The sequence below is a fragment of the Argopecten irradians genome, chromosome 15 (genome assembly GCF_041381155.1).
Source record: "Argopecten irradians isolate NY chromosome 15, Ai_NY, whole genome shotgun sequence".
In the NCBI taxonomy this organism is placed as follows: domain Eukaryota; kingdom Metazoa; phylum Mollusca; class Bivalvia; order Pectinida; family Pectinidae; genus Argopecten; species Argopecten irradians.
In genome coordinates this window covers 25,149,602-25,271,269 of record NC_091148.1, presented here as the reverse complement: position 1 = coordinate 25,271,269, position 121,668 = coordinate 25,149,602, and the positions used below count along the sequence as shown (strand labels likewise).

General features: G+C 36.8%; 5 protein-coding genes and 1 pseudogene across 5 annotated transcripts; 1 reads left to right on the top strand and 5 right to left on the bottom strand.

Moving 5' to 3' along the window:
- Positions 1–4,993: 4,993 nt before the first annotated feature.
- On the bottom strand, positions 4,994–23,339 carry LOC138308708 (acetylcholine receptor subunit alpha-like). The gene is made up of 6 exons (XM_069249737.1): positions 23,147–23,339; positions 22,535–22,666; positions 12,619–12,673; positions 11,182–11,454; positions 10,047–10,247; positions 4,994–7,649 (listed from the first exon to the last, which is right to left on the bottom strand). Exons 1-6 carry the CDS (start codon positions 23,337–23,339, stop codon positions 6,830–6,832), a joined length of 1,674 nt encoding a protein of 557 aa, XP_069105838.1. The 3' UTR covers positions 4,994–6,829.
- An 18,609-nt stretch (positions 23,340–41,948) lies between these two features.
- Positions 41,949–46,279, bottom strand: LOC138308707 (uncharacterized; annotated as a pseudogene).
- A 3,023-nt stretch (positions 46,280–49,302) lies between these two features.
- On the bottom strand, positions 49,303–67,854 carry LOC138308706 (uncharacterized). The gene is made up of 4 exons (XM_069249736.1): positions 67,656–67,854; positions 53,320–53,604; positions 51,642–51,999; positions 49,303–50,445 (listed from the first exon to the last, which is right to left on the bottom strand). The coding sequence occupies exons 1-4, from the start codon at positions 67,852–67,854 to the stop codon at positions 49,341–49,343; spliced, it is 1,947 nt and encodes a 648-aa protein (XP_069105837.1). The 3' UTR covers positions 49,303–49,340.
- A 13,018-nt stretch (positions 67,855–80,872) lies between these two features.
- On the bottom strand, positions 80,873–83,921 carry LOC138309846 (uncharacterized). The gene is made up of 2 exons (XM_069251088.1): positions 83,116–83,921; positions 80,873–82,015 (listed from the first exon to the last, which is right to left on the bottom strand). Exons 1-2 carry the CDS (start codon positions 83,496–83,498, stop codon positions 80,911–80,913), a joined length of 1,488 nt encoding a protein of 495 aa, XP_069107189.1. The 5' UTR covers positions 83,499–83,921; the 3' UTR covers positions 80,873–80,910.
- Positions 83,922–108,912: 24,991 nt separating this feature from the next.
- LOC138308437 (uncharacterized) lies at positions 108,913–116,383 on the top strand. Its single transcript, XM_069249418.1, has 8 exons — positions 108,913–109,735; positions 110,174–110,307; positions 111,421–111,482; positions 111,746–112,213; positions 112,455–112,937; positions 113,259–113,385; positions 113,882–114,012; positions 114,368–116,383. The coding sequence occupies exons 3-8, from the start codon at positions 111,480–111,482 to the stop codon at positions 115,556–115,558; spliced, it is 2,403 nt and encodes an 800-aa protein (XP_069105519.1). The 5' UTR covers positions 108,913–109,735; positions 110,174–110,307; positions 111,421–111,479; the 3' UTR covers positions 115,559–116,383.
- A 1,043-nt stretch (positions 116,384–117,426) lies between these two features.
- Positions 117,427–119,663, bottom strand: LOC138308438 (bifunctional 3'-5' exonuclease/ATP-dependent helicase WRN-like). The gene is made up of 3 exons (XM_069249419.1): positions 119,374–119,663; positions 118,744–118,903; positions 117,427–118,366 (listed from the first exon to the last, which is right to left on the bottom strand). The coding sequence occupies exons 1-3, from the start codon at positions 119,576–119,578 to the stop codon at positions 117,430–117,432; spliced, it is 1,302 nt and encodes a 433-aa protein (XP_069105520.1). The 5' UTR covers positions 119,579–119,663; the 3' UTR covers positions 117,427–117,429.
- Positions 119,664–121,668: the final 2,005 nt, after the last annotated feature.

Here is a 121,668-nt window from a genome sequence, read left to right as displayed (position 1 = left end):
ATGTACACCAAATCAGGATGTAATCCAATGTCTACAATCTCAATTTGTTGTTGAGAAAATTCACCTGATTGATAACCTCCTCGTCAGCCTCAAGATCACGTCGTTTTTTGTGCTGACTGAGTACACTGATAGACCGATAAAGTTAACCTTACATTGTTGTGGTAGGAGAAAATCCCTCGCTGACATGTATTGTTTTATAATTTTCCGAGATGTACTTACACATGTGTCCTGTACTTCTATGAACTTGCCTGTCCTCCTAGTAATGTCACAGGTAGCTGCCCAAAAATAAACAAGCAATGGCCTACCGTGTTTAGATTTTAGGATTGGTATCTGTTTGTGTAGCGAGTTTATAAGTAGAGATGATGTGGCGCCTCTTTAGCAAATTAATTGGAGTGGTGACCCTGACCTCTTACCCTTACTATCGGAGACTAATACTGGGGTAAAACATGGTTCAGCTGATGGATATTCGAGAAGATGGTCGTAAATGAAGTCTAGTAGGTCTCTCCCGTACCTCTACAAGATTCAAATATATCGTTCGCAGTGAACAACACGCTAAAATTCAGCCCAGACGTTCGCCATGAACATCCAAAAACGACAGTGTTAAAAAAAAAATATATGATTATATCCAAAATAATTTGACTGGAAATGTTTGCAAATACTCCACAGAAAATATTTATATCACCAGAAGTTTGCCAACAGTACCTTATATATATTCGTAACACAAACATTAAGAATCACATTGGACAGTGTTGACGTGTGTTTTCGTCAAAATCCTACTCACAATACCTGAAGAAGACTTCGATCTACTTTTTGGTATGACGAGCATGACATGAACGTAGGATAATATACCACTTCTGACACCAGTTGTTGTGTCAGGATGGTTGCCAGAGCTCAAATGGGACGAGAAATCGCTGAGTTCTGCTAGACAGCGGTTAATCGCGGCAAAACTCAACAACAAAGAAGTATCTCAATCAACGTAAAAAAGGGTCCGGAGCTGGAATATCCTGAAATGGCAATATAACAACGAATTATGTTATTTGTCACAATATTCTTAAATAAATTTTCGACATGAAAACACAACTTCAAACACGAAATAATATATTTTCATACTTTTACTTCACTATGGACTTGGAAAATGCAGTCAGACTTTCTCACTGTCGTTATGCCTGTCCACTGAAATCTAGGTCAAAAGCACTCATATTCCCTTGTAACAAATTTTACATGCATTCAATTCACTTTTTTGTAATATTTTCCCATTGCAAATACAGATAGGCTATCTCCGATGAATCTTTCATTAATCTTATCCAACAACTAAGCGAGAAATCACACTTTTTTATCCAGCACTCGACGCTTGTTCGTATAATCCGCCATATTCTAATCGATGATGGGTACCTTTTTGGTGTACTCGCCCTTACCCGATACTACACTGAAATTCTGTACCCGGACTCTGTATGAATTAAGTTTCACGGTTTAGGTTCTAAGAAGTACTTATAGCTGTGATACATGTATCATTAATTGAGGAACCTAACTAGATTGTTTTACTTGACCGCTAACACATTAAAATTGTAGCTTTTAGTATACAAGCACTGAGTATATGGGGTTTCCAGTCCAGGTCCGGGTATGGGGTACACAATATCTACACAAACGTGTTTAACCTAGATTTCTGTGGACAGGCATAACGACAGTGAGAAAATCTGACTGCATTTTCCACGTTCATAATGAAATAAAGGTTATTTAGTATTTGAAATTATGTTTTTCATGTGGAAAATGTATTTATGAATATATTGATATTAAATATGTATATATCTATCCATGTTTGGCGGAATACGTGTGACTTTTGTGGAGTCAGTTGTACCTCTTCCAAGAAAGCCGTTAGTTGCCTTATCCTTTCATAAAGTATATACATATAGTACACATGGTTCTCACAACTTACGTTACAAGTCCCTGTGGTTACCTAGATCACTACGTGAAAGTCGTGTGGACGTCAGTCACGTGTTACGATTCGGAATTCTAACAAAACCCGAAGGTACTTCATATGCCGGTGATTGAAGGCGCTTGATTCAAAACCAGGAATATTTCGGCTCTCTAGTAGGTCGACGTATGCTTTTGGGGAGCTAAATCTTCAAATTACATGTCTATGTTCAAATATCAAATATTTAAGCGACATATCGTTGCAGTGTACATTTTCAAACAAGAGGCCCATGGGCCTTAACGGTCATCTGACTATTAGTACAACACTACATAGTCGTTTAAAGATTTTAGCCTACTTGACCCCCGTGACCTTGAATGAAGATCAAGGTCATTCATTTGAACAAACTTGATAGCCCTTCATCCAAGCATGTCACGGGCCCAATATCAGGTCTCTAAGCCTCTTAGTTAATCACAAGAAGTTGTTTAAAGGATTTTAGCCTAACGTGGATCTACCCAATTTGGAACTCTACCCAAAATAGAACACTTTTAAAATTTGTGATACAGAATTTTCAGTTTACAATCTACTCTAACGATAACTATCCTGAACAAAAATTAAGATGCTGATTAAAATCTGTGACAATTTTAATATGTCATTTTGTTTCCAGTTGCCTTCTATCTGAATTTAAAAATGAAAATAATAAAATTTTGAAAAACTCCGGGAAACGAGGTCGTGGGACAACCATAAAAACACCATATATTTTAAAATAAGAAAACCGATTGCTGAATGGAATATTTTTGAAAGAGAATTCAAACATTTTTGTCTTGTCTGGGCATTTTTTAATCAAACCTTATTTAGGAGGTGTTCCATTTTGGGTACTCAAACCTGCTGAAACACAGGGCTGGACCGGGCATGCTTCCAAGCTCTGTATTTCTAAATATATGCACTACTAACAAGTAAACAAATCATGAAATTAAAAATAAAAGCATCTATCTGTGGAATATTAAGAAAAAAACTTAGATTCCAACATAAGTAAGAATTTTTTTACAATAATCTTCAAAAGGTGTTCACGTTATTTGACCCCTGTGACTTTGAATGAAGGTCAAGGACCTTCATTTGAACAAACTTGGTAGCCCTTCATCCCAGCATGCTGAAGGCCCAATATGAGTATCCTGGGCCTTTTGGTTCTTGAGAAGAAGTCATTTTAAGATTTTAGCCTATTTGACCCCCGTGACCTTGAATAATGATCAGGGTCATTCATTTGAACAAACTTGATAGCCCTTCATCCAAGCATGTCACGGGCCCAATATCATGTCTCTAGGCCTCTTGACTATACACAAAAAGTTGTTTAAAGGATTTTAGCCTATTTGATCCCTGTGACCTTGAATGACGGTCTAGGTCATTCATTTGAAAAACTTAGTAGCCCTTCATCCCGGCATGCTACAGGCCAAATATTAGTACACTGGACATTCTTGGTCTTGAGAAGAAGTCGTTTAAAATATTTAGCCTTTCTGACCCCTGTGACCTTGAATGAAGGTCAAGGTCATTCATTTGAACAAACTTGGTAGCCCTTCATTCAAACATGCTACAGGCCAAATATCAGTACCCTTGGTCTTTCGGTTATTGAGAAGAAGTCGTTTGAATGAAAAGTTCACGGACGGCGCACGGCGCACGGCGCACGGCGCACGACGACGGACGGTGCATGATGACAATAGGTCATCCTGACCCTTCGGGTCAGATGACCTAAAAAAGTACTTGTACATATTTTGCAAAATCAAGTAGTTCTACTGTGCGTGTACAGTTTTTTTTATTTAAACTGTATATGAAGATGTTTTGAATATTACGTAGTTTTATTGTACATGTACATTTTAAAAAGAATGTACATGTACACACAATTGTTACTTTGGTACTGTTATGTGGCGGCCGCTATCGGCCATCGTAGATATCTCGATATTTGGGGTATTTTTCAATACTATAATTGAAGTAGTCTACAGCAGTAGGAAGACATTGACAGTTCTCGAATTGTAACTTTTGAGAAGAAGCAAATCGGCTGCCTCCTGTGTTACTTAGCTGTTATACATTACATTAAATATATAATAATATATTTATACCAATATAAGTTCGATTTTCTTTTCTTTTAACACATTTCGTAATTAACATGTGTTTTAAATGAAATTTTCGACAACAGATATAGTTTTATTTCTGTTTATTTCATTTCAACTTTTATTCTCTGGGCATACACCTGCTCCAATGAAGCCCGGTATCATATCTAGACTGTCATCGCTAGTAAGCCTTTGCGGACAGAGAAAAAAAATGTTTAAGAGCTTGATCAAAAATGGCCAAATTTTCCACGACGACACTAGCTGCGGGCAAACGGGACTGTGAACATAGTGTAAACCTAGTATAAAAATCTACCCGTGAAATGTGATTTGCTGTATATTATTAGATGTATTCTGTAACAGGACCTACATTACCTACATTTTGTTGTAACTGAGTTCCTTTACGTATGATGAAATGAATGTTGCATAAAACGCTAGATTGAATATCGCGATAGGTAAGAATCGCTTATGAGATGCGACTTTGTATTACAAAGGAGTGAAATGTCAGTTGCAGTGTTTAACTGGGACGTCAATTACACCTTATTTATAATTCTCCTGGCGTATCGACAACCGTGCCTTTCTAGACTCCGTCAGCAGAGATAGAGGTCACTGAGGTCAACTGTCTCGTCCTTCGAGTACACCCCCTCGATATTCCAGGGGTTACTATCACTGTCGTGATATCCGAAACAGTGATACAAAATGTAGTAGCCCCTGAAGTATCGAGGATATCGCGGACATTGACAACTGAGTGCAATATAAATCAAAAGCCAGATGTCAGTCGTGAGTATGTAAATTAACGTCCCAGATACAAACGATATAAAACTAGTATATTAATAATCCGAAATAAGAGGCCAAAATAAATTAAAAGTAAAATCAGAAAACATTTTTATGGAATATATATTCAGCCACTATAGGGCTTTCTTCAGTCCAAAATAACACTAACACAGCGTGTTCGTCTACATGTTTGTTTACATTTATTGTGCGCAGGTATGAAATATCTTGGTCTGATTAAACACCGATTATAACCATAAGATACTTTTCAGATAGACTCTTGTATCCATACAAATGACACTGACGTATCAAAAGGGGATATTATATGCAATCAGATGCACGGTTGAAAACATGAAGATGCTCCACCGCTGACAAATGGTATTTTTCACTATCAAAAACAGGAGCAGACAATTTAGAATTTTTCTTCAGTTACAAAAGTTACTTACTTTACACCAGTACCACCATTGAAAAGTTTGAGCTTCTAATTTTACGATAAGTTAAAAATATGAAAAAAATTAATTGCATCCCGAAAAAATTCCTTGGCACTATATCCTATATGGAATGAAGTACTGATTGCGCATGCACCAAAGGCAGGATAAATTATTCTATATTATTTTGTGTGTTTATTAGAGATATATATATATAAACGATTAAACACCTATTACTGTTCAAATGATGAATGTCATTTATGCCCTGTCGTCGGTGGAGCATCTTTAATGATAAAAATTATTATACATATTCTAGACATTAAAGAGCTTAGATTTAACACAGACTGATGTTCCAAACTAAGACTAGCTATACATTACTACAGCCGTTAAAACACACAGACATACATGTAGCGAGCTATTTGAAAGTTGTGAAACATTATCCACTGAAAATATATATGGAAAAGTGCCTGTAAAGCGAGCTATTTGAAGGTTGTGAAACATTATCCACTGAAAATATATATGGAAAAGTGCCTGTAAAGCGAGCTATTTGAAGGTTGTGAAACATTATCCATTGAAAATATATATGGAAAATTGCCTGTAATTATATGTAACTCTATTCATATGTATATATTTGTAACATCAGCCATGTACATTGTAGTTCCATTTTTTATTATCGGAATGGTGTTAAACAGGTACTATATATTCTTAAATAAAATAAAAGATGATTAAGAAAAACAAACCTTAATGCAAAATAAAATACAACGGTTTAGTATGATTCATAAATATTACATGAATACTTTGAAATAATTTGTTTTCTTGTTTTTTTTATAAACAGTTTTTCTTTATTCGCGGTGGTGGATGGCTGCAAATGATATTATCTGCTAAATGAGATCAATGTTTCATGGTTATTGTCATGCCAGTAATAAAACAGTTATTGACCTAGTTTCGTGTAAATACGAGAATTTATTAAGTCAATATGGCACGGTGTCAGATGACCAGCTCTAAAGAAGTTCTCGTATTCACCCCAAATTAGGTTAGTTGTTGTATATCATATTACACCATAGGCACAAAGACTGAAATAAAACACCAAAAATGTTTCACCTGAGGTATCAGTACTTACTTGCTGCGTCAACTTGGATTTTTGCATGACAGACATCCAGAACATACTTACAGGCAAGCTATATATACATCATGACTTTTCAAAAACTGATATGTTAAGTTTTCTTCAGTAATCTATCGAAACTAATTAAGTGTAATAAATGGGTTTCGAAAAATTACCAAACAGCAAGGTGCTATGAATACATGATACAAGCATATCTTATTCTTGATGTTCGCAGTGGGTTTTAATTGAAACATTGACTGTTTAAAGAGGGTTGTAGACCACCCTTTGCCTTCTTAATTGATCGCTGGCTGAACTCCTGTATGTTTATATAACATAGTTATCTGCTCCTATGGGTAGGTAACGATTACGACACCACGTAATTTCAAATGTAACATAGAAAATTACAGAAAATTAAATTATGTTAGTACAAGAACTAATAAAGTAGCTAGCAGGCACCACCTTCCATGTAATTTCCAAAGACAGCATTGTGGTTTTGGAGATGTTGCGCGATTTCAAGGCGTTAAACGTTTGTGTATATATTTTCAACATTATCCTGTATGTTTATAAGATACACGAAGTAGAAAACAATACACATCACTAACATACTAGATAGCGAGAGCACAAACAGACACATATCTACGGCTTTCAGCAACGAACTTTTCTTTGGAACATCCGCTTCGTAAACCTCAATGGATTCATTCACTCCTTCGTCGAGTGGAATATTCTCGTTCAGATTTTCATCGTTCTTGATGTGCTTTTTCTTCTTATTTCTTCCCACTGTTCGTTTGTACAGATGAACTAATCTACCCGGTAAGTCATCTCGTTCGTGAAGTCTAATGGTTACAATGGTGAGCAGAACGACCAGGGTGCTGTGTATCACTGACGTCAGCAGGAAATACGTCATCCCTGGCAACGGTTCAGAGGTCGTGGGCAGGAACGATCCCATCACCGACATGTACACAGAAAGGGCTAAAAATAGAGTCATTGAAAACGAGACTCTATCACTTGATCCGACTGGAATTAAGAAGACAAATGATTCCAGAATACACAACACCGCAACTGGGATTAATACGTTAATGATAAAGTACTCTGACTTCCGGGCCATGCCAATTGTAATGACAAGAAAAGAAGCGGAAACGTCCTCAAATTTATCAAAATTGTCGGACATCTTGGTCCATATGACATCCCATTCGCCGTTCTTTGTGTAAAATTTCATATTAACCTTGGGACTTGGAGCCCAGAGTTTCATTTCTTCCTTTGTATGGATCATGTTGTTTAGGACGAGCAGACACGTGTGATGGTCCTTTGGGAAGGAACGCATGTTGGCGTGACACAATGACCTGGAAAAGGAACAATACATTAGCATATACTTCTGTATATTACTGTCAGTCTATACGTTGAGTAAAAAGGCAAATATATTTGAACATTTAGAAATATAAACCGCGTGTACTCAGAGTTAGTGATACCATATTTAAACTTTTAAATACCCAAGCATTCAAGATTACTATTATTAGATATATTAGTATTAATATGCTCCACAGCTGACAAATGACATATTTTCGCTATAAAAACAGCAGACGAATTAGGAATTTCCTTCAAATACAAAATTTACTTACTTTACACCATTATAACAAGTGAAAAGTTTGAACTTCTAATTTTACTTTAACATGAAAATATTAAAAATTATTAACTGCATCCCGGCAAAAAATCCGTGGCAATACGTTCTGTATGGAAGTAAGTATTGGTTAACATGATCTTCGCGTGACTCTGGCCTATACAAATTTGTGAAAGAGTGCATGGCTGTGGGATGGTATGACAAATGGTATATTAAGTGCGGTACGATATAACATGAATATGTGCTGTTGTATTAATATTTAATGAGGTGCGGTAAACATGGATTAATAGTGCGGTATAGCAAGATTAGAGAGTGCGATATAACATAATTAGAGAGTGCGGTATAACATTATCAGAGATCGCAGTAAAACATGATCAGAGAGTGCGGTAAAACATTATTAGAGAAAGCGGTAACACATGATTAGAGAGTGTATTATAACATAATTAGAGAGTGCGGTTAAACATGATCAGAGAGTGGGGTTTAACATTATTAGAGAGTGCGGTATAACATGAAAATGAACTGTGGTTGAGCATAAATATGAGGTGCAATACGATAAAACATGAATATGGGGTGCGGTATATTATGAATAGGTATTGAGTGCATGAAAATCGAGTATGTTAGGACCGCCTATTGTGGTATAAATCATGATTAAGTATTTAGTGTTACATAACATTATCAAGTGCAGTATAACATGAATACAATGTATTAAGTGAGGTAAATCATAAATATACAATGTATAAAGTGTGATATAACATGAATTTGTAGTGCTGTATAATATAAATATAAAGTGTGATATAACATGAATTTGTAGTGCTGTATAATATAAATATAAAGTGTGATATAACATGAATTTGTAGTGCTGTATAATATAAATATAAAGTGTGATATAACATGAATTTGTAGTGCTGTATAATATAAATATAAAGTGTGATATAACATGAATTTGTAGTGCTGTATAATATAAATATAAAGTGTGATATAACATAAATTTGTAGTGTTGTATAATATAAATATATAAAGTGTGATATAACATAAATTTGCAGTGCTGTATAATATAAATATAAAGTGTGATATAACATAAATTTGTAGTGTTGTTTTATATATAAATATAAAGTGTGATATAACATAAATTTGTAGTGTTGTATAATATAAATATAAAGTGTGATATAACATGAATTTGTAGTGTTGTATAATATAAATATAAAGTGTGATATAACATGAATTTGTAGTGTTGTAAAATATAATATGTGTATATATATAAAAGTGTGATATAACATGAATTTGTAGTGTTGTATAATATAAATATAAAGTGTGATATAACATGAATTTGTAGTGTTGTATAATATAAATATAAAGTGTGATATAACATAAATTTGTAGTGCTATATAATATAAATATAAAGTGTGATATAACATAAATTTTGTAGTGTTGTATAATATAAATATAAAGTGTGATATAACATAAATTTGTAGTGTTGTATAATATAAATATAAAGTGTGATATAACATGGATTTGTAGTGTTGTATAATATAAATATAAAAGTGTGATATAACATGGATTTGTAGTGTTGTATAATATAAATATAAAGTGTGATATAACATGGAATTTGTAGTGCTGTATAATATAAATATAAAGTGTGATATAACATGAATTTGAGTGCTGTATAATATAAATATAAAGTGTGATATAACATAAATTTGCAGTGCTGTATATATAAATATAAAGTGTGATATAAACATAAATTTGTAGTGTTGTTATATATAAATATAAAGTGTGATATAACATAAATTTGTAGTGTTGTATAATATAAATATAAAGTGTGATATAACATGAATTTGTAGTGTTGTATAATATAAATATAAAGTGTGATATAACATGAATTTGTAGTGTTGTATAATATAAATATAAAGTGTGATATAACATAAATTTGTAGTGCTATATAATATAAATATAAAGTGCATCAAGTGCGAATATAACACGAATAACATTAATATGCGCGGGATATAACCTAAATAAAGCATATTTATGAGCGTCATATTAATATTATTTAGTGCCGTATAACATTATTATACAGAGCGGTATATTATTATGATTAAGTGTCGTATACTATGAATTACATTACATGAATATAACTGCTGGGTTCCAATAGACTTCCCCGGTATAAAGAACGAACACACTGAAATCATCAGACCCAATATGTTCTATACGGTCCACAGCGTTCAGAAGTATAATCCGCGGACGCCATATTTGGTTGGCCGGAAGTACCATTCCTTCAACGCCGCCATAATCATCCGGGTTCCATTGCAGCCGATAGTCCGTCCACCTATCAACAGACGTGTTTAATATTGGGTCAGAAGTCGGTCGTTGCAGCAAATAACGCAATGCTTTTCTAGGGAGATTTTAAAGTTGAGAAAATCCATTAAGGTATGAAATGTTCGTGAAACTGGGGTATCACCATAATATTTCTATTATCATTCTTGCTTAAAGACATAAAAACAAAAATGTGTCAAAAACTCATTTTCAAAGTTTAAAAAAGAACAAAACAAAACAAAACACACTGCAGTCGACCTGCCTTAGCGACCACTTCTGTATATAATATGAGTCCAAGATGGCGAATTTCAACATAATGTGATGGTGAAGTAAACACGACATGGCCATGAAGAATATTTCATCGAGCGGTGTTTATAGACAGGCTTGACCACAGGTTTTAGATTCTAGTTTTACAGACACCTCTATTTGTGTGAATTGTCTCAGTATTACAGAAACAGAGACATCCCTTTAGTAAGCATCAAACGCCTGTGATTTGACTGTAACATGCATATATAGACCATCAGAGGAACAAATTAAAAAGGTCTTGATAACCTTATGGTCTTTATGCACAGGTCATATTTTGATGAAATGGATCATTTGTGAGCCTTACAAAGTGGTCTTATTAAGCAGGTGGTCTTTATACATAGGTTGTCGCTAAGACAAGATGTCTGATTACGTAGGTGAACTTTATACAGAGGTGATCGCTAAGACAAGATGTCTTTTTACGTAGGTGGTCTTTGTACAGAGGTGGTCACTAACACTAAGACAGGATGTCTTATTGAGTTGGTTGGTCTTTATACGGAGTTGGTCGCTAAGACAAATGGTCTTATTAAGAAGGTTGTCTTTATACAGAGGTGGTCGCTAAGACAAGATGCCTTATTAAGTAGGAGATGGTCTTTATACAAAGGTGGTCGCTACGGTGGGTTTAACTGTACTTGTTTCCTTACACTATTTTCATCGACCCTGAAAACGTGACGACCTCGGACACGACGTTGAAGTCGATGACAGAGTAGAGAAAATACTCCATATCTACGTGCACCGTGTCGTTCAGGTACAAGGACGGCCGAAACTCGGGCCTGTATTCTTCAAATAAAGTATCGTTCAGGATCTCTAAATCTTTCATCATCCCGGAAGTAGCGGCGCCTCCTATGGACAGGACCAGTAGTAGTAACTGTAGGGACCGGAAGGTCAACTCAATTGATGGCCCCATTGGGTACGAGCTATAATGTAAAATGATAACTCTTAAAAATAATTTCTATAAAGAATAAGAAAGGAAACTGTATGTACTGTAATAAAAGTGTTATTTGTAGAATATATTGTGCTAATTAGCCAATTATATGCATATTTACGTAAGAAATTGTTTATATATTATTAGATAACTGATCAACTACGGTGGTCGGGAGTAGACATGTGTTCGAACAAAATATCATTGCATGGAAGGAAACAGTATTGCTTGAAAACGAAATAGTATTGCGTGGTAATAATATATTATTGCGTGGCAACGAAATACTGTTGCGTTCGAACGAAATACCAATGTTTTACCTTTGGCTATTTCATATGTTGTAGTCTGTTACTATTTCATATACAAGCCCTATACAGCAGTACTGAAGGAAATTACGTGTTTATTACGTATAGCAAAATTTATGTGGACAAAAAGATTAGAACATAATATTTTCTGTTTTCTGAAACAAAATTGATAAAAAATGAAGAATTTACTTAACAATGTAAATGACAACTTACCTTATAAAAGGTTGGCGTCCTTGATCTCCCCGTTTCTAGGTGTCCCAGTAAAGGGTTTCCACAGAGTATATATAACCAGATATGTGTCCCAATAAAGCCAGTCAAGCAAGCCATTTCGGGTAGAATGTATATATATATGGTATAATGTAAGGATCGAGTTTCGTTTTTACACAATATCAGATATATCATTTCAGACTATTATTAGTGCACTATGAAATACGTCCCTGGTAAAGTGTCAGGGCGGACTTTTTATTACAATAAATGAAACCACCAAAATGAAGTTTTCCAAGGCTGTAAATCTGTTTTCATAAAGTTTTATGTAATGAGATTTGTTACACAATAAGGGAATATGTCATGTGCCACGTTTCAACGAATAGTACAATGTATACATTTGTTTGTTTGATTAATTAACGTCCTATTGACAGCTATGGTCATGTAAGGACGGCCTCCCATGTGTGCAGTGTGTTGCATGTATTTTTCTGCGGTATATTCATGTTGCGTCTTCTTGTATTGTACATGTGTCACCTATAAATAAACAAATAACTAGGTATCATACATGTTAGATACGAACAGGTGTAAAAGGTGTACAGGTTGTCTACGCAATGAAAGTCGATACTTATTGTCAGGATGGGTTTGTATCTTACCGATAGCCAGACAGGGCCATAAAAATACGACAAGAGGTGAAGAAAACCCGAAATACTAGGAAAAAGAACCGTCAACCAATGAGCAATAAATAGATGCGACATGTCAATCGAAGGTTTTGTTGTTTTTGGGTTTTATTCGTTTAACTTCCTATTAACTGTCAAGGTCATATAATGACGTGCCAGGTTTGTCGAAAAATTGATATCGTCGACCAATTAGATAGTCGGCGAATCAGTCGTCATGATGTCCTACAAGCGAGCATTGTGCTACACACATACACGTGTAATCCTTTCGTTAAAAGTTAAGATATCCGGTATGTATAAAATGAAATGTGACCCGTGAGAAACACATTCAACAACATAATCTAAACGAGGTATTTTTCTTTCTAATACCAAGATTATTGCTGAAAAATATACTAAAGATGGACGTCTTTCATACATCATCTACCAGACATGTAAATTCATGTCTATGATCGATCGACTTATCACTGTTGTTATTTTCCCGGTTTAGTTTTTCATTGCCATTAATTCTCGGGTTGATTTTGAAAGGAAAATGAACGCTCTTTCCAACGATCGTAGTTATTGAATTTTTGTCTCGGCGAGCTTTCCACCCATTTGGTGTATAATACATGTAGAATAAGAATTTCACCAATTTCTGGTCTAGACCAATAAATCGCCTTAAATGGTTGATATGCACTTTGGTTGGTCCATAATGATATAGACTAACTAATTCGCAGATTTCGCTGTGCTAGGGAAGGCTATGGAATACATATAATATATAATCTTATAAGACTCTTTCATATGTGGATATGAAGGATAGGGATATTCTACCCGAGGGTCACAAAATGTAGTAAAACCCGAGGCTTACCGAGTATGGTGTGCCGATCGTTGCAAAATTCAGTAAGTAAAATCGTCTTTGTAAAAGCAAAAATGTTTGTAATATATCGTTATATGTGTTTAATACTTTTGATTTGTGTGTACAAACAATACATGTTTGTGTATTTTTTATATTTATTTGTAAAAATAAAATTTATGTTTAAATCAAGTCAGTGAAAAAATGTTTTGTGTGCAAAAATATATTTGAGTGTGATTTTGTTTTATATTTGAGTGTGAAATAAATTTATGTGATTGTTTTGTGTGTAATAATTAGCGTCATGAGATATATGCTAATATCGCTTTTGTAACGGCTCCTCTGATTGGCTAATCTGTTAATGGCGTCATATCTACACTGGCGGTGAAATTATCAGATTTTGTTAATAAATGGTAATATATCCGACTGAACGATGTCGATTGTGCCTCTGTATAGCTTCATATCAAAACTTGTCCTAATGGAGAATGTATATGCCCTATAATATACTCACCATTTACAAACAAAATCTGATAATTTCACCGCCAGTGAAGAGAAGCGATCATTAACAGATTAGCCAATCAGACGAGCCGTTACGAAAGCGACATTACCACGTATCCCATGTTGCTATTATAACACAAATAAAAATGTCACACACCATTTTTTTTCAGACACAGATTTAAAACAATATCACACACAAATATATTTTTACACAAACCAATTTTTTTTCACACACAATATAAAAAAAATACAAAAAAAAAAATTTTTACACACACCAAGAAAATATTGAACATAAATTTTATTTTTACATATAAATACAAAAAAAAATATACAAAAACATTTATTGTTTTTACACACAAATTAAAAAATATTGAACACATATAACGATATGTTATGTTGTGTTTCTTGTAACTGTGTAACTTGTAAGTTTTTCTGGTGCAAACGTTTGTTTGTTTGTTTGTTTGATTAATTAACGTCCTATTAACAGCTATGGTCATGTAAGGACGGCCTCCCATGTATGTGGTGTGTTGCGTGTATGTTGTGCGAGGTGCATGTATTGGGAGACTGCGGTATATTCATGTTGTGTCTTCTTGTATAGTGGAACTGTTGCCCTTTTTATAGTGCTATATCACTGAAGCAACGTAGAACTCTAACGCAGATTGAGAGGATGGTACGTTTATTGGAGTCTTAGGAGTCGACTCTGTACAAAGGTTAATGGCGAGTTAATATAGCAGTACACCGAGATAACAAATGTCAATATTTGGGTATGATACCCAATACCTGGAACATTTGATACTAAGATATCTGCTGTATAACATAGGGAAACATAGCTCACCATTAGGACCTATCCATATCAAAATTAATAACATGGCCATGTAACTAGCAGCCATACAAATACCCTAACAGAAGTTAGTTTCCAATAAAGCTTTACATGTACGTACAAGTTATGCTACTGCAAATTAGAAACACATGTGCCCGACCTACACAATGTAACATACTTGAAAGCCGCACATGAAAATGTAGATAATTATGTATTTGTCCAATTTTCTAACTCTTAAATTCTTATCATTATTATATTATACCACAGATATATTACAAACATTTTTTACACATATAATTGTACTTATTTAATTTTGCAACGATCGTGCCGAGGGTTTTGCAACATTTTGTGATCCCGAGGGTAGAATATCCCTTGACGTTTTATTGCAATTTTACAACTATAATATCCCGCCATTTTGAAATAAATTCGAAGAAAAACACGACTGCGAGTTAATTTTCCATATATGAAAAAATACGCGTTATTTTCAATACAAATTTCGTTGTTTGCATCTTATATAGTATAACCACTCAAGGTTGTGGAAAAAATGTGAAAATTTAACCGAGGAAATTGTAATTTTGTTAACGCCGAGACGTTACGAGGCTTTATTGCATGGGTACAGCCTCAGGCGACATGAGTATATTGCCTTAGACCAGCCAGTATTACACCCGTAGGTATGAAAGAAATTTATTTATAACATGCGCACATGCAGTTTAAGGTTTGAGATGCAGACTTCATATACATTTATATAGAAATCAATATCTGGACTAACCGTTTTATTGGTAGACTATTTAGGATATTTCGACTATAACTGAAAGACCATAATTTTGTCACATGCATTATATAGTACCTTATTTTACATCATAGACAAATGTTTGTGACACCAGGAATATATATTGGTACAATGTATGCGCTAAATGCAGTACCGATATATATATGTAAGCCTAGGTTCTGTCATGATTTATGAAATATACTTGGAATTGTATACTAGAGGATAATGAAATCCGAACGTGGGTTATGAACCGAAACCAACTCGCAACCCAGAGGTGGAAGGCGCATATCAGTGTATAGTTATCACTCTGCGACCCGCCGGCTACTTAATTTATCAATTGTTTTTTTTTTATTAATGAAGGAAATGTTTTTGTCGTTTAACAACATCAATATGATGCAGAGAATAATATATTCTCATCAAACGTATAGTAAAATCGGCCATAGCCCGAGATCTGGCCCTGACACCAGACTTAGACATTTTGACAGACAGATGTCTGGTTTATGGGCCTTAAACCAGACATCTATCTGTCAAAATGTCTAAGTCTGGTGTCAGGGTCAGAGTATCTCGAGCTTGTTCGGCCAATGACGGTTTATTTAGACAGCGCACGTTATCTTTTAAACGGAATAATCTAAAATATTGCATACTTAAATTTAATAAGGTAAGGCTGTCCGAAATTATTTAAGATCGTTTAAAGTACCCGTACTGCTAAAATCAAGATATTTCTGTGCATCAGTTTGACTTTGATCTAAACATGTTATTGGTGTTGTAGGATAGGACACTTGTTGGCCGACTGATAGAATGTCTGATCCCAAGAAATAAAACATTTAAATTACACAATAAATGTGGCATACAGTGACATTTTTATACAATACATATTATATAACATTGTATTTGAGAGAGGGAGGGAGAGACTGGGAGAGTGGGGATGGGGAGTGAGAGAAAAGAGAACGGAAAAGAAAACAAACTTCATGCATGTTCATAAGGGGATATGGGAGATACAAAGTAACTCCAGCATGTTATATTAGTATCATCATTATTTATAGGGCAGAGTTGCGCCCCTTCATTCATATCTAAAACCACGTTTACATGACCAAAATAACCATAAGAACATATTTGTGTATATTACCATTAACTATACAGAAGGATATTTGCTATATTAGTATCTACAACAAACTGCAATAAATTTTATGCGTATACATACGGAAGCGTATTAGGAAAATAGTTTTCACGGGAACTAAAATGTTTTATATTGCGACCACTTAGTGATCTGGTGGCCGCTAAATAATTTTCTGGCGACCGCAACTTAATTGATCTGGCTGCTGCCAAATATTTAAAAGTCTAAGATACCTTCATGATCATAGAACCTGTCCTGCAGGTTTCGTTTGTCTACATAACCCATCATTTGAAACTAGTATTGTCTTTCCTTGCATTCCGTTCATTGGTTTCTTGACTTGCCTTCTTAACATCAAGTATCTTCTTCTCCAAATTCAATCTACTGGTCTGTTCATTACCTTCGCTATATATATTGTCATTCATCACAGATGGGAGAGTGATCTGAAGCCTGCCCCGCTTTTCCTTCCTTTATAGACTTTTTTCATCTCTTCGGCCCACATATGAATGATACTTATCGGCAAGGGAGCTAACTCTGAAATACGTAAAGACGAAATAAAAGGAATGGTCACTTAAACCATCATCGTCACATACCGATTCTCACCATCACATATTGGGTTCTTATCATCACTTACTTGGTTCACATCATCACATACTGGTTCTCACCATCACATATTGGGTTCTTATCATCACTTACTTGGTTCACATCATCATCTTGTCACATCATCACATACTGGGTTCTCATCGTCACATATTGGGTTCTTATCATCACTTACTTGGTTCACATCATCACATACTCGATTCTCACCATCACATATTGGGTTCTTATCATCACTTACTTGGTTCACATCATCACATACTCGATTCTCACCATCACATATTGGGTTCTTATCATCACTTACTTGGTTCACATCATCACATACTGGGTTCTCATCGTCACATACCGTCTATCGAACTTTCAGCTTTTTCGTGTGTATTTTGGATTAATGGTATGATTTTTAAGTGTGTGAGTTAGTCTTCTACTAATCAGAGATTTTTTCATAAATATAGCCTCCTGCTGTCAGTTCTGCTGCCGAATTTTTGTCATATTTCTCGAAAGAAAAGTGCAGACTTAAGTTTTTTCTCCTGATATAAAAATAAGTAAAACATTTTGACTGAAGTCAATTTTTGCCTTAAGTTTGTTTCAAGAAATGTTGCCTCTTCCTTTACACTACCCCGGCGTATTTTGGTAATTATTTCCTGGGAGGACATCTTTATTAATGGGGAAAAATGTATGTGTTAACAACTGATGATGTCATTGTTACTCACCACTTTCTTCTCATTACATATTTAGCAATGATACGCAGATATAGAAATATCGTTGAAATATGGATATATCACAGGTACGGACGTGAAAAACGTTACGGGTCACTTGCCCGATCACGTGGGTTTCCTCCGGGCATTCTGGTTTCCTCCCACACTAAGATCCCTCGGGGGGAGGGGGGGGGGGCTCTTACTCACCACACCACTTACACATTAATTCGATAATTCATATCTTTATTCCTCCGTAAATGAAGAGTTTCATTAACATATAAGAATACAAGCATAAAAAGGTGCAAAAAAAATTGAGAAAACATATTAAGGAAAGGAAGAACATAAAGCAAAACAAAGTAAATATAAAATAAAAAGAAATAAATCATCAATTGAAATCTATATGAATGTACAGAAAAGCATCAGTTTAACTGTTGACTACTAACAAATATGTTGAATTGAATCTACAGTATAGTCACTAATTAATAAGTAAGTATAAACTTACAAATGCAGTTATAAGTAAAGAAATTAAATAGCTACACTATACAGCGAATGGTATACAGAACATTTAATTACTGAAAGGTTAAGGCGAAGCACAGACAATCTTGAACGAATGAATATACAGTATTATCATCAACGAGAGCTAGAATAATGTTCATATTTGGCCGGCCAAGAATAATATGTATTTGTTCTTCCCTGTCGGCTTGGTCTAATAGAACATATACACAGACGGGATAAATATTCACAACTTTTGTAAAATTTGGAAACGCGTTTACATATAACAGAAAAAGATCGAGGAACTTTGGAAATGGACCACAAAATCAATGGAGAAAATTCCACGTGAATATATCAAAACCTGCGCAATTCAGAATTTAATGTCAAACGCTGTTTCCATTGATTGCTTTCCTCAAGAAATAAAACATTTTTAACAATATATTTCCATGTACGTTTGCTTGGAATCCAAGTTGATTCTAAGTAGTCATAAACAAACAACTGCAAAGTGTATTTATGAAAGTATTCCATACGTCGAAAATAAAACCTGTTTTCGACTTAGATATACCTAAATACACGTGGTATAGACATTACAAAAACAAAACAACTGCTTCGTAGTACATACAGACTTGACATTACACAGAGCAGCAAAAATCTAGCGAAGTGTAGTGCGATCACCCGTTGGTCTCCGACGATGCAAAACTCTTAACTTACATTGTTCAATATATACAGAGAGAGATACTATACCTAATATTCCCAATGCAATATCTGATCTAGTACGTATTTGAAAATTCTGTTTTGTACATAGATGATGTGTAGACTCTAGTCAGTTAAAAAAAGTGCAAACCAAAGCTCACAGCAAAATTAAGCTCTAGAGAGAACAATAGACTTATACAGTTTTAAACTTGTTAGAGGCATAAGCAGCTTACAAAGGTTTGTCCACGCAACATATGCACAATTTCGTCCATTGCTGGACGACCAGGACGAAATTTGTCCACGTAAATACCAACATGTGTAGTATAAGAGGACTCTAGTACCTGTTTTAAACTTGTTAGAGGCATAAGCAGCTTACAAAGGTTTGTCCACGCAACATATGCACAATTTCGTCCATTGCTGGACGACCAGGACGAAATTTGTCCACGTAAATACCAACATGTGTAGTATAAGAGGACTCTAGTACCTCTTTTGGCCCAAGAAACCACTTAAGTTTCGTATTGAAAAAACACTTATTTATTCTATTAAAAACAATAACAATAGATATTGGAGCATTATAATCAAATCTCCAAATACAACTATATGTATAACAAGTATACATTGAATTGTCAAGATCACGTTTAGATAGTGAATGAAGAACTATGTCGTCTCCTTGAGTAGGACAAGTGACGTTAACGTCTAGAATGAAAAAAGAAGACTTAGAAGAACATAATTCATTTAACAAATCATAAATTTACACAGAATAAAGCCAATGAGAGAGAATACTCCCTTGTCGGGTTCCCTGACGTACAGGAAACTATTTTGAAATAAAACCTTAATAAAGAACTGCACTGTAGAAATCCTTATATAATGAGACAATGACATTAATAAAATCACGATTAAAACCAAGGGATATAAGTTTGACAAACAGATCCTTAAGCCAAAGACAATCAAATTCTTTGGCATCATCCAAAAAACAAGAAAACAATTTATTATTGTTATCACCACAGTAAATAATAGATTCATGAATAAGATATGACGTCATAGTGCTACTGACATTTTTCTGGAACCCATTTTGTAAAGGATTAACGTGAAATACGTTTTCACTCACTAGTCTAATAAGAATATGCTTTTCATAAACTTTAAATATAACAGGCAATAGAGATATTGCTCGATAACTGTAAGGATCAGATTTTGGCTTATTATCACCTTTATAGAGTGTACAAATCATACCTCTTTTGAGGTCCATTGGAACAAAAAAAAATTAAAAGCATTAAAAAGTTTACATAGACACTGGTAAATCTGCAAAATAAGATGTTCGTAAAAAATTAGTCAACACCAGAAGCTTTTCCACGAGGGAGATTAATAAAAGTATTTTTTTTACTTCGTCTTAAGTTAAATCCATGAACGAAGTGTTATCAAGGGAATCATTTTCCATAAAACATTTAAAAAGAATCAGAGTTAGAGTCACGTCGTCGTTCGTTTGAAATCCATACACAGCGAAGTCTATACATCTCCTTATGCAATGCCTTCAGTTCACCCTTCCAATAGGATGTCAGAAATGAGCGGAACTTACGTTTCTTCAAAGAAGACTCCGACGCCGCGTAAAGACAAGAAGCAATATCTCTGGTAAATATTCCAATGTCTTTTTCGGATGCTATGACGTGTTTGCATATATCAGAATTTACCAAATGTGAATGGAGTGATTGCTGATATATTTCGGTGTAATCAGAACCATGAATTCCATTTAAATGAGATATGAGGCATTGTTCAAACGTTGTTGGAATGTCGACAGTGATTAGATACATCAAGATAATAATCGTTGAACACTCGGCATTCTTTGATAAGGTCATGTTTACTGGATTCAATGTTCAGGTGATCGATCAAGGAAGATGAGCCGTCATCAGAGTGAACATAGGTATGGGTAGGACTATGCACAACAGGGACGTTACTACCGCCAAAAGGTGATGACGACTCAAGATTGATTGAAGTTGGTGACCTCGGCTGTTCTTATATCCGTTGATTCTGTGACCATTTAACCGTGTATTAAGATCACCCATAATAACAACTGAACCTTCAGAAATGAATGACGCGCGGAATTCGTTTAATTTAGCAACATATTCAGAGAAAGTATCTGCACCATAACGAGATGTCGGAAGATAAACTTGCATTATGAATACCACGCTTGAGTTCAAAGATGCTTTCAGCATTGCGATTCAATCATCAGCAGAATCAATTACCGTCATCCAACTTGAAAGACCTTTACGCCACATTAAAGCGACGCCTTATTTGCGCCTCCTGTCATGAGCTAAGGGATGAAGAGAAAGAAAAGTCAGAGATGACATGACTGACAAAGTCACTATGTATACTCTGAAATAGATGTCTTTGCTCCTCAAGTAACCAATACTCTGATACGCCACATATGTCGATGTTATGTGAAGTGAGGGCAGTAGTATTGAGGTGCGAAGCCGCTGACATAATGCCAGTAACATTCCAGGACATTAACCGGACTGAAGCCATGATGAAAACAACAACAGATAAATAGAGAGTCGTGGGCTTAACTGCCATTATTTACATTGGAGGATTCATCGTTTTCACCGTAGTACTGTTTTTAATACTATATCCTGACTCGTAATCCGTTGGGCCAGAAGTTTTCAGATTTTGTTTCCCGACGTCATACGAAATTATGTCTTACTTTTCATAATGCGAATTAAAGTAACCGTTACCCGCGTTCACTTAGATAAGATTGAATATCATTGAATGTACATGACGCTGACATGCCACAAAGAAAAAGGCGGGTAGTCTTATTTCTCACCACGTTGACGAATTTGCTCAAAGAGGGAGGATCTTGAGGTTTTCAAGTGATATGCTTACCAGAAGATGCTGGCGATGGAGAGGCAGGAACGGAATGATCACCATGATGACGACGAGAAGAGTTCAAAGACTTCTTACTGCTATCCTTGTTCATAGTTCTTGGAGTCTACCAAACACCGAACTTTAACTGGAGTATCGTGAAGAGTTTTGGACAAAAAGGAATGATTACCAGCCACTGGTACACTGGGAGATTTCTTACTCTCTGAGGCAACAGATGACCATGAAAAATCGCTCGGTCGAGGTGTTTTTGTCGTAATCTATGATGGTGGAGTAGAGTCGGGAGATGACTCAGAAGAAATAAGAGCTTCAGATATATAATTCTAAACTCCATCTTATTAAGCACATATTTCCTCAGCGAAACCATTGATAGCCGCGTCGCCTTTTCTTTGCGATTGTTCTTGAATCTCCTAAGTATTAGCATCAGTTGTCTTGACTCGTGATTTCACTGACGAAACAGAATCGGAAACGGAAGAAATGGATTACTTGCAAAAAGACAAATCACTTTCAACACACGATAGTTTACCTTTGATTTCCTTTACGTCGTTGTGTAGTGACTTAACGTTGGCGAAGCGTTCATCATTAATTCTAGTTAACCCAAGAGTATTCTCTTTAACAGACTGGTTGATATCGGTGATAACGCTCCCAAACAGACTTCCTGAAACGGTCTAACGAAGAGGTTTTTGACGCGATCAGACAAACCTTTCGTCTCGGCACAGTTTACAATATTATTGGCGAAGACATTGTTTATCACTCGAATGGAAGTATTCAAATCATTTCGGAGCACTTCCATGTCTGAAACAATGGATTTTTTGTCGTTCAAAATCTTCTCCACTAGAACATTGAGATGCTCTTACAACTCGTGTGTGAGTTTTCTTAAGTTTGCCATTATATATTTGATAGAGTTAATATCAGCACCCATTTGTGAGGAAAATAACTCATTCAGATCACCATCATGGTCGCCTTGCAGAAACTGATGAAGGACAAAACAGTCACAAGCAATTTCACCTGAGCTGAAGATTTGTGGTAGATTTTCTAGAAACAAGGCTACTTGAAGGACAAACTTTCATGTGCTTTGCATTATCGTATACATTGTATGGCACGGTGCCATGCGATTTTACTTAACTTTCAGAGTTACCGGCGAGCTGAAGCAGTGGCATAATATAGACATCTTTGGGAAGACCAAGAAGTGCATTGTCAAAGGCACTCGACTCATCTACTTGGGAGCCACATATACTGTTAGTAAATCTCTCATTAGCAGAAGAGCAAATGGGCAAACTGACAGGAACTAGTTCCGTATATGAGACGTTGAAGTCACAGTGTTCGCCCATTTTCACGCGTAAGGCTTTTAGCACCGTGAGAGAATGCTTTGCACCAGAGCGTGACTATTTTTCTACCGTACATTACCTAAGGCACAGTTCTTGAATGTAAGCGTAAACAGGTATGGCTATTAATAGCTCAATACAAGTCCAACGATACAGTATATTGTCATTCAAAAATCATCAAAAATGCAACAAGATTAATAAAGTTCCAAAAAATTGAAATCACGAGTAAATACAGACTACAGACTGGCTTTACGAACCTCTGTGCACAAATCCAGAAGTGGGATTGTTGAATTTCTGTCTATGACACACATGAGCTGGGAGCTCGTTCATCACCTGTGCTCGTCACCATGTACCCCAGTGACCATATTATTGTGAAAAATGTATGTATTAATAACTGAAAATGTCATTGTTACCAACCATTTTCTTCTCATTACATATTTAGCAATGATACACAAATAAGGAAGTTGAAATATGGAAATATCACAGGTACGGACGTGAAAAGCTTACGGGTCACCTGCCCGATCACGTGGGTTTTCTCCCACTAAGATCCCTCGCATGCTTGCATCCGGGCCATCTAGAGTGCTTTGCATAAGTTGTTTAACATTAATAAAGTTATGTTTTTCATATTTTTTAGATATCGCTGAAAGTTTATATCTGCACTTTAGATATATATTTTTGCATCTTGACCAAAACTTCTATATGTTTTACCAAACAACATTTAATGTCCCAGAAACAACGGACGGACTTAGCGGAGAAAACACCGACATCGGTCTGTACCTGACAAATACGCTATCTTAGATTCGAACTCGCGAGGTGGCGGGTTCGAGGTATTATGTTGGAGCATATTATATATAATTAACCAGTTAAGAAAAAATGTGAAATATGAAATTATAACATTAACTTTTGTTTTTTTAAACGTTATACCGTTGATTTAACAGTAAGTCAAATGATGATATTCCTGAAGGTTGCATATGATTTAAGGTTTCAAATACATGCAAACTAATGTTTATATTGAGTCTTTGTCAATACAGGCATATTCCGCTTATTTCGCCGGTCGTACGACGTGGTAACAGAAAAAGCTTCGTCTTGTCTCAAAAGTTTGGATTTATATTACTCACATTAAAGAACGTTGAGTCAAACCCCGGCCCGGGGGTGTCCGAACTTTTAAATGTTCATTTAAATATTCGTAATGTTAGAAATAAACTAGAATAAATATGATTTAATTTTTTTTGTTATACGGTAGTGATACTGATATCCCCACCGTAAAACAAATAACAGATGCATATCTACAGTAATGCGATACGAGACGTATTTCAACAACTAAAGCTTGGGAAAGAGTCTAATCATGATGGATTAAGTCAGCCAGCGTTACAGAATATTTCTCACACTACTTTAGTCCTTTAGAGATGTTATTCAACATATCACTGTCGGTATTTTTCCATCTGCATGGACATGCTGTGCCGCTGTGCCTGCGTTCATTCGATTTCTATGCACTTAATAATACAATAAATGGTTTAAACATTGCAATGTCAACTACTTTATAGATGTAGAGTAGATACGTTAAAGCTGACAATGCAAGTTAAAAACATTAAGTTGAAATTAAAAAAAATATATATTAACGAAATATTTTTTTTCAAAAATTGTTTCTGAGACATGACAGTGTGGTATCTAAGGAAGTGGCAGCCATTTTTCTTTTGCTCTGCTTAGTAACCTTCACTGACCAACCCCCTATATAAAGCACGAGACACTTGACACACGTGTATCATTCCAAACATGTCTTGTCTCAGATACACATGGCCACAGGGACTTGTAACGTAGGTTGTGAGAAAGTCTGCTGTGTATACATGTGTACTAGGCCTATATACTATATAAAAGGACAAGGGAACCAACGGCTCGCTTGGAAGAGGTACACCTGCTTCTACAAAAGTCGCCCGTATTCCGTCAAACATTGATAAATATGTACATATTTAATACCAATATATTCTTAAATAAATTTTCGACATGGAAAACACAACTTCAAACACGAAATAATATATTAACATACTTTTATTTCACTATGAACGTGGAAATGAAGTCAGATATCACCGATGTCGTTTTGCCTGTCCAGGAAAATCTAGGTCAAAAGCACTCATATTCCCTTGTAACAAATTTTGTATGCATTCATTTCACTTTCTGGTGATATTTTCCCATTGCAAATACAAATAGGCTATCTCTGATAACTCTTTCATTAATCCAATCCAACAGCTAAGCGAGGAATCACACTTTTTTTTATCCAACACTCGACTCTTGTTCGTATAATCCGCCATATTGTAATTGATGATGGGCACCTTTTTGGTGTACTCGCCCTTACCCGATACTACACTGAAATTCTGTACTCAGACTCTGTATAAATTAAGTTTCACGGTTTAGGTTCTTAGAAGAACCTTTATTTGAGATGCATATATCATTAATTGAAAAATCTAACTTAAATGGAGACTCTAATGTTGTACTTGACCGTTACCACATTGATGGACTATGTCATATGTGTAGAACTGAAAATGAGACTTTAACCCATTTGTTTGTTAACTGTTTATTCACAACACAATTGTTAGACATAATATATGCTAATCTCTACAATAATGAAAGTTTTGACTCGGTAAATATGACATGGAATATTGATGAGGAGAAATGATGCTCGGTGACTGCACTGATAATTTATTGAAAAATGCAATATCTAACACAGTCATAATTACAACTAAATGGGTTATATGGAAGATCAGGAATAAAAAAAATACCAAAACAAATTAACTTCTCCTACATCAGCATTTCAAATTTTAAAAGAATTACTTAAAGATAAGCTGTCATTATACATAAAAATCCAACAAAATGGGAAAAGGGAATTGATAGTTTCAAATACCGAAGTTTATTACAAAAACTGTGACTTAAGAACTACATGTATTTATAATTACTCTTTTATCACTCAAGTATATGTGAGAGTTAGCTCCCCTTGTTGTTGATATCAATTTTAATACTTTTTTGTGTTTAAAACTAATATTATGGATTTATTAGAAGTTAAATTTAAAAATGTAAAAAAAGATGAAAGTGCATATTAACAAATAACATTACATAATATGTAACAACTGAATTTATTAGAAGTAAGAAAGCATTTATATCAATTTGTAATAGAATGTCAGAATAGGTGATACGGAGTAGTCTCCCTTCTACAGATTTTTTATATTAGAGTTGTCTTCCCTTACCTGACATATTATATGCACAATGTAATCAATTTATTTTGAATAGATATGAATGATTGAGAGGTAATTATGAATAAATGATGAATATATCTGTAAATAATGTGAAAGCGGTGAAAGTTTGTGTTCAAGATTAGAATAATCTATTTTGATATGGAAATTTGTGTGGAAGTCCTTCTGTGAAAGGAACATAATGTTATTTATATGTCTATTGAATAATTTTTTTTTCTTAAAAGTTATCACATATAAGAAATAGCCGTATGTGTAAATGTGTTAAAACGACGAAATCTACAAATGTGAGTAAGTTTTCATTATAATATACAAACTACTAAATACTTGCACATGTGCGAATTCCGTGTTGAGACAATTAAAGGAAATGGTCGGAGTATATATTTCAAAATATTCCATTTATAAACAGCACTTACTTCAGGGGAAATATATTTTAACTCATCGCAATTTACACAAAATACGTTTTTTCCTAATTTTTAGCATGCACGCCCATTAATTCAAGATTTAGTTTGAAGTTCGATTAGGAGAGCATGTTATGTTAATTGATTTTGGTAATCAAAAAGGTATCGACTGTGACGTCATTGTATTGTAAGAAAAACCCCCACGTAATTTAGTAAGAGAGTATGTCGTTACAATCAATACCAACCCGTAAAGGTGAGATAATGTGAATAAGCGGAATAATACAACCAACATAGTTTCTGAAAAATAACATTACATCTTACCGAGAAAATACAACGTAGTTATTTTGTTGATGCAGTGACGCCAGAAAGCTGTTTTGTATGTGATAACCAATACGTTACATAAACCAGCATTACGTCCGTAGGTATGAGAGAACATAATTTATCATAAAATCCGCCTGATATCTAGAGATTTCGTGTGATATCTGTGTATATTTCACTGAGCAATATCATCTGGAGCGATTTTCATTGGATGAAAATAAATTGTAACGTAATGGCAAAAACAACGAAATGGCGTCCGAAAAGATAAGGTGATCTCAGGATTAAGATGACGGTGGTACAAAGTGGCGGCCTCTGCTAGATTTTCGCAATATACATGACTTGAGATTGTTTGAATGTTGGTTGTACATTCAACTTCACCTATAACGGATTTTTGGGGACCATGACAAACACTTCGTTATATCAGGAATTCGTTATTCCCAAGTCCAAGATTTTATATAAAAAATTATAAGGCAAACACATTTATACAAGTGTTTGGGGACAAGAATTAGAAATTCGTTATTCCCGAATGCAAGATTATACATAAAAACAAGAGGCCCATGGGCCTTAACGGTCATCTGACTATAAGTACAACACAATGTAGTCGTTTGAAGGTTTTAGCATATTTGACCTCTGTGACCTTGAATGAAGATCAAGGTCATTCATTTGAACAAAATTGGTAGCCCTTCATCCCAGTATGTCACAGGCCCAATATCAGGTCTCTAGGCTTCCTAGTTATTCTCAAGAAGTTGTTTAAAGATTTTAACCCCTTTGACCCCTGTGACCTTGAATGAAGGTCAAGGTCATTCATTTGAACAAACTTAATAGCCCTTCATCCCAGCATGTCAAAGGCCTAATATCAGGTCTCTAGACCTACTACTTATTCTGAAGAAGTCGTTTAAAATATTTTAGCCAACTTGACTCCTGTGACCTTGAATGAAACAAACTTGGTAGCCCTTCATCCAAGCATGCTGCAAGCCCAATATAAGTATCCTTGGCCTTTTGGTTCTTGGGAAGAAGTTGTTTACAGATTTTAGCATATTTGACTTCTGTGACCTCGAATGAAGGTAAATGTCAATCATTTGAACAAACTTAATAGCCCTTCATCCCAGCATGCTGCAAGCCCAATATAAGTATCCTGGGCCTTTTGGTTCTTGGGAAGAAGTTGTTTAAAGATTTTAGCATATTTGACCTCTGTGACCTCGATTGAAGGTAAAGGTCAATCATTTGAACAAACTTGGTAGCCCTTCATCCCAGCATGCTACATGCCCATTATGAGTATCCTGGGCCTTTTGGTTCTTGAGAAGAATTCGTTCAAAGATTTCAGTCTTTTTGACCCCTGTGACCTTCAATGAAGATCAAGGTCATTCATTTGAACAAACTTGATAGCTTTCATCCTAGCATGTCACATGCCCAATATCAGGTCTCTAGGCTTCTTAGTTATTTACAAGAAGTTGTTTAAAGGATATTTAGCCTATTTGACCCGTTCGAAATTAAAGTTTATCAGAAAATTGTGTTGTTGTTTATCTTAGGTTGTTGACGTTTTTAGTCTCCTGTAGAACTAAGTAAGTAAGTTTCATAATAGTATGTATCGTCTAAGCTGGCTTTCCCCGCCTAAGTCGTATAATCGGAAACGTTTCGACGTTACAGGCGCGTATTGGTATTACTGCAGCCAGGTTATGTAATATTATTTTGCATTCAAGTTATTTTTATGTAATACACAGTAGTTATGTAGTTGTTTGCGAGAAATGAAGACTTCCGTGACCCGCATCCTCTACATATGTGCCTTCACAGACCCTCTCGTCATACGGAAAGTTGTGTAATATCTTTTTATGGAGGCGTGTGTAATACACGGCTGCCATTATGGAATCACTTTGGTTTTCAATGGTCATCGGGTCAGATGACCTAAAATATAAGGCAAACTGCTTTATACAAGTGTTTGTGGACAAGCATACTGTTTATCATCACTATCACTACATTAAAAAGTCAAGGTAATAAGTCCGTAATACGCCTTCAAATTCAATGGGACCCCTCTAGGATAACGTCGTCATCACTCGCGCTGTCGTTAAGACTAATAAAAATTTGGATAATGTCGCCGTCAGTGTGGGATTCAGACATAATTAGATTGTATGTAAATACTAAACTTCAAAACGGAATGTTTTCAGAAGGGACGTCCTTCATTAGTCCCGTCATTCTAAGCACTATAGTAAACAACACATTTTACAGGTAGGCTGAAGCGTGAGTTTATTCCATAGGTAATTAGACTATGTTAGATACCATACACTTACCTGTACCTATACATGCATGAGTACGTTTCACCGGTGACCTTTTCAAACGCAACGACATGTGGTCGCTCATCCGACACAAATTAACATCCTACGGGGAAGTTTTGTTTTGATAGGAAAGTATCGATCCAGTGACTTATTTCGTTTCGGTACACGTGTAGGTGGGGACTGAACATTCACTAACTTGTTTCAGTTAATTCGCTATTTTAGACTTCGCTGTTTCAGTAACAAAAATACATAGGATACATGTACATAGTGGTAAAATCGTGACTTGGAATTGTGTATTCACGGCTTCGTTATTTTCGAAGGTGACTGTACATTTCATATGAAATATTATGAAACTCGACCCGAAGCTTTAATTTTTGTTCCCTCAAGTCTCGCAAAAATAAAAAATAAAAAGTTTTATAAAATTTCATATGACATTGATGAACACTTATATTTTAGATCATGTATCTCCCTCACACTCGAGGTAAGGGAGTAAAACACCTTTTATATGTGGATTCACCAGAACTATTTATGTTTTACAAAAACTACATTTAATGTCCCAGAAACATGACATACGTCTGAAGGCTGCCAAAGTTGGGGCTTTGGGATCAGCCTTCAAAGATATAAACCAATGTTCCCACACAGGGGGCTCTCACTCACCATACCACTGACACGTGACTCATGTATTGCACAAAAATAAAACAACTTTCACGCAAACTTTCATGATCTAATTCTAATAAAAGAGAGTATATCAGGCAAATTACACAATGTTAATGCTGAGACCCCCAAAATGAGGTAATAATATAAATATAAGCATTAAACTATCTCCCTATCACTTATTTTTTTCTAATTAAATTATGCATGACGTAGAGACGTCAAGAAAAAAAATTGCAGCAAGAACAGGACCAAAATTGGGGTCGCAAATTCACTCCGCCATTTCATTTCGATAATGTAATGTGTTCTAAATGGAATATATGGTCTAAAGATGCAATTTGTTTTCTAACGCGATTTTTTAAAGATTGTCTGCAAAGCTATGGCATCTATATGTATATAGACCATTGATTTCATACCATAGTTTAATGCTTAATTATAAATCATTTATATAAATAGTTCTTGTAGGTTGTAAAATATCATAACACAACATATTAAAGATAATTGATATCTATTTCTAAATTGTAGAAGAAAAAACCTTAATTCATTTATATGTAGCTTATATTTCATGTATTATTAGTTCAACCCATTGTAGCATCAGATGTCTAGATATAATTCAATTTTGCTTGTAACGAGCATTTTCATTGGCTTAAAAATTTACTTTATTAGTCCATAAAGGAAAAAATGGCGTCGCCGTTTGTAACGTTGCTTCTGATTGGCTGAGATAACGGCGTAATGATTTCATTGACAAAAGAGTCCCAAAATGAATTTGTAATATTGAAGAGATAACGTTAAGTAAATTGAATCATTAGGATTAATTTGAATATATTTTTTATATTATGGAGATATAACACAAAAACCTGAGTGTACTCTCATCATAAGCCGCTTTTCGGTTTATTTAGAGTACACTCAGATTTTTGTGTTACATCTCAATAACATAAAACAAGAGATCCCAGAGGGATCTTGGCGCCCACCAAAGAATGATCTATGTCTGACAAACGAAAGAGGGATCTTTTCTCTGCTTTTCAAACTTTCACTGCATATTACTACATATGGAGAAAGATTAAGTACTTTAAGTAGATTGAGTACTTTCTGAGATACATAACAGTAACAAACTACAATTATCAAAATCCATGATGGCTACCTGTCGGCCATCTTTTTGACAATCCGTCTGAAAATGCAATATGCACAACTAATGTCCTAGTGGAACTTACATATAAAATTTGAGACATATCACTTCAGTACTTTCTGAGAAATAGTGGTAACAACAAGCTTCAACTATCTAAATTCAAGATGGCAGCCTGTCGGCCATCTTGTTCATAGATCAGTACCGAAATGCAATATGCATAACCAGGGACCTAGGGGAACCTGCACATTAAATTTGAGACATATCACTTCAGTACTTTTTGAGAAATAGCGGTAACAAACTTAAATTGTCAAAATCCAAGATGGCGGCTTGTCGGCCATATTGTTGAGCAATCAGTCCCAAAATGCAATATACACAACTATGCCTTAGGGGAACCTACATGTGAAATTTGAGAAGAATCCCTTCAAGACTTTCTGAGAAATAGCGGTAACAATCTTTAACTATTAAAATCCAAGATGGCGGCCTGTCGGCCATCTTGTTGACCAATCGGTCTGAAAATACGATATGCACAACTAGACCCCTAGGGGAACCTGCACGTGCAATTTGACACAGATCCCTTCAGTTATTTTGGAGATATAGCGGTAACAAACTTTAATTGTCAAAATCCAATATGGCGTCCTGTCGGCCATCTTGTTCACCGATCGGTACCAAAATTCAATATGCATAACTAGAGCCCTAGGGGAACCTACATGTGAAATTTGAGAAGAATCCCTTTAGCACTTTCTGAGAAATAGCGGTAACAAACTTTAACTATCAAAATCCAAGATGGCGGCCTGTCGGCCATCTTGTTGACCGATTGGTCCCAAAATACAATATGCACAACTAGACCCCTAGGGGAACCTACATGTGAAATTAGAGAAAGATCCTTTCAGTACTTTCTGAGAAATAGCGGTAACAAACTTTTACTATCAAAATCCAAGATGGCGGCCTGTCGGCCATCTTGTTGACCGATTGGTCCCAAAATACAATATGCACAACTAGACCCCTAGGGGAACCTACATGTGAAATTTAAAAAAGATCCCTTCAGTACTTTATGAGAAATAGTGGTAACAAGAATTGTTAACGGACGGAAGGACGGACGCACGAACGGACGGACGGACGACGGACCACGGACAAAAAGCGATTTGAATAGCCCACCATCTGATGATGGTGGGCTAAAAATCTATTCATGTTAATCCTTAAATACACATATGTATAATGTTAAAACACTGATACACATGTTATAAATAATAAACATAGCATAGTACAGCATAAAAGGACTATTGAATTTCATATGTAGTGCAAAAAAAGATATTTGTTCCTTTATATCAAATATTTACTGGTTTTAAAACATTATTAAAAGTCAGGTCATGCTAAAATAAATCCCTGTGTTTTGTTTTGTTTTTAGGGAATCGTTTAACACTTATGTATTTTGTGCATTTTTAAATGTAAATACATGTACATGTTTTACCACAACTAAATATCCAAACTGTTTCGCTTACAATGTAGGCACACAGGTTGTCTCCGTACACATTATAATCCACACACCCTGTATAATAGTCTACTTATCATATTCATTTTAAGTCCTTTTAAGAATGTTTCAAGATTACACATATACTTGTCATTTTCTTACAATTTCCAAAAGCAACAGAAACAATAAATACTAAAAAGGAAATTGATAGAATACAATATTTCCAATCCACATAAGGAAATCAAAGCACCAAATCTTTATGGCATATATAAGTACGGGAAACAATGATTGCTTATTATATAAGATTCTGCTCTATATATGTAACTGTTCACTAGGAGTACAATGGAGGTTGATAAATGCTTTAATATTAATGCGTTTTATAGTAATGAACTGTTATCTATTATAGACTAATAAAACATCCAACTCTGACATCACAGTAATACATGTATTGAGTGCACTGACAAGACCCGGAAGGGACAATGCATATCACAGACTACACACAATACATACGGAATTCACTACTGTAACATACACAACACACATTTGATAGAAAATGTGATGGGTATATTTCTGAATGTGGCTTTGTATACATTGTGTTCATATTTCTCTAAAGTATGTATTTGTCAAAATATTTTAAAATTACCAAATAAAATTACAAGTAAATTGTATTTCCCAATGCAGGCCCCTATCTATAAGTTTCTCAGATAGCCCCACCGGTCAGTGGTTCTAACTGCTGTGTAAACCAACACCAGACCTGTGATAATTGATGTGCTTGCCTATAATTATATAGTTAGCCATAGGAAATATCTTATTTTAACTTATAGCACATACATCTGTCAACAAATTCATTGATAAAATATTTTCATCAGTGGACACAAAGTCTCTACATTAACGTTTGATTACGAACAAGGACATAGTCATTCAGATCCCCCGCCAATGGAGATATCAAAGCTGAAGTAAGTTTGATTGTGGAGGCTTATGTGTATGAAAACAAGAGGCCCAGAGGGCCTGTATCGCTCACCTGGTTTGTAATGCCAAATAATTTTCTGAATACAGGTTCATTGTTTCTTTTCTGAAGGAATTTTAATATTTACCTCTATTTCCCCTATTGGGCCCCACCCTCCAGCCCCCGGGGGGATCATAGCCAAAATTTATACAAGTTCTGTTCTCCTACCCCCAAGGATGTTTGTGGCCAAATTTAGTTACAATCCATACAAAACTCTGGGACAATTAAGTAGCAATTTAAAGAATTTACCTATAATTCCCTATTGGGCCCTGCCCCTCCTGCCCCGGGGACCAGAGCCAAAATTTTTACAAACTCAGTTCTTATTCTCCCAAGGATATTTCTGGGCCAAATTTGGTTACATTCCATGCAGAACTCTATGACTAGTAGCGAATTATAGGATTTACCTCTATTTCCCCTATTGGGCCCCACCCCTCCTGCCCCCAGGGGACCAGAGCAAAAATTTATACAAGTTCTCTTCCCCTTCCCCCAAGGATGTTTCTGGCCAAATTTGGTTACAATCCATGCAGAACTCTATGAGAAGAAGTGATTTAAAGGATTTACCTCTATTTCCCCTATTGGGGCCCGCCCCATCCTGACCCCGGGGGGTCAGAGCCAAAATTTATTACATAAAGTTCTGCTTCCCCTACCCAACACGGCATGTTTGCTGGCACCTAATTTGGTTACTAATCCCATGCTAGAACTTCTAGGACAAGTAGCCAATTGATAGAAATTTACACTCTATATTCCCATATCTGGGCCCTGCCCCTACCTGCCCCCCTGGGGGTCCAGAGCCCAATATTCGTATACAAGTTCGGCTTCTCCTACCCCAATGGATGTTTGTGGCCAAAATTTAGTTAACAAATCCTTATACAAAACTCTTGGACAATTAAGTAGCCGATATTTATAGAAGTGTTAACCATATAATTCACCCTATTGCGGCCCCGCCCCTCCTTGCCCCGCGGGACCACTGAGCCACAAAATTTTTACAAACTATGTTCTTATTCTCCCAAGGATATTTACTGGCCCAAAATTTGGATTTATATTCCATGACAGAACTCTTATTGACTAGTAGCTGAATTAAAGGATTTACCTCTATTTTCCCCTATTGGGCCCCACCCCTCCAGCCCCCGGGGGGCCAGAGCCAAAATTTATACAAGTTCTGTTCCCCTTCCCCCAAGGATGTTTCTGGCCAAATTTGGTTACAATCCATGCAGAACTCTACGACTAGTAGCAATTTATAGGATTTACCTCTATTTCCCCTATTGGGCCCCGCCCCTCCTGCCCCCGGGGGTCAGAGCCAAAATTTATACAAGTTCTGTTTCCCTTCCCCCACGGATGTTTGTGGCCAAATTTGGTTACAATCCATGTAGAACTCTATGACAAGTAGCGATTTAAAGGATTTACCTCTATTTCCCATATTGGGCCCCGCCCCTCCTGCCCCCGGGGGGTCAGAGCCAAAATGTATACAAGTTCTGTTCCCCTTCCCCCAAGGATGTTTGTGGCAAAATTTAGTTACAATCGATGTAGAACTCTATGACTAATAGCGAATTAAAGGATTTACCTCTATTTCCCCTATTGGGCCCCACCCCTCCAGCCCCCGGGGGGCAAGAGCCAAAATTTATACAAGTTCTGTTTCCCCTTCCCCCAAGGATGTTTGTGGCCAAATTTTGTTACATTCCATTCAGAACTCTATGACAAGTAGCGATTTAAAGGATTTACCTATATTTCCCCTATTGGGCCCCGCCCCTCCAGCCCCCGGGGGGTCAGAGCCAAAATTTATACAAGTTCTATTCCCCTTCCCCAACGGATGTTTGTGGCCAATTGTTACAATTATGTATGTGGCCAAATTTGGTTACAATCCATGTAGAACTCTATGACAAGTAGCGATTTAAAGGATTTACCTCTATTTCCCCTATTGGGCCCCGCCCCTCCTGCCCCCGGGGGGTCAGAGCCAAAATTTATACAAGTTCTGTTCCCCTTCCCCCAAGGATGTTTGTGGCCAAATTTTGTTACATTCCATGCAGAACTCTATTACAAGTAGCGATTTAAAGGATTTACCTATATTTCCCCTATTGGGCCCCGCCCCTCCTGCCCCGGGGTGTCAGAGCCAAAATTTATAACAAGTTCTGTTCCCCTCCCCCCCAAGGATGTTTGTGGCCAAATTTGGTTACAATCCATGCAGAACTCTATGACAAGTAGCGATTTAAAGGAAATGTTGACGAGGACAGACGGGACCACGACGGACGGACGACGGACGGTTACGGGACGGACGGGACGACGGACGCCGCGCCATGACATTAAGCTCACCGGCCCCTTCGGGCCAAGCCGTGAGCTAAAAACAGAGGCCCAGAGGGCCTGTATCGCTCACTGGCTTTTTCGTTAGTAATTATCACAAGACTCAGACAATTAGAAAAATTAGCCAAAAATTGACTCCCAAAGTTTAATTTTGAATCACAACCATACAATGATGCCTATTGATACCATACAAATATGCTATCACAATACATAGGTTCAGAGACAAAGTAATTTATATGAAAAATAGTAAGCCTAATTGACCTTTTGACCTCGCATCTATTGTCGTCTAAGGCCCGCGGGGTCAGCCCTATCATTTGTACAATTTCAAATCCCAACCCTATAAGGATGCTACCATTGCATTATAAGTGCTCTTCCATTCTTAGTTTGCAGAGAAGAAGTCGTTTATATGGAAATAGCTAAATTGACCCCTTTTGACCCCACCCTTCAGGCCCCCGGGGGGTCAGCCCCATCATTTGCAAAATTTTGAATCCAAACCCTATAAGGATGTAACCATTGCATTATGAGCGTAATCCCATGTTAAGTTGCAGAGAAAAAGTCATTTATATGGAAATTGACCACTTTGACCCCGCCCCTCAGGCCCCCGGGGGTTCAGCCCTATCATTTGCACAATTTTGAATTCCCACACTATAAGGATACTACCATTGTATTATGGGTGCTATACCGTGCTTAGTTTCAGAGAAGAAGTCGTTTATATGGAAATAGCCAAATTGGCCACTTTCGACCCCGCCCCTCAGGCCCCCTGGGGCGTCAAGCACCCATTCATTTCCAACAATTTTGAATCCACACACCATACCCATCCCTATATAAGATGCTACCATTGCCAATTCTCATGGGTGCTTATTACCATTGCCTTAGTTTCAGGAGAAGAAGTACAGTTTATATGGTAATAGCCAAATTGCGCCCCTTTTTGACACCCCGCCCCTCAGGCCCCCGGGGGAGTCAGACCCATCATTTTGCTATCCAATTTTCCGAATCCCAACACCTACCCCCCCCCAAGGATGTACCATGTGCCATTATGGGTGCTATCCCTATGCTTGGTTTCAGAGAAGAACAGTTCGTTCTATATGGAAATTAGCCAAATCTGACCCCTTCTTGACCCCGCCCCCATACAGCCCACCGGGGGGTCAGCCACATCCATTTGCATACAATTTTTAAATCCCTACCCTATAAACGATACTACCATTGCATTATGAGTGCTATCTCATGCTTAGTTTCAGAGAAGAAGTCGTTTTATATATGGAAATAGCCAAATTGACCCCATTTGACCCGCCCTCAGGCCCCCAGGGGGGTCAGCCCAATCATTTGGTACAATTTTGAATCCCCCACCCTATAAGGATGCCTACCATTGCATTATGGGTGCTATACCATGCTTAGTTTCAGAGAAGAAGTCGTTTATATGGAAATAGCCAAATTGACCACTTTTGACCCCGCCCCTCAGGCCCCCGGGGGTTCAGCCCTATCATTTGCACAATTTTGAATTCCCACACTATAAGGATACTACCATTGTATTATGGGTGCTATACCGTGCCTTAGTTTCAGAGAAGAAGTCGTTTATATGGAAATAGCCAAATTGGCCACTTTCGACCCCGCCCCTCAGGCCCCCTGGGGGTCAGGCCCCATCATTTCCACAATTTTGAATCCCCACGCTATAAAGATGCTACCATTGCATTATGGGTGCTTTACCATGCTTAGTTTCAGAGAAGAAGTCGTTTTATATGGAAATAGCCAAATTGGCCCCTTTTGACCCCGCCCCTCAGGCCCCCTGGGGGTCAGCCCCATCATTTGTACAATTTTGAATCCCCAACCTATAAGGATGCTACCATTTGCATTATGGGTGCTATCCATGCTTGGTTTCAGAGAAGAAGTCGTTTATATGGAAATAGCCAAATTGACCCCTTTTGACCCCGCCCCCCTCAGGCCCCGGGGGGTCACAGCCAACATCATTGTACAATTTTTATATCCCTACCCCTATAACGATACTACCATTGCATTATGAGTGCTTTCTCATGCTTAGTTTCAGAGAGGAAGTCGTTTATATGGAAATTAGCCAAATTGACCCCCATTTGACCCACGCCCCTCAGGCCCCCCGGGGGGTACAGCCCAATCATTTGTACAATTATTGAATCCCCACCCTATAAGGATGCTACCATTGCATTATGTGGTGCTATACCATGCACTTATTTGTTTCAGAGGAAGAAGAAGTCGTTTATATGGGAAACTAGCCAAAATTGACCACTTTTGACCCCGCCCCCTCAGGCCCCCGGGGTTCAGCCCTATCATTTGCACAATTTTGAATTCCCACACTATAAGGATACTACCATTGTATTTATGGGTGCTATACCGTGCTTAGTTTCAGAGAAGAAGTCGTTTATATGGAAATAGCCAAATTGGCCACTTTCGACCCCGCCCCTCAGGCCCCCTGGGGGTCAGCCCCATCATTTCCACAATTTTGAATCCCCACCTATAAAGATGCTACCATTGCATTATGGGTGCTATACCATGCTTAGTTTCAGAGAAGAAGTCGTTTATATGGAAATAGCCAAATTGGCCCCTTTTGACCCCGCCCCTCAGGCCCCCTGGGGAGTCAGCCCCATCATTTGTACAATTTTGAATCCCCAACCTATAAGGATGCTACCATTGCATTATGGGTGCTATCCCATGCTTGGTTTCAGAGAAGAAGTCGTTTATATGGAAATAGCCAAATTGACCCCTTTTGACCCCGCCCCCTCAGGCCCCCGGGGGGTCAGCCACATCATTTGTACAATTTTTTATCCCTACCCTATAACGATACTACCATTGCATTATGAGTGCTATCTCATGCTTAGTTTCAGAGAAGAAGTCGTTTATATGGAAATAGCCAAATTGACCCCATTTGACCCCGCCCTCAGGCCCCCGGGGGGTCAGCCCCATCAATTTGTACAATTTTGAATCCCCACCCTATAAGGATGCTACCATTGCATTATGGGTTCTATCCCATGCTTGGTTTCAGAGAAGAAGTCGTTTATATGGAAATAGCCAAATTGGACCCCATTTGACCCCGCCCCTCAGGCCCCCGGGGGGTCAGCCCCCATCATTTGTACAATTTTGAATCCCCACCCTATAAGGATGCTACCATTGCATTATGGGTGCTATCCCATGCTTGGTTTCAGAGAAGAAGTCGTTTATATGGAAATAGCCAAATTGACCCCTTTTGGCCCCGCCCCTCAGGCCCCTGGGGGGTCAGCCCCATCATTTGTACAATTTTCAGTTAGTAGCCCATAAGGATGCTACCAGCCAAATTTTGTTGAAATCCGACCAGCGGTTATGGAGAAGAAGTCGATTGTTGACGGACGGACGGACGGACGGACGACGGACGACGGACGACGGACGACGGACGACGGACGCCGACGCCACGGTATGGCATAAGCTCAACCTTGGTCCTTCGGAAAACAGGAAAAAGGAAGTTGAGCTAAAAAAAGATGGAGTATAATTCAAGTAGAGCGGGGCTGCAATTGTTGAATCAGGTATAAAGCCTTGACATTTATATTAGACTATATACACAAAGATGGGTGGAGTTTTGCAAAGTAACATTTACCATTTACCATGATATTTTCAGCAATGAAAACCTAAAAATAGCAAAAGGCACTACTAGACCATAAGACTAATGTGCCTATGGAGTTCTGTGCATATATCTCAACCGGTTTTCCAGTTATGCTGCGGAAACGAACCTGGTACAAAAATATGATATTTTCAACAATGTTTCCATGGTTACGGAAAAAATGCAAAAAATGAAAACCTAAAAATAGCAAAAGGCACTACAAGACCATAAGACCAGTGTGTGTATGAAGTGTCTTGGAAATATCTCTACTGGTTTTAGAGTTATGCTCCGGAAACCATTCGTACGGACGGACGGAACCCATTTGTATATCCCCGCCAACTTCGTTGGGCGGGGGATAATAAAACGTTCGAAATCAAAGTTTATCAGAAAATTACGTCTACATTGTCAACAATATGAATACATATATATCCCCTTGTCAGACCTAATCAAGTCCACATAAGACGAACGGTTTTATCTTTATTATAGAATTATAATCTACAAAGGCCCAATGGGCCCCCCGAATCGCACACCTGCTATCTGGTAATCATGCATGGTTCATACTTAACCAATAGGAGAGTGAATAAGAACTTATATCATGCCCAAGCACGTTAGAGGCCCATTTGCCTCTTTGTTATTCAGAAGAAGTCTTTTAAAGATTTTAACCTATATGACCCCGTGACCTTGATTTGAACAAACTTGGTAGCCCTTCATCCCAGCATGTCGCATCCCAAATATGAGGTCTTCAGGCCTCTTGGTTATTAAGAAGAAGTCATTTCAAGATTTTAGCCTATTTGACCTCTGTGACCTTGAATGAAAGTCAAGGTCATTCATTTGAACAAACTTTGTAGTCATTTATCCAAGCATGTCACAGGCCCAATATCAGGTTCCCTAAGCCCCTTGGTTATTAAGAAGAAGTCGTTTTTAAAGATTTTAGCCTTCTTGACCCCTGTGACCTTGAATGAAGGTCAAGGTCATTTATTTGAACAAACTTCGCAGCCCTTCATCCCAGCATGTCAAAGACCCACTTTCAGGTCTCTAGGCCTCTTGGTTATTAAGAAGAAGTCTGTTAAAGATTTTCATCAATTTGACCCCTGTGACCTTGAATGAAGGTCAAGGTCATTCATTGAACAAACTTGGTAGCCCTTCACCCCAGCATGCTATAAGTCAAATTTCAGGACTCTAGGTCTCCAAGTTTTGGAGAATAAGTTGTTTAAATGGAAAAGTTGACGCCGGACGGCCGGACGACGGACGTCACACCACAGCATAAGCTCACTAGCCCTTCGGGCAGGTGAGCTTATAAATCTACACATGTCATCCCTAATCAAGTACACATAAGACGAACGGTTTTATCTTTATTATAGAATTATAATCTATAAAACTACACTGTAAGTATGTCCAACCCTAATCAAGTACATATAGGACGAACGGTTTTATCTTTATCATATAATCATTCAATGTCGACATAACTAACACTTCCCTTTAAGTTCTCCAAGTGTCACTGAAGACTATACAAAACACCTGTATAGATCAGTATCTAGTCTACAAATCATTCAATGCCGACATAACTAACACTGTCATCTCTAGGTTCATGTTCTCAAAGTGTCACTGAAGACAATATAAAACACATTTTAGACATAGATCTAGACTATAAACAATTCAATGCCGACATAACTAACACTCTCACCTCTATGTTAATGGTCTCCAAGTGTCACTAAACATCATAAAAAACACATGGGTCTAGACTACAAACAAGAGGCCCTGTATCGCTCACCTGGTTTATAATGCCAAGTAATGTTTTGGATACAGGTTCATTGTTTCTTTTCTGAAGGAATTTGAATATTTACCTCTAATTCCCCTATTGGGCCCCGCCCCTCTTGCCCCCGGAGGGTCAGAGCCAAAACTTATACAAACTCTGTTCCCCTTCCTCCAAGGATGTTTGTAGCCAAATTTGGTTACAATCTATTAAGAACTCTATGACATGTCGCGATTTAAAGGAAACGTTGACGGACAGACGGACGCCGCGCGCGGGCCAAGTGAGCTAAAAATTCAATGCCGACATAACTAAAACAATTTTCTCTATGCTCCTGTTCTCCAAGTGTCACTGAATACCATACAAAACACATTTGTAGACATAGATCTAGATTATAAACAGTTCCAATGCCGACATAACTAACACTCTCCCCTCTATGTTAATGGTCTCCAAGAGTCACTAAGAACATAAAACCACATGTATAGACCTGGATCTAGTCTACAAACCATTCAATGTCGACATAACTAACACTGTCGCCTCTATGTTCATGTTCTCCACGTGTCCATCGTGTCTCCTTCATTTTACCATTTGTGGTTAAAATCAAAATTCTCCAAAACGGAATGAAGCTAGGGTCATTATCATCGAATTCCATCAAGCGAAAGAACTGAGCAGCAATGTTACCATCGGTATTCACCTGTATGTTGTCCACGGTTACACTTAGAATCTCTGTTGGCGAAAGTTTGACAATACATCGTAATCTTGACCCGGCACGAACGGCGTCCAATAAATCCAATTTTGACCCTTCAATAGGAGACCCAATAGAATCTGTAATGAGAAGAAGACGCCGTTTTTCTGGTATCGACAAACCAGGAGGAATGCCGTGGTAGATTTAGTATCTCCCATCTTCTGGGAGGTACCACGCTGATATAGATCTGTGTATATCTCTCCACTAGTAGATATTCGGACCAGTTTAGATATGACAGGTCCTACCTTTTGTTTCGTTTCTGATTCTGATACTGCTTGGCTCAGAAGTTGGGCAGTGATGCTATCGTTGTTGATGATAATGTTATCTGCGTCCATCACATAACCGTCAAACATGATTCTCACCTTTCTGCCTTGTTTTGATCATGTCTATCAGTTCTTGCTTAGATCCAACAAATGCATCACCATTGTTACCATGGGAAAAACTAAGAATCCAACAGTAGTCTACAAACCAGTCAATATCAGCTGAGGATGAAAACGTTTGTTTGCTAGCTGTATCTGCACCAAGATGTGGTCGGGAAACCTCCTTGCTTCCAAAGGACGAAATATAACATCATGACCCAATAGAAAGGGTGCCCCCAAGCCCAAGAGTCGGAACTACCTACCTGTGACGTTACTCTCCAAAACGTTTGTGACGCTATTCCACACCCACTCATAACAAACTCGACGCGGTCAGCACTGAATATAAAAATTGAAGATCCGTGCGGACTTTGAACCATCCTTATATCTGCACCCTTTTCTACAGCATTGAAGAGATCAGTCATGTTACCACAGGCCGAGGAACCGTCACGAAGGTTACAATACACAGGGTTCATCTGAGAGGTCGTGTTCCGCAAACGTCTTAAAATATATAAATATAGTAAATAAGTAAACTATGAAGAATAGACGAACAAACTCATACAATGTTATCATCATTACGTGCATTTCAAATTATTATATTGTCTCTAATTGCCACCATTCATATTTAACAGTTATAACACAAAAAGAAACTATTTTGGATATAAATAAAACCAATGGTATGCTTCTGTCAACAAAAAGGGACACGAGAACAAATTAACTAGTTCAATAGTTAACTCGTCGAATTCACATGTTTCTGCCAACATTTATAATCATTAAGTCATAATGGAATTGAAGTGTGATATGAGAGAGTATTGTGCGTGTCTATTACGCCGTATGTCGACTCACCATAAGCCAACATCATGATCTAACAATCATATGTACTGTAACTCCTCGATTTATTGCTTTCGTGTCCTTTTCTTGATCCGTTTCTATCATCTATAAGGTGATTGTCTATAGATAATGTGCCCACAAACTCAGAGTGCACATCATTATCGATGCGAATAGTGAATTTGTCTGATTGCGACTCTCTCGCTCTGAATCTGAGAGGTCCATAATGTAAAGTGCAAGATGAGCAGTCTAATGTTATTTCCTTAACTTTGCCACATGATTTTATTCATTATGATTTCCATGAGATAGATTGTTCTCAGAATAAAAATCTTTCCGATCGCGACCACATGTCCGTGTGGCGACCACAACACACTCAGGTCTGTATGATCCTGACAATTTGGCTCTGATATGGCCGGGTCTCGGGCCTGATATTTAGGGTGCCGGAGTTGTGCGATATCAAAATCAAATTGTCATTTAATAACCTCTAATCTAATGACTATAATTATATAACTGTTACACATCCCTGTGTGTTAATACCTATAACATCTCTCATTGGTCATCTATATCCATTTTTGATTCTGATTGGTTGTACATGTATTCTCTTTTTGTTTTTGATCGTAAGGGCGATTATTATTCTTTAAATCTTTTAAAACGCAATAGTACACATATACAATAAATGTACATACAGTGACTCATTGGCTGTCGGCTGCCATTGGTCGTCTCCATTCTTTCCTCGATTCTGATTGGTTGTTCTTATATACTTTTTACAGCAGCTGATTAATTATTTTAAAATTGTATGTCTTAAGTTGATTGTGGTATTGTCGATTTTTGTACGTATTTTCTCCAATCTGATATCTGGGTATAATGGACAATAATATACAATAATTTGACGTTATTTGAAATGAAGGTTATGTAGTCACATGGTATAGAAGTATCTTAGTTTTATCCTTAATTTAACTCGTCAGGAAGTTTTTTTTTTTTTCTCACTACGATTCTAAGATATTATTAAAATTAAGGTTTTAAAGAATCGAACCTATTTATATACTTTTAGGAAAAGTTTAAAAATACATTCCTTAACAGTTACCTGCTGAACCAAACAGAGTGTTTTTCTGTTGGCTGATGTGGAGGTCGGACTTACATCCTCACCAAGATTAACATTGCCCCAGTGTACCGTACCATCGTCGCACACCTTGGCAAACTCCCAGTATATACTCGGTTCAAATGTGTCCCCAACTGCTCTTGGACAGAACGAATAGAGAAGCCGCACAGATGACCCGCCTTTTACTTTGACGTCGTCAAAACTCAAGGTAAAGGTCAGGCGGTAGGTGTATCCGCAGATCGTCACCCCGTAGGACCGCCAACAACACGTCAGCCCTGGTACCGTATAGGACACTTGCATCGGCCTCTACTTCGAAAAACTTTCTCCATGATTCATCGCAGATCGCTTTAATAAACAAAATAACATATCAGTATTATATTTCTATCCTATCGGACAGAAATATCCGTACTTCTGTGAGGGAAAGATTTCTCTGTCTTACCCAGGGCAACACAGCCTGCTCGTGCATATCTATATTCACGTTGATGCACCGGAAATTGAAAATAAAAAATGCAAATGAAAAGAACCAAACCTGTGCAGTCCAATTGGCCAATCAATTTCACATTCGAACTCGAGCCCGTGCGTTACTTTGACTCTAATGATCATCGTAATCGGAATTCCACCTATCGTCACATATTTCTTTGATGTTTACCGGTAAAAAGCGTATTTAACTGATATTAGTTAGTATGTCTATGACCGTGAATATTTTCAAAAATAATTTAGATTATTGTTTTTCACAGTGCAACAAGTTTAACAAAGTTTTTGACAAAGTAAAATGGAAATCAAAAACTTGATTTATTGATTATTTCTTGGGATTTTTTGAATTGCGTATTTGTAGTTTTTATCATTTTTGTGGAAATTACGGAAATTATTTCCTACGTAGAGAGTAGGAAAGAGAAATCTCTACCTCGGAGGAGATTCACGACAGTCTAACCCTCGGCAAGCCTTGGTTTCCTTTGTCCTACCCTCAAGGTAGGGAAAGATCCTGTATTAATCCATTCCTGGACTATTTCATAGCAAGACTGAAGGCTCTGTATGCGACAACTGATGATACAGGTAGTTTAATCCTTTAATGTACATCAAAATAATCGAATAATCATGCACTGTAGTTTACTGTTTGTCTTTGGAGTTGTGCCTCGCTCCATGAAAGACATTGTACGTACATGTGTATGTGATTGGTCAGTTTTCCTTTCTCTCAGTTAATATAACGACGTTGATAGTAATCCTGGAATATCGAGGTCGAATGATAATTTTCCAAACAAGTTACTGTTCATGTAACACTAGCCCGAAATACTCTGGCCCTGACACCAGACTTAGACATTATGACAGATAGGTTGTAAACCAGACATCTATCTGTCATAATGTCTAAGTCTGGTGTCAGGGCCAGAGTAGTATCTCGGGCTTATGTAAACACATGACATTAATTTATCTACTTTTAATAACTGACTCTGCTCGCATCCTCCCGACTTACTATCGAGCTGAAAGAGAGTTTCCTGTGTTGCGGCTAGTATTAACCAGTTACAGCAAACAAGAGATATGGCCATTAATTTATTTGTTGTTTAAGGTAGTCTGGCATAGGTATATCAAATGATAAACGCATTTTTTCCACCATCCTGCCCCGAATATATTAAAAGATTGAAAAAAACTATCTGTTTTATGCAAATACAGAATACTGAATACTCACACATGTTCTTCTTTAGTGCATGATCTCTCGCGGATGTAGACATCCTCTGTAGACGCTTCCCTGATCTATTTTCATAACGTGCACACTCTCCAGTTTCGGGATTGAATTTTGCCATCACTCCACCATGTGGGTTGTAATTAACGGCGAGACATTGTATCGTGCTATTTACGATTGTGATATTATTAGATATCAGTTCCGCTATACATCGGCTCCTTGGCTTACACCTTCGCGGGACCTAGTGGTTTCGGCTCTGTCCGTCCTAAATGCTCCACTTTTTGCCCTCCATCATTATTAAAGCACATTTACCTAGAGCATAAATGTTAAAAAATTAATATGAATTATTATATCAGTGAATATAAATTTGTTTGAATAATTCATTTTAACTTTGATGGCACGTTGAAAATGACAATAATATTCGGCCACCAACATCTGATGATTCAACCGCCTTTCATTCATGGTGCCTCCCGTTCATCCGTCCGGATCTTTATAAAATTCCATAGGTAGGTTTCCCTAAAGCCCTAGTCGTGTATGTTGCATTTTGAAACCGATCCGTCAACAAGACTGCCGAAAAGCAGACAATCTTGGATTTGAATGTTTTTCAGAAAGAGTGCTGAAGAGAATCTGCTTAATCAAAATTTTATATGTATGTTTCTTCGTGTGAACCTAGTTGTGTATATCGCATTTTTTGGGATAGATCCATATATAAGATCCAATAAGATGACCGACAGGTAGCCATGATGGATTTTGATAGTTGAAGTTTGTTTCTGTTTTTTCTCATTAATGCCTACTTGAAGGGCACTCATATTTCATATATAGGTTCGCCTGGACCGTAGTTGTGCATATTATATTTTGGGACCGATCCGTCAAAAGGAAGGCCGACAGCCAGTCATCTTGGATTTTGATACTTGAAATTTGAAAAGTAGAACGACGATCCCTCTCTCACATTGCACAAAAACATAGAGTATGTATTTTTAGGTGGTTTGCCAAGATTCCTCTGGGATATATCTTGCTTAGTGTTCATTTGCCTTTCCTTTTTGGTTAAATGAGAAATTTAGACATCATTGATATGGATTTGTAATATACGTAATAAACTAGAATAATCATTTATAGTATCAATGATATAAAATTATCTATGAGAACTGAAACTTATACTATAACATCACTATGCTGTCTATATTTTGGGTAAGTGGCCCTGCAGGTAGGGAAGGGCAGTTAGAATTGATACTACTGCCCCTATTGCATGCATCCGCCGTAATACAGGCGATAAATTTAAGGATTCTTATCTTTTCTGAATCATTCCTTACGGACTTTATACTTCTCTAATGCCCTACCATTGGGAAACGCGCTCAACTTATTGGCCTTGAGGTGTGAGCGTTACGCCACCCTGTGAGGAAAGGCTCCTGGGTTCTGCTTCCATGGTCCAAGATACACACCAAAGTCTGTAAAAGTGAGGTTAGTTTCTAGCCTCCTGTCTTACTTAGCGACTCTGCAGCATAAAGGGTGGGACGATCTGGTTCGCCGTCTTTCGGGGGCGGGGGTCAGTATAATGTGGACCGGGATGGGGGTGTGTTGCTATGGTGTCTTCGGACGGCAGTTGCCTTTCAGTGTTGATCTATAAGCACACTATAAAATAGGGCAAAAGTTCACACTCTATACAAGAAGACACAAAAATGATTATACCGCAGATATTCTCCGAAAACTCGCGCCTCGCCCTACGAACATACACAGCAACACACCAGCCATACATGGGAGGCTAGTCCTTTACATGACACATAGCTAGTTAATTGGACCGTTCAATTAATACAAACAAATCAAACAAAAAGTAATATTTGTGGTGCGTCTCCAAGGCGTCTGTCCGTTAGTGTTTATCTCCCTTCCAGGAGCACACATTCCGCTCAGTGATTACAGCAGGATTACGTTGAGGTGATATAGCACACTTGTTCTTTAATATTGGCACGTTCGAAGTGTTCTTCTTGCTATACTGTGATTTATTAAAGGGTTTATAAACAATAATTATTAAACCATGTGGATAAAACTTTTAAAGGTTGCTCCAACACCGATCAGAGCATTAAATTTATATTCATCATATTGTCACAATAATTGGTCTAGGTCTCCAAGTTTTGGAGAATAAGTTGTTTAAATGGAAAAGTTGACGCCGGACGGCCGGACGACGGACGTCACACCACAGCATAAGCTCACTAGCCCTTCGGGCAGGTGAGCTTATAAATCTACACATGTCATCCCTAATCAAGTACACATAAGACGAACGGTTTTATCTTTATTATAGAATTATAATCTATAAAACTACACTGTAAGTATGTCCAACCCTAATCAAGTACATATAGGACGAACGGTTTTATCTTTATCATATAATCATTCAATGTCGACATAACTAACACTTTCCCCTTTAAGTTCTCCAAGTGTCACTGAAGACTATACAAAACACCTGTATAGATCAGTATCTAGTCTACAAATCATTCAATGCCGACATAACTAACACTGTCATCTCTAGGTTCATGTTCTCAAAGTGTCACTGAAGACAATACAAAACACATTTTAGACATAGATCTAGACTATAAACAATTCAATGCCGACATAACTAACACTCTCACCTCTATGTTAATGGTCTCCAAGTGTCACTGAACATCATAAAAAACACATGGATCTAGACTACAAACAAGAGGCCCTGTATCGCTCACCTGGTTTATAATGCCAAGTAATGTTTTGGATACAGGTTCATTGTTTCTTTTCTGAAGGAATTTGAATATTTACCTCTAATTCCCCTATTGGGCCCCGCCCCTCTTGCCCCCGGAGGGTCAGAGCCAAAACTTATACAAACTCTGTTCCCCTTCCTCCAAGGATGTTTGTAGCCAAATTTGGTTACAATCTATTAAGAACTCTATGACATGTCGCGATTTAAAGGAAACGTTGACGGACAGACGGACGGACGGACGCCGCGCGGGCCAAGTGAGCTAAAAATTCAATGCCGACATAACTAAAACAATTTTCTCTATGCTCCTGTTCTCCAAGTGTCACTGAATACCATACAAAACACATTTGTAGACATAGATCTAGATTATAAACAGTCCAATGCCGACATAACTAACACTCTCCCCTCTATGTTAATGGTCTCCAAGAGTCACTAAGACCATAAAACCACATGTATAGACCTGGATCTAGTCTACAAACCATTCAATGTCGACATAACTAACACTGTCGCCTCTATGTTCATGTTCTCCATGTGTCCATCGTGTCTCCTTCATTTTACCATTTGTGGTTAAAATCAAAATTCTCCAAAACGGAATGAAGCTAGGGTCATTATCATCGAATTCCATCAAGCGAAAGAACTGAGCAGCAATGTTACCATCGGTATTCACCTGTATGTTGTCCACGGTTACACTTAGAATCTCTGTTGGCGAAAGTTTGACAATACATCGTAATCTTGACCCGGCACGAACGGCGTCCAATAAATCCGATTTTGACCCTTCAATAGGAGACCCAATAGAATCTGTAATGAGAAGAAGACGCCGTTTTCTGGTATCGACAAACCAGGAGGATGCCGTGGTAGATTTAGTATCTCCCATCTTCTGGGAGGTACCACGCTGATATAGATCTGTGTATATCTCTCCACTAGTAGATATTCGGACCAGTTTAGATATGACAGGTCCTACCTTTTGTTTCGTTTCTGATTCTGATACTGCTTGGCTCAGAAGTTGGGCAGTGATGCTATCGTTGTTGATGATAATGTTATCTGCGTCCATCACATAACCGTCAAACATGATTCTCACCTTTCTGCCTTGTTTGATCATGTCTATCAGTTCTTGCTTAGATCCAACAAATGCATCACCATTGTTACCATGGGAAAAACTAAGAATCCAACAGTAGTCTACAAACCAGTCAATATCAGCTGAGGATGAAAACGTTTGTTTGCTAGCTGTATCTGCACCAAGATGTGGTCGGGAAACCTCCTTGCTTCCAAAGGACGAAAATAACATCATGACCCAATAGAAAGGGTGCCCCCAAGCCCAAGAGTCGGAACTACCTACCTGTGACGTTACTCTCCAAAACGTTTGTGACGCTATTCCACACCCACTCATAACAAACTCGACGCGGTCAGCACTGAATATAAAAATTGAAGATCCGTGCGGACTTTGAACCATCCTTATATCTGCACCCTTTTCTACAGCATTGAAGAGATCAGTCATGTTACCACAGGCCGAGGAACCGTCACGAAGGTTACAATACACAGGGTTCATCTGAGAGGTCGTGTTCCGCAAACGTCTTAAAATATATAAATATAGTAAATAAGCAAACTATGAAGAATAGACGAACAAACTCATACAATGTTATCATCATTACGTGCATTTCAAATTATTATATTGTCTCTAATTGCCACCATTCATATCTAACAGTTATAACACAAAAAGAAACTATTTTGGATATAAATAAAACCAATGGTATGCTTCTGTCAACAAAAAGGGACATGAGAACAAATTAACTAGTTCAATAGTTAACTCGTCGAATTCCATGTTTCTGCCAACATTTATAATCATTAAGTCATAATGGATGATAGGATCTTGTTAATTTTATCTTTAACAGATATTTAAAATCACTCTTATTTATTGTTTGTTTATTCTCTATTTTTATCAAGTAACATATTCAATAATGAAACAATTCCCATTATTTCAATAATCTTATAATGAATATAATTGTGCAGAGGGTCTGCTCAATACGTTTTAATTATGATTTAAGATTGTTAGAATAAAAACCTTTTCAATGTGTGTGACAAATAGGTTATGATATGACAATTTGGCCTGATATGGCGGTCTCGGGCTGATAAAGGGTGCGATATCAAAATTGTCATTTAACAACCTCTAATCTAATGACTATAATTATATAACTGTTACACATCCCTGTGTGTTAATACCTATAACATCTTTCATTGGTCATCTATATCCATTTTTGATTCTGATTGGTTGTACATGTATTCTCGTTTTGTTTATCGTAAGGGCGATTATTATTCTTTAAATCTTTTAAACGCAATAGTACACATATACAATAAATGTACATACAGCGACTCATTGGCTGTCGGCTGCCATTGGTCGTCTCCATTCTTTCTCGATTCTGATTGGTTGTTCTTATATACTTTTTACTTGCATTTACAGCAGCTGATTAATTATTTTAAATTGTATGTCTTAAGTTGATTGTGGTATTGTCGATTTTTGTACGTATTTTCTCCAATCTGATATCTGGGTATAATGACAATAATATACAATAATTTGACGTTATTTGAAATGAAGGTTATGTAGTCACATGGTATAAAAGTATCTTAGTTTTATCCTTAATTTAACTCGTCAGGAAGTTTTTATTTTTTTTCTCACTACGATTCTAAGATATTATTAAATTAAGGTTTTAAAGAATCGAACCTATTTATATACTTTTAGGAAAAGTTTAAAAATACGTTCCTTAACAATTACCTGCTGAACCAAACAGAGTGTTTTCCTGTTGCTGATGTGGAGGTCGGACTTACATCCTCACCAAGATTAACATTGCCCCAGTGTACCGTACCATCGTCGCACACCTTGGCAAACTCCCAGTATATACTCGGTTCAAATGTGTCCCAACTGCTCTTGGACAGAACGAATAGAGAAGCCGCACAGATGACCCCGCCTTTTACTTTGACATCGTCAACCTCAAGGTAAAGGTCAGGCGGTAGGTGTATCCGCAGATCGTCACCCCGTAGGACCGCCAACAACACGTCAGCCCTGGTACCGTATAGGACACTTGCGTCGGCCTCTACTTCGAACAACTTTCTCCATGATTCATCGCAGATCGCTTTAAAAAACAAAATAACATATCAGATATATATTTCTATCCTATCGGGCAGAAATATCCGTACTTCTGCGGGGGAAAGATTTCTCTGTCTTACCCAGGGCAACACAGCCTGCTCGTGCATATCATATTCACGTGATGCACCGGAAATTGAAAATAAAAAATGCAAATGAAAAGAACCAACCTGTGCAGTCCAATTGGCCAATCAATATCACATTCGAACTCGAGCCCGTGCGTTACTTTGACCTAATGATCATCGTAATCGGAATTCCACCTATCGTCACATATTTCTTTGATGTTTACCCGGTAAAAAGCGTATTTAACTGATATTAGTTAGTATGTCTATGACCGTGAATATTTCAAAATAATTTAGATTCTTGTTTTTCACAGTGCAACAAGTTTAACAAAGTTTTTGACAAAGTAAAATGGAAATCAAAAACTTGATTTATTGATTATTCCTGGGATTTTTTGAATTGCGTATTTGTAGTTTTTATCATTTTTGTGGAAATTACGGAATTATTTCCTACGTAGAGAGTAGGAAAGAGAAATCTCTACCCTCGGAGGAGATTCACGACAGTCTAACCCTCGGCAAGCCTTGGTTTCTTTGTCCTACCCTCAAGGTAGGGAAAGATCCTGTATTAATCCATTCCTGGACTATTTCATAGCAAGACTGAAGGCTCTGTATGCGACAACTGATGATACAGGTAGTTTAATCCTTTAATGTACATCAAAATAATCGAATAATCATGCACTGTAGTTTACTGTTTGTCTTTGGAGTTGTGCCTCGCTCCATGAAAGACATTGTACGTACATGTGTATGTGATTGGTCAGTTTTCCTTTCTCTCAGTTAATATAACGACATTGATAGTAATCCTGGAATATCGAGGTCGAATGATAATTTTCCAAACAAGTTACTGTTCATGTAACACTAGCCCGAAATACTCTGGCCCTGACACCAGACTTAGACATTATGACAGATAGGTGTTAACCAGACATCTATCTGTCATAATGTCTAAGTCTGGTGTCAGGGCCAGAGTATCTCGGGCTTATGTAACACATGACATTAATTTATCTACTTTTAATAATTGACTCTGCTCGCATCCTCCCGACTTACTATCGAGCTAAAGAGAGTTTCCTATGTGTTGCGGCTAGTATTCACCATAGTTACACAAACAAGAGATATGGCCATTAATTTATTTGTTGTTTAAGGTAGTCTGGCATGGTATATAAAATGATAAACGCATTTTCCCCCATCCTGCCGAATATATTAAAGATTGAAAAAAACTATCTGTTTTATGCAAATACAGAATACTGAATACTCACACATGTTCTTCTTTTGTGCATGACTCTCGCGGATGTAGACATCCTCTGTAGACGCTTCCTGATTATTTATACGTGCACACTCTCCAGTTTCGGGATTGAATTTTGCCATCACTCCACCAGTGGGTTGTAATAAAGCGAGACATTGTATCGTGCTATTTACGATTGTGATATTATAGATATCAGTTCCGCTATCATCGGCTCCTTGGCTACACCTTCCGGGACCTATGGTCGGCTCTGTCCGTCCTAAATGCCACTTTTGCTCCATCATTATTAAAGCACATTTACCTAGAGCATAAATGTTAAAAATTAATATGAATTATTATATCAGTGAATATAAATTTGTTTGAATAATTCATTTTAACTTTGATGGCACGTTGAAAATGACAATAATATTCGGCCCAACATCTGATGATTCAAACCGCCTTTCATTCATGGTGCGCCCGTTCATCCGTCCGTATAAATAACTGTTACCACTATTTCTCAAAAAGCACTGGAGGGATCTTTATAAAATTCCATAGGTAGGTTTCCCTAAAGCCCTAGTCGTGTATGTTGCATTTTGAAACCGATCCGTCAACAAGACTGCCGAAAGGCAGACATCTTGGATTTTGAATGTTTCTCAGAAAGAGCTGAAGAGATCTGTTTCAAATTTTATAGGTATGTTCTTCTGTGAACCTAGTTGTGTATATCGCATTTTGGGATAGATCCATATATAGATCCAATAAGATGACCGACAGGTAGCCATGATGGATTTTGATAGTTGAAGTTTGTTTCTGTTTTTTCTCATAATGTACTGAAGGGACTCATATTTCATATATAGGTTCGCCTGGACCCTAGTTGTGCATATTATATTTTGGGACCGATCCGTCAAAAGGAAGGCCGACAGCCAGTCATCTTGGATTTTGATACTTGAAATTTGAAAAGTAGAACGACGATCCTTCTCTCCATTGCCAAACATAGATCATTCTTAGGTGTGTGCCAAGATTCCTCTGGGATATCTTGCTTAGTGTTCATTTGCCTTTTGGTTAAATGAGAAATTTAGCATCACTGATATGATTTGTAATATACGTAACAAACTAGTAATCATTTACAGTATCAATGATATAAAATTATCTATGAGAATGAAACTTAACTATAAATACACTATGCTGTCTATATTTGGTAAGTAATATTTGTGTAGCGTCTCCAAGGGTTGTCCGTTAGTGTTATCACCCTTCCAGGAGCACACATTCCGCTCAGATTGCAGCAGGATACGTTGAGTGATATAGCACACTTGTTCTTTAATTTGGCAAGTTGAAGTGTTCTTCTTGCAATACTGTGTTTATAAAGGGTTTATAAACAATAATCATAAACTATTGGCACCGCCTCACTTTTGGCCTTGAGTTGAGCGTTCGCCCCTGTGAGGAAGGCTCTGGGTTCTGTCCCCTGGCCGAGACACACCAAAGTCTGTAAAAATGGTAGTTTCTGCTCCTGCTTAGCGCTCAGCAAAAAGGGAGTGGGACGACTGGTTCGCCCGTTGTCAGTATAATGTGACCGGGTGGGGTGTGTTGCTTGGTGTCTTCGGCGGCATGCTTCAGTGATATAGCACTATAAAAAGGGCAAAAGTTCCACTATACAAGAAGACACAACATGAATATACCGCAGTCTCCTGAAACACGCACCTCGCACAACATACACGCAACACACCGCATACATGGGAGGCCGTCCTTACATGACCATAGCTGTTAATAGGACGTTAATTAATCAAACAAACAAACAAACCATGTGATAATAACTTTAAAGGTGCTCCACCACCGACAGAGCATATATTATATTCATCATTTGAACAATAATTGGTGTTTAATCGTGTATATACATATATGTCTAATTAACACACAGAAAATATAAAATAATTTATTTTGCCTTTGGTGCATGCGCAATCAGTAATTTGAAGTAAAAATATGAAGCTCAAACTTTTCCATGGTGGTAATGGTGTAAAGTAAGTATTTTTGTAATCTTGAAAAATACTTAATCGTCTGCTCCTGTTTTAGATAGTGAAAAAATTACCATTTGTCAGCGGTGAAGCATCTTTTAACTGAATTGTTCGTATATTTCGTTTTAACAACACGTTACCATAACTTTAGTATGCAGATACGCTACCTACATCCATCTGCGTAGCCGAAACAAACCTAAGATTCGAAAATTCCATCTCCCTACTGAACCACATCTCGTATTCGACGAGAATTATAAAGAGTGGTCTCCCTTCCTCTTTCCTTTATTGTACTACTTATAATTATCTGTTAACGGCAATTGATTTGCGTCATTTTTGCGCTGATTTAGTCCATTTCCTCAACCTCATTGAAATACAGATCCTTATAACCACTACGTTCAATAGAGGACCTGAGGAAATCCGATTAAGGGTCATGTTCGGATGACCTTTATACCACGTGTAATTCAGATCAAATGCATTTTCTGCACGTTGCTCTGTCAATTGACAGCGCCATTTCGCCCCAACATACAAATGCGATTAGCTTTATTGTGCTCTTTGGGCGAGATGACTACGTACACGGAAATAATTCTGACAGATTTTCAGGCTATTTCGTCCCCTGAAATTCACTGTCAAAATTCTGCAAGCAGCAATTTGATTGGCCATTTACAAAGGTCACCTGGTCATGATCCCTAATGTGATTTTCTCAGATCCTCTTATTTTACGTTGTGATAATACGGATCTGTATTTCAATCAGATTGTCCATTTCCTTTGACCTCTTTGGTAATTTGTTTTTTACACATGCATTTTTGTTTATACCCATCAGCCCTCTGCTGTTCTTATTGTGTACTGTCATTCATTTTTGTGCCTTTTCAGCCGTTGTTTTCTATTCCACATTCTTGTTGATATTCCTTAATATTTTGGTGACGCCTCGAATAGTGTGTTTGTTATTAAATTTTAAGTTTTAGACGTATTTTTCAGGCTAGTAAGTTTTAATATATTTCGTTAGTGCTATGTCTAGCTTAAGACAGCGTCAGGACTCTATGTTACTAAAGGTGATCCCATTTTTACGAGGAAAGGGACACACATGATGCTTGTTCGCTATGTCGTGCCATAAATCCCTCCTTGTAAAGTTAAGTTTTTGAGACTCATGACCAGTCCTACGTAGTACCATAAAAAGCCGTAGTACCCGGAGTAAAATCAGAGTTATTACCTGGTGTAATGGATACGAATACCACATAACTATAAGGCATCACTATGTGTTTGTTTATTACATGTGTTCATCCGAGTTACTTGTTTACAGAATATTTCACGCTTGACTAGTCAATGTTACTCTAGCCAGTGAAGAGTTTGTAGGACCAGAATTAACTTAATCAAAGGGTATAACAGCCCGCCTTGACATTAAAAATCTGTCTTTGTTTATCATTTGCATGGTATGGGTCACTATTAAATTGAGTAGCTAGTTTGAGAGATGTGACAGCGGTCTGTCCTTTGATCCAATGAACTACCGATATAGTGTTATACCGCAGCTCATAACTGTGAAAGGTACTTGTTGGTCAGGGGGTGTCATTTTGAAACCTCATTTGTCTACTTTGGTTGAAAAATGTCCATATCAGGACCATTTTTTCATTTTCAGTGCAATTTTGATGATGTCGTCCCAACTTATGCAATGTTTATGTTGTTATTTGTACTCATAAGGGTTATTTCGTACTTCGCGTTGTTTTGGCAATGTCGTATACATATTCATTGGCTCTACTCCTTCCCTGATTTTTGTGTCACTCATAGAACACCTTAAAAATCCCAGTATATCAAACACCCTAACACCTACTGCTTCCCGCCCCTTTGTGCATATTTAAATAAAATCTATAATTTCGATTAACCCCCAAAAGCTTATACGCTTCACGATGGCCTCACCGCTGACCGCTTTGATAAACTGAATGCCAGGGTCTGCCCTGCCTATCTTGGGTATCCTCTCCCAAGATGACAGACTACGTGATACCGCGCCTACACTACTGCTGCTGACTATCACAGGTCTATACCTATCAATATATTTGTTTCCCATATGAACTACACCAAATGCCTTACAGTTTCCTATACTGATTGATACCCAATTACACACGACAGGGAAACCGAAAAAGAAAACTGTTTACGTGCAGCATGATGGAACAACACTCTGGGTTGAATTTAAGTAACATTTTGAGGCCTGCTCGAGATTAAATCACTGGTCGATTAGTGAAAAAGGTCTCCACCTAGTAGTATTACTGCAGGGCTAAGCTTAGGGTATCGTATGTGATATCGATTTTTCTGAGCCAGAGAGTTATAGGGACTGGTCAGAGCCATAAAAGAAAGGATTGCTTTCCAAATCAGACGAAATTGAATAGAATTCAGTTACAGGAAAGACGCAAAACGGCCAATGGAAATGCACCAGATTTGTGTAAAACCATTACACGGCAAGTGAATTAAACATATCGAGCAGTGTCAAAAGATTCCAATAAAAATGAGAAACAGGCTTGTGTCCAGCAAGTTAACACTTGCTGTTGACAGTGATGGAAGAAACTCACGGCGGTGCAAGGGGCGGACATGTATATAAATGCCGAAGTGCGTGGAACACGAGTAAATTTCTTGGTTGATGCAGAGGCGATAGTAACCATAATATCAGAGCACGTCTTGCAACAAATTCAGTACTCATGGCATTTCCTTCAAATACCTACACAAGCTGACTGATAACAGGCGGTTTGATTGGTCATATGAGTTTTCAATCAGCCTTCGACTCTCTGAACATAGAGTCGACAAGCACAAAAACGTTAGCACATCCCGGCTTGAGTAAGGATTTCATACTTGACCAGTAGTCGTGTAATATCACAAATAGTAGATAGCGTACTGAGGCCATAAGCATTTGCAGGTCAAACATTGACCAACGTCCGAGAAGAAAATCTGGGTCACTGGCAATAAGTTACCGGCAGTTGTTAATCTAAAGTTGTTAATGTTAAAAATGATTAAAAATACATGGATTGTAAAACCAGAGGTGGAGAGCTTGTGGTAACACAAGAGATATCTCTTTCTCGGCCACCGAAGTCTAAATAAATTTACTTGGTTCTTACACTTTTAGAGAGACGTCCTTGAATATCATATTTGAAATATGTTACAACAATTAAAGAGAAGTCACTGTACGTTATATCTGATATGTGTTATGATAATTTAAATGACGTCACTGCATATTACATCTGATATGTGTAATAACAATTAAAATGACGTCACTGTATATTGTATCTGATATGTGTTGTAACAATTAAAATGACGTCACTGAATATAACATATGCTATTTGTTATAACAACTAAAATGACGTCACTGTATATCATGTCTGATATGTGTTGTAACGATTAAAATGTGTTATAACAATTAAAATGACGTCACTGAATATTACATCTGATATCTGTTATAACAATTAAAATGACGTCACTGTATATCATGTCTGATATGTGTTGTAACAATTAAAATGTGTTATAACAATTAAAATGACCTCACTGAATATTACATCTGATATTTGTTATAACAATTAAAATGACGTCACTGTATATTATATCTGATATGTGTTGTAACAATTAAAATGACGTTACTGAATACCATATCTGATAAGTGTTTTTACAATTAAAATGACGTCACCTATGTGTTATAACAATTACAATGAGATTCATGTATATTACATATGAATTGTAATATTGCCTTAAGAGAAACAAAAATGTATGATGTGAGTAACCAAACTTACTTGACACAATCAGGAGAGAGAAAACCCATGCTAAAAATATTAACGGTAGAAAACTGAACATTGTGTATCCTCTGCGAGTCCCAGTCGACTGTGTCGCTTGTCTCCCCGACTGGTAAGAACACAGAAACTGGTTTGGCTATTGCGCACCTTACATATCGGGTGTCTGAAGTGAGGCGTGTTATCTCTTGCATGCAAGAGAAAACATGGAAAATGGGCGGAGTCACAGGTCGAGAAGTCTGACCTCTGACCCATATGTATATGTTCGCGTAAGCAAAAGAGTGATCAGCAGGAAAGCATGATGAAAATAAATTCAAATAGTTGTCATTACAAAAACGGTTTTTATGCAGATGAAAAAAAACATCGACAATATCACATTATAATTAAGGAGGAGTTTTGAGAAATAAGCATGTTTGTTGGTCTGACTGCTGGATGCCATCACAAGGTTTGTTTGTTTGTTTGATTTGAATAACGTCCTATTAACAGCTATGGTCATGTAAGGACGGCCTCCCCATGTATTAACATAGTCTATAGGTGTTGCCGCTTTTTATAGTGCTATATCACTGAAGCATGCCGCCGAAGACACCAAGCAACACACCACACCCGTCACATTATACTGACAACGGGCGAACCAGTCGTCCCACGTCCCTGTATGCTGCGCGCTAAGCAGGAGCAGAAACTACCACTTTTATAGACTTTGTGGTGTCTCGGCCAGGGGACAAGAACCCAGAGGCCGTCCTCACCATGGGCGATCGCTCAACTGAAGGCATCATAAGGTCATTAAACACTGTAATGAACAGTTAAAAGGACACAGCTATTGTTACAACCAACCTCGAAACCCACGAAACCATGCAGTTTGTTGAATTCACAAAGCCAAGCTATTCAAGTGTATATAGCAGAGAGATCCGAAACAGTTTTACAGAACAGACATCCTTGCATACCCAACGATTCCAACACTGGAAACAAGGTGCCTTTTAAACCATAGAAAATAATGAAAGGTATCAAATTGAGCATCTGCAAACCATTCTATTTTTGTTTTGTTTTACATGCGTTTTTAAAGTTTGATACGCCGCACGATAGGAAAGTAAGGTAAAGTATACACGGTATATTGACGGTATACTTTTGGAGATTATTCGTTATTGTTTCTCAATTTAATGATAAAAATGACAATTGAGCATAATTAATTAAAGCACGATTAAAGAATCCGCATCTGCATTTATATATGTGGTTTGCCAAGAGGATTTTACGCTACGCTCTGAACGGGCTTCTGCGACAAAACAAATTCATACATTTTAAGGATAGTTCAATCTAAGAATGTTGTGACGAAGCTCCTTTTCCATTGGGTAAACATTTTTATTTTCTTTCTGCAACGTTTTGGTATCAAATCAACCCACTAGTTATTGCGTGTGTGTGTATATGCGTCAATCGATTTTTACCCAGGATACCCAACTGTACGTGCGAGAAATGTATAGACATTTTTCACATTACTGTAAATAAAACAGAATATGAATAATATAGCAAGCCTCTGCAAAGACGACGTTTCTGCATGCGTGAATTTAATGTTATGGTTTCGAAACGTTCTATATACATTATGTATGTTAAGTTTATATATACATATATACATTGTAAGCTACCATGCATGGAATATGCCTGATTTTTACTACTATGTAGATATTCTTATTTCATATTATCTAACAACCAGATGGAGCGATGCGGTGTGGTTGCTGATTAATCGATTGGTTATTTTCTATCAAACGTATTTTTATTTCATTTTTTATCAAACGTATTTTTTCATTTTCTATCAAAAGTATTTTTTCCATTATACCCGAATTATCGAGAGGATTTCCAAAAGTTGTACAACTTCGCAATCGATGTAAAATAATTAAAGTTAATTTTTAATCAATGTTGGCGGCACAATTCCCTAGATACATGAACCTTATCACATTTTAAGTCAGAAATTTGTAGTTGTCGATAATCTAATATTTTTACTGGCCATTTAATTATCATATCAAAACAAATTTTGTTTGCTCAACTTATTTCAACATTAATTGCAAATGAATATAGTCTTCAATTCACGATAAATCAATTTGATGTCTATTTCCGTCATAGGTGAATTGTTTTTAAAAAGATAAAAAATCAAAGTGACAAGGCCACTCATAGATGCTGTGAATGAATAACTCAAAAAAGGAATAAAAAAATTGGTTTTGCATTTAAATATTTGATTTAGTGTACTAAGTGTACAGTATTAAATTAGAAAGTTAAACAAAATATATTTACGGTATATCGTATTTAGTTTATGATATTTAAAGTTGATGCAGGCCTTTTGGTTCTTGAGAAAAAGTCGTTTAAAGATTTTAGCCTGTTTGACCTTGAAACTTGGTAGCCTTTCATCCCAGCATGCTACAGGCCAAATATGTAGCCTGTAGCATGCTGTACCCTGGGTCTTTTGGTTCTTGAGAAGAGCTCGTTTAAAGATTTTAGCCTTTTTGATCCCTGTGACATTGAAGGAAGTTCAAAGTCATTCATTTGAACAAACTTGGTAGTCATTCATCCCAGCATGCCACAGGCCAATATCAGGTACCCCCTCAAGGCCTCTTAGTTATTCACAAGAAGTCGTTAAAAGATTTTAGCCTATTTAACCCCCGTGACCTTGAATGAAGGTCACGGTTATTTATTTGAGCAAACTTGGTAGCCCTTTATACCAGCATTCTACAAGACAAATACGAGTACCCTTGGCCTTTTGGTACTTGAAAAGAAGTCTTTTATAGATTTAAGCCTTTTTGAACCCTATTACCTTAATGGAAGATCAAGGTCATTCATTTGAACAAACTTGGCAGCCCTTCATCCCAGATTCTTTTATTTAAATTTATGTATTCGCCAAGCAAAAAGCATAACCAATGTTTTATTCTTACTGCAAACTTCGTTTGCAAAAACGGGTATGCTCTTTCCGAATATCTAATTATTAAAGTAAAAAAAATGAGAATGAAATATACAAGAGGCCCATGGGCCTTAACGGTCATCTGACTCATAGCACAACAAACCAAAGTTTGCTTGTTTGATTAATTAACGTCCTATTAACAGCTATGGTCATGTAAGGACGGCCTCCCCTGTATGCGGTGTGTTGCGTGTATGTTGTGCAAGGTGCGTGTTTTGGGAGACTGCGGTATATTCATGTTGTGTCTTCTTGTATAGTGGAACTGTTGCCCTTTTTATAGTGCTATATCACTGAAGCATGCCGCCGAAGACACCAAGCAACACACCCCAGACCCAACCCGGTCACATTATACTGACAACGGGCGAACCAGTCGTCCCACTCCCTGTATGCTGAGCGCTAAGCAAGAGAAGAAACTACCACTTTTATAGACTTTGGTGTGTCTTGGCCAGGGGACAGAACCCAGAGCCTTCCTCACAGGAGCGAACGCTCAACTCAAGGCCAAAAGTGAGGCGGTGCCAAGGGAGGCATTAGGAGAGATAATGTCAGTTAGGAAGAAGAGAAAATATAGGATACTAAATTTAGTCGCCTTTTACGATCATGCAATAGGGGCAGCAGGTACAATTCTTACGCCCTACCTGCAGGGCAGACAAACCAAAGTTACAGTATAAAGTATTGGTAAACGATTAATGTAAACAATACAAGGAACTCCTTAGTTAAATATGGAAGTTTCTGAAATAGGTAAATGTCATTTGTTGAACAAACTTCGTAGCCCTTCATCCATATATCGTTGTAACCCATTCAAGGATTAATATAAGGAGGATTCAGATTTTAAAGCCAAATTTCAGCATAGCTCCCATTTTGGACCTCTGTCTTACTATTCCCATGGGTCTTACCTCTGTCCTTTATAAAATGTGATTGTCCTTACCTAAAGTTCCCCCTTCTGAATCAATTAAAACCCCTATAAAAATTTCCATTGAGATCGGAGACTGAAAACAGGAAGTGGGCCAGCGGCCATCTTGGAATACCAAAATCTTTACGAAAATGTTTACATGTTGTTCGGCATTAATTAAAACCCCTATAGACCAATTTTCATTGAGATCGGAGACCGAAACCTGAAAACAGGAAGTGGGCAAGCTAAAATTAAGAAAATTTGCCCTTTTGGGACCCCACCCCCCACCCCCTAAGGGTCGGACCAGACTCATTTATATAAAATATAATTGTGTTTCCCAAATGATGTTTCACACCCCATATGGATAAAATTCATCAAAGGATGACAGGGGTGTAGGATTTTAAAGCTAAAATTAGAAAAATTTCCCCATATGAGGCCCCACCCCTCAGCCTCTAGGGGTCGGACCACGCTCATTTATAATATGATTGTCCTTCCCCATTGATGTTTCACACCAAATATGGATGAAATCAATCAAAGGATGAATGAGGAGTATGATTTTCAAGCTAAATTTAAGAAAATTTGCCCATTTGGAGCCTCACCCCTCAGCCCCTTTTGGTCGGACCACGCTCTTTTATATAAAATACAATTGTCCATCCCCAATGATATTACACACCATATATGGATGAAATCCATCGAAGGATGAAGGAGGAGTAGGATTTTTAAGCTAAAATTAAGAAAATTTGCCCTTTTGGGGCCCCACCCCTCAGCCCCTAGGGGTCGGACCAGGCTCATTTAAAAAAAAATATGATTGTCCGTCCCCAATGATGTTTCGGGTCAGACGACCTAAAAATCTGAATATATAAGAAAATGGAGGCCCTCAGGGGCATTTTTTACATAAATTTGTTAATTATATGAGAGAAAAAGACTAAAAAAATACTAAGAATATTTCAAATTTTCTATATGTACACAATGTACTTAACTGAATACCCTATCGTATTAAAACAGAAATTTTGTATATCATGACCATGGTAATAATCCTCATTATTAGTAGCAATCATTGTCATATTTTTATTCAATTTTAAGGAAAGTTAACTTGTTTGGAAACCAAGTAAAATAACCTTCTTTATAAATCTAAAATATACACATGATTTTCATTATTTCATAAGAGTGAAATATAAGTTTGCATTAAATTTTCATTTTGTTCAGGAAATATGACCAACACACTTATGATTTAGGGTATTGTAAATATAGATATATAAATATGTCACATAAAATTAGGACTGCATGCAACCATACACCAAATTAACTCAAAACATAATATAATATATATTTTCAGCTGAAAAAAATTAAGGCCATATAATATAGGCGGTATGGACAAAAGCCCCTCCAGACAAATATAGATGCAAGGGCATTTGCTCTATACATGTATATTGTTGTTGAATTAATTTGGATGAAGATTTTAAGCCTAAACCCATATAGCTTAAGATGATATTTTCAGATTTATTTATAATCAGTGTTTTGAACACAATACACAACTAAATATCAATGTGAATATATGAACCTTCAATACAATCTAATTGATATATCATTACATCATGATAGCCATTGGTTTTTATCTTATATACTGTACCAATAATGTTAACTACTAGAAAAATTTGTCTTGGAAATGAATTATACAAAATAACATTAATTCACTGAAATCATAATATATTTGATTTTATTGTATCTTAAAGGGACAATTCACTCAGGCTAATTATTTTACATAACCAAGAAGCAAAATATGGCATAAATGTATTGTTCTACATTTATTATGAAACATATAACATAATATATTGACAAATTCCACGTCATTGTTTTAGTATTTCAATTGATACCGTAGTAATTGCAAATCGTTGATCAATACCATTAAGCAGGTACAATATGCACGCTGTACCCATATCCGAGCCAAAGTCACGCACGTTAAACAAATGGATAACATAACCACTGTGGAGGTGCTAAAATGTTTTTTTAGGCAAGACAATACACATAAGAAGGTAAATACACTACTGTCAGAGCGGTTTGAACAATTCTAGACAAAAGTAGCATTACTCCACAAGCAAGGGACAGGGTTCGGCATACAAAATGTTCGACCACAATGTGTAATGGCGGACAGCGAGCGAGTTTGAACATTTCACACGCATTTCACCACCATGGGCTTTTCTGGCATATCACAGTAAAACCGACTGATCTAATTTCTATTAAAACTGTTTTTTTTTCTGATATACGTACAAATTTTAATGTTCCCTTAGACTGAATTGTCCCTGCAGTTAAATGTGAATTGAAAAGATATAATTTTCGTTGGGAGGGGGTTAATTTTACTATGACCATGATATTTTGACCCCTCCTCCACCTTCCCCTTTTAAGTTAAAGTTCTCATAGTCATAGTTTTTTGCAATTATGTCACTTATAACATTCACTGAAATCATGGTATATATGATTTTATGGTATCTTAAGGCATTAAAAAGATATATTTGGCGTGGGGATGGGGGGAGGTCATTTCGCCATGGCTATATTATTTGACCCCTTCACCTTCCTCTTCTATGTTGAAGTTCTCATAGTCATATTTTTTTTCAAATAACATTAAATATATTCACTGAAATTATAATATATATGATTTTAGTGTATCTTAAGGCAGTTACATGTAAATTAAAAAGGTGTAGAGAGGGGGGGTCATTTTACCATGGCCTTAGTATTTTGAACCCAACCCCCTTCCACTTCTAAGTTGAAGTTCTCATAGTTATATTTTTTTTTGCAAATATCATTTAATATTCATTGAAATCATAATATGTATGATTTTATTGTAGCTTAAGGCAGTTAAATGAAAATTAAAAAGACATAATTAGTGTGGGAATCGGGGGGGGGGGGGGGGGGATTCCACCATGGAAATGGTATTTTGACACCCCCCCCCAAAAAAAAAGGGAAAAAAAATGCCTTCCACATGCTAGTCATTGGTCTAACTTAATCATATTCTGGAGTTTATCATGAATGAGCAAAGCAAAACATGTGTTCAAGTGTTATAGTAACTTTTAGAAGGGGGAGGTCACTTTACCATGGGGGGGTGGGGTAATTTCACCATAATGGTATTTTGACTCCGGGGTCATTCTACCATGGAGGTCAAAATACCATACTACACCGATACCACAGAACTACGGGACAGAAACTATGAACCTAAGCACCCAGGATTTGTTTGTTTGTTTGTTTGATTAATTAACGTCCTATTAACAGCTATGGTCATGTAAGGACGGCCTCCCATGTATGTGGTGTGTTGCGTGTATGTTGTGCGAGGTGCGTGTTTTGGTAGACTGCGGTAAATTCATGTTATGTCTTCTTGTATAGTGGAACTATTGCCCTTTTTATAGTGCTATATCACTGAATCATGCCGCCGAAGACACCAAGCAACACACCCCACCCAGTCACATTATACTGACAACGGGCGAACCAGTCGTCCCACTCCCCGTTTGTTGAGCGCTAAGCAGGAGCAGAAACTACCACTTTTATAGACTTTGGTGTGTCTGGGCCAGGGGACAGAACCCAGAGCCTTCCACACAGGGGCGAACGCTCAACTCAAGGCCAAAAGTGAGGCGGTGCCAAGGGAGGCATTAGGAAAGATCAAGTCAGTTAGGAAGAAGAGAAAAGATAAGATCCTAAATTTAGTCGCCTTTTACGATCATGCAATAGGGGCAGCAGGTACAATTCTAACGCCCTACCTGCAGGGCGGTTGTATGAATTACATGTACCAGTCCACAAATATGAATATGAGGTTGGTATGGTAAAAATTGTCGTATAAAAAAAAGTACAACTGATATGTTGGTTTCAAAGCAATTTTTTTTCATTTGAATATAGAATCATTTCAGTAAACAGATATTCATAAATTATCTTTATTAGTATTTCATAAGCAAATGCCCAATATAACACAAGACAACCTTTGTAAAATCACAACCTGGCTTCAAAATCCATCTTTCAGTTCCTTAGATGGTCTTTATAGACAGATCCCGCATTAACATGTATATGTGTTGTTAGCCAAGATGATATATATATATTACTCTAGGCTCTGAACGGGCTCCTGAGGCAAAACAAATGCATATACATAATCTTAATGTATTGTGATGAAGTCCTTCTTCCATGTAGTACACATTTTTGTTAAATCTTGTGATTTGTCTGTGAGCATACATGCGTCAGTCCATTTTATTTTCGTTGATAACCAACCGTATTGCGCGGAATGAATACTTAAGTAGACATTAATAAATAAAACAGAAAATGAATATAACGCGAATTCGACGTTTTTGCGTGCGTGAAATTAGTGTTATGATTTCGAAACGTAGTTTATACATTATGTATATAAAGTTCCTATGTATGTATATATTGCAAACTAGGATGTATCAAGTTTTACCGAAGTTTACTCCTACAAAGATACTTTTTTATTTTACTTGTTTCTAACAACCAGATTGAACGTAATGTTGCTGACTGATCGATTAGTTATTTTCCATCAAATATATATTTTCGTATCCAAATCCTCTGGCTTGAACTAAGCTGTAAATTTCATTGGTTTCAATAATCACCATCATGGTCCCCTTGCAGAAACTGATGAAGGACAAAACAGTCACAAGCAATTTCACCTGAGCTGAAGATTTGTGGTAGATTTTCTAGAAACAAGGCTACTTGAAGGACAATCTTTCATGTGCTTTGCATTATCGTATACATAGTATGGCACGGTGCCATGCGATTTTACTTAACTTTCAGAGTTACCGGCGAGCTGAAGCAGTGGCATAATATAGACATCTTTGGGAAGACCAAGAAGTGCTTTGTCAAAGGCACTCGACTCATCTACTTGGGAGCCACATATACTATTATAATTAGTAAATCTCTCATTAGCAGAAGGGCAAATGGGCAAACTGACAGGAACTAGTTCCGTATATGAGACGTTGAAGTCACAGTGTTCGCCCATTTTCACGCGTAAGGCTTTTAGCACCGTGAGAGAATGCTTTGCACCAGAGCGTGACTATTTTTCTACCGTACATTACCTAAGGCACAGTTCTTGAATGTAAGCGTAAACAGGTATGGCTATTGATAGCTCAATACAAGTCCAACGATACAGTATATTGTCATTCAAAAATCATCAGAAATGCAACAAGATTAATAAAGTTCCAAAAAATTGAAATCACGAGTAAATACAGACTACAGACTGGCTTTACGAACCTCTGTGCACAAATCCAGAAGTGGGATTGTTGAATTTCTGTCTATGACACACATGAGCTGGGAGCTCGTTCATCACCTGTGCTCGTCACCATGTACCCCAGTGACCATATTATTGTGAAAAATGTATGTATTGATAACTGAAAATGTCATTGTTACCAACCATTTTCTTCTCATTACATATTTAGCAATGATACACAAATAAGGAAGTTGAAATATGGAAATATCACAGGTACGGACGTGAAAAGCTTACGGGTCACCTGCCCGATCACGTGGGTTTTCTCTCACTAAGATCCCTCGCATGCTTGCATCCGGGCCATCTAGAGTGCTTTGCATAAGTTGTTTAACATTAATAAAGTTATGTTTTTCATATTTTTTAGATATCGCTGAAAGTTTATATCTGCACTTTAGATATATATTTTTGCATCTTGACCAAAACTTCTATATGTTTTACCAAACAACATTTAATGTCCCAGAAACAACGGACGGACTTAGCGGAGAAAACACCGACATCGGTCTGTACCTGACAAATACGCTATCTTAGATTCGAGCTCGCGGAAGGTGGCGGGTTCGAGGTATTATGTTGGAGCATATTATATATAATTAACCAGTTAAGAAAAAATGTAAAATATGAAATTATAACATTAACTTTTGTTTTTTAAACGTTATACCGTTGATTTAACAGTAAGTCAAATGATGATATTCCTGAAGGTTGCATATGATTTAAGGTTTCAAATACATGCAAACTAATGTTTATATTGAGTCTTTGTCAATACAGGCATATTCCGCTTATTTCGCCGGTCGTACGACGTTGTAACAGAAAAAGCTTCGTCTTGTCTCAAAAGTTTGGATTTATATTACTCACATTAAAGAACGTTGAGTCAAACCCCGGCCCGGGGGTGTCCGAACTTTTAAATGTTCATTTAAATATTCGTAATGTTAGAAATAAACTAGAATAAATATGATTTAATTTTTTTTGTTATACGGTAGTGATACTGATATCCCCACCGTAAAACAAATAACAGATGCATATCTACAGTAATGCGATACGAGACGTATTTCAACAACTAAAGCTTGGGAAAGAGTCTAATCATGATGGATTAAGTCAGCCAACGTTACAGAATATTTCTCACACTACTTTAGTCCTTTAGAGATGTTATTCAACATATCACTGTCGGTATTTTTCCATCTGCATGGACATGTTGTGCCGCTGTGCCTGCGTTCATTCGATTTCTAGGCACTTAATAATACAATAAATGGTTTAAAATTGCAATGTCAACTACTTTATAGATGTAGAGTAGATACGTTAAAGCTGACAATGCAAGTTAAAAACATTAAGTTGAAATTAAAAAAAATATATATTAACGAAATATTTTTTTTTCAAAAATTGTTTCTGAGACATGACAGTGTGGTATCTAAGGAAGTGGCAGCCATTTTTCTTTTGCTCTGCTTAGTAACCTTCACTGACCAACCCCCTATATAAAGCACGAGACACTTGACACACGTGTATCATTCCAAACATGTCTTGTCTCAGATACACATGGCCACAGGGACTTGTAACGTAGGTTGTGAGAAAGTCTGTTGTGTATACATGTGTACTAGGCCTATATACTATATAAAAGGACAAGGGAACCAACGGCTCGCTTGGAAGAGGTACACCTGCCTCTACAAAAGTCGCCCGTATTCCGTCAAACATTGATAAATATGTACATATTTAATACCAATATATTCTTAAATAAATTTTCGACATGGAAAACACAACTTCAAACACGAAATAATATATTAACATACCTTTATTTCACTATGAACGTGGAAAATGCAGTCAGATATCACCGATGTCGACTCTTGTTCGTATAATCCGCCATATTGTAATTGATGATGGGTACCTTTTTGGTGTACTCGCCCTTACCCGATACTACACTGAAATTCTGTACTCAGACTCTGTATAAATTAAGTTTCACGGTTTAGGTTCTTAGAAGAACCTTTATTTGAGATGCATATATCATTAATTGAAGAATCTAACTTAAATGGAGACTCTAATGTTGTACTTGACCGTTACCACATTGATGGACTATGTCATATGTGTAGAACTGAAAATGAGACTTTAACCCATTTGTTTGTTAACTGTTTATTCACAACACAATTGTTAGACATAATATATGCTAATCTTTACAATAATGAAAGTTTTGACACGGTAAATATGACATGGAATATTGATGAGGAGAAATGATGCTCGGTGACTGCACTGATAATTTATTGAAAAATGCAATATCTAACACAGTCATAATTACAACTAAATGGGTTATATGGAAGATCAGGAATATAAAAAAAATACCAAAACAAATTAACTTCTCCTACATCAGCATTTCAAATTTTAAAAGAATTACTTAAAGATAATCTGTCATTATACATAAAAATCCAACAAAATGGGAAAAGGGAATTGATAGTTTCAAATACCGAAGTTTATTACAAAAACTGTGACTTAAGAACTACATGTATTTATAATTACTCTTTTATCACTCAAGTATATGTGAGAGTTAGCTCCCCTTGTTGTTGATATCAATTTTAATACTTTTTTGTGTTTAAAACTAATATTATGGATTTATTAGAAGTTAAATTTAAAAATGTAAAAAAAATTAGAATAATCTATTTTGATATGGAAATTTGTGAGCAAGTCCTTCTGTGAAAGGAACATAATGTTATTTATATGTCTATTGAATAATTTTTTTTTCTTAAAAGTTATCACATATAAGAAATAGCCGTATGTGTAAATGTGTTAAAACGACGAAATCTACAAATGTGAGTAAGTTTTCATTATAATATACAAACTACTAAATACTTGCACATGTGCGAATTCCGTGTTGAGACAATTAAAGGAAATGGTCGGAGTATATATTTCAAAATATTCCATTTATAAACAGCACTTACTTCAGGGGAAATATATTTTAACTCATCGCAATTTACACAAAATACGTTTTTTCCTAATTTTTAGCATGCACGCCCATTAATTCAAGATTTAGTTGAAGTTCGATTAGGAGAGCATGTTATGTTAATTGATTTTGGTAATCAAAAAGGTATCGACTGTGACGTCATTGTATTGTAAGAAAAACCCCCACGTAATTTAGTAAGAGAGTATGTCGTTACAATCAATACCAACCCGTAAAGGTGAGATAATGTGAATAAGCGGAATAATACAACCAACATAGTTTCTGAAAAATAACATTACATCTTACCGAGAAAATACAACGTAGTTATTTTTGTTGATGCAGTGACGCCAGAAAGCTGTTTTGTATGTGATAACCAATACGTTACATAAACCAGCATTACGTCCGTAGGTATGAGAGAACATACTTTATCATAAAATCCGCCTGATATCTTGAGATTTCGTGTGATATCTGTGTATGTTTCACTGAGCAATATCATCTGGAGCGATTTTCATTGGATGAAAATAAATTGTAACGTAATGGCAAAAACAACGAAATGGCGTCCGAAAAGATAAGGTGATCTCAGGATTAAGATGACGGTGGTACAAAGTGGCGGCCTCTGCTAGATTTTCGCAATATACATGACTTGAGATTGTTTGAATGTTGGTTTGTACATTCAACTTCACCTATAACGGATTTTTGGGGGACCATGACAAACACTTCGTTATATCAGGAATTCGTTATTCCCAAGTCCATGATTTTATATAAAAAATTATAAGGCAAACACATTTATACAAGTGTTTGGGGACAAGCATTAGAAATTCGTTATTCCCGAATGCAAGATTATACATAAAAACAAGAGGCTCATGGATCTTAACGGTCATCTGACTATAAGTACAACACAATGTAGTCGTTTAAAGGTTTTAGCATATTTGACCTCTGTGACTTTGAATGAAGATCAAGGTCATTCATTTGAACAAAATTGGTAGCCCTTCATCCCAGTATGTCACAGGCCCAATATCAGGTCTCTAGGCTTCCTAGTTATTCTCAAGAAGTTGTTTAAAGATTTTAACCCCCTTTGACCCCTGTGACCTTGAATGAAGGTCAAGGTTGTTCATTTGACATTTGAACAAAATTGGTAGCCCTTCATCCCAGCGTGCTGCAGGCCAAATATGAGTATCCTGGGCCTTTTTGGTTCTTGAGAAGAAGTTGTTTAAAGATTTAAGCCTATTTGACCCCGTGACCTTCAATGAAGATTAAGGTCATTCATTTGAACAAACTTAATAGCCCTTCATCCCAGCATGTCAAAGGCCTAATATCAGTCTCTAGACCTACTACTTATTCTGAAGAAGTCGTTTAAAATATTTAGCCAACTTGACTCCTGTGACCTTGAATGAAACAAACTTGGTAGCCCTTCATCCAAGCATGCTGCAAGCCCAATATAAGTATCCTGGGCCTTTTGGTTCTTGGGAAGAAGTTGTTTACAGATTTTAGCATATTTGACTTCTGTGACCTCGAATGAAGGTAAATGTCAATCATTTGAACAAACTTAATAGCCCTTCATCCCAGCATGCTGCAAGCCCAATATAAGTATCCTGGGCCCTTTGATTCTTGAGAAGTTGTTTAAAGATTTTTAGCATATTTGACCTCTGTGACCTCGATTGAAGGTAAAGGTCAATCATTTGAACAAACCTGGTAGCCCTTCATCCCAGCATGCTACATGCCCATTATGAGTATCCTGGGCCTTTTGGTTCTTGAGAAGAATTCGTTCAAAGATTTCAGTCTTTTTGACCCCTGTGACATCGAATGAAGATCAAGGTCATTCATTTGAACAAACTTGATAGCTTTCATCCTAGCATGTCACATGCCCAATATCAGGTCTCTAGTCTTCTTAGTTATTTTACAAGAAGTTGTTTAAAGGATTTTTAGCCTATTTGACCCGTTCGAAATTAAAGTTTATCAGAAAATTGTGTTGTTGTTTATCTTAGGTTGTTGACGTTTTTAGTCTCCTGTAGAACTAAGTAAGTAAGTTTCATAATCGTATGTATCGTCTAAGCTGGCTTTCCCCGCCTAAGTCGTATAATCGGAAACGTTTCGACGTTACAGGCGCGTATTGGTATTACTGCAGCCAGGTTATGTAATATTATTTTGCATTCAAGTTATTTTTATGTAATACACAGTAGTTATGTAGTTGTTTGCGAGAAATGAAGACTTCCGTGACCCGCATCCTCTACATACATCATGTATGTGCCTTCACAGACCCTCTCGTCATACGGAAAGTTGTGTAATATCTTTTTATGGAGGCGTGTGTAATACACGGCTGCCATTATGGAATCACTTTGGTTTTCAATGGTCATCGGGTCAGATGACCTAAAAATATAAGGCAAACTGCTTTATACAAGTGTTTGTGGACAAGCATACTGTTTATCATCACTATCATTACATTAAAAAGTCAAGGTAATAAGTCCGTAATACGCCTTCAAATTCAATGGGACCCCTCTAGGATAACGTCGTCATCACTCGCGCTGTGGTTAAGACTAATAAAAAATTTGGATAATGTCGTCGTCAGTGTGGGATTCAGACATAATTAGATTGTATGTAAATACTAAACTTCAAAACGGAATGTTTTCAGAAGGGACGTCCTTCATTAGTCCCGTCATTCTAAGCACTGCTAATAAAATTTGCCATGTCTTTATAGTAAACAACACATTTTACAGGTAGGCTGAAGCGTGAGTTTATTCCATAGGGAATTAGACTATGTTAGATACCATACACTTACCTGTACCTATACTTGCCCTGCAGGTAGGGCGTTAGAATTGTACCTGCTGCCCCTATTGCATGATCGTAAAAGGCGACTAAATTTAGGATCTTATCTTTTCTCTTCTTCCTAACTGACTTTATCTTTCCTAATGCCTCCCTTGGCACCGCCTCACTTTTGGCCTTGAGTTGAGCGTTCGCCCCTGTGAGGAAGGCTCTGGGTTCTGTCCCCTGGCCGAGACACACCAAAGTCTATAAAAGTGGTAGTTTCTGCTCCTGCTTAGCGTTCAGCATACAGGGATGGGACGACTGGTTTCGCCCGTTGTCAGTATAATGTGACCGGGTGGGGTGTGTTGCTTGGTGTCTTCGGCGGCATGCTTCAGTGATATAGCACTAAAAAAAGGGCAACAGTTCCACTATACAAGAAGACACAACATGAATATACCGCAGTCTCCCAAAACACGCACCTCGCACAACATACACGCAACACACCGCATACACGGGAGGCCGTCCTTACATGACCATAGCTGTTAATAGGACGTTAATTAATCAAACAAACAAACAAACCTGTACCTATACATGCATGAGTACGTTTTCACCGGTGACCTTTTCAAACGCAACGACATGTGGTCGCTCATCCGACACAAATTAACATCCTGCGGGTAAGTTTTGTTTTGATAGGAAAGTATCGATCCAGTGACTTATTTCGTTTCGGTACACGTGTAGGTGGGGACTGAACATTCACTAACTTGTTTCAGTTAATTCGCTATTTTAGACTTCGCTGTTTCAGTAACAAAAATATATAGGATACATGTACATAGTGGTAAAATCGTGACTTGGAATTGTGTTTTCACGGCTTCGTTATTTTCGAAGTTGACTGTATATTCGTAGTTATGTGAGAATAGAATATAGATCTATCTTAGTTTTATGCTCATTTCATATGAAATATTATGAAACTCGACCCGAAGCTTTAATTTTTGTTCCCTCAAGTCTCGCAAAAATAAAAAATAAAAAGTTTTATAAAATTTCATATGACATTGATGAACACTTATATTTTAGATCATGTATCTCCCTCACACTCGAGGTAAGGGAGTAAAACACCTTTTATATGTGGATTCACCAGAACTATTTATGTTTTACAAAAACTACATATAATGTCCCAGAAACATGACATACGTCTGAAGGCTGCCAAAGTTGGGGCTTTGGGATCAGCCTTCAAAGATATAAACCAATGTTCCCACACAGGGGGCTCTCACTCACCATACCACTGACACGTGACTCATGTATTGCACAAAAATAAAACAACTTTCACGCAAACTTTCATGATCTAATTCTAATAAAAGAGAGTATATCAGGCAAATTACACAATGTTAATGCTGAGACCCCCAAAATGAGGTAATAATATAAATATAAGCATTAAACTATCTCCCTATCACTTATTTTTTTCTAATTAAATTATGCATGACGTAGAGACGTCAAGAAAAAAAATTGCAGCAAGAACAGGACCAAAATTGGGGTCGCAAATTCACTCCGCCATTTCATTTCGATAATGTAATGTGTTCTAAATGGAATATATGGTCTAAAGATGCAATTTGTTTTCTAACGCGATTTTTTAAAGATTGTCTGCAAAGCTATGGCATCTATATGTATATAGACCATTGATTTCATACCATAGTTTAATGCTTAATTATAAATCATTTATATAAATAGTTCTTGTAGGTTGTAAAATATCATAACACACATATTAAAGATAATTGATATCTATTTCTAAATTGTAGAAGAAAAAACCTTAATTCATTTATATGTAGCTTATATTTCTTGTATTATTAGTTCAACCCATTGTAGCATCAGATGTCTAGATATAATTCAATTTTGCTTGTAACGAGCATTTTCATTGGCTTAAAAATTTACTTTATTAGTCCATAAAGGAAAAAATGGCGTCGCCGTTTGTAACGTTGCTTCTGATTGGCTGAGATAACGGCGTAATGATTTCATTGACAAAAGAGTCCCAAAATGAATTTGTAATATTGAAGAGATAACGTTAAGTAAATTGAATTATTAGGATTAATTTGAATATATTTTTTATATTATGGAGATATAACACAAAAATCTGAGTGTACTCTCATCATAAGCCGCTTTTCGGTTTATTTAGAGTACACTCAGATTTTTGTGTTACATCTCAATAACATAAAACAAGAGATCCCAGAGGGATCTTGGCGCCCACCAAAGAATGATCTATGTCTGACAAACGAAAGAGGGATCTTTTCTCTGCTTTTCAAACTTTCACTACATATTACTACATATGGAGAAAGATCCTTTGAGTACTTTCTGAGATACATAACAGTAACAAACTACAATTATCAAAATCCATGATGGCTACCTGTCGGCCATCTTTTTGACAATCCGTCCGAAAATGCAATATGCACAACTAATGTCCTACTGGAACTTACATATAAAATTTGAGACATATCACTTCAGTACTTTCTGAGAAATAGTGGTAACAAGCTTCAACTATCTAAATTCAAGATGGCAGCCTGTCGGCCATCTTGTTCATAGATCAGTACCGAAATGCAATATGCATAACCAGGGACCTAGGGGAACCTGCACATTAAATTTGAGACATATCACTTCAGTACGTTTTGAGAAATAGCGGTAACAAACTTAAATTGTCAAAATCCAAGATGGCGGCTTGTCGGCCATATTGTTGAGCAATCAGTCCCAAAATGCAATATGCACAACTAGGGCCTTAGGGGAACCTACATGTGAAATTTGAGAAGAATCCCAAGACTTTCTGAAAAATAGCGGTAACAATCTTTAACTATTAAAATCAAAGATGGCGGCCTGTCGGCCATCTTGTTGACCGATCGGTCTGAAAATACGATATGCACAACTAGAACCCAAGGGGAACCTGCACATGCAATTTGACACAGATCCCTTCAGTATTTTGGAGATATAGCGGTAACAAACTTTAATTGTCAAAATCCAATATGGCGTCCTGTCGGCCATCTTGTTCACCGATCGGTACCAAAATTCAATATGCATAACTAGAGCCCTAGGGGAACCTACATGTGAAATTAGAAAAGATCCTTTCAGTACTTTCTGAGAAATAGCGGTAACAAACTTTTGAGAAATAGCGGTAACAAACTTTACTATCAAAATCCAAGATGGCGGCCTGTCGGCCATCTTGTTGACCGATTAGTCCCAAAATACAATATGCACAACTAGACCCCTAGGGAAACCTACATGTGAAATTTAAAAAAGATCCCTTCAGTACTTTATGAGAAATAGTGGTAACAAGAATTGTTAACGGACGGAAGGACGAACGCACGAACGGAAGGACGGACGACGGACCACGGACAAAAAGCGATTTGAATAGCCCACCATCTGATGATGGTGGGCTAAAAATCTATTCATGTTAATCCTTTAATACACATATGTATAATGTTAAATATAAAATATGAAACACTGATAAACACGTTATAAAGAATAAACATAGCATAGTACAGCATAAAAGGACTATTGGATTTCATATGTAGTGCAAAAAAAAAATTATAAAAAAGATATTTGTTCCTTTATATCAAATATTTACTGGTTTTAAACATTATTAAAAGTCAGGTCATGCTAAAATAAATCCCTGTGTTTTGTTTTGTTTTTAGGCAATCGTTTAACATTTATGTATTTTGTGCATTTTTAAATGTAAATACATGTACATGTTTTACCACAACTAAATATCCAAACTGTTTCGCTTACAATGTAGGCACACAGGTTGTCTCCGTACACATTTAAATCCACACACCCTGTATAATATTCTACTTATCATATTCATTTTAAGTCCCTTTTAAGAATGTTTCAAGATTACACATATACTTGTCATTTTCTTACAATTTCCAAAAGCAACAGAAACAATAAATACTAAAACGGAAATTGATAGAATACAATATTTCCGATCCACATAAGGAAATCAAAGCACCAAATCTTAATGGCATATATAAGTACGGGAAACAATGATTGCTTACTATATAAGATTCTGCTCTATATATGTAACTGTTCACCAGGAGTACAATGGAGGTTGATAAATGCTTTAATATTAATGCGTTTTATAGTAATGAACTGTTATCTATTATAGACTAATAAAACATCCAACTCTGACATCACAGTAATACATGTATTGAGTGCACTGACAAGACCCGGAGGGGACAATACATATCACAGACTACAGAATACATACGGAATTCACTACTGTAACATACACAACACACATTTAATAGAAAATGTGATGGGTATATTTCTGAATGTGGCTTTGTATACATTGTGTTCATATTTCTCTAAAGTATGTATTTGTGTATTTTTTAAAATATTTTAAAATTACCAAATAAAATTACAAGTAAATTGTATTTCCCAATGCAGGCCCCTATCTATAAGTTTCTCAGATAGCCCCACCGGTCAGTGGTTCTAACTGCTGTGTTAACCAACACCAGACCTGTGATAATGATGTGCTTGCCTATTATTATATAGTTAGCCATAGGAAATATATTATTTTAACTTATAGCACATACATCTGTCAACAAATCCATTGATAAATATTTTCATCAGTGGACACAAAGTCTCTACATTAACGTTTGATTACGAACAAGGACATAGTCATTCAGATCCCCCGCCAATGGAGATATCAAAGCTGAAGTAAGTTTGATTGTGGAGGCTTATGTGTATGAAAAAAAAAACAGGAAAAAGGAAGTTGAGCTAAAAAAATATGGTGTATAATTCAAGTAGAGCGGGGCTGCAATTGTTGAATCAGGTATAAAGCCTTGACATTTATATTGGACTATATACACAAAGATGGGTGGAGTTTTGCAAAGTAACATTTACCATTTACCATGATATTTTCAGCAATGAAAACCTAAAAATAGCAAAAGGCACTACTAGACCATAAAACTAATGTGCCTATGGAGTTCCGTGCATATATCTCAACGGTTTTCCAGTTATGCTGCGGAAACGAACCTGGTACAAAAATATGATATTTTCAACAATGTTTCCATGGTTACGGAAAAAATGCAAAAAATGAAAACCTAAAAATAGCAAAAGGCACTACAAGACCATAAGACCAGTGTGTGTATGAAGTGTCTTGGAAATATCTCTACTGGTTTTAGAGTTATGCTCCGGAAACCATTCGTACGGACGGACGGAACCCATTTGTATATCCCCCGCCAACTTCGTTGGGCGGGGGATAATAAAACGTTCGAAATCAAAGTTTATCAGAAAATTACGTCTACATTGTCAACAATATGAATACATATATATCCCCTTGTCAGACCTAATCAAGTCCACATAAGACGAACGGTTTTATCTTTATTATAGAATTATAATCTACAAAGGCCCAATGGGCCCCCCGAATCGCACACCTGCTATCTGGTAATCATGCATGGTTCATACTTAACCAATAGGAGAGTGAATAAGAACTTATATCATGCCCAAGCACGTTAGAGGCCCATTTGCCTCTTTGTTATTCAGAAGAAGTCTTTTAAAGATTTTAACCTATATGACCCCTGTGACCTTGATTTGAACAAACTTGGTAGCCCTTCATCCCAGCATGTCGCATCCCAAATATGAGGTCTTCAGGCCTCTTGGTTATTAAGAAGAAGTCATTTCAAGATTTTAGCCTATTTGACCTCTGTGACCTTGAATGAAAGTCAAGGTCATTCATTTGAACAAACTTTGTAGTCATTTATCCAAGCATGCCACAGGCCCAATATCAGGTCCCTAAGCCCTTGGTTATTAAGAAGAAGTCGTTTTTAAGATTTTAGCCTTCTTGACCCCTGTGACCTTGAATGAAGGTCAAGGTCATTTATTTGAACAAAACTTCGCAGCCCTTCATCCCAGCATGTCAAAGACCCACTTTCAGGTCTCTAGGCCTCTTGGTTATTAAGAAGAAGTCTGTTAAAGATTTTCATCAATTTGACCCCTGTGGACCTTGAATGAAGGTCAAGGTCATTCATTTGAACAAACTTGGTAGCCCTTCATCCCAGCATGCTATAAGTCAAATTTCAGGACTCTAGGTCTCCAAGTTTTGGAGAATAAGTTGTTTAAATGGAAAAGTTGACGCCGGACGGCCGGACGACGACGGACGTCACACCACAGCATAAGCTCACTAGCCCTTCGGGCAGGTGAGCTTATAAATCTACACATGTCATCCCTAATCAAGTACACATAAGACGAACGGTTTTATCTTTATTATAGAATTATAATCTATAAAACTACACTGTAAGTATGTCCAACCCTAATCAAGTACATATAGGACGAACGGTTTTATCTTTATCATATAATCATTCAATGTCGACATAACTAACACTTTCCCCTTTAAGTTCTCCAAGTGTCACTGAAGACTATACAAAACACCTGTATAGATCAGTATCTAGTCTACAAATCATTCAATGCCGACATAACTAACACTGTCATCTCTAGGTTCATGTTCTCAAAGTGTCACTGAAGACAATACAAAACACATTTTAGACATAGATCTAGACTATAAACAATTCAATGCCGACATAACTAACACTCTCACCTCTATGTTAATGGTCTCCAAGTGTCACTAAACATCATAAAAAACACATGGATCTAGACTACAAACAAGAGGCCCTGTATCGCTCACCTGGTTTATAATGCCAAGTAATGTTTTGGATACAGGTTCATTGTTTCTTTTCTGAAGGAATTTGAATATTTACCTCTAATTCCCCTATTGGGCCCCGCCCCTCTTGCCCCCGGAGGGTCAGAGCCAAAACTTATACAAACTCTGTTCCCCTTCCTCCAAGGATGTTTGTAGCCAAATTTGGTTACAATCTATTAAGAACTCTATGACATGTCGCGATTTAAAGGAAACGTTGACGGACAGACGGACGGACGGACGGACGCCGCGCGGGCCAAGTGAGCTAAAAATTCAATGCCGACATAACTAAAACAATTTTCTCTATGCTCCTGTTCTCCAAGTGTCACTGAATACCATACAAAACACATTTGTAGACATAGATCTAGATTATAAACAGTCCAATGCCGACATAACTAACACTCTCCCCTCTATGTTAATGGTCTCCAAGAGTCACTAAGACCATAAAACCACATGTATAGACCTGGATCTAGTCTACAAACCATTCAATGTCGACATAACTAACACTGTCGCCTCTATGTTCATGTTCTCCATGTGTCCATCGTGTCTCCTTCATTTTACCATTTGTGGTTAAAATCAAAATTCTCCAAAACGGAATGAAGCTAGGGTCATTATCATCGAATTCCATCAAGCGAAAGAACTGAGCAGCAATGTTACCATCGGTATTCACCTGTATGTTGTCCACGGTTACACTTAGAATCTCTGTTGGCGAAAGTTTGACAATACATCGTAATCTTGACCCGGCACGAACGGCGTCCAATAAATCCGATTTTGACCCTTCAATAGGAGACCCAATAGAATCTGTAATAAGAAGAAGACGCCGTTTTCTGGTATCGACAAACCAGGAGGATGCCGTGGTAGATTTAGTATCTCCCATCTTCTGGGAGGTACCACGCTGATATAGATCTGTGTATATCTCTCCACTAGTAGATATTCGGACCAGTTTAGATATGACAGGTCCTACCTTTTGTTTCGTTTCTGATTCTGATACTGCTTGGCTCAGAAGTTGGGCAGTGATGCTATCGTTGTTGATGATAATGTTATCTGCGTCCATCACATAACCATCAAACATAATTCTCACCTTTCTGCCTTGTTTGATCATGTCTATCAGTTCTTGTTTAGATCCAACAAATGCATCACCATTGTTACCATGGGAAAAACTAAGAATCCAACAGTAGTCTGCAAACCAGTCAATATCAGCTGAGGATGAAAACGTTTGTTTGCTAGCTGTATCTGCACCAAGATGTGGTCGGGAAACCTCCTTGCTTCCAAAGGACGAAAATAACATCATGACCCAATAGAAAGGGTGCCCCCAAGCCCAAGAGTCGGAACTACCTACCTGTGACGTTACTCTCCAAAACGTTTGTGACGCTATTCCACACCCACTCATAACAAACTCGACGCGGTCAGCACTGAATATAAAAATTGAAGATCCGTGCGGACTTTGAACCATCCTTATATCTGCACCCTTTTCTACAGCATTGAAGAGATCAGTCATGTTACCACAGGCCGAGGAACCGTCACGAAGGTTACAATACACAGGGTTCATCTGAGAGGTCGTGTTCCGCAAACGTCTTAAAATATATAAATATAGTAAATAAGCAAACTATGAAGAATAGACGAACAAACTCATACAATGTTATCATCATTACGTGCATTTCAAATTATTATATTGTCTCTAATTGCCACCATTCATATCTAACAGTTATAACACAAAAAGAAACTATTTTGGATATAAATAAAACCAATGGTATGCTTCTGTCAACAAAAAGGGACATGAAAATAACAAGTTCAATAACTAGTTCAATAGTTAACTCGTCGAATATTTTCTTATCAAGTAACACTTTATATTCAATAATGAAACAATTCATATAAAATCCATTATTTCAATAATCTTATAATGAATATAATTGTGCAGAGGGTCTGCTCAATACGTTTTAATTATGATTTAAGATTGTTAGAATAAAAACCTTTTCAGTGTGTGTGACAAAAAGGTTATGGTATGACAATTTGGCCTTATATGGCGGTCTCGGGCTGATAAAGGGTGCGATATCAAAATTGTTATTTAATAACCTCTAATCTAATGACTATTTAATAATTATATAACTGTTACACATCCCTGTGTGTTAATACCTATAACATCTCTCATTGGTCATCTATATTCATTTTTGATTCTGATTGGTTGTACATGTATTCTCTTTTTGTTTATCGTAAAGGCGATTATTATTCTTTAAATCTTTTAAACGCATAGTACACATGTACAATAAATGTACATACAGCGACTCATTGGCTGTCGGCTGCCATTGGTCGTCTCCATTCTTTCTCGATTCTGATTGGTTGCTCTTATATACTTTTTACTTGCATTTACAACAGCTGGTTAATTATTTTAAATTGTATGTCTTAAGTTGATTGTGGTATTGTCGATTTTTGTACGTATTTTCTCCAATCTGATATCTGGGTATAATGACAATAATACATTGACGTTATTTGAAATGAAGGTTATGTAGTCGCATGGTATAAAAGTATCTTAGTTTTATTCTTTATTTAACTCGTCAGGAAGTTTTTATTTTTTTCTCACTACGATTCTAAGATATTATTAAATTAAGGTTTTAAAGAATCGAACCTATTTATATACTTTTAGGAAAAGTTTAAAAATACGTTCCTTAACAATTACCTGCTGAACCAAACAGAGTGTTTTCCTGTTGCTGATGTGGAGGAGGTCGGACTTACATCCTCACCAAGATTAACATTGCCCCAGTGTACCGTACCATCGTCGCACACCTTGGCAAACTCCCAGTACATACTCGGTTCAAATGTGTCCCAACTGCTCTTGGACAGAACAAATATAGAACCCGTACAGATGACCCCGCCTTTTACTTTGACTTCTTCAACCTCAAGGTAAAGGTCATGCGGTAGGTGTATCCGCAGATCGTCACCCCGTAGGACCGCCAACAACACGTCAGCCCTGGTACCGTATAGGACACTTCCGTCGGCCTCCACCTCGAACAACTTTCCCCATGATTCATCGCAGATCGCTTTAATAAAACAAAATAACATATCAGCTATATATTTTCTATCCTATCGGACAGAAATATCCGTACTTCTGCGAGGGAAAGATTTCTCTGTCTTACCCAGGGCAAGACAGCCTGCTCGTGCATAACATATTCACGTGATAAACCGGAAGTTGAAAAAAATGCAAATGAAAAAAAAAAAAAAACATGTGCTGTCCAATTGGCCAATCAATATCACATTCGAACTCGAGCCCGTGCGTTACTTTGACCTAATGATAATCGAAATTTCAAACCATATAATAATGTTACCTGATAAGCCCGCTAGTTTCAATTTATATATCAACCCATCATGCCAAACACGGTAATCTTGAAAAATACTAAATCGTCTGCTCCTGTTTTAGAAAGTTAAAAAATATCATTTGTCAGCGATGGAGCATCTTTAACTGAATTGTTCGTATATTTGTATATTTCGTTTCAGCAATACGTTACCATAACTTTAGTATGCAGATACGCTATCAACATCCATTTGCGTAGCCGAAACAAACATAAGATTGGAGAATTCCGTTTCCCTACCGAACCACATCTCGTATTCGACGAGATTTATATAGAGTGGTCTCCCTTCCTTTTTCCTTTATTGAGCTACTTAGCTGTTAACGGCAATTGATTTGTGTCATTTTTGCGCTGATTTAGTCCATTTGCTTTGACTTCTTCGGTCATTTGTTTTACACATTCATTTTTGTATATACACATCTGCCCTATGCTGTTCTTATTGTATACTGTCATTCAGTCTTTTTCAGCCGTTGTTTTCTATTCCACGTTCTTGCTGTCATTCCTTAATATACGTAATTTTTGGTGACGCCTCGAATAGCGTGTTTGTTATTATTTTTTTTTTGTTTTAGACGTATTTTTCAGGCTAGTAAGTGTTAATATAATTCGTTAGTGTTATGTCAGGTATGTCTTGCTGGAGACAGCGTCAGGACTCTATGTTACCAAAAGTGATCCCACGAGGAAAGGGACACACATGACGCTTGTTCCCTACGTCGCCTGTGTTATACATCCCTCCTTGTAAAGTTAAGTTTTTGAGACTCATGACCAGGCCTACGTAGTACCGTAAAAAGACGTAGTACCCTGAGTAAAATCAGAGTTATTACCTGGTGTAATGGACACGAATACCACATCACGATCAGGCATCGCTATGTGTTTGTTTATTACATGTGTTCATCATCCGGGTTACTTGTTTACAGTATATTTCACGCTAGACTAGTCAATGTTACTCTAGCCAATAAAGCGTTTGTAGGACCAGAATTAACTAAATCAAAGGATATAAAAGCCCGTCTTGATATTAAAAAATCTGTCTTTGTTTATCATTTGCATGGTGTGGGTCACTATTTAATTGAGTAGTTAGTTAGAGATGTGACAGCGGTCTGTCCTTTGATCCAATGAACTACCGATATAGTGTTATACCGCAGCTCATAACTGTGATAGGTACTTGTTGGTCAAGTGTGGTCGTTTTGAAACCTCATTTGTCTACGTAGTTGAAAAATGTCCATATTAGGACTTTTTTTTTCATTTTTTTCAGTGCAATCTTGATGATGTCGTCCCAACTTATGCAATGTTAATGTTGTGATTTGTAATCAGAGGGTCATATGGGTTTTATATATGACAGTTTATTTTGAAATTAGCGTTGTTTTGACAATGTCATATACATATTCATTAGCCCTACTCCTCCTCGCTTTTGTGTCACTCACAGAACACCTTAAAAATCCCAGTATATCTAACAACCTAACACCTACTGCTTTCCGACCCTTTGTGCATATTTAACAAAATCTATAATTCCGATTTACCCCCAAAAACTTATACGCTTCACGATGGCCTCACCGTCGACCGCTATGATAAACTAAACGCCAGGGTCTGCCCTGCCTATCTTGGGTATCCTCTCGCAAGATGACAGACTACGTGATACCGCGCCTACTGCTGCTGACTATCACAGGTCTATACCTATCAATATATTGTTGGCTTCCCATATGAACTACACCAAATGCCTTACAGTTTCTTATACTGATTTATACCCAATTTGTTACACACGGCAGGGAAACCGAAAAAGAAAAACTGTTTACGTACAGCATGACGGAACAACACTATGGGTTGAATTTAAGTCATATTTTGAGGCCTGCTCGAGAATAAATCACTGGTCGATTAGTGAAAAAGGTCTCCACCTAGCAGTATTACTATATGGCTAAGCTTAGGGTATCTCAGATTTTCCTGAGCGAGAGGGTTATAGGGACTGGTCAGAGCCATAAAAGAAATGTTTGCTTTCCAAATCAGACGGGATTGAATAGAATTCAGTTAAAGGAGAGACGCCAAACGGGCAATTGAAATGCACAAGATTTGTGACAAACCATTACACGACCAGTGAATTGATGCCAAGAAAAATGAGAAACAGGCTTGTGTCCAGCAAGTTAACACTTGCCGTCGACAGTGATTGAAGAAACCCACGGCAGTGCAAGGGGCATACACGTATATAGATGCCGAAGTGCATGGAACACAAGTAAATTTCTTGGTTGATGCAGAGGCGATAGTAACCATAATATCAGAGCACGTCTTGCAACAAATTCAGTACTCATGACATTTCCTTCAAATACCTACACAAGCTGACTGAGAACGGGCGGTTTGATTGGTCATATGAGTTTCAAACAGCCTTTGACTCTCTAAACATAGAATCGACAAGCACATAAACTTCAGCACATCCCGACTTGAGTAAGGAGTTCATACTTGACCAGTAGTCGTGTATTCACAAATAGTAGATAGCGTAATGAGGTCATTAGCATTTGCAGGTCAAATATTGACCAAAGTCCGAGAGGAAATTCTGGGTCACTGGCATGAAGTTACTGACAGTTGTTAATCTAAAGTTGTTAATGTTAAAAATGATTAAAAAATACATGGATTTAATACCCAGAGGTGGAGAGCTTGTGGTAACATGAAGAGATATCTCTCACTCGTCCACCGAAGTACAAATATTATATTTGATATATGTTACAACAATTAAAGTGACGTCACTGTATCTTATCTGATATATGTTATGATAATTCAAATGACGTCACTGTATATTATATCTGATGTGTTATAACAATTAAAGCGAATAGTCGGGCAAAGAAGGGCTAAAATCGGTAAAAATGGTGTTAATATATCCAGTATAATTTCCTATGAAATAGAAAAATAAAATCTCCCATCAAAATCGCTCTGTATGCGAAGAAATTAATATATATTATAGGAATCCTAAAAATCCTCCCGACCGCTATCAGTGCAGTTCAATCTTAACGCATGCGCAACATCCACCACTCTCCGTAGTAAACAAAACATGGCATAGTTTTTGAACCAAAAGGTTTCCGCCAAAACAACCAACTGACTCCCCTAAAATGCGAAAGGAAAGGCAATGGAGCAGCGACAATCCCAACATATGACTCGGTAAACATTACGACGCATGGAGAGTGTTAATACAACTTGTTATAGTGAAGAGAACAGTTCAAACGAGCAGGCGGCTCCGGACCGCTACTGTACGTACCTAGGCCTACAACCCGGTACTCCCTGCTCAGCTGATAGTGAGTGAGTCTTCGTATTTTGATCATTATGTAATTAGTCCCTAGCAGTATTTTTTCATGAATGAGTTGTCACATATGGTCACATGTTTCATACCTGTTCCCCAATCGCGTAAAACGTAACCCTTGGGTAAATAGCGGTCTTTCATGGGGCCTCTTTAGGGGTAATGCCCTGTATATTTATAAAATGTACCGTTGTAATGCATGTACAGTTAGAATGTAACCGCTAGTGCATTATCAAGCTAAGATTTGTTTTCAATTAATCTATATTATGCTACCGGTCAATTCATACAGTTCTGTTGTATATATTTATAGATTTTTAATTTGTAAATTATTGTTCTGTATATGTTCTGGTAGTGGTATACACATACATATACATATGTACATGTAGGTTTTAGCTTGTTCTTTAGATATATTTTGGAGAACACATACAGTATTATTTCTGGTCATAATAATAAATAGTGTTTGTATATTTATTACAACTGTACCTGGTTCATGTGTACAATGTATATGACAAACTTCACAGAGTTGAAATGTACTGCAGCCATGTATCATTTATAATTATTCTGAATTTTTGTTGGAACTATAGATAATGAATTTTGTATCTTTTTTGGAACAATATTTGATTCTATTAAATGCATCAGTGACACATTCACAACTTATAAAAGGTTTTCTCTAAAATAAAAAAAAAAAAACCTGTAGAATGAACCTACATTTATTCATTTATATATATTTGAAATTGATCATTTCAATTTTTGTCATATTCAACAGATATAAAAAAAATTGTTGGTTCTTTTTTTCAGGCACCATGCATGCATGGTGACATGAATACAGAAAGTTCATCCCTTGGACCTGTATACAAGTGTATGTATACATATACATACAATTAGCATCATATGAAGACTGAAGAATGTTGATTTGAGTGCTCTGAAAGTAAACTTTACCAATATGGACTAGAAGATCATGAACAGAACATTTAAACAGTATTAATTTATTAAATGTTCCTTTCAACTGTAATCATTAAATAAAATTATGATGCTATACTTTTTCATTGTTTAACTTTGTAGAAATATTTGTTTATATTAGTCCTCTAGATCCAGTGATTATAATCTTGCATCCACATGCCTGCCCATTTGTTTGGCAGGGCTTGTGAGATAGCTTTTCAATTACTTTTTAAAATATAAGGATTTTTTTACATATAACAATATAGATACCATTGTCTTAGGATTTCTAAATTCTACTTTACAAGAGAGTAGACTCAACATATAAATAAAACCATAAAACTAGCAAGTTATCTGAAATGTTACAAATCTTTTTGTCTGAACCAAATTTCACATTTATTGTCTATGTGTAACTTGTACATAGAACATTTATGTATTTAAACTGTAGTAACAGTGATTACAAACACATAGACTAAAATGTAGTATGTAGTACTATGTACATCTGTCTTTGATTTGAGTTCTAAACAAAAAAGTGGTACCTATTGGGAAGTTGTAACTTGGGCGGGGGTAAATACAGAAGAAATAGCTACACATGGAAGAAAGAAAGATATACAGTACCATATTAATTCAACGTTGCTCCAAAATCAATGAGACTAAATAACAAAAAAAAGCAATGTAAACCCCAAATATGCAATGACCAGATCAATGAAAAAGCACCCTTCCACTTCCAGTTATCTGTAGCTATTTCTTCTATATTTTCAACCCCCCCACCCAAGTTACAACTTCCCAACCTCATGATTCTTCTGTCTTTTAGCCCCCCCCCCCCCCCAACACACACATACCTGATTGATTGTCATATTATCCTAAAAACCAAAAAGGGTATACACACTGTGTACTCTCAAAGGAGGGGAACCGCTTCATTCAAAAATGGAATTTACAATTTCATCTTCATTTTGAAATTTTCAATTTAATTATTAATTACTGGACTATTAAAACAGTATAGAACCCCTCGGCTACAGACAAAGTACTGTTGTACACATTTCTCTTAATTAATTACTTTTCTTCCAACTCAATCATCTTTTTCTCCAGAGCACAAAAAAGAACAAGAAACAACAGAAAAGGACAGTAATATACATGTAGGCCTATATGTTTTCTGGAAATATATATGATGTGTTAATTCTCACAGCATAGGCCTACATGAATGTGAAGAATTAAATATTATCAATGTTTGGGAGAATTTCCTAGTTGTAATTCTATAGCAGCTACATGGAATGTACGTTTACATATACATTGTACAATACATATACATCATAAAAGTTTCTTTCCTTCCAGCTGGACATTCATGTCATCATCTCTCTTCAGAACTAAAATATTTAAAAAAAAAAAAAACCAGAGACATAGATAATTTAATTAAATCTCTGCAAAAAACCACACGAATAATTGAACACAATTTGTACTTGTAAAATATCTATGTATGAGCTAATTTATTTTCACATCTTTGACAGCTACATGCATGGACGTTGTATGGAACGTTTTCGTGTGGTTTTAAATGCGAAATTATGTTACGATTATTTGTATTTAACCTTCATGATTTGGTTGATTTGAAATACGACGATTGCGATGCTGCAATAATTGCCCCTTGCCGGGGCCCCATTTCTGCATCGGCCGAATATTTGTGTCGATTTCCATGTCTAAAGATGCTCTTATCGAAAAATGATTACAAGGCATTGTCATTAATGTAAGAATACTTCATTTGCATCAAATGTATCATCTCAAAACAACAATTTACATACCGCATTAGTGGTTTATCACACGAAACGAAACCGACACGACTGAGAAACACATGTCCATGTTGACATTTCCACGCAGCCTCGTTTTGAAAGAGTTTGGCGAATTTATATTTAGAACTGTGCTAAATTTACTCGGGGCTTCCCCAAAATTTCAATGGTCAAAACTGGACACCGTTAGCAGAACTTGACCATCATTATGGTATGCAATGACTTTTGGAAGGCCAAAGAACGCATTTAGACTGGTTTCCTTTGCCCGACTATTCACTTTAAAATGACGTCACTGTATATTATATCTGATGTGTTATAACAATTAAAATGACGTCACTGTATATTAAATCTGATATATGTTATAACAATTACAATGGCATTCATGTATATTACATATGAAATGTGATATTGCATTAAGAGACAACAAAACTGTAAGAAGTAAGTAACCAAACTTACCTGACACAATCAGGAGAGAGAAAACCCCGACTAAAATATTAACGGTAAGAAACTGAACATTGTATCCTCTGCGAGTCCCAGTCGACTGTCGCTTGTCTCCCCGACTGTACAAACCACAGAAACTGGTTTGGCGATTGCGCACCTTACATCGGGTGTCTGAAGTGAGGCGTGTTATCTCTTATGCAAGAGAAAACATGGAAAATGGGCGGAGTCACAGGTTGAGACGTCTGACCTCTGACCCACATGTATATGTTCGCGTAAGCAAAAGTGATCAGCAGGATAGCATGATGAAAATGAATTCAAATAGTTGTCATTACAAAAACGGTTTCTATGCAGATGACAAAACACATCGACAATATCACATTATAATTAAAGAGGAGTTTTTAAGAAATAATCAGGTTTGTTGGTCAGACTGCTGGATGCCATCACAAGGTCATTAAATACTGTATTGAACAGTTAAAAAGACAACAGCTGTTGTTAAACCAACCGAAACCACGTAACCATGCAGTTTGTGGAATTCACAAAGCCAAGTTATCCAAGTGTATATAGTAGGGAGATCCAAAGCAGTTTTACAGAACAGATATCCTTATATACCCAACGATTCCAACACTGGAAATCAGGTAGCTTTTAAACCATAGAAAATAATGAAAGATATCATAGTGAACATCTGCAAACCATTCTGTTTTTGTTTCTATATCAACATGGATTTCTCTTTAAACTGCTATTGTCAGTTCCAATGCTTCATCTTAAGACACCATGTTTTGATTTTACGTGCGTTTTAAAAGTTTGATATGCCGCACGATAGGAAAAGGAAAGTAAGGTAATGCATACACGGTATATTGACGGTAAACTTTAGGAGATTATTCGTTGTTGTTTTTCAATTAAATGATCAAAATGACAATTGAGTAAATTAATTAAAGCATGATTAAGGATTCCGCATTCACATTTATATATGTGGTTTGCCAAGAGGATTTTACGCTACGCTCTGAACGGGCTTCAGCGACAACACAAATTCATACATTTTAAGGATAGTTCAATTTTAGAACGTTGTGACGAAGCTCCTTTTCCATTGGGTAAACATTTTTGTTTTCTTCTGTAACGTTTTGCTATCAAATCAACTCTGTGGTATTTGCGTGCATGTATATGCGTCAATCGATTTTTACCAAGGATACCCAACTGTACGTGCGAGGAATGTATAGACATTTGTCACATTACTGTAAATAAAACAGAATATGAATAATATAGCAAGCACCTGCAAAGACGACGTTTCTGCATCCGTGAATTTAATGCTATTTTTTCGAAACGTATTATATGCATTATTTATGTAAAGTTTATATACACATATATACATTGTAAGCTACCATGCATGAAATATGCCTGATTTTTACTACTATATAGATATTTTTTATTTCATTTTATTTTATCTAACAACCAGATGGAGCGAAGCGCTGTCCTTGCTGACCTTGCTAAGGGTCATGTTCGGATGACCTTTATACCACGTGTAACTCAGATCAAATGTATTTTCTGCACGTTGCTCTGTCAATTGACAACGCCGTTTCGCCCAAACATACAAATACGATTAGCTTTATTGTGCTCTTTGGGCGAGATGACTACATACAATGAAATAATTCTGACATATTTTCAAACTATTTCGTCCGTTGAAATTCTCTGTCAAAATTTTGCCAGCAGCAATTTGATTGGCCATTTACAAAGGTCACCTGGACATGACCCCTAATGGGATTTTCTCAGATCCTCTTATCTAACATAGTGATAATAAGGATCTGTATTTTAATCAGATTGCTTGCTGACTAATCGATTGGTTATTTTCTATCAAACGTATTTTTTTCATTTTCTATCAAAACTATTTTTCCATTACACCCGAATTATCGAGAGGATTTCCATAAGTTGTGCAGCTTCGCAATCGATGTAAAATAAACAAAGTTAATTTTTAATCAATGTTGGCGGCACAATTCCCTTGATACCTGAACATTTTCACATTTTAAGGCAGAAATTTGTAGTTGTCGATAATCAAATATTTTTACTGGCCATTTAATTATCAAATCAACATAAATTTCTTTGCTCAACTTATTGCAACATAAATTGTAAATGAATATAGGCTTCAATTCACAATAAATCAATTTGATGTCTATTTCCGTCATTGGTGAAATGATTTTAAAAAGGTAAAACAAAATAAAACAAGGTATACACTTGCTAACCAGTGACATTATGTAAATAGCCACTGAATGTAGGACACATTTTATTTTTCATCGTTTTTCTCCGTTCTGACGTCACTCTTACAATCATTTTAGTCATGCCTGGACGGATGCGTACCGGTAGTCGGTAGTGGTATTGGACCAGGTGCTGTATACTTATACTTTACGCTTAGGTTAAAGGAAGAGCACGATCGGTCCTCAGATCAATGTAACGAGCTAGGATATGTGGTTTTGTAACAAATCTTCAGTAATTATTAAAGATATAGTAGGCAATGATTTCAATGTTATTGTGTTAAATAAGTTCAATATACATAGAGTGCCGATATGGGCAGTCGTAGTCTAAGGTCACACGCGAGTACGGGTTTGTATAATATGTCCGAATACTATCATGACCTGATGTAAACTAGGCCGATAATGGTCATGGACTTCTGTACATCAGCTTTAGGCGTGTTTACTCTAGAGAGCTGAAACCAAACCCCTTCGAAGTCCAACTCGCCTATTGAATTCACAACACTCTTCTCCATTTTATTTCCGAAATGTTTGAATCTTTCGTTACTCAGTAAGTTAATCAAGAGCCTGAATGCCAACCATCTACCGCTATTATATAATTATTATACCTCAAGTGAGAATCCTGCATTCTGATTGGTCGAGAGATATTTTGTATTTCATACTATCACACGGCAGTTAGCATTATAACATTAGGAGACATTAGACACGTTCGTAGCAACCCCCTAGGAACGGATGATAGTGTATTTTTGACAGTGCAAAATATTAACCGCCCGAATAAGATGCGCACTCATTTCTTTTTTCGACGCCATCTTTGTTTTTTGAAGCGACGCTTCAGAATTTATTTGAAGCTATTTAGTTCATGTAATGATTTTGCCAAATCAGTCTTATCAATTTTTTTCAAATTAAGAACGGATCTTTCCGTTTTCACGTTTTCGTTTACCGTCCATGCGCTATGTTGGTTTTTATCAACCCGTCGGTGATTATGTGAACAAACATGTAATTTCAAGCGTTTTCGTGACATTGCTTATGTTGTAAAAAGACGACGGGACGAAACCAAAATTCATTGATATTTATAAAAACGTTAAGATTTTAACGAATGCAGGAGACAAGACAAGAAGAATATTTCACTGAATGCTTATTGTGAGTATTCTTTTTATAATGCAATGATAATAAGCGCTACTGTGTAGAAGCAAATATGCTATTTTACTGCCGACGGTGAGTGTTCGACTTTTGCTAAAACAAGAGGCCCAGAGGGCCTGTATCGCTCACCTGGTTTGTAATGCCAAGTAATGTTCTGAATACAGGTTCATTATTTCTTTTCTGTAGGAATTTTAATATTTACCTCCAATTCCCCTATCGGGCCCGCCCCTCCTATCCCCGGGGGGTCAGAGTCAAAATTTATACAAGTTCTGTTCCCCTACCCCAAGGATCTTTGTGGCCAAATTTGGTTACAATCCATGCAGAACTCTAGGACAAGTAGCGATTTAAAGGATTTACCTCTATTTCCCCTATTGGGCCCCGCCCCTCCTGCCCCCGGGGGGTCAGAGCCAAAATTTATACAAGTTCTGTTCCCCTTCCCCCAAGGATGTTTGTGGCCAAATTTGGTTACATTCCATTTAGAACTCTATGACTAGTAGCGATTTAAAGGATTTACCTCTGTTTCCCCTATTGGGCCCCGCCCCTCCTGGCCCCGGGGGGTCAGAGCGAAAATTTATACAAGTTCTGTTCTCCTACCCCAAGGATGTTTGTGGCCAAATCTGGTTACAATCCATGCAGAACTCTAGGACAAGTAGCAATTTAAAGGATTTACCTCTATTTCCCCTATAGGGCCCCCCTTTCCTGGCCCCGTGTGGGTTAGAGCTAAAATTTATACAAGTTCTGTTTCCCTTCCCCCAATGATGTTTGTGGCCAAATTTGGTTACAATCCATGTAGAACTCTAGGACAAGTAGCGATTTATAGGATTACCTCTATTTCCCCTATTGAGCCCCGCCCCTCCTGTCCCGGGGGGGGGGTTCAGAGCCAAAACTTATACAAGTCTGTTCCCCTTCTCCCAAGGATGTTTGTGGCCAAATTTGGTTACATTCCATTTAGAACTCTATGACTAGTAGCGATTTAAAGGATTTACCTCTGTTTCCCCTATTGGGCCCCGCCCCTCCTGGCCCCGGGGGGTCAGAGCCAAAATTTATACAAGTTCTGTTCCCCTTCCCCCAATGATGTTTGTGGCCAAATTTGGTTACAATCCATGCAGAACTCTAGGACAAGTAGCAATTTAAAGGATTTACCTCTATTTCCACTATAGGGCCCCCCTTTCCTGGCCCCGTGTGGGTTAGAGCTAAAATTTATACAAGTTCTGTTCCCCCTCCCCCAAGGATGTTTGTGGCCAAATTTGGTTACATTCCATTTAGAACTCTATGACTAGTAGCGATTTAAAGGATTTACCTCTGTTTCCCCTATTGGGCCCCGCCCCTCCTGGCCCCGGGGGGTCAGAGCGAAAATTTACACAAGTTCTGTTCTCCTACCCCAAGGATGTTTGTCGCCAAATTTGGTTACATTCCATTTAGAACTCTATGACTAGTAGCGATTTAAAGGATTTACCTCCGTTTCACCTATTGGACCCCGCCCCTCCTGGCCCCGGGGGGTCAGGGCCAAAATTTATACAAGTTCTGTTCCCCTTCCCCCAATGATGTTTGTGGCCAAATTTGGTTACAATCCATGCAGAACTCTAGGACAAGTAGCGATTTATAGGATTTACCTCTGTTTCCCCTATTGAGCCCCGCCCCTCCTGTCCCCGGGGGGTCAGAGCCAAAATTTATACAAGTTCTGTTCCCCTTCCCCCAAGGATGTTTGTGGCCAAATTTGGTTACATTCCATTCAGAACTCTATGACTAGTAGCGATTTAAATGATTTACCTCTGTTTCCCCTATTGGGCCCTGCCCCTCCTGGCCCCGGGGGGTCAGAGCCAAAATTTATACAAGTTCTGTTCTCCTACCCCAAGGAGGTTTGTGGCCAAATTTGGTTACAATCCATGCAGAACTCTAGGACAAGTAGCGATTTAAAGGATTTACCTCTATTTCCCCTATTGGGCCCCGCCCCTCCTGCCCCCGGGGGGTCAGAGCCAAAATTTATACAAGTTTTGTTCCCCTTCCCCCAATAATGTTACAATCCATGCAGAACTCTAGGACAAGTAGCGATTTATAGGATTTACCTCTGTTTCCCCTATTGAGCCCCGCCCCTCCTGTCCCCGGGGGGTCAGAGCCAAAATTTATACAAGTTCTGTTCCCCTTCCCCCAAGGATGTTTGTGGCCAAATTTGGTTACAATCCATTCAGAACTCTATGACTAGTAGCGATTTAAAGGATTTACCTCTATTTCCCCTATTGGGCCCCGCCCCTCCTGCCCCCGGGGGGTCAGAGCCAAAATTTATACAAGTTCTGTTCCCCTTCCCCCAAGGATGTTTGTGGCCAAATTTGGTTACAATCCATGCAGAACTCTAGGACAAGTAGCGATTTATAGGATTTACCTCTATTTCCCCTATTGGGCCCCGCCCCTCCTGCCCCCGGGGGGTCAGAGCCAAAATTTATACAAGTTCTGTTCCCCTTCCCCCAAGGATGTTTGTGGCCAAATTTGGTTACATTCCATTCAGAACTCTAGGACAAGTAGCGATTTAAAGGATTTACCTCTATTTCCCCTATTGGGCCCCGCCCCTCCTGCCCCCGGGGGGTCAGAGCCAAAATTTATACAAGTTCTGTTCCCCCTCCCCCAAGGATGTTTGTGGCCAAATTAGGTTACAATCCATGCAGAACTCTAGGACAAGTAGCGATTTATAGGATTTACCTCTATTTCCCCTATTGGGCCCCGCCCCTCCTGCCCCTGGGGGGTCAGAGCCAAAATTTATACAAGTTCTGTTCCCCCTCCCCCAAGGATGTTTGTGGCCAAATTAGGTTACAATCCATGCAGAACTCTAGGACTAGTAGCGATTTATAGGATTACCTCTATTTCCCCTATTGGGCCCCGCCCCTCCTGCCCCTGGGGGGTCAGAGCCAAAATTTATACAAGTTCTGTTCCCCCTCCCCCAAGGATGTTTGTGGCCAAATTAGGTTACAATCCATGCAGAACTCTATTACTAGTAGCGATTTATAGGATTACCTCTATTTCCCCTATTAGGCCCCACCCCTCCTGCCCCTTGGGGGTCAGAGCCAAAATTATACAAGTTCTGTTCCCCCTCCCCCAGGGATGCTTGTGGCCAAATTAGGTTACAATCCATGCAGGACTCTATGACTAGTAGCGATTTAAAGGAAATGTTGACGGACAGACAGACGGACGGACGGACGACGGACGCCGCGCCATGACATAAGCTCACCGGCCCTTCGGGCCAGGTGAGGTAATAAGTTTAAATGTTTCAATAGATTGCAAATACTTGAAAACTAGTTTTGTTTCTAGACTTTTGGTATAATAAAATAAATACTACCTGCATTAGAAGGTGAGAGTGCCTAGTGTCACCCTCTAATGCAATTAGTATGTATATAATACTATCTGCATTAGAAGGTCACAGTGCCTAGTGTCATCCCTCGGAATATCACTGTCACCCGAGGTGAACACTGGGGCCATTGAATTAAGATCAAGGTCATTCATTTGAACAAATTCGCTGGCCCTTCATCCCAGCATGTCGCAGGTTCAATATGAGTACCCTGGGCCTTTTGGTTCTTGAGAAGTCGTTTAAAGATTTTAGCGTTTTTGATCCATGTGACCTTGAATCAAGGTCAAGGTCATTTATTTGAACAAACTTGGTAGCCTTTCAACCAAGCATGCTAAAGGCCAAATATGTAGCCTGTAGCATGCTGTATCCTGGGCCTTTTGGTTCTTGAGAAGAAGTCGTTTAAAGATTTTAGCCTTTTTGATCCCGTGAAGGAAAATCAAGGTCATTCATTTGAACAAACTTGGTAGCCATTCATCCAAGCATGCCACAGGTCCAATATCAGGTCTCTAGGCCTCTTAGTTATTCACAAGAAGTCGTTAAAAGATTTTAGCCTATTTGACCCCCGTGACCTTGAATGAAGGTCAAGGTCATTTATTTGAGCAAACTTGGTAGCCCTTTATCCCAGCATTCTACAGGACAAATGTAGATATATAAATATGTCACATAAAAATTAGGACTGCATGCAACCATACACCAAATTAATCAAAACATGATATCATAATATCAATTTTCAGCTGAAAAAATTAAGGCCATATTATATAGGGGTATCGACAAAAGCCCCTCCAGACAAATACAGTTGCAAGGTCATTTGCCCTATACATGTATATTGTTGTTTAATTAATTGGGATGATGATTTTAAGCCTAATCCATAGCTTAAGATGATATTTTCAGTTTGATTAATTGATACTTAATATATATATGGTCAGTAATATATATATGGTCAGTGTTTTGAACACAATACACAACTAAATATCAATATGAATATATGAACCTTCAATACAATTTAATTGATATATAATCACATCATGATAGCCATTGGTTTTTATGTTATATATTGTACCAATAATGTTAACTAATAGAAAAAATTATCTTGGAAATGAAGTATACAAAATAACATTAATTCACTGAAACCATAATATATTTAATTTTATTGTATCATAAGGCAGTTAAATATCAATTAAAAAGATATCATTTTTGTGGGGAGGGGGTTAATTTTACCATGTCCATAGTATTTTGAACCCAACCCCCTTCCCCTTCTAAGTTGAAGTTCTCATAGTTATATTTGTTTGCAAATAACATTTAATATTCATTGAAATCATAATATATATGATTTTATTGTATCTTAAGGCAGTTAAATGTTTGTTAAGAGACATAATTGGCGTGGAAATTGGGGGTCATTTCACCATGGAAATGGTATTTTGACCCCCCCCCCCTCCCAAAAAAACCTAATCCTATTTTGGATTTTATCATAAATGAGCAAAACAAAACATGTGTTCAAGTGTTATAGTAACCTTTAGAGGGGGGGGGGGGGTGTCACTTTACCATGTAGGGGGTTCATTTCACCATAATGACCATAGAGGTCAAAATACCATACTACACCGATACCACAGGGCTACGGGACAGGAACTATGAACCTACGCACCCAGGAACTATCTCCCTCCTTCAATGTCGGAGACCACATGGGAAAAGTACAATGCTGCAAAATGCCGGAAGCCAGGCAGTCCATGCAGGTCTGTATCTGACCTGAGTCCATCAGAAATCCCGCTCGGCAAGAACTCTCACCGGCCAGAGCTCACAACCTTAACTCGGGAATCTACACAGAACCTCCATGTAAAGTAACGTCGCAACATCGATCATCGACAAAAAAGGAAGCAACAATAAAAAGGAAACCACAAGTGGAACACAGAATGGGACCGCAGGCACCCGGCAACTGACAACGCACTGACAGCAGTACCGCTTATTATTTAGCAAACCTTGTAACGGTAAATAGTGTGAATCCATTTGATCTCCCACAAAGCTTTTCTGAACGGCCGACCAATCAGGGAACAGTATCGGCATGAGTGGAACACTTCGAATTCCATTTGGGGCAGTTGGTATTTCATTGTGTACTCCGACTTTCCCCAACCGCACAACCTCATATGGTCCTGCTGTTAATAGGACATTAACTTAATAAAACTCACTCATGCAACAGTCCCTGTTACCCTATTTTATAAAAATGAATTTTTTCTTATATAAATAAGAAAATGCCAATTTAATAAGACAATATCGTTCTGGCTAATAAGAAATCAATTCCAATTACATACCGGCACATTTCTATATTTTGGCTATTTTTAAATGTGTTACGAATTATACTAGAAAAAAATACCTGGTAAAAATGCGCAAATAACACCGGGGCTAATCGTACAAACCGGGCTACGCTATTTATGTTCGTGGAAACGCTTCTTTTACATAGACAAATGTCGTCTGTGGGAACGTAAGCGATAAATATCTGCTCGGTGTTCAACTCACGGTCGAGAATCCAAGTATACAAGTTACCCTCGGAACAGTAGAGTTATTCACATATTCGTAGCAGCAAAATTGATGTTTTATTGTATTATACTTTGTCCTGTATTTCGTGCACAGTTTAGCGGGTATCATATCATATCATATCATGATTAAAAAGTGTGATTTTTGTCATATATTAGCCCCGGTGAATAAGCAACAAAAGCAAAATTTGCTTCTGTTGTAAACAGACAACAATACGAAACCAAAATTATTTGAAATTTGAATTTGATATTGTTGATTGTGTCTCTAACAAAATAAAGCTATTTGCTGATGATACTTCCTTATATGGCATATGTGATAATAATCCCCAAGAATTAGCCCAGATTATCTGTCAGATTATCTCAATAATATCAAAACATGGGCCACTAAATGGGACATCAAATTTAATCCTGCTAAAACAGAGTCTGTTATATTTTCCAGGAAAACTGTTAAAAATCATCCTATTATACACTTTTATAATAATCCTAATACTGAAAACAAAACACATACACACCTTGGTCTTTCACGTAGTGATGATGCTAAATGGAAAGCTTTTAAAAGACTAAATATATTAAGACTGCTTAAGAACAAAATTGATAGGAAATCCCTAAATACTATATATATCTCTTATATTAGACAAGTAATTGAATATGCAGATATTGTTTTGGATAATTGTACTCGAGCTCAAAAAGATCCATTAGAATCAATACAACTAGAGGGTGCAAGATTAATAACAGGCCTACGTAAAGGCACATTACATATTAAATTATAACAAGCTTGGCGCAAATGAAGTTTAGGCCAAAAGAAAATTTTTTGGCCTCTGGGCCATCGCGAATTACCCATGTGACGTCACTGGCGGCCATTTTCCAAGATGGCCGCCAAATATCTTTTAAAATCAATTATACGTTTTACTTTGATGGTTTTCTGGATGTTTAACAATTGTATTCATTTTGATGTGACATTTAAATGATTAAAATCTATCTAATAAGTGAATTTTCAATAATTAGAATTAAAGGAACTTTCAGGTGACGTCATTGGCGGCCATTTTCCAAGATGGCCGCCAAAATTACTTGAAATTCCTTTATAGATTGATACTTTGATGGTTTGCTGGATGTTTAACAATTGCGTTCCTTTTCAAATTGTATTCAGATGATCAAAACCTATTTAATATACATATACAAAATGTATTCTTCAAGAAATAGAACTTCAAGAAATATTCAGGTGAAATAATTTGCGCCCATTTTCCCAGATGGCCACCAAAATTGACAAAAAAAGATTTATTAAGAGTGTTTGACTGTCTATTTTTTATTAGTTTCCTGTTTATTCCATCTCAATTATTAATTGGTAACAAATTGACTAAATTTGTTTTTTTCTACTTTTGTAAAATAGTTCTTCAGGATTATTTTCATCACATTGTTGGTAGTAGAAATCCAAGATGGCTGCTAAAATCTGATTGATTCTTTGGCCACGTTTTCTTTCTTTCAAATTCTAAGCGGTTTTTTCTGAAAATTATGTTTGACTGAAGAAATGATCATGAGTATGAATCTTGAAAAATCTTATATTTCACAGCAATACATACAACATAATAATGACATCTAGTGAACTAATAATCATAATGTTAGCTTTTAAAGATTACCATCAATCAACATTAAATAGGGAACCCTTAATTTATTTGTTGTCAAAACTGTTTCTTAATTCATTCTTTGGCGTTTCTTATATTGTTTATGTCCAAATCCAATCTTATGTATTTTGCTCATAAATTATCATTAATGTTAACTGGAAATAAATGTTCTTCATATCAAGTTATAAGTAGCTTCAAAATTTAACAAATTGATAATTTACCATTACCTATATCAATGAATGCAGTCTAAAGAAGATTCATAAACTTCCTAATGCCGAATTGATATTAGTCGGTAAAGGAGAATCTGACTTCAGGATTTTCACAATTTCAGTTCTTATTTCATCTGATTTTATGTTAATGTCATACATTTGTATACCACTATAGAAAGAGTCACTTTCCTTGAGTCAAGCTGTTGACCAGTTCAGTTTATCAAACTAACAATCGCAGGAACCGCCACAGGCACACAATGCCGTACATGGAAGTGATGCTTTTATACATTTGCATTGAGTTTTACAACCTTTTTTACATCCACATTTAAGTAGCTGTCGGCATGCCTTGGATGCTTCAGGAAGAGATGTCTATCTTATACTCCATTTTCCATCAGTTTTGACCCATCCCCAATCTTCCGGACTTGGTAAACTCTGAATTGGACTAGTTTGTCCCCAGCAAAACCCCGCTTGAAATGCTGCCCGTTGTGTATGCAATATTAAGGCATCCCTCGTTGGTGGTAACCGATCCATAGATCTACCTTTTTGTGTGAACAGGTGTTTTCTGCTTAGATCAACTGACTTGTCGCTGCTAAGCCGATCATACATCAGCACCACAAATCTCTCCACATAATCCATCCAGGGATCCACAGATTGTGGACACGAAGCAAGGGCACAGAAGGCTGGAGTAACGCCTTCGTAAGTCTGCCATACATCCCATGCCGTCTTCTTTCCTATTCCCGCAAAAAACGAGACTGTGTCGCATCCTGTAAATGCATGGAACATTGGTAAACCAATGCATTGTTGGGGCCCCAAAGACTGGGCGATGGAGTGGACAGGTATATGTTGGAAATGCTTTCCAGTTCTAAAATCAACCCAAAGCTCTGGGATTTTCAGACGCTGTACAGCAACAACTGCAAGAACAACTACGTCTGTGTCCACAGTGCGAATGACAACTTTAGCTGCACCTTCGTTTACGATGTCTTCAATGTGGACCATTATTCGCGTATCTGCTTCCTCGTGGTTACACTGGAGAAAGTCTTGTAGTATCTGCAGGTTGTGTGGACAGCACAGAATCCTTGAAAGTTGAAATAATCTGCTTATCGGTTTCAAGAGACGATATAAGCAAGGCAAGGAAAGCGAACAACTCAGACTTGTTATCTGCATCACGTAGAAAATCACCCCAGTTTCTAGGAATTGCACTTGATGATGCTACACGTCGCCTTGAGCCTGTTCCTCGTCTATTTCTTGCTGTAGTCTTGAGACTCTCAGCTATGTAGGTGTCCCAAATAACGTCGACTCTATCAGCTTTCTGTGATGTTATATATGGTAGAAACACCATTGATGCATATTCATCAAAAGTTTTACTTATGCCAGGGTGGAGAATGTTCAGTAAAGCCGCTCCATCAATAACAATGGCATCTACATCTGAAGGACTACTAACATTAGAATCCACATGTAGTTTCAGCATTTCAAGAAGTTTTGCCTTTCCACCTGTTCTTGTAGTTCCCAACTGTGATAGGACTGGCGGATATGGATGGTTTTCATGTCTGAAAAATTCATTTAGATCTCCATCTCTTGCTTGAGTTGCAATGTAAAGCCTTGCAAACAAGGAACAATCCATCTTCAGGGCAGATATTTCTTTCTGTGCTTAAGACTTATCCTTTGGCAAAGAGGAACTGGCGAAGACTAAAAGGTTGTTTCGACGAATGGGATCAAAAACCGATAGTTTTCTACGTACAAGTCGATCATTTACAAATGAAGAGTATTGCTCTTTTCCAAGGTCATTGATCATCTGAAACGACTTTGAAATTGCAGGATTGGCGATGTCACATGTGTCCAATACAAGTAGGTCTTCGGAGTTTTCACTGAATGGATTCCCCATTTCCTGAATTGTCTCTATCAGTACCCTTACATCTTTGCCAAATGCAGTTTGTGCCTGTGGGGTATTTCATGGTGATGGAGTTTTATAGTTTTGTTTGCATCAATGCAAGCTTAAAACTCGGCAATAGCTCTTGCCATCTCCGGACCACAAACCATCCAGCGACGTAAAGCAGTAGGATTTTCAGTCAGGCCTAAAGCTCCACCATCTCCTTTTACCATTGCATTGGATTGCTCATGGGCATGATCGATGGCAATAGCGGAAAGGGCCGTGATGTCTTTTTTATGGTGAAATGACCTTCATGAAGTTTGGCATATATATCTGGATGTCTCTCTGGAAGCATGGCCATGTCCCTGAGGTGCACGGATATCCATCTGGCATAATTGACGTGATCCAATGCAAAAAACCATCGTACAAGCATGGTCAAAGAATCAACATACAATTTGAAATTTGAATCCCGCACAGCTTTCAGGAACAACATGATCTCTAATTCAAAATCCATGATCAGCCTCCAAAACTGAAACTGTGGACATGAAATTGCCTTCTTCTTTGACCAGTCTTCCAGTATCAGCCTCTCTTCATCTTTTTCCAATGCACCTAAATATTCAGTATGTGCTTTTACTAGAAGCAGATGTAGTGCACATAGTGTTACCTGATGAGCTCTTCTTGTACGTGTTACATGGGATGCTTTCAGGAATGAATCCGCTGTACCAATCGATGCAACACCAGCTTGTGCCAAGGCCGTCGTCCATCCACTGTTTTGCAAAAGGTCTCCAATGGTCTTCAAAATTGCCATCTCAATATGAAGACCTCCAAACATTAAAACAAAATGATCTTCTCCATGAGTATCTGGCCAAGTCCACTGTATCTGTTTCGCTAGAGCGTAAATGGGCTGATCTACGGTGAAGATGGAAATTTGCTGAGGGTTTAGTATTTGGACTGCTTTTTTGACAATATCCATTGAATGACGAATCATAGGAACCGATTTTGCTTGCTCAGAAAACAATGGAAGGAGGGCGGATAATGACAAACTAACATTGGACTTATCTTCATTCCCAATACGAGTTGAGTGGTATGCAGACCACGACAATACGCCGTCTTCATCAAGTGTATCTTTGGTCACGACAGATGACACCTGGTTTAGCCACCTGTAAAAGAAAATTACTTAAATAATAATGGATTAGATTTGTATAAAAGAGTTCAATTTAACATGTCATATGTCTGTCTATGGCCGACCGGGGTTCTATTGTGAAAAGTTTAATCTACATTTCCCGTGCTTAGCGCTCAACGGGATATTTAGATAGTTTCTGTTATTCATAGCCGCTATGAAAATAAGAAAAATACATTCAATCCCTATATGTTTGTCTGCATGATGTACTTATGACTTCTCTTGGCTCTAAGATACCACTTAATTAATCAATGTGTTGCATACCTCTTTTCTTCTTCCAAAGCTGTTAGGACAAAATCTCCTTCCGGCTGGTTGAGTCCATTTGACAATGGAATGATTGGGTTTCTTTTTGGAATCTCAACTGGTGGAATATGTGTGTATGACTGTGGAAGTAACGACAGCTTTTTGGTTGTCATAGATGAGATCCCTCCAACATCGACCTTAAACATAAAACATTAATATGTCTTGATTATGGGAGATAAAATCATATCATTTAGTTAGTTATTGTATTAAGCATCTTAATGTAACAAAGAAATGTATAGTTTTGAGAGAACAGTCTAAACCGAAAGTTATCGGTTCCATCACAAAAGTTGGTAATTCCGAATCTGTCAGTTATAAAAAGTTTTTAATTGTTTTACATTTTAAATCAAATGTAAGTCCAAAATATAGTATTCAGGAAGAAAGTAAAAGTTTTAGGCTATGACTTTTATTAAAAAATGGTTTTGCATTAACATGCTATCTGATATATGGTCTAGTTCTAATGAAATTATGAATAAAACGTTCATGGAACAATGCAATTATCCATACCTCTCTGTGGCCACCACTGTTTTGTTCGGTTGGATGTTGGAATAGAGATATTCCTGTTCCGTGAAATGAATCAACAGAGGATGTAGAGCTGGGATTGTGGTCGATATTATCCATCGCAGCAGTTGTGAATAAATCCTTTCGCAGTTGTGGAGGACACACAGCATCTATATTGCGATATAATTCGCACACTGCATTCCCATGAGAAGATGAAATGCTCAGGACACGATCATATGACACTGAGAGCCCTAGATCAAACAGCGTATCCACCAATTCCCTCTTTCGTGTTTTAGTATGGACCATCATTCCCAAATAAATGGGTAATGGTGTTTCACGATCCTTGATGTGTCTCGTAGTGTGAGTTGATCGTTCTTTCTTTACACGGACTACATTTGTGCTGTAAAACATCAGCAGTTGTGCAAGCGACAAAGATGCCTGTGATAACGTAACATCTGTATTCTTTGCATGAATGCGTGTTCCATTGAGAATTAAATTTAGTAGATGTAAGAGCGAACTTGGAACAGATTTTTCCTGACATTCATTGTCAAAAGTCCAACTAAATTCTTGGTTGAGCATATTAAGCATATCACGACGAACAATCTCTGATGCTTTTATCAAAAGTTGGTCATCATCCTGATTACAAACACTATTAATGATCTGGCCAATGTCACTATTTCTAACCAATAGAATGTCTCTTCCTTGCTTGTATTCCTTCATATCCTGAAAATGTGCCAGGATTTTGTGCTTCAATCTAGTTGTGTGTATCCGACTTGTAACACATTCACCTAGTTGAAGCAGTCTGTTGTTGTACTCAATTACAAGATCAGACATCTTAAAAACAGGCACGCCATTGCCGCACCCAATTGTCTCCTCAATAAAGGAAACTAAATACGCAAATGCATCTAAATGGGTTCTTGTTTCTGTATTGACATCGTCAGGAATATTATCATGTGCACGGTTGTAAAGTGATGCAAGACATTTCATATGATATTTTGCCTCTTGAGCGATTAAGTCTCCTGCACTGAGTTTTCCTATCAAATGTTCATCTTTAAGATCTAATGCGCACTGCCTCACACGTTCGTCTACCTGGAAGGTGCTCACTTCATGTAAGTCATTTCCAATTTGTTCGCAGAGAAAGCATGTTTGCATTTGTTGATCCTCAATTTTCCTCGAAATTTTACCGGGAATGGAAGAAATGTCTCCATTTGATTTTCTTTTTGTTGCACGAATGAGTTTGGTTTTGTTATATCTAATTTTGCATGATTCATGATAAAGTGCTTTATTCCGCTGCAACGTTGCCTTAATACCATCGCCTTCATCTAGACGTGTCAACGTTACTGTTGTTGGCAAACAGTCTATATCAGCAAATCCAATTAGATTTGTGGCAATTGTGCTATAACCTAAGCCTTTGGAAGGTGTGACTGCATTATCTGGGCAACGAAGTGGTTCATTTGTACACTCTTGACATAGCAGACATCTTGTCCAGTCTGTAGAATTTTGCTTGGATATTGATTCCGCAGGTTTATTTGGATCCACAACCTTCAAAACCCTATTCATAGTGAGGTGTGTACATTTCTGCAAATGAATTGTAATGATTAATAAAAAAAACATTTCAAAGAACGTAAAGAGGGATTTTTTTTGAGAATATCAGGTTTATTTTGAGCGGAACAAATATGTTGGGTATTAATTTCCCATGACACCGATCAAAGGTGGCAGAAGTTGCTTTGGAGGGAAATACAAATTCTCAAAGCTTAAATATTTTTAACGACATTTATATACAAATGCATGACTTTCCATTGATTTATTTCTTTTAAAAGCATTTATATGATAATGCCTGCTTGATATCAAATAATGAAATAAATTGCATGCTTATTTGAGCTTCCAATGAAAAACAACTCCATATAGTTTTTTTTTATTGTGATGTGATTTTTTTTCATTAAACATGCATGAAAAAGGTGAACTTAATCAATCATGCAAGAAATCTAATTTTCTCCGTCTTAGGCTTGACATAAGCTTCGGTTATTCTTCTAAAACTGCTTTGTTTATCATTGTGTGTCAATGCAAATAATGCCCTGTTAAGTTCCACCCGGAACTGTTCCTCAATCATAGATTTAATTGATTATTATTATTATTATCATTATTTGCATTACCCTGATGAAATATGAGAGATGTTTTAAAAAGTTTGTCTTGATATACTTACATTGCAACAATTTATTTGAATCTTTAATAAATATCTTATTGTCATTTCAAAATACAAGAGAGTGGCTGTCTGTTATACAAACTTTATTAATCTTTATTTCAAAAAAAATGAAAACAGGTCACTGAAATGTATCTATAATAATGATAAAACGTCATTATATCCCATAAACAAGTATAATTTTAACAAAAAATAGCAAAATAGAGAGCTTAATAGATTTTAAAGATATTTGGCGGCCATCTTGGAAAATGGCCGCCAGTGACGTCACATGCGTAATTCGCGATGGCCCAGAGGCCAAAAAGTTTCCGTTTGGCCTAAACTTTATTTGTGCCAAGTTTCATGCTTTTATCATAATGTGCACAATTTGGCCATATTTCTGCACTTATCTGCCCCACTATACTAGACCATAAGAACGATGTGTCTATGAAGTTTCATGGAAATATCTCTGCTGGTTTTAGAGTTATGCTCCGGAAACGAACCTGGTACAAAAATATGATATTTTCAGCAATGTTTCCATGGTTACGGAAAAAATGCAAAAAATGAAAACCTAAAAATAGCAAAAGGCACTACTAGACCATAAGACCAATGTGTGTATGAAGTTTCGTGGAAATATCTCTACTGGTTTTAGAGTTATGCTCCAGAAACCATTCGTACGGACGGACGGACAGACGGACGGACCAACGGAACCATGTGTGAATGTAATCAATCCTTTGAAACTTCCTTGAATGTAATCTATATCAAAACCACCGTTTGACGCTGGAACAACATCTGAATCATCATCATCATAACCATGTGTGTATAAATGTCCTTGTACAGGGATGTACAGATTGTAATGATACTGAAAATAGAAATATATTAACTCACGTGTCTAATTATATAGCTCAAACAAAGAGATTTAAAGTTGATTTATTTGTGTAAATAAAATATTTATTATTCTGGTATATGTAGCCATGTAGATCATAGTAATGGTAAGTCTTATAAAATTATACATTATTGTTTATATGTACATGTACCTATAATCCTTCTTCCCTGGAGATCCACCTTGATACAGCTAGAAACTAACAATATATTTGTACTATGGGCAGCCTAATGAGACTTATACAAACTCAATTTTTGAATTGTCTCTCTGTTAATATGTTAATATGATTATAATTCTTCTTTTCTTGTGTTATTTTTAAAATCATCAAATGTTTAAGTAAGGTAACTCCTAAGAAACTAATTATGGGTAAACACTAGTAATTACAAATATATGTGTATTTTGTGAGATTGGTTCTCGATGCCCATCAGTGGATGGCTAATTGTGTTAAACACATGTGGACTTTATAGCCTGTATCTGTTGTGGCGAACAGGACCAATATCACAAAATATACATACTATCAAGTATAGTTAGAATTATGTGATAATATTTGGTTATTATATAAACAAGGACATAGTCATTCAGATCCCCCGCCAATGGAGATATCAAAGCTGAAGTAAGTTTGATTGTGGAGACTTATATATATGTGTGTATGAAAAAAAAACAGGAAAAAGGAAGTTGAGCTAAAGAAAGATGGAGTATAATTCAAGCAATCTGATTAAAATCATATCTTCGATTACGCTCTGATACTCTACGCTCCAGTACGAAGATCTGAGGACACCCGGTAGGAGGTCATGTTCTGGTGACCTTTGGTACAGCCAATCAGCGTCGCGCTGCCAAAAATCGCGATGTCAATCGGAACTCCTCGGGCATTCTCTATTATTAACAGAGCCGGAAACGTTCCGAGTGTAAAATGTAAACATGAACGCTGTCACAACAAAACACGGCGGAGAACATTGCTTACATCCTGACTAGAAGTATATTTAATATCCTTGCCATGGCATCTACTCCTCGCCGTGTGTACTGTCGAAATAATATTTGTGTTTTATGTGGATTTTCGTTTATACAAACAGACATCAATGACAAAGGTGAGAAAATTGAGAAAAAGCACTTTACGCTGAAATATAAACTTACTGACGAGAGGGTAAAGAACATTAAACAAGTTCTACAACAGTTTGAAGTATCAAGTGATAGAGACGTAAATAACGGAGTTTGTCACAAATGTTTAAAGTATGTAGAGAAATACGTAAAGTGTACGAAGGAAGCTGCCGAAATAAAAAGTCAGTTAGAGAAGTCTAGGTTGCGAGTTGAGAATGTATTTTTAACAATGCCATCTCCACGTAAAACAGTCGCTGTAAAACGGGGATTACGGTCACCACTTCAATATCAACCATCCAGTAAACAGCGTAATGGAGTTGAAAATTTCCCTACTGTGTCAGATTTGGTTGTAATTAAAAAAGTATGCATACCTCTACAAACACAACACGAACAACACAGGTTTCTACTTCCAAAGACTGTTGTTACTACCAGCGCCGATCAAACTGCAGTTCTCGATAGTAAGTACATATGTATTTTATACCATTAGTTAAATAATTATTTAACATAAACCCAGTGTGAAGCACCGACTATGCTCGAGCAGTTTTTAAAATACTAAAAATGATAGAAATTAAATGACAAGTTGATTTTGGAATGGTCATTTTTTTACAAATAAAAAAAATAGTATATATATATATAACATATATATTAGAGAATCCATCAGTATTAGACATGAACTGGCTATGATTATTATCAATGATTATATCTGATTTGTCTGCAGAATATATAAAGAATGGATTACATAAATGTAGATTTTGCTGAGAAAGATTAGCCTTGACTAGCCACATGTTGCACAGCATGCATTTCAATGGTTTGTATTGTTTTTATTGAGTAATGTAACAGATGTAAAACACATTTTAAATCTGTGTGTATTGTGTCATTTTGTGTACCTGTTGCAGAGTTAACACCAGGAATGTCAAGGACCAGTCAAAAGTCTGCCAGAAAGTCTTTGGAGTTCTCGGACAAGGGTGACAAAGATAAAGAAAATACATTTTTTCCCCCCATTGACAGCACGTTACACGGCGAAGTGGAGGTGCATATTTCTTATTTTTTATTTTTTTATTTATAAGTTTAAATGTTTCAAAGTTTATTCTCATTAAGTTATTCCGGTTTTTAGAATATAGTAATTTTCAGTTAGATTTTAGTATGAAGTTCAATTACATCAAGTATTTATAAGTGAAAAGGATTTGTCATTGTCTCTTTACACTACAGCAGAGGCCTATGAACCGGAAATATAAACCATTTTTCTAGTCAAATACTTATCTTATTGAGTCATAAGAAACACCAATGTAAAGCTTGATATATTTCACAATATCTAATCCTTGTTTTAAGGAAGGAAGATCCAGAAGAAATGTTTTAAATCTTCATTAAAAAAATATGACAGCTCATGACGGCCTGTCTCAGAAAGTAAGACAATAAACCTGGTACCCTCAAGCTACATCAAAGGCTGTGCTGGCGGATATCAAAGGAAAATCAATTATGAGTAGGCTGTAACAGTTATCGTCCAATGTTCAATGCACAAATATGAAACCTTATTTGTCCAAAACCCGAGTGACAAATCCTTCTCACTTATAAATCCTTATAAATAATTATTTATATAGTTGCAAGTTACAAGAATCAAAGACTAAGTCTTTTGTAAATATTAATTTTGATATTGAAATAAGGAAATGCTATGTTCTGGTATTTTAGATACCCTTTATAATTACTCACTATGAACAATTATTTATTCATATTTAAATTTATGGAAAAAAATATCCATGGATAATTTAAGCTATGATAACTTTAAATATATTCATAACATATCTAAGTTTAATTGTAATCCAATTAAGTTCCATTTCACAAGTGATCCATAAGTAAGCACCTTATATAACTATAATTTTTTACTATTATAATTCAATCATAGTAAGCTTCCCTGGAAATATTTTATTAATGTTGTTATTAGATAGTATTATAACAAGACATAATACATTTATAATATAGAAACTATCAGTTTTTACCTTGCAACTGTAAAGATGTTTTTCTTAATTTGTCTGTTATAAATTTATTAACAATTGAGTTTTATTTGCATGTTGTTTTTCTGTTTATTATTTCCAGATTTTGAGAGTTACTTGGTAAGAGGTTAATTGTTTAAAGTTCTCTATTCCAGGTTTTTCATTTAATATGCATACTGCAAAAGGATCAACATTGTATATAATATGATGAGATATGGTGAGTTGTACAGCACAGACAAATATGAACAAATGTTGTTATAAAATTGAAATTGAAAAATGTTAATTATGGCTTACATAAGAAAAATCACTTTTGATATTTTTGTAATTCCTAAAAAACATCATGACATGTTAATTCATAGAATTCCAGATTTGGCTTTATTATATTTCCTATAAAAAGTAAAATGTTTTGAAATGTTAAACGTTTGTATGATATTTCAATTGTATTTTGCAGTTAATTATTAATTTTCTATTCTGTTGTAGGTGAAGGTTTATCATCCAAGTGGAGTGAAGTCCACATTTGTTCAGTCAGAGGTACACAAGAAAATCTGCAAGGCTATTTTTAGGAAAACCAAAACTAACAAAGTTATTGTGGACTATCTCTGTAAATCAGACATAGACATAGTTACAAGTGAAATTACAGACTATGTGAAGCTAGAATGTGAGAAACTTTGCAAAAGAGGTTCAGACTCAATCTTTCAAAAGAAGGGATACAAAGACTTTTTTGACTTTAGTTGGGAGAGGGTGTACCTAGAACTAAAAGATAAATGTCCAGTTCTGTTATCTGTGATTTCTGCTGCAGTAGGAAACATACCACCTAGTGTTCCAAATAAGCCATTCAGACATATACTGCTTTCGACAGCAATTGCACTTCATGGAAGAAGCCAAGAGATGTCTCTGATCCAGTATATCACCGGATTTCTTATGCTTCATGGAGGATGCACTCAACTGGTAAGATGCTAATGTAATTAGGGATAGCATTATTATAAATATTTATACAAATTACAGTTATTAAATGTACTGGCACAATATCTTCAGATATTACAACTGCACTCAGTATAAAATACCAAGTTTAAAGTGGTTGATCAGATTACAACATGATATGTTTACATAGTTGGAGCTTCATGTATGTTATTCATTGGTTTAATTATGTATTTAATATCTATGATATTACGCCTTATTTAAAACACAGGACATTGAAAGACTTGCTCAAATTGGACTTGTGGTTCATCCAGTAACGACACATAGGAAGCTAGAATCATGGAAAAATGAACTGGACACAGAATTACTGAAGTTACGGGATTCTTGGGCAGTGGGTGGAACAAAAAAGTACCAACTCATTGGAGACAACTGGGATAAAAATATTCTCCCATCATACCGAACATCAGACAAAAAAACACAGTCCTTGCATTTGTTCAACATGTATGCTATTGTTGATCGTGTGACTCCAGTGGTACAAGACCGTTCCTCTGATGTGTCATCTGCTATAGAGTTCTCTCCATCTAACTTTATACCATCATTAACAGAGCAAAGACAACTTATGAAAGAGTTAACCTTTGTTTTTGCAACATCGGTAATATCAAACATTTCACAACTGAACAATGACTTCAAAGATATTTATCCTGTTCATCTGGACCACTGCTGGAGTCAATATTGTGGAAATAAGACAACTCAGGTAAATGAATTATAGCAAAACAAGATGTCTTCTTACTTTTAACTTTAATGTTAAGAATTTATTCACTCTTTGACTTAAGAAATTGAAGGTCAGTAAATTTACATAGAGGTAGGATTTCAGGTCAAATGTCAAGATAATTAGGTTCAAAGGTCAATATCTATTTTTCATATACTGTATACCATATTATGATGGTGAGCCTTTGTTGACATGTTTACATGATATATTATAGTAACATTATATAGTCATATTGTAAACTTATACATTTAAGATGTTAAACATATTTGTGGAATTTTTCAATCATTTGATCTTGTATTTTCTCAGTATCCATTGGGACTGTTTGACTGTAATGAAAACAAAACAAATGAATTAATTCAACTTCTTAAAGACCTTTCCAACAAATATGTTCCATGTCGAGAAGGAGAAGTGGTGGAACCTGTCTTCTTTGGAGGTATGTAAAATTATATCAAAGATCTGAAAAAACACAAGCCAAACTATTTCTAGCCAGCCATAATTAGATTGTGAGCAATCAAGTTCACCCAGGGTTGGTTTGTTAGCTCACCTGGCCCGAACGACCAGTGAGGTTATGTGATGGCATGGCATCTGTCCATCAATATTCTGTCCATACCTTTAAATTTCTGCTAGTTATAGAACATGGATATTAACAAACTTTGGCCACAAATATATCCTCTGGAGAAGGGAATATAGTTTGTGTAATAAATTATTGCTAACCCATTTTGACATTAAGGATGGGCACAATAAAGAAGACCAAACACTTAATTAATAAAACTTAATCTGTTCTTATTTCGTTACTTGGCTCAATGAACCAGATGAAAGATACAGGCCTTTCTTCTCTACTATTACTTGAACAGTTCTAGAAGTATTCATAAATTCTAATTATGTAACCTTAATTATGAAATCAATTGATGCATTGCTTTATTTTCCAGGTGACAGATTAACAGACGAAAGAGTTCAATCTGCTCAAAAAGCAATGTCAAATGCAGAAACAGCTAAGGAGAGGTTGGAGGGATTTGTTTCTAAAATAGAGGATTTTCACAGGCTCATGAACTTCCTTGAGGTGAGTAAATAAAAGGAAGAAATATAAATAGATTTTTTTAATACAGTACATAAAATATCTATTATTCTTCATTTTGATGCACTTCTTCTGTGTATTACTTTTAGACTTTGATAATTTTAAACCAAGTATGTATCAAAAAGCTTCTCGGTTTGTATATCCTTCTATGGGCAAACAGTGTTCAGTTATGTAATTGATGTAAAAATGGCAAATAGAACATGGGGAATAGCAATTATCAAGTTGAGGTGATTGTGATCAGATTTCATGTAATGACCAATAGCTCATTGAAGTTGTTTTGTTTCCAATAAAATAAAAATATTTATAAATATGTACATAATTGTTTTGTTGTTCATTTCAGGCAATTCACAAGCTTACATACGATACAGGGAGTGCAAAGGACAGAGGTACAGCATATTATTACAGAAATCTCCTCAATTTGCGAAATGTCAAGGCCGATGTAAAAAATGCCTACCGTCCATACAAACTCCTGTACTACACTTTACTTGATGCAATTTGTGTTGTTCTGTTCTTGGATTACTTCCAAATCGGTGAAGTAGCAGAGGATAAGATTGAAATTCCTTACCCAAGAACCTTTGAAGGCATGACAAAAGAGGAGAAAATTCAATGGATAAATGACATTTGCGAGTGCATACTTGCACAGTGGTTTTTTGAAGGGGAATCAATGGATTTATTTGCACAACTGCGAGAGGTTCTCGAAGACCCAAGTCACCCTGAAAACTACTGGGTTTCAAACTATGAGCCAGAGGATGGGCGTTTCAAATGTCATTTTTGCGAGAAAACATATGCTTTTGTGGCTTCATTACAATCTCACGAAATGAAACAACACAATGTCAGTGTTATGAAGACAACTAAACAGAAACCTGATAAAGAGAAGGACCAATTACAGGATCACATTATCATGTTGTTCAGGCTAGTTATTTTGCACAAAAACTTCGACACAGCTGTGGATATGGGTGATGGTAACAGAAGCGTTTGTTCAGCGAAATATGAATTACCTATTTACAACAAAACCAATAAGCTAAAGTATGTTATAGGGTCAATTCACCTCACTGCCATGGCATCAGGAGAAACTCTTACGGAGGAACAAAAGATTCGTCTTAGAGCAAACCGCTTTGTAAATGTACAAGGAGGAAGAAATAACAACCTAGCTTTAGATGAATACCTGGAAATGCTCAACAGAGATAGCAAAGTGGCGTGTTCGGGACATAACACAAAGGAAAGTATCATCAACCACTCCAAAGGGTATCCACATATAATCAACATAACAAAGCATTTCGATACAGTTTGTGAAATAAGGAAAAGGAAAGGATTTCATCATCTTCCTTCTTACCATGAAGATGTGCACAAGGTAGTGAAAGATCTCCTTCAATTGGATGTCCTTACATACACACCAGAGCGTACTCTTTCCAGTAAGAGATTATCTGTCAGTAGGAATCCATTTGATGACTGTTTTGTTGGGCTATCAAAACTTATCTATCGTCATAAACCAACAAAGCCCTACCAGCGTCTTCGTGATAGGCAGTTTTAGGTCAGCATGCTTTATCCGCAGTTGTGTGCCATCCGCGTTTGCCATCATACACTGATTATTTATATATACTTTGTAGAGGTAGTTTTACAGTTAAATGAGTATAATTCTAAGGCATGTGCCTTATTTTCATACATTGTATAAATCTACTGTGGTGAGTCACCATAGTGTACACAAGATACTCTACAGTAATGTCTCACTTCCTGTCACAGGATGTTGAAGAACTTTATCTTAATAATTAAATGTTTTCTCTCTGTCATGTTTTACTCAAATTGAACTTTAATGTTTTAAAGCAATGTTTGATGCAATAAGAACAAAACCCCTAGCTTACTGGTAGTGGTGTAATCTTTTCATTTTACAATAATTCATCTTGTAACAGCAGTGACTCAAAGTAGCCACTGCTATAAAAAATATACATCATATTACAAATTTATGTAATTGTCACTAATTTTAACAGACATGTGGTACTGATCATGATGATTTCATTAATTGACGATGCAAGCCACAGCTACACCACATGAAGTCATGCATGATGTTACATCATTATTTACTGCAATCTGTCAAATCAGTGAATGGTGCACGTGGGATAGAAATGTATGTATGAAGAATGAAAATGACATAGACCCTTTAGCATTTTCTCTCCATCAAGGGACATCTTAGATCGTTTATTTTTACATATACATTTAATATATGTGAAAACCATATTCCATATTTAATATTGTCAAGGTAAGTATAAAATTCTTCAACAACCATCAAAGTTTGTCCAGGTTGTCAGGAATATTACATCAGAATAACTGGAAATTAATGTAAATAAAAAATAGTTACCTTGTAATTTGTTATATTTGTAAACAAATTACATATGAACTTTGACCTGTACCCCATCATGCACGATTTTACAATTTTTAAAGAAAAACTGGTGTGTCTTAGAAATGACAATATGTATTTTTATGTCATCTTACTCAAAAGGCCGTCCACCGGTCGTAAACTTTTCACTCAAATGACACTCAAAAACCTAAAGGCCCAGGGTACTGATAATTGTCCTGTAGCATGCTGGGATGAAGGGCTAAATTTGTTCAAATGAATGACCTTGACCTTCATTCAAGGTCACATGGGTCAAATAGGCTTAATTCTTTTAACAGCGTCTTGTGAATATCTAGAATCCTAAAGACCTGGGCCTGGTTGTACAAAGGATGATAAGCCTGCCTAATTATCACATGATTAGTGAAATTTTCATTTCTCATTTGTAGCAAAAATTGTGATAATATTTAGATCAATAGATCTTGACTAAAATATTTAAGAATCATATGAAATTATGTTAAATTAGTATTATCAGAAATTATTTTATCTTGCTTTGAAAATTGTCATTAAATTATTATTAAGCATCCTTTGAACAACCGAGAACAATCTTGTTTAATTTGTTTATGACAACATAATTTGATAAGAAAGATTTAAAATTGAAATCTTATGCTGGTCTTTTCTATTGAGAACAAAAAGCAGAAAGTTTTGTATCATTTCTCCTAATAATATTTATTTTTCAACCAATGTGTAAAATATTAATGTAATACCTACATATTACATAATATGAAGGATTTTTTTTGAAAGTAATGTGACGTATGATTCTGAGCAAAACAGATAAATTTTCAGTGACTTCATGATAATTAATTTCAATTATGAGCTACAGTAGAAATTTGCACATTTATCCTCCTCACTTTGTATCAATTAATTGTCACTATAGCATATAATACTAGTTAATGTCCTGTTAATTTAAAACAACTGGTTGTAATCAAATTAGAAAGACACAAATAAAGAATTTGACAAAACATTGTACATTTTGATATTTTCATTCATGTAGAAACATCTTCAACACACCAAGCTTAAGGTGACCACAAAATGTCTTCATAGTCTGATAAGTTATAGTCCTCAGTCACATCACTGTCTTTTTCCGATGCACTTTCCTCATCTACAGATGGCGCTTGGAATAATTGTTCCAACGGAAGAAATTCGCATTCTTTGCATTTACATAGGCTATAACAAATGTCACAGCAGGTATGTTTACCTGTTTCTTTCATTAATAAATTGATATCTGGAGGATTCAGGAAACTACTCATCAAAGCAACTCGTCGACATTCAGATGTTGTGAAGATGGCCTTTACTTCTGAATCAACATGGTGTAGGTGATATGAATTACTCAGAATCAGTGCCACAGATGGATCACCGTCTCGACCTGCTCTTCCAACCTCCTGAATCAATTCCAAGTTAGTGTTTGGGGGGCCATACAGTACAACACTGTGTAAATCTACAAAGTCAATCCCCATTCCAAGGGCACTAGTTGCAATAATAAGTCTGATAGGACTTTCCTTGTTCTTTACAGCATCCAGGACCTTTTCCTTCGAACTATCTGTTGTTTCAGAATGAAACATTTCAAGATGTTGAACACACTCTGGGAGTTCTTCAGATATATAGGCATATAACTTCGAAACATCTGTGATGGATCTGCAGTAGATCAATGTTCTGGGAAATGTTTCCTGCAAAGTAGAAAGGCCATCCACTATCCATGACATTGCCATCTCCAAGATGTTCGACACTTTCACAGCAGTTAGTTTTATATTTGGTCTATTAGGAGACACTGTTATTGTCACTGTTGTTTCTGGTCTCAAGCTCAAAATCTTCATCACTCGTTTTCTCACTTTGAGGGTACAAGTAGCGCTCAAGGCCAACATTGATGCTTCCGGATACATGGAACGCAATTCTCCGATGTGCCCAAACCATTTGCGGAAAGCACACTTTTCTGTTCCTTTGCTATCTTCTCCCCTGGAATGTAATATACCAATTAAGAGATTAATAACACATGACTTTATATTTCCGATACATCCAGTAAGATCCAAGAGTGGCTATACATTTAATGTAAATTAACCAAAACTTACCAAGAGACCCAATTAGAATTATTTTTGTCAATGAATGTGTCATGCTACCAGTATTACATATTTCATTGGAATAAAAATAGAAATGTACCGGTAGCACATTTTGATTCTCTACACTGTATTGATTCAGGATAGTAAAAGGACAGATTTGTAATATAACATTGCCATATGCATGATGACCATTAAAACATTTCTGGAATGCTATTGCTAATCTAAATTATTTTATATCAACATAAAAGTCATTATAACATTACACTTTGTACATACCAGGTAGATATGGTATGGAATTCATCGACAACGATGACAGCAACCTTTAACTTTCTCATAAATTCTCTCCACTCTGGATCACCAAGTAGCGATTCTGGAGAAGCATATATTATGTCGATGCATCCATCCTTTATAAGCTGGTCCATAGCATCATCTGAACCTATTAAATCATATAAAAATAAGCATGGAATGTATAATAATTATATTCATGTATATTGGTTCGGCGGCATACAGTAATTACATGCACAAACCTAAATAATCATATATTTTATAGATTTGTAGCTGGGAACATAATAAGAAGGGTTCAGATGTAAATTACACTTATATGTGTAGTAGACAAATATGCTCCTGTTGACAAATTCAACAGGTCAGATATCGCTCGAATGTTGCCAGCTATTTAATACTCACATCTACAATGTATGTATTGTGACCTTCTCGGTAATACTATTGGTGTGGTAATGTAAACAGGTAAAGTAGTCTATATAACTGCAGTCAAAATACTTTTAAGATCGTAAGAAAATGAAGGCGAATGACTGTAAATGACTGAACAATTACTGATACAATGATGATCGTGTGGTCTAGATCTAGAGTAGTCTTAATAATAGTTGACAATCGCTATGAATGACGAACCTTTAAATCCTGCAGTGATATCCGGTATTTTTGACAAAAACTCAACTTGATCCTCCATCAACGATCGGAGAGGACAGCAAACCACAACATGTCTCCGTAGCCCTATCGTCTGCGGTAAGAAACTTGCAACTGCAGGAAACAGCTGAAATGGGAGAGATTTACCGTATCCCGTAGGAAGTATGGCCATACAATCATCCTTTCTCATCAGACAGTCGAAGATCTTCCTTTGTTCAGGTTTCAACGCACTGATCCCATATCTTGGTAAAACGCTAGCTAGTGCTTCGTCTCGTTTGTTTTGGTTCCGCCATTTTTAAATCCCAACAAATGCGGGTTTGATACATTTAAGTTTCGTGTAAATAAAATATCTTATGCTGGTATATGTAGCCATGTGCTCATAAATGAACCTCTTACAAATAAAATTATACATTATTGTTTATATGTACATGTACCTATAATCCTTCCGTTCCCTGGAGATCCACCTTGATATAGCTAGAAACTAACAATATATTTGTACTATGGGCATGCCTAATGAGTCATATACAAACTCAATTTTTGAATTGTCTCTCTGTTAATATGTTAATGGTTTTTATAATTCTTCTTTTCTTGTGTTATTTTAAAATCATTTTCAAATGTTTAAGTTAAGGTAAACTCCTAAGAAACTAATTAACCTGGTAAACACTAGTAATTACACATATAGTTGTAACACCACAAATCAAATATATGTGTATTTTGTGAGATTGGTTCTTGATGCCCATCAGTGGATGGCTAATTGTGTTAAACACATGTGGACTTTATAGCCTGTATCTGTTTGTGGCGAACAGGACCAATATCAATGAAAATATAAATACTATCAAATAGTATAGTTAAGACCATTATGTGATAATATTTGGTTATTATATAAACATCTTTCTGGTTTTAGAGTTATGTCTCCATGGAAACCCCGCCAATGGAGATATCAAAGCAGAAGTAAGTTTGATGGTTACGGACTTATGATGCAAAACAAGACTTTGTCGGCCCAAAGGATCATTTCATGCAAGTTGTCAAATGACTGAAAAAAAAAATTTTTCAAGATGGCAGGGCGGCCAAAAATGGAAACACTTTGAGCTAATGAAAGGATGGATTTCATGCATAATTCAAGTCAGACGGGGCTGCAATTGTTTGAATCAGGTATACAGCCTTGACATTTATATTAGACTATATACACAAAGATGGGTGGAGCTTTGCATAGTAACATTTACCATTTACCATGATATTTTCAGCAATGTTTCCATGGTAACAGAAAAAGATCAAAAAATGCAAACCTGAAAATAGCAAAAGGTACTACGGTAGAACATTGAGAAGAATGTGTCATGAATGTGTTTTCAAGATGGCGGCTGTGGTTTTAGCCATCTTGGATTTCGGAAATGAACCGAAAAAAATAACATATTTGTCAGCAATGTTTCTAGGTCATTTCAGAAAAAGTTTCAGCAAAAAGTGCAAAACCTGAAAGAAGTTAGCAAAAGGTTTTCAAGATGGAGGCTGTGGCGGCCATCTTGGATTTCGGATCGACCCCGAAAAATAACAACAACAAGGATCATTTCATGCAAGTTTCAGCAAATAGAACTTGAGAAGAAGTTCAAAATGGTTTTCAAGAGTTGACTTGGATTTCCGGAAACGATTCTTAACAAAAATCTTGTCCCATTTCAGCATCATTTTCATGCAAGTTTCAGCCAAAAACCGGCAAAACTACTAAAATAGACAAAAGGCCATATTTCGGATCGACCCGAAAAATAACAATTTGTCGGGACCATGACAGGATCATTTCAGGTAAGTTTCAGCTCAATCGTGGAAATAACTCTTCAAAATGTGAAAAGTTTTAGAGTTATGCTCGGAAACGAACGGCGCTGGACGACGGACGAAACATGATGACTATTTTCATCAATGTTTCTTCATGGGTCAAAATGACCTAAAAAACCTAAAAAAAGCAAAAGGCTACTATAGACCATAAGAACCATCACGACAATGTGTGTAGGAAGTTTCGTGGAAATATCTCTACTGGTTTTAGAGTTATGCTCCGGAAACCATTCGTACGGACGGACGGACAGACGGACGGACGGACGGACGGACGGAACCCATTTGTATATCCCCCGCCAACTTCGTTGGGCGGGGGATAAAAATATAAAATTAACTGTTAATTTATAGAGTTACAATAAATATGATCAAAAATTATGTCATTCCTCATCTAGGAGTTACCTCCCCTTATTTTCATCAACCTCAACATGTATATATGTTTTACATAATTATTTGTTTGTACCA

Bases quoted from the DNA above. Each gene is read 5' to 3' on its own strand.
- LOC138308708 (XM_069249737.1), bottom strand. From the start codon at position 23,339: ATGGGCGAACACTGTGACTTCAACGTCTCATATACGGAACTAGTTCCT. The intron at 22,667-23,146 runs GTAACTCTGAAA...AGACCGTTTCAG, and splicing joins GCCACTGCTTCAGCTCGCCG to GAAGTCTGTTTGGGAGCGTT. The intron at 7,650-10,046 runs GTAATGTAATTC...TTCCTTTTCCAG, and splicing joins AACCCAGCAGTTATATTCAT to GTCATTGTGTCACGCCAACA.
- LOC138308706 (XM_069249736.1), bottom strand. From the start codon at position 67,854: ATGGGCGAACACTGTGACTTCAACGTCTCATATACGGAACTAGTTCCT. The intron at 53,605-67,655 runs GTAACTCTGAAA...TTTATGCTCTAG, and splicing joins GCCACTGCTTCAGCTCGCCG to GTAAATGTGCTTTAATAATG. The intron at 50,446-51,641 runs GTAATTGTTAAG...ATATATTTTAAG, and splicing joins CACTCTGTTTGGTTCAGCAG to ACGTTTGCGGAACACGACCT.
- LOC138309846 (XM_069251088.1), bottom strand. From the start codon at position 83,498: ATGTTATTTTGTTTTATTAAAGCGATCTGCGATGAATCATGGGGAAAG. The intron at 82,016-83,115 runs GTAATTGTTAAG...ATATATTTTAAG, and splicing joins CACTCTGTTTGGTTCAGCAG to ACGTTTGCGGAACACGACCT.
- LOC138308437 (XM_069249418.1), top strand. The intron at 112,938-113,258 runs GTAAATGAATTA...GTATTTTCTCAG, and splicing joins GTGGAAATAAGACAACTCAG to TATCCATTGGGACTGTTTGA. The intron at 114,013-114,367 runs GTGAGTAAATAA...TGTTCATTTCAG, and splicing joins GGCTCATGAACTTCCTTGAG to GCAATTCACAAGCTTACATA.
- LOC138308438 (XM_069249419.1), bottom strand. From the start codon at position 119,578: ATGAGAAAGGATGATTGTATGGCCATACTTCCTACGGGATACGGTAAA. The intron at 118,904-119,373 runs GTTCGTCATTCA...ATGATTTAATAG, and splicing joins TATCACTGCAGGATTTAAAG to GTTCAGATGATGCTATGGAC. The intron at 118,367-118,743 runs GTATGTACAAAG...ATTACATTCCAG, and splicing joins TTCCATACCATATCTACCTG to GGGAGAAGATAGCAAAGGAA.